The 144,179-nt window shown below is 37.9% G+C and overlaps 1 protein-coding gene across 2 annotated transcripts; it reads left to right on the forward strand.

The window, feature by feature from the left end:
- The first annotated feature begins 15,688 nt into the window (after nt 1-15,688).
- Nucleotides 15,689-85,303, forward strand: LOC149829798 (AUGMIN subunit 6-like). 2 transcript variants are annotated; one of them, XR_016433596.1, is made up of 14 exons: nt 15,689-16,050; nt 16,145-16,201; nt 18,021-18,115; nt 53,568-53,718; nt 66,520-66,645; nt 66,778-66,937; nt 67,944-68,004; nt 68,112-68,424; nt 81,344-81,469; nt 82,053-82,208; nt 82,339-82,588; nt 82,823-83,293; nt 83,573-83,776; nt 85,198-85,303. XR_016433596.1 is itself a non-coding variant. In XM_090015634.1 (13 exons), the coding sequence occupies exons 1-13, from the start codon at nt 15,841-15,843 to the stop codon at nt 83,611-83,613; spliced, it is 2,217 nt and encodes a 738-aa protein (XP_089871760.1). In that variant the 5' UTR covers nt 15,689-15,840; the 3' UTR covers nt 83,614-83,823. The 2 variants fall into 2 exon arrangements, 1 of the variants encoding a protein (XP_089871760.1); XM_090015634.1 differs by lacking the exon at nt 85,198-85,303 and having other exon boundaries at nt 83,573-83,823.
- Nucleotides 85,304-144,179: the final 58,876 nt, after the last annotated feature.

A 144,179-nucleotide genomic window follows, 5' to 3' on the forward strand; every position in this document is an offset into this window, starting at 1 on the left:
TTAATCATCTTTTGTCACAAGGTGTGAAACAAACGTCCCGATGAGAAAGAGGATTAACAACAAAATATAATGTCCTAACATGTATATATATATATGTTTTCTATGTAAATACACACAAATTTATATAATTAATTAATTATATAACATATATAATTTAGAAACTTCTTCTTCTTCTTTTTAATTAATTAAATATATAATCAAAAATAAAAAATCTTAAATAAATACTAAAAAATATGAGATTAACATATAAAAGTAACTAAGAAACTAATTATATCAGGATTAATAACAAAATATAATGTCCTAACGTGTTACACACACAGATTTATATAATTAATTAAATATATAACATATATAATTGAGAAAGAGAAACTTCTTTGTCTTTTTTCTTCTTCTTCACGCCTTAAGCTGGCACCCTGAGGCGCAGAGGGCCTCGCCTCAAGGTGAGGTGCGCCTTTTGCACCTCAAGGAGCGCTTTTAACAACACTGGCTTTAATACAAAATAATACTAGTTGAAACTTGGAATTGAGGTTTATTTGTACTAGTTTCTCCCCAAATCCATATTACGAACATGATTATGATTTGATAGAGCTATCAATCAAGAGAATGAATCCATTGACAAGAGTGTGTTTCTTATGACAGTGATACCCAGGAGGAGATCTAGTAATCCGACCAGGTACCTTGCAAAGTACTTGATCTAATTACTAGATGCCATGCATCCATTCACTAGGACGGCTGTTGGAATCTACAACAATATAGAAATAAGTTATTCAAATCTGGATCGAGATTTTGGGTTTAGCCCTTCTGAAATTTGATGGATTAGATAAGATTTCATTCATAATTATCTTTATCATATGAGATTTGTTTTCATTTGAATTGTACATAAAGATTATTGTTTTGGATCTTAAACCTGTATAAATATGTGATTTGAGAGACTGAATAAAATGAGAAAAAAAAGAGAAGCATGTGAGCTTTTTCCGGTGAATGTAATTAGCCATTGGCTAAACCAGTAAATGTGTTGTTATTTCTTTTTTTCCTTCCTTTTTTCTGTTATTCTTTTTATTCAAATTGTTTTTATCTTTCTTCGAATGGGAGGAGATGGGTGGCATGCATGGCATCTATTCGTTGGGTCACGACTTTCAACATTTGGAATGTAGATTTTATTACAATATATAAGAAATGTTTTAGATTCAAACATTTTTGGTCATTTGGATAGGGTTGTCGTTTCCAGCGTGGATTGTCATTTTCTTATGAGGGATTTCAATTGTTTGTTATCTATCCATGACTCTAATAACCTCGTAATTCCTAATCCCTCTATGCGAGGTTTCCAAGACTTTGTTCACCGTAATTTTCTCTACCCTATTCCTTTAACCGGGGAGCGCTTCTCTTGGTCGAATATGCAGTCTCGTCCGTGCTGTAGGGTCCTTGATAGGGTATTTGTCACACCTAATTTATTGGACCTCATTCTCGACGTTAAGTGTGTGTTGTTTGCTCCCTCTATATCGGATAATGGGCAGATCATCACTCATTGGGGGGATGACTTTCAACCCACTAGGAGCTTTGCGTTTGAAGAATGGTGGCTTCAGGAGCCAGATTTTCTCACGATTATTGCTAATTCTTGTAACAAAACTGTTGATGAGCATTGGGCCGCGCTACGTGTTCAAAATAAGCTTTCTCGTCTAGCTAAGGATATCAAAGCTTGGCTTCATAGTCGTAAGGTGGACAAAATTTCAGCAAATAGCCGCATGGGATCAAGAGATTTCTGAGTTGTATCAGTCTATGTCTTCTCCTGACTCTCTTTTTGATTTGCAACTTCTCAATCTTCAGGCCAGGTCCTTAGAATTAACTATGCTCTTGAAAAACTGGAGGATCAAAGAGGAAATTTGTTGGAAGCAAAGGTCTAGGTGAAATGGCTTGCGGTTGGTGATGACAACACTAAATGTTTTCACTCATATGCTTCCCATCGTCATAGGAGGAAGGTTGTTCCTTCTATCTCCATTGAGGGTGTTTCTTATCTCAATCTGCTTCGTTAACTGCGGAGGGTGTCTTTGGTAATATCCTAGTTGGCTCAATTCAGCCAGAGCAAGCCAGATCTATGCAAAGAAGGTTCTCTGAAGATGAGATTTTTTCGGCCATTAAGGATCTGTCGGGTTGAAAAACGCCTGGCATTGACGAGTTTCATGTTGACTTTTTTAGAATCTTTTGGGACTGTGTTAAATCAGACGTGGTGAGTATGTTTGATGAGTTTTATCGTAACTCCAGACTGCCTTATCATTTGCATGTTGTTATTATTTCACTCATTCCGAAAGATGATGACGCCAATGATATTTCTCGATTCCGACCAATCTCAGTTATGAGTGCTCTCTATCGGATGTTTGCCAAAGTTTTGGCGAATAGGCTGAAATCGGTGGCTAACCAGATTTTTTCAGACTCTTAGTTCGCCTTTATCCGTAATAGGAGGGTCCAACACTCGTTCATCATGGCGTCCGAGGTGGTCCATTCCTTGCAGCATAGCGGTCAACCTTACTTTGTCCTTAAATTAGACTTTCATAAAGCTTTTGACTCTGTGCATTGGCCATTCTCATTTCAAATGTTAGCAAATTTCGGTATTGGTCGTTGTTTTTCTGGTTGGGTGAGAGAGCTGGTCTCAAATGCCCAGGCCATGTTAAATATCAATGGTATTAGAGGAGACCGGTTCAAGCTAGGGCGGAGTTTGCGGCAAGGGTGCCCCCTATCACCTTTTTTGTTCAATGCAGTTGCTGAGGGTCTTGTGGTCTTGCTTAAGCGGGCTGTTGTATCGGGTTTCATTGATCCTTTGCAGGTTTCCGACGTTCCGGGTCATATTCTTACTTATGCTGATGATATGATCATTTTTGTTCATGCAAATGTTCAACAGATGCTTAGGTTCAAGCTTATCATTCAGTTCTTTCTCCCCATGTTTGGACTTTCTCTAAATGAGACCAAATGCTCTATTACCATGTTCAATGTTAATGCCAATATGCTTGCAGCTGGAAAGAGATTTTTTAATTGCACTACTTTTGACTTGCCTATTATGTACCTTGGCCTACCGTTACAAGTGAAGCCCCTCTCTTCAGCGGCTTGGGCTCTGACACTTCAAAAAGTGAAGCGCAAATTGCTTTCGTGGCAGTCGTCTTATCTCTCTAGCGCTAGACGTCTAACCTTAGTCAGACATGTTCTTTCAACTATTCCAGAATTTTTCATGTCTCTGTTTGTGATGCCTGTGGGAGTAGAGAAGCAGCTGACGCGCTTGCTGGCAGGATTTCTATGGTCTGAGTGTAAACTCAAAGGTAAGCGTCACTTGATTGGTTGGCGTTCGGTAGTACTACCTCGGCGTATGGGTGGTTTAGGCATTCTGGTGCCCAGACTGCGAAGCATTGTTCTTGTCGCCTAGCAATGTTGGTTGGCCCACCAACCGGATAACCCTTGTGCTAGTTTTCTTCTTGCTAAATATGGGGATCCAACTCTTATTCCGGTTCGTCTGGGAACCAGAGGTTTGGCGCTCTCGCACTTGCGTAAATCATGGTTGAGGGCTTTAGCCTGCTTTAGAGACCATTTTGAGGTCTCCGGAAATTTTTGTCAGTGGTTGCAGTGGGCATTGGCACCAAGCGGAGAGTTTCTCACCAAAAAAGTCTATAGATCGTTGCTACCGCCAAGGGCTGATTGGTTGCCCGAGGATGTGCTTTGGGCGAAGGGTCCTTCCCCCCGTTCTCGAGTCTTGGCTTGGTTAATTTTGCACGATAGGATCCAGACCCACAGTAATTTAAAGAAGTGGGGCATTCAACTCCCGAGTTGGTGCATGCTTTGTCAAGCTGCAGAAGAATCTACGTTTCACTTGTTCTGGTCTTGCCCAATATTTGTGGAAATCTTTAGCAGGACCTGGAGGCATCCAGAAGTATTTGTTAAGGAGGAGTCCTTTGCACTAGATCTGATCTTGGGGCCGGTTTGTATTAGGCGCAACAAGAGGTGGAGGTTCATCTGGCGGACGTGGTTGCTTACTTCTTGGTGGTTTGTTTGGATGGCGCGAAACGATGCTCATTTTCGTCATATTCGAGTTAACATTCAAAACCTGGTGCATAAAATCTTGGTAGATGTTTATGCGATCTTGTGTATGCATCTTAGTGATCTTCCACTCCCTCCTGCTGATGCTACCTATCCTTTGTCGCAATCTGGGCAAGCGGCTCCGGCGTGAGCCCATTTTATCTGTCTAATGTTCTTTTCTCTTGTGCTTTCTTTATTTGTTTTGGCTTTTGTTCTTGTTCAGTTCATGGGTTCAACATTTTGTTGATCTTCATGAGTGGTAATGTTGAATTACTTTCGGCTCTCTCTCTCTCTCTGTCTCTCTCTCTATATATATATATATAAATTCTTTTTTTAATTAAAAAACATTTTTAAAATAGATTGATTCAAAATTATTCAATTTGGACCAAGTTAGGCTTTTTGAAAAGCGGTTCATTCGATTCTTTTAAGAATTTAGGCTACCTAAAAGGATTTGGCAAAATACCATCTTTTTTTGGTGAAGGAAACCAAAAGAGACTTTCTTTGGATCTTTTCTAGCGCTTGTTTCATTCGAACATGGATCCCGCCATAGGCCTCGGGGATTTCCAAATTGAAGCTCAACAGGATGGGCTCACCCAAGACATATGAATAGGAATGCAAACTATTGGAATTTCAGATCACAAAATACGGAGTCAGATCAGATCGGATCTGGAACTGCAAAAATTTGCAAATGCCTCCATCCTGAATATGACCCGTTAGAGACCCTACATATGAGGACAGAATCCATATATACTATCTCTTGGCATTGTTGATGATCCAAAGGAGGTCCAACTCCACTTGATAGACCCACCAATTATATGGTGGATATGGGTTGGATCTAGGTGCATCAGATTCAGAGTCTATACTGGCCAAAGCAGATCCAACATGTATTTGTTACACCATCCAGTATTTAAGGACACAATCGACCCGATTTAATTTGAGACAAATTGGTATAGGAATGTTAATGCTTATTGAATTGGGTATGCTACGCAATGTCAATTGCCTGGATCTCAGTCCGGTATTAACCTACCAGTTATAGGTTACTCAGATTGAATGAAAAATCAATTAAACTGGATCCAATTAACAAATAAAAAGTGATTAGCATAAAAAGTTGCTAATTAAAGTCTGGATATGGTGATAGTTCTTCCTAACTGATACAGAATCTGATCCCAAATCCAAATTTTCATGAATACCTAGTTTTGGACCAAATCCAAACCATTCAGAATCCCAACCCTAGATGGACCTTTGGTTCTTTTGAAGATTTTGTCCATGGTATGGGGCAGTAATGTAGAGACCTAGGCGTGATTTTTGAATAAGTTCATGAACTTCAAAGTTCCTAATCTAATGGAAGTTCAAACATTATGATCCGTGAACGTCTTTTTTCTCTATGGTCCAAAATGTATGAAAATGGTTGTACTATGTGGTTAATTTAATGCATTTTCTTAAAAATCCTATAATTTAAAAAAAAAAAATCCATGTCCAAAATCTCCAATATCTGGATTTAAAATGACCTTTTTACACTTTCGCACAATAGACTTCTTCCTAAATGTGTGAATATTTTTTGCATAACAATCTCTTTTCTGATATTTGTATCTCTTTGATTTGATGTCAAAAACTTGTGTTCTTATAATAATTGAAAAGCTGAGACTCATCTCTATAACTTTCATGTTTTGAGTCAAAATCAAAAACCTCTCTAAGGTCCCTATTTTTGAATTTCAAAACTGAAATAAAAGCATTCTCTCCAGACTAGAATAACCGAATGATAAGTAGTATCAGAGGGCGTTTCAATCTAGAAAATAAAGAATTTCAAAAAAACATAGAAAACCAAAGAAACTAGATAAAAATACCTTTTTAATGACATTTGATTAGCTTAAAAATGATGAAGAGGCGTTGAAATACAACCCCAATAGTATTCTTAAAACTTGAGAAAATTCACATAAAATATATGTGAACTTAAGAAACTCCGTATAAAAATATTTTATGTTGACTTGAGGAAGTCAATACATATTTTATGCTCACTTGACTGCACATATTTTATGTGAAATTCTTCAAGTCTGTATATAATTTTATACATACTTCCTTATGTTAGAATATATTTTATGTGAATATATACCAGGAAGTTCACACATTTTATGTAAACTTCCTCAAGCCTACATAAAATATATGCAAACTTCCTCAAATCTGCAAATATTTTAAGCAAACTTAAAGAAGTCTGCACATATTTTATACGGGCTTCCTTAAGTCTGCATATATTTTTACGCAAACTTCCTTAACTCTACATATATTTTATGCAAACTAGAAAGTTTGCATGTAGTTTATGCAAACTTCCTCAAGTATGCATATATGTTATGCGAACTTCCTCAAGTCCGCATATATTTTAAGCAAACATGAGGAAGTTTGCACATATTTTATGCAAACTTTCTCAAGTCCGCATATATTTTATGTAGACTTTCTCAAGTTTTTAAAATGTTGTCAGGGTTGTATCTCAGTGTCCTTTCATTGTTTTTCAGCAAATCAAGTGTTGTTGAAAACATATTTTTATCTAGTTTCTTTATTTTTTTTGAATTTTTATGAAATCTTTCATTTTCTAGGTCGAAATATCATATGAAACCACCCATTACTTAGTTATTCCAGTATGCAAACTATATTTCTATTTTGGGTTTGGAACTTAGAAATGGGAACCTTAGAAGGCTTTTTGGGTTCTGACTTACATAAAAGTTATAGGATTGTGTTTCACCCTTTCAATAACTATAAAAACACAAGTTTTCGACGTCAAATCGGAGAGATATAAATCTAAGAATAAAGATTGTTCTGCAAAAAACAAACGCATATTTGAAAAGAAGTTCACATGTGCAAAGGATAAAATGGTTTTTTTAAATCTTGATATTTGTGATTTTGGACATATAGAGAATAAAAAAGATTATAAGATTTTTAAGAAAACACATTAAATTAGCCATACATTACAGGTCATTTTTTGCAAAATGTATTCACCTCGGACAACAAGTACATTTAGAGAATTAAAAAGGACTATAAAGAAAAGTTGCTTGCACCTTTAAAATCAAATGAATTGTTTTTCTTGCAAAAAAATCTTAAAACGTACATATTGTGATAATTTTGTGATGACGATCTGTTGTGATAAAGTCGTGATAATATTATTATTCATTAAAAATGTGAGATTTTGAAAAACTTTAAGTCAAAATTAAATGATAATATCATGTGATTTTCAATCTGTCAGATGTATCTGTCACCATGTTCCGATCCATCCGAGCCACTAAATTTCATAGAATGTTTGGTTCGTGGGAATGGGAATCCTGGTTTTAGGAATCGAGAATTTCACTTTTATCTTTTCGGGTTAGCAAGTCGAGGTTATGCAGATCCGAACCAGTTACAAGAGCCGATGATATCCACTTTTTCACTTTATCCTCTGTTTGGAAACTGCCCATCGAAGGAAGCAGGAGTGAAGTTGCGGAATACCCAGAACCATTTCTGTTTGGGAAGGAAAGAAAAATGGGGAAAAAGGGAACTGGGGTGGCATTTGTCAACTTCAGTTCCTCATTTCAACTACCACCTGAATGAGGTGGTAGTTTTTTTTTTTTGTTTTCGAAAGGCAGGCTGGGGTTAGGCAGACCCCTACCAGTTATACAGCTATACCATTGGGTTTTGAACCTGCAACGTCCCAAGACAAGGTGACGTGCACTAGCTACTCCTACCAGACAATTGGAGCTCCCGTTGGTAGAATGAGGTGGTAGTTGCCAACTATCGGTTGACTTCCCACTTCCATGGAGCTTCCAACTGCTCAAGTTCCTCTCTCGATGACCTTTCAACATTCAAAATGCAGCCTTAAAATGACATTCCAAGCAGGCAACCGGTTGGAAGTGACAAATCCTCATTAGAGTTAATACCAGTGGTCCCAATCATGCATATGAATTTACTAAAACCATGTCTTATAAATTTAGACTCCTTGAAGGGTCTAAATTTCCAATGGTTCAAATTTTTTTACCTCATTTAGAATCTTATATTCACCTATTTTTCCTCATTATTAACTGCAATAATAGTGCAGTTAAGAGGCTAACAACTAGGGGGTGAGCAATGAACTAACCCAGCCTCCTAATGGATCGGGCCAACCAGGTTGTTGACTAACCCAATCAAAGTCACACCCGTAAATTGATGGCCTAAGCTAACAACCCGCTTTGGGTCAGCTCATTGGGAAAACCTCATTCCCCAGCCTGTCTGTTATGTTCATGGGCCTAACCGAGTTAGGTCGGGCTTATTATATTATATATAAAAAACAGCCTATAGGGCTAATTTAATGTATTTTTTTTAAAACTTTATATTTTTTTATATTCTCCCCATGTCCAAAATCACAAATGCCTATATTTAAAAAGATATTTTTACCCTTTGCACATATAAACTTTTTCCTATATATATTCAAACTTCCTCCCAAATATATGATTGTTTTTTGCCAAACAATCTTTGTTTTCATATATGTATCTCTCTGATTTGACATCAAATACACGTGTTTTCACAGTTGTTGGAAAGCTGAGGCATAGATGTTTTGAGTTAGAACTGAAAACCAAACTAGAGTTCCCATTTCTGAGTTCTAAAACAGAAAAATAAATGTACTTTGCAGACTATAACAACCAAATGATTTATCTTTCAGAAGACATTTTGACCCCATAAACAATGGATTCCAAACAAAAATAGAAAAGAACAAATAAACTATACACAAATACATTTCTAACGATACCTTATTCATTGGAAAACAATGAAGGGGTGTTGAGATGCAACCTCGAGTGGCTGCATTTTTCGTATGTTTTTCTTATTCTATGCTATTTCCTGGCCACTTGCACCAGAAATTCGAAAAAAATAAAAAATGAAAGATACAGATTTAGATGTTAGCTTTCCACTGCCACCAAGATCACATTGATTTGATGAGCAGTTGGATAAAAACGCCATCTAAAAGATAAATTGTTCTTCCTAAACATATGAACAATGAATAGGCAATGATGAGGAAGTCCACATAAAATATATGCAGATTTGAAGAAGTCTTCATAAAATATAGGTGAATTTGATGATGTCTATATATATTTTATGCAAACTTAAGGAAGTTCGCATAAAATATATGCTTTCTTCATTTTGTTTGAGTTTGACAAGATCTTCACAAATATTATTATGCGAATTATGTAAAATCCGCAAAAAAAAAGCGCATACCGCATTTTAAGTGAGAATATATGGCACCCACCGAGTGAAGCAAAATTCCGTGCAAACTTCATGAGTTCTATGCATATGAAGGGTAAAAAGGACATTTCAAAGCTAGATATTTGTGATTTTGGACATGAAAATATATATATATATATATATATATATATATATATATATATATATATATATATATATATATATATATATATATATATGTGTGTGTGTGTGTGTGTGTGTGTGTGTGTGTGTGTGTGTGTGTGTGTTATAGAAACGATATATACATAGGACCATAGCCCATCTTGTTTCGAGCCAAGCTTAGGCCTAATTTATAAGCCCTAGTCCAACCCAAATACCATGCTAGGGTTTTCAAACATGACGAGGAATTAAGAATATTTGCAAGCCTGGATCTTTGAAGGAGTTGTTTATGCTTCCAAATAAAAGAGGGAGTCCACAACTCCTCCCAAATTCATTTCACTTGAATATCATTAGTTATACTTTCCCTGACTTCTTTCAACTCCCACCAACACGGGTTCCTAAACAAGGCCTTGTTTATTTATTTTTGAAAGACAAGCAGGGTTAGGCAGAACCCCACCAATTATTATTCAACACACAACTAGGTTTTGAACCTACAACATCCCACCACAAGGAGACCTGCTTTGATAGCTCCTATCAACCATGCGGAGACCCATTGATTTTACCTTTTCTTTCTCCCTTAGGTTAACAAGGAGTGTGTTATTGTTGTACTTACCCTTCTCAAAAGGGTAAGGAATAGTTAAATACTTATTTCTTAGGTTGTTGATTTGTTATCTTACCCTTTTTCAAAGGTATTGTCTTTCTTGTTGGTGAGACAGTATGGGACATCACCCATACTTTCTCACTTAGGCCAGGGTTAGCTTCTCTTTGGGATTTTTTATACTACTAACATGAGAGTAGCTCAATCAACAACAATAACAACATCCGAGTACTAGTAGGGTATGAGGGTGTTGCTCCCTTTATTTCCCTTAGGACTTTTTATTTCATAAGAGAATGTGAAGCACTTGTAGCTCAAATAGGCTCCAAATGGCTATTTGAGTGCAAGGCGCATGGCCTTTGATTGGTTTAGCAACTGAGGAGTTACAAAAAGAGGAAAATTAGCTGATCGTTAGATCAGTGGGCAACAACGAGCTTATCCACAGATAAAAGGGCAAACAACAAGCTACTTCACAGAGCAGTGGGCAAACAACAAGTTGCTCTTTAGAGCAGCGGGCAAACATAAGCAGATCCACAAATCCACGATGCAACAAATGGGAGGCTGCTAAGGGAATAAAACATAAACTAAGCAAGTTGACGAAGGTTTAATCCTTGAGTCAACGATTGATTGTTGCTTTCGCTTCAGAATTAATAAATTAATCCCTTCATTGCTTGTTGCTTCTTTTTGCTACCCGAAGCCTAAGATCTGATATCTTTAGAGACTGGATCGAAAGGCAATTGTAGAGCCGATACACCTACTGTATCCCTAGGGAAGCAGGAGTGGAGGCACAACCAAGTAGGTGGGGGGTTCGGGAGGAGGACCCCGTTGCTCAATCACCAAAAAAAACCCAAGCCCCAAGGCCTAGTCAATTAAGCTGAAGCGAGGCACCCGAGCATAAGCTACAAAAAAATTAAGAATTTTTGTATAGTGCAACTTTGTTGGGAGTTCCCAAAAGGGGAATGCCCAACAAAGAGCCCTTACGAAACCCTTTTCAGGAATTCCCTAAAAAGAGACCTAACTTGTGATTCCAATACCATCCGAGTTGTTGCCGTGTTTTTCCTCTTCTTCTCATGAAATAAAAAGTCAAAAACCATAAATCCATTGACAGAGTATGGAGTCGACGTCGGTTGTGTGTATATGTTAATAGCACGTAGTCATAGGGGATAGACCCACCGTACATGTCTGACTATACTTCTCATGGGCCAGGATTCCCAATGATTTTCTTGAGTCAGGCACAACCTTCTCGTTCAGCACTTTTTAAAGGTTCAGCCAAGGTAAAGATGCAACCTTTGTGTGCTTTTATTTTAGCAAGGTTGAAACCTGGTTGCAGTTTGCACATCCTAAGCCCCGGTTTTCCCATTAAAAACATGCTGATTTTTATGCTAATCCATGATAAAACAATTGCCTGAAAAACCAACACCTAAAAGTAAGGGAGCAAAGCGACCAACCTTTTTTTCTTATTGAATGGATGGCCTAATCCAATATAGGATTGGACGTCTCCAATCCTCTATTGATAAACAAACACAAAACAACTAAGGGAGCACCGATCAACTCAACTCAGATAAGACCTTCAGGTTGCAAAGCTACTGATTAAATCTTTTTTTTTTAGGTTTGTGGCCTAATTCAATAGAGGATTGGACATCACAAATCCTCTATTGATAAATAAACACAAATAAAACAACTAAGTTAGGGAGAGAAGTGACTGATCAACAAATTTAACTCTTGGATTTAGGGAGTGAAGCAATCAAGCAACTAATGGAAGGGTTGTTGCTAAGGGAATCAAACAACAAACTCCTTTAGGGAGTGAAGCGATCGAGCAACACAAATAATAGGGCTGCTAAGGGAATTAAACAACTAAGTCATTTAGGGAGCGAAGCAACCAAGCAACAAATAATGAAATTTAGGGAGCGAAGCGACCAAGCAGGGAATAAAAAGAATAACTCATTTAGAGTGCGAAGCGACCAAGCAACAAAACAATAAGAGTTAGGGAGTGAAGCAACTGATCAACTCAATTAAGAAAGCTAACAATGTTGTTGTTTACTTAGGTTGTTGTCTTATTCTTTTATTAACTCCAAGAGTAAGGGAGCGAAGCTATCGATAAACAAAGAGAGTTACATGTGAGGGAGCAAAGCGACCGATAGAGTGAGCGAGCAAAGTGAACAAGCGGTAAAAATTTAGCTTTGTTGCCTAAGCGAGAGAGGATGGGCCCATACTCTCTCACGTTAGTAGTATAAAAGATCCCTAAGGGAAGCTAACCCTGGCCTAAGTGAGAAAGTATGGGTGACGTCTCATGCTATCTCACCAACAAGAAAGACAATACCTATGAAAAAGGGTTAGCTAACAAATCAACAACCTAAGAAATAAGTATCTAACAATTACTTACCCTTTTGAGAAGGGTAAGTACAACAATAAAGCACCCCTTGTTAAACTAAGGGAGAAAGAAAAGGTATATGTCGGTTGTGTACAATGGGTGTGTCCCCTACGACCATGTGTTATGAATACTATGCACGACCGATGTCGACTCTATATTGTGTCTTTGGAATAGTGTGTTTTTCGTCTTTTCATTTCATAAGGATACGATGAAAAACATGGCAACAACAAGCAACACGCAACCCGCAACACGCAACACGCAACAATGAAGAGATTAATTTATTAATTCTGAAGTGAATACCTGCCTATCGCTGACTCAGGACTCGCACCTTCGTCAGTTGTATTTTTGTTATGGGCAACAAAAGGAACAAGCAACAAGCAATAGAGAAATTAATTCTTTTAATTCCAAAGCAGAAGCAACAATCACTGACTCGGGGGATCGAACCCCTTCGTCAGCTTGCATTGTTTTGTTTTTTAACCCTTGAGCTCCTGCCATTTGTTGCATCGCTAATATGCGGATTAGCTCATTGTGGCCCGTAGATCTAACAATCTGCTCGCTTTACTCTTGTTGTAACTCCCCAGTTGCTAAACCAATCGAAGGCTACACGTCTTGCACTCAACTAACCATATAGAGCCTATTTGAGCTAAAGGTTCTTCACCTTCTCTTATGAAATAAAAAGTTAAGAAAACCTCACTCCATATAGAGGTGTTGAGATAGAGGGAGCCTACACCCTTATACCCTATGACTTCTCGGATGTTGTAGTGTTGTTATTGTTGTAGTTAAATGAGCTACTATTAGCTACCATTGTTGTGGGTGTTGTTTGCCTGCTGATATGAGGCTCAGCTCGCTATTGCTCGCTGATCTAACAATCAGTTCATTTTACTCCCATTGTTGTTCCCCTATTGAGCACCAAATCGAAAGCTACACACCTTGCACTTAAAAGGTCTTTATGCGCCTATTTGAGCTCTAGTCGCTTCACCTTTTCTTTATGGGAAAAAGGAACATCACAACAACTAAATCCACCTACATACAGAGGTGGTGAGATAGAGAGAACAGTGCCCTCATGACTACGTGTGTTGTTATTGTTGTAGATGGAGTTAGTGTTGCTATTGTTATAGTTTAATGAGCTACTATTGTTTGGGTGCGGGAGCTACTTAGTACCATCTAATAACCTAAGTATCTCCCTTCCCTTAGTATGGTATTGGTATGGGTGAGATAGTATGGGTGACGTTCCATAATATCTCACTTATGCAATGGGCAAACTAGCTACTTTATACCAAAGGTTTTTTACTACTAAGCATTCGGGAGTCTGGACCCGACCTCCCTCTCTTAGCACAGATTCTAGCAATAGACTTTAAGCCTTACCGCTCGTTCTCTTTGCTCACTCACTCTGTCGGTCGCTTTGCTCCCTCAGTTGTATTCTTTCTTTAACGATCACTTTGCTCCCTTAAGACAACAACATAAGGAAACAACAAAATAGTTAGCTTTATTGAGTTGATCGGTCACTTCGCTCTCTAACTTAGCAATTAAATTGTTAACAAAAACAACAAGCGAAGGGATTGATTTATTAATCTGGAAGCAGCTTCCCTATTAATCGCTCACTCAAGGATTACACCTTCGTCAGCTTGTTGTGTATGATAAGTCAGTTGCAAGAAATTGATTTATTAATTCCGAAGCAACGTACCCATTCATTAATTGTTGGCTCAAGGATGGATCCTTAGTCAGCTTGCTTTGTTTAACAGAGGAATTGATTTATTAATTTTGAAGTAGAAGATAAGCATTCTTAATCGCTGAGGGATGTCACATTCGTCAGCTTGCTTTGTTATCTTTGTATTTGTTTATTGGTCTCTTCACTCCCTAACTTAGTTGTTTGATATGTGTTTGTTTATCAATAGAGGATTGGTGACGTACAATCCTCTATTAGGATTTGGCCAGGGATGGAATAAAGAGAGAATCAGTCACTTTGCTCCCTTAAGTTGTTGGCTTTATGAGTTAATCGGTCGCTTTGCTCCATGACGGGCTTTCTCTTTTGTGAGTTAATCGGTCGCTTTGCTCCCTTAATTTGTTTTCTTTGTTTTATGTTTGTTATCAATAGAGACATGGTGACATCCACTCCTCTATTGGGATTTGGCCACCAATATAAAAAAAAAAAGATTGATCTCTTTACTCCCTTACTTTTAGGTATTGATGTTGTAGGTTCATTTTCTCAATCTTCAATCTTAGATAAGCACAGAAATCCACATGCTTTCAATTGTTAATCCTGGAGTTAGGATGTGCGTACTGCAACTGGGTTTCACTATTGAGAACTACGTAACGAAAGAAATGGTCACTACTCGAGAAAATCATTGGGATGCCTAGCCCATGAGAAGTATAGTCAGCTGTGTACAGTGGGTGTATCCCCTATAGCCAAGCGTTATTAATCGACAAGTGGGACCGACATCGGCTGCATACTCTGTCTATGGAATATGGTGGTTTTAGTTGTTCATTTCGCGAGGAGTAAAACCCTAAGGATACTTGATCTTGGGCTCGAGTAGCAACAAACAACCAACAACACGCGACAACTGAGGGATTAATCTATTAATTCCGAAGCAGAACAAGCAATCGCTAACTTAGGAATTAAACCTTCGGCAGCTTTCTTTGTTTTGTTTATTAACCTTTTATCTCCTTGCATCGCTGCAGATCAACGATCAGCTCGTTTAACAACCACCAACAAGCAACTGAGGGATTAATTTATTAATTCTGAAGCGGAAGAGATGCATTAATCGCTGACTCGGGTGATCATCGAACCCCTCAGCTGGATTTGTTTTTGTTTTAAAACCTAAAACAACAAATAGAGCCGAATTGTATCACCCATTTCCAACAACTTGAAACTTTCGCTCACTAAAGAGCTTAAAGTTTCAGCCTAAAAGAATGCACACTCTAGGTATCGAACTCACTTCATCCTTCATGTTGAACACCTTAAGCCGAACCACCAAACCAGGTTTGAGAATCCTTTGTAGACCCAAATCCAATTTTAATATCCAAAATATATTTGAATTAGGCAAAGCTATTATAGATGATGTTGCAAATGCAAAATTTAAATCCAATGGCCGCTATAAGGGCATCACTCTAAACCAAATAGAATCCGAAGTCGCTCCATCAGGGTCCATATTTATGCTACATTCTATCGGACTTGACCATCTCCATATCCAAACAAATCAAAACAACAGAACCGGATCGGATCAATGATCACGTCCGACCCGTTAGTAAGAAAATACTAACTTGTCTGGCCCTCACAAGTTTCACAACAAATTCAAACCAAGATCGGAATCGTGAGATCTCAGAAACTTCTCTCTCTCTGTAGCGGAAGGAAGGAGAGAAAAGGAAGGCAAAAGGCGTCTCCCTCTCTCTCAGATCGCAGAAGAGGTAGATTGAGGCGAAGAAGAAGGAGAAGGAAGGAGGTTGGGGCAATTGCAGAATTGAGGGGGGCGAGGGCGAGGCATTCATGACGATGGATAGGGAGAAGGAGAGGGAAGTCGAATTGGAGAGCGCTATGTACACCAATTGCCTCCTTCTAGGTCTCGACCCCGCTGTACTGGGGATCACCAACGGCATGCCCAAGACGGGCCTCTTCCGCCACTCCAACCCCAGGATGGGCGAGACCCTCCTCCATTTCATCCTCTCCGCCCTCCGCGGCCCCGCCCAATCCGCAAAGGTAACGTCCCTTCTGCGAGCTCTAGGCGGCTGTCGAATTTCGCATCCGGCTGTGAATTTGGTGGAATGAGTACCGTCTCTTCTGTTTCTTGCAGGATTTTGATAAGGTGTGGCCGATTTTCGATGCTACTCAGTCGAGGGATTTTCGCAAGGTGAGCCCCTTCTCAAACAGTTAGTTTTCTTTGCCTAGTTTTTTTTTTCTCCAATTGGGAATTGGTTTTCTTTTTAGGTGTTTGGTCGTTTCGGTTGTACGGATGATGGATTTTGTGTTTGCGCGTTTTTTCTTTTTCTTTTAAATTTCTGTTGTTGCGTTGAGATTTTTGCGTGATGGTGCATTTTGTGATAATTGAGTAGTTGGTGGATGGAAACTTGATGCTCTTTAGGTGCTGTTTTTCAATAGAGGTGTAATTTATGAATTTGTGAGTTTTTTTTTTCACATTGCTTCGAGATTTAGGAGAAATGGTGGATTTTGTGATTATTGAGTAATTAGATGGACAAGATGCTCTGCAGGTGTTGTTTTTCAATTAGAGGTTTAAATTTCAAGTTTCTGAGTTTGTTTCATTGCTTTGGGATTTATAAGATGTTGATGCATCTACTTATCCAAATAAGTCGAATGAGTTGGGAAATTGCATTGACGAATGAAATCCAAGTTCCTTCCTATTTTTTGGCATAAAAGTGTGCATCCAAATACCAAGTTGGGTTGTTTCTATCTTGAGTTTATTTTGTTATCACAACGTCGAGTTAATTTTATGAAGTGCTTATAAACTGCAATATCTGTTTCTTTCAAAAAAAAAATAAACTGCAATATCTGATAGATGGCGTCTCTTTTTGCATACTTTTCTTCCTTTCTTTCTTTTGGTTATGTTTATGAAATCATTATGAGTGCTTTTTCGGTTCCTGCCTTCTCACTGTTCTATTTGAACCCTGAAGTCAGATTTTGTAATCCACAGTTGCTTATTTTTCTATTTTCTATTTTTTTTTTCAAAAACTGCCAATGCCTTCACAAGATAAAACTAATTTTCTTTTTGTTCTGAGAAACTGCCTTTTCCATGTTCCAATTTCACTGTTGGTGACTGTGATTTATAGATATATAATGCAAGTTACCATGTTGTAGTTTGTGTCATTTGTTTGATCAATAGATTGTGGAGGAAACTATAGTTTGTAAAGTTATACATTTTATCTAGTCATGACTGTGTTGTAGGTTCTATTTCTCATGGTCTTCTGTTGCTTTTGAGTCTAAGCTATACTGTAAACTTACCTCATCTTCTGGAATTAAGACCATGTTTTATTTAGGAAACCAGGCAAGGAGTGTATTAATCTAATGCATATGCTTTGCACTTGTTCCTTTTTTAATGTGTAGACCATGATTTCATTGTGCTCATCTCATGCTTAAACTTTTCTATGATTTTGATGAATAGTGTCCACATGCAACTCGGCCATCAATTTTACATACTTTAATGTTTTATTTCATGATTTTTTCTAGTAGATTGCTTCTGTCTGTTTTTTTTCCCTATGGAGGATAAGTGATAAAGAAAGAGACCTTAACTCTCATTTTATTCTCAAACTTCTCTAGAATATTGCTGAAATAGTATCTGTGCTTGACCATCAAACTTACTCTTTTTTTCCTTAGTTTTGGTTGTGATGAAAATTTATGCTTTTCTCCATTACCTTCACATTTTATTTCATGGATATTGCTGGTAGATTGCTTCTCTCTGTTTTGTTCTTGTTCTGTTGTGAATGTCACCTTCATAGTTGCACCCACTTTTTTGGCTCACATAGATTTATCAAATTTGTAGTTTTATTTAGCGTCACCAGGAAATTAATTGTTTAATTTTATTTTGGGACTTCTCATTAAATACATTTGATTCTTTTGTTTTGTTGCATTTGTGAATTTGGTTATTTGGCCTTGTTGATGCACTTGTAGCTATTAGTTATACACTTAGTACTGGAATTGTCTTGTGTTTCTCTCAGATTGTACAGGGAATCATAAATGAGCTTGAATCTCAAGGAGCGCTTCCAAGAAGCAATTCACGTGTTTCATCACTTGCTACATGTTGTGGGCAAAGGTACTCTTCTCTTTCAATTCAATGTATATCTTTGTGAAGCATGTTAAAAGGACACTGATTAGAGTTACAAAGATGAAACCAAGGCAGTGAGAAGTCATTGACTGGTGCTTAGTTCTTTTTTTCTTTCTTCTGTTTGATGTTTTATTTCTGTATAAACAATTGCATTGCAATAACTTTTTTGAAGGATCTTACTTTCAGTATGTGTGCAAATATGCAATTGCTGGTAATTTAAATTTCAGTAGCGTGTTTTGTGTCTGTGATCTAGAGTCATGCAGTATTATGTGTGGAAGTTTCTTTTTTTATTGTATTTGTTTGGTTGTAAATTTTGATACTATGGCCATCATCTGGCTATAAAAGGTCCAATTATGCTTCCGTTATTGAGAGAAGTGTTAAATGAGCTGTCTCTCAGACTTCTACAAAATAGACAAGAACAAAATCATCTAAATTGTTGCAGATCTTTAGATATTTGGGAATATTCTTGTTAAAAATTGTAACATAGAAAAATTGGAACATTATCAATGCAAATGTTTACAGCATTGGCGTGGTATTTGGCAGTATCAGTGATATGGTTGGTGATGAGTTGGTTGTAATGACAATGTCATGTTGGTTTCAAGATATTACAGATGCCATGATATTTGTATTCACATTTTGAGAATGTAGTCATTGTTTGTTAGAATTTATTGAGGTAGAAGAGTTATGGCCTTTTACAATATCATTCAATTAAACTTTGGTAGGATGATGTCGTTTATGTTAGGGTTGCATATGACATGCCAAGTCTGTACCTAGGTTGTTCAAGCTTGGGTTTTTAACTTAGTGAGCCCAACTCCAGCTTGGTTGTAATCCAAGCCTCTTTGAATAAATGTAACTCAGTCTTGGTGATCTATGACCTTCATGCTAAACCAATGCAAATACCACCAGCTATACTACTATTTATGTTAAAACACTTGAAATTTTTTGAATAGTAGCAATAATTCCAGTGAAAATTACATTTGTAGTGATGATGAAAGGGGTAGTGATCATGGGAGCTCTAAACTAAAACTTAGTGTTGGTGACGGTGATTTCAGAAGGGCCTAGTGATTTAGATAGAAATAAAAAGTACAGACACTTATGTTTTCAATGTAAAAACTGTTTTTTTTATAATCTACTTTGTTTTAGACTTTGGGTACAGGGGAAAGTGAAAAGTGTCTACTGGGTTTCTTGGGTTCCTCTTGTTAGTTTTATAGTTACCTTGAATCAAACTTACTGTGTTAATAGTGGCCCCTTGTTTGGCCTAAGTATGACCTTTCTAAGATTTGTTAGTTGGGCAGTCTTGTTAGTTGTTACCAATTTTGATTTGATTTATGGTGAGTCCTCATCTACGATGGTCAAGAGCAAGAGCTAGAAAACCAAGGAAGCACCCGAAGCAACATATTTATATTCTAAATATACAGTTAACTTGGAATACCTCTTATTCACTTTGAGTTCCAAAATAAGAAACATAATATGTATTTAAGCCTTTAAGGTTATTAGTTATTACTATACTAAGCTACTACAAAAACTGTAAAATGCTCTAATTTGGAAAGACTAATTAGATAGCATCCAGGAATAATAGTAAAGGAGTCAAGAGATAATTCTTTCTCAGTTTTTTTATTCCTTTATGTGGCGGCTTGTATGAGATGAGACCATATGGAGACGTGAGTAAATAAGGTGGCTATTGGAGACATGGTTGCCAGATTAGGAAGTGAAAGCAGAAAATGATACGAGAAGCGAGGCATTTTAAAATTCATAGAAAGCGAGAAGCAATGAATCAATTTGAAAGCTGACCAAGAATTGGAAAAAAAGTGATATAAGAATTGGAGGATAAGTGAAATGGGAATCAAACGAGAAGTAAATAAAACTCAAATAGAAATCGCTATTCTTACATGTTTTTTTATTGTAAAAGTTAAATTTGTGTCAAAATCTAAAAATGTTGGTTACCAATTTAAGGAAAATATATAGCAAGTGAGTAAGAAACATGAGAGGAAACACATGGAAAACATGAAAAGATGCATCAGAAACATATAGGAAGCATGGAAGAAGCATGTGGGAAGCATTGCAGAAATGTGAGCAAATCTAGATTCTTATCAAGTTTCGGAAGTGAGGAGTATCATGCTTCTAAATTGTGCTTCTAACTTATCTAAGAAACTTCTGGTAACTCTGATTGGAGATGGCATTTTTCACCAAATTGAAAGGTGTCGTGTGTTAAGGGTGTGAAACACATATAATACTAGTACAATGATTATGACAGGTGTTTTCCAATTGAGAGAGAGAGAGAGAGACCCCTCTTAACACCTTATGGTGTGATGGAGAATGGATAATTTTAGTTTTCAATGTTACAGATGATTTACATTTAGTGTGTATTTGTTTACTGGAAAACATGCTTTGGATCAAACTATTTTGTGTAAACATAAAATCCCTAAATACAGTACATGGCTTGTGTGTGTGTGTGGGTGTGTGCATGCACGTGATTTTTTGTGTGTGCATGTGCATGTGCATGTCTGTCCGTGTACACATTACGTGTGTTAGTGTGTGTCTTGGTGTGGGGGGTTTTGTGTGTATGCGTGTGTGTGCGTGCATGAGAATTAGTAGCTATGCCCTAAACATCCTAACCATTTCACAAAAACATAGTTGCACGTATTTTTTGCTTACTCTGGCCATGTTGATGTGTTTCTCATTGCTTAGTTGATACACCTAGTAGTTTGGATAAAATCAATTTAACTAGAAATTTATTTTTTTGTTATCAAGTTAGTGCAATATGAGCCATTGATTTCTTATCGCTCTAAAACCGATTTAATCATGGAAGCATTTCATCTAATGCATATTTTTCTACTAAGTAGTCTATATAAAATTTGTGTAAGTTTAGATCGAGCAAACACCTAGACATGTTCTTTTAGGCAGTTTAGGATGGTTTACAAGATAAGATTGTTTAGAACCTACTTGCTACTTTGTGTGTGTTCAATAATTGATTCAATCGTGCCATTTCAATTTTTTATTTTCTATTTTGGTCTAACTCTACAACATGGTCTATTGGGGACCAAATTTTGGATCATTGGATTCCGACATGTAAACGGATTTTTCGAGTAGTTTGAAACAATGTTGTCAGACTAGGAAGCAGAAGTGGAAGTGGGAAACGATACAGGAAGCAGAAGTGAGAACTGATGCATTTTAAAATGTATAGGAAGTGGAAAGCGAAGAATAAAAAAAACAATATAAGAATTGAATGGGAATCGAAATGGAACACAAATAAAAACTAAAATAAAAGTGACTATTATTAAATTTCATGATTTTTAGTGTAAAAATTAATTTTTTAACAAAATCTTAAAATGATGGTTTCACATGAAAGTGAGTGAGAAGCGTGAGAGGAAACACATAAAAAACATGAAAAGTAGAGTGAGAAAACATATAAGAAGAATAGATGTAGTGTGTGAAAATCATAGGAGAAGTGTGGAAAAATCGAGTTTTGCATAAAGTTTCGAAAGCGAGGAGTTTTGCACTTCCAAAGAAAGTTTTTGGGAAACGGGCTTGCCACCTATCTAAGAAGTTCAGCAACTATGGTTTGGAACCAATGACCATAAAATATGCTAAAATCTCATGATTTAGAAATATGTTTCTATTAGAATATGGGTTGGATATGGATCCATTTAATAAAGGATCCATATCCATTCTCAGGCTTTGTATTTTAATGTAATGAGTTACTAATACAAGGGCATTTTTGTCCACGTGTGAATTATTGTAACCCTATTAAACTAATGATGTATTAGCGTAGACGTATGAATGAAATAGGCTGCCGATTCTCAACAACAATATCAGAGCTCTCTCTCTCTCTCTCCCTCTCTCTCTCTCGTCTTTGATTTTTGCAGGTATTCTATTATGGTATCAAAGCAGCGGCAGGTCTGGGCATAAGGAATCTCTTCAGCTTCTTCTGTCAGCCGAATCTTTCTCATTCAGTATCGGCTCCATCTCTCCTTCCAGTTAGCCGAGTCTTTCCCATTCAGAGGCTGAAATCATTCAGTCGAGTCTCCTTCATCTTCTTCAGCCACACCCAACAGTAGATCCTTCATCTTATCCTGCGTAACGTGAAAAGCACGATCCTTCAGCCGAGTCCTGACATTCAGCGTAACGTGAAAAGCACGATCCTTCAGCCGAGTTCCCTGTGCGTGAAAAGCACAATTCTTCAGGTCAAGTTCTTTGTGCCGAGTCCCCTTCATCCTCTGCAGCAGATCACCTTCTTCAAGTCGAGTTCCCTGTGCATGAAAAGCACAATTCTTCAGGTCGAGTTCCCTTTCTATTCTTCAGTCCTATCTTTCTAGTTTCTAGTTTGACAGAAAAAGATTACCTATCTTTCTAGCTTCTGCTGTGAAAATCTATTGGTCGAAGATTACATATCTTTCTAGCTTCTGCTGTGAAAATCTATTGGTCGAAGTTTTTTTTTTTTAGTTTTCCATTTGTTTTACACCATTATCCTCTAATATTTCTTCTTTTTTATTCTCTAGTTGTGAAAATTTATTCTTTAGTTTCCTGATTAATTCATCATATTTAACATCTTGTATTCTGATTTCAGTAAAATCGAGTTCCCTGGTTTTCCAACCAGGAATCTGTTTTTGATATCCTCATTCCTTCTCTGTCAAACTTTCCATATCTTAGAGCTCTCATTTCCCTTGTCGTGACATTGTGCCGATTTCTGCCAACTGTAATAAAACAGCTCAGTTTCAGTCACTAGTATTATTTCTCTAAAAAAAAAAAGGTTGTCAACAAGCCTACAAATGGATACTTCAGCCAATTCGGGTCTTTCTTCCAATTTCTTGGGGCAGCTAGTTTCGGAAAAGCTAACTACAAACAACTATCTGACTTGGAAAAGGCAAATTGCTCATTTTATTCGAAGTCAAGACCTTTCAGGTCACTTGGATGGCTCCATTCCAATGCCCCCAGAATCCATCATAACCGAAGCCAAAGAGGATGGAGGATTGCCGAATATTGTTCGCAATCCTGCCTTTGTTTCTTGGATGAAGCGCGATCATGCACTTGTCGCATACATCACTTCCACATTATCACAAGAAGTACTGATTTCCATTCCTGATGATTGCACATCCAAAGTTTTGTGGGAGGCTTTAGCTCAAACCTACTCTCAGATATCGGAGGCCAAAGTGTTGTTTCTCAAACGCGAATTTCAAATGCTAAAAAAGGGGGCAATGAGCATCATTGAATTCTTAAATCAAGTCAAAAGCATCACAGATCAGTTAGCCATGGTTGGATATCCAGTGTCAGATAAAGAAAAAGTGCAGCAAACACTGAATGCTCTGGGACCAGAATATCATGTTCTTGTAACGTCTTTATTGTGTCTACCTACGCTACTCAGTTTTGAAGAATTACGTGCTAAACTCTTTCAGTACGAGATGACTCTGAAAAGCATGTCTGATGCTTCAACAGGACAATCATCTACGCATGAAGTTCTTGCCACAGGGATAATAGCTGATCGTTCACGAGGAGGACGTGGCAGAAGCAAGGGAACTCCAATCCAGGGTGGACGTGGGTTACTACCTACACCAAATCCTAATGTCAGTATTTCAAAGAATGTTCCCACATGCTACCAATGTAACAAACGTGGTCACATCAAAGCCAATTGCTGGTTCAATCAACAAAATCGGAACAAAATACAAAATAATAGAAATGCTGCTACATCAGGAACTGCAGGTACATTTCGAGTCAGTGATGATGCCAAGGATCTTCTCTTATCTGCGATGGCCAACTTGAATCTAAAACAGAGTAATGATGGAATATGGTATGTTGACTCTGGGGCAGCAGCTCATGTCACTGGCAATGCAGGTAAGTTCTCTACCTTGACTCCTTATCTTGGTAAATCTAATATTGTAACTGGAGATGGGACTCACCACCCTATTTCAAACATTGGCAATGTCCTCATTCCTTTGTCTGAGTCATCTATTTCTTTATCTGATGTTGTTCATGCGCCAAATATAAAGAAAAATATTATCTCTGTTTCTAAGCTTGTTGACTCTACCAATTCATCTGTGGAATTTACTCCTACTTCTGTCTTTGTCAAGGATCTTCAAATGAAGGAGATGTTCGCTAAATGAGAGCGACGTGGAAACATGTATGTCTTCAATGAAGATTCAACCTCCAGTGTCCTGAAGCCCAAGTCTGATCATGTCTCCAAAAGCGTCTTAAGTATATCCAAATGTAATAAGCCAGATCTCTGGCATTCTCGTCTTGGTCATTGTAGTCAAGTCTTTATTGAAAAGTTAGTGTCCAATGATTTTCTTTCAGAGTATGTTTCATCTTCATTGAAGGATAAAATGTGTCCCAGTTGTCAGGTCTGCAAAAGTCATGTACTTCCTTTTCATCAAATAAATAAAAGAGCCGCCATGCCTTTTGAAATAATATGTTCTGATGTTTGGGGCCCAGCCCCCAATCCTTCCTCTTATGAAAGCAAATATTATGTATCTTTTATTGACAGTTTCTCTCGTTTTACCTGGATATTCTTTATGAAACACAAATCAGAGTTTTTTTCCATCTTCCGTCATTTTCATGCCTATGTTAAAACTCAATTCTCCCAAAACATTCAAATTCTCCAATGTGATGGAGGTGGTGAGTATTCCTCCAAAGAATTTTTAGATTTTCTCCAAGATAATGGGATACATCGTAGAGTTTCTTGCCCGTACACTCCACAACAAAATGAAATTGCTGAACGTAAACATAGACATATTGTGGAAAGTGCAATGAGTATGATGCATGATTGTAACTTGCCCATTAGTCTTTGGACAGAAGCTTTTCACACTGCCACTCATGTGATAAATCGTCTTCCTATGTCTATCATTGAAAATCAGTCTCCCTATTACGTTCTCTTTGGTGCACATCCTGATTATGATGAGTTACGAGTTTTTGGATGCACATGTTATGTATACATTGATAAATCCATGAGAACTAAATTTTAGGACAAAGCCTCCATATGTCAATTTGTTGGTTATGCAGATGAACATAAGGGCTATAGGTGTTATGACCCTGCCAATAAGAAGGTTAGGATTTCCAGAAATGTTGTTTTTGATGAAAATAGTTTTCTGAAAAGTAAAACAAATCACAATCGAGAACACGGTGATGCAGCTGGTAATTGGTATGATCCATGGCTTAGTGCTGAACTTATTTTACATACTGCCGAAGATACTATTTTGATCCCTGAAGACATACATGGTGAGACAGTTTCAAATGATGCATCACAAACAGCATGTCTGAGATACAAAGGTAATGTGTATACCAGGAGACCCAAAGAGCAAACAAATGTACCTGCTGAAGAACACGTTGCTTTGCCTGATAACAAAGAAGCACCAAGAAGATCAGGTAGGATAAGACATCCTATTGAAAAATGGGTCAGTTATGACAACTTTTCTATGGACTTTCAAATTTTTCTATCCAAGATTGAAAAACATGATGAACCACTTGGTTTTCATCAAGCTGTCCAATCCAACAAATGGATTGAAGCGATGAATGAGGAGATCGAGGCACTTCATGAGTGTCAAACATGGGAGATAGTTGGGCGTCCTCCAGATAAGAATGTTGTTGGTTCCAAATGGGTATATAAAATTAAATATAAACCGGATGGTAGCATTGAACGGTACAAGGCACGTCTCGTAGCCAAGGGTTTCACTCAAGAATATGGTCAGGATTACGATGAGACATTCAGCCCAGTGGTGAAAATGGGAACTATTCGCATCATACTTGGCTTGGCCATTGAACATGGCTGGACCCTTAGTCAACTTGATGTTAAAAATGCATTTCTTCATGGAAATTTAAAGGAAGAGGTCTATATGGAGCAACCTCAAGGTTATACAGAGGGAGACCCAAAAGAGTATGTATGCAAGTTAACCAGAGCCTTGTATGGTTTGAAGCAAGCTTCCAGGTCATGGTTCGAAAGCTTCTCCTTAGAAATTCAGAAACATGGTTTCTTTCGTTCCCAACTAGATCATTCTTTGTTCATATACAGAAATGATACCACCCTGGTTTTCTTACTCATATATGTTGATGACATTGTGATCACTGGTAATGCTCCAGACCACATTCAACGAATTAAAGTTTTATTGAGTATGCAGTTCAAAATGAAAGACCTTGGGGAACTGAGATACTTTCTTGGTGTAGAGGTGGACAGACAAAATAACAAAATGTCATTAACTCAACACAAATACACTCTTGATCTGCTGGCTAAAGCAGGAATGACGGATTGTAAACCTCTACCTACACCCAGTGTTGTCAACCAAAAGCTCAGTATTTGTGATGGTGAGTTATATCCTAATGCAGTCAAGTATCGCAGTTTAGGGGGTATGTTGCAATATCTTACCTTTACTAGACCAGACATTGTATATTCTGTTAATCAAGTATCTCAGTTCATGCATGAACCAAAGACTGGTCACATGGATGCTGTCAAACGCATCCTTCGCTATCTAAAAGGAACAGTAGGCGATGGACTTACGTATATTCAATCTTCATGGAAGTTCCCAAAACGTGACATACTGTCCTATACAGATGCAAACTGGGCAGGGGATCCAGATGAGAGGAGGTCTGTTTCAGGATACTGTGTTTTCATTGGAAGAAATCTTGTCTCATGGAGTAGCAGAAAACAGAAAGCTGTGGCAAGGTCTAGCACAGAGGCAGAGTATAGATCTATGGCAGCCACAACTGCAGAAGTGACCTGGATTAGGCATCTACTTACAGAAATGGGGGAGGATATTTCAAATTCGACACTTATGTGTGATAATAAAAGTGCTATACAAATTGCATTCAATCCCATTCATTACAGTCGAACTAAGCATATTGAGCTTGATCAACATTTCATCAGACAAAAGATAGCAGACAAAGAGATTGAACCAGTTTATGTGCCTTCAGAAGACCAAATTGCTGATATGTTTACCAAAGGTCTTACAAGTCAACGTTTCTGGTATCTGAAGAACAAGTTGCACATGGTTCACTCCCATGCACAACTTGAGGGAGGGTATTAGAATATGGGCTGGATATGGATCCATTTAATAAAGGATCCATATCCATTCTCAGGCTTTGTATTTTAATGTAATGAGTTACTAATACAAGGGCATTTTTGTCCACGTGTGAATTATTGTAACCCTATTAAACTAATGATGTATTAGCGCAGACGTATGAATGAAATAGGCTGCCGATTCTCAACAACAATATCAGAGCTCTCCTATTACTTTTTGAAAATTTATTCGACTTTGTGTGTCCCTCAAAAAGAAAAATTCACTCTACTTGTGAAAATAATGTGTTTTAGAAAATCTCATTACTTTTTAAAGGCGTTTGGTCATTCATTTCAATCAGTTTAATGCCGCTATCATATATAAAGGTAATATTTGGTCATGGTGATCTGACCGTCTGAATGAGCTAGAAATCATTGGTGGAGGTTGTCTTAACCCATGGTCACAACTATGGCTGATATTTTCAAAATATTGTGGTGTTATCTTTGTATTTTCAGCAAGAGATATTATTAGGTAAAATATTGCAATATTTTGGTTATATCGTCAATTTGGTTATATCACAAAGAGAATATCACAATATTCTTGTGATAATATTGCGATATTATCAATTATTCTTGCTATATTTATTTATTTTCTACATTTTAAATATGTTTTTTTTCTTTCTTTTATATTTTTTACTTATTTATTTTATTATATATGCATTTATTGTCTAAATATGATATTTTCTTTTTATATATTTTAAAAAAACTTTAAGCCCCGAGTTTTTTTTGAGATTTTCCCAAGATTTATCACCAAACCTATAATATCTAGGGAAATAGCCTCGCCGAGATATAGCCGATACCAATATTTGTGCTATGTTAACCCAATCAGACCTTGTAGATGCATTCAACATGGTTCAAATGCTAGGGTTCAACTCTTGGACTGTGTTTTTCTAACGAAAAAATGATTTTATGAGACAAAAATATCACAAGTTGTTGGCTATTGATTTTTAAGCCTCATAAAATCCTGCCTACATCTTGTAATGGGATGATCTAATAGGGATTCCTACTAATTATCAAACCATGTTGATCACATCTGCAAGGTTAGAACCATGGTTGCCAGTTGAGGAAGCGGGAGCGGGAAGCGAGGCACTTTCAAAATTTTAGGAAGCGGGAAGCGTGGGACCACTTAGGAGCGAGTCGGGAATCGTCTCGGAAGCGACCTAGAAAGCGAACCAGAAGCGACCTAGGAAGCGAGGGGGAAGCGAAAAAATAAAAATAAAAATAAAAAATACAAAAAAATTGAAAAAAGCACACTTCCCATTAAAGGAAAGCACACTTCCCATAAAAGGGAAGCGCGCTTCCCATTTAAAAGTGGCGCTTCCCCGCACGCTTCGGAAGCGCGACGTTTCGCCCTTCTGAAGCACGTTTCCCCTTTTACCTAGGCGCTTCCGGTAACTCTGGTTAGAACTCATCAAGATGTGATGGTGATGCTAAGTTGTATATATATATATATAGACTCTATTTACAATGATGTAATAGGTAATACTCTCTAAGGGTATTTTTGTTATTTCACAAGTATTGTAATAGGAAGTGCCCATTAAGGGCACATTAGTACTTTTACTTTATTTATTCTTTTTTTTTGTCCTTTTCTGTTTTTATAGGGATTATTTGGTCAAATACCAAATAGAGTTATTGGGTTCTTTTTTGACTAGTTAACATAGAGTTGACTAGTCAATATAGTTGTTGGAACAATCCAACAACTATATTTATAGTTATTGGAACAATCCAACAACACTATTTAGAATGCCTCTTGTGTATAAATAGGGCTTTGTCCCCTTCATTCTCTAATGCTTCTCTTAAGCATTTATACTCAATAAAGATGAATATTTTTTATGTTTTGTGTTTTTCTATTTAGTTCTTTGATGTCTTATATGCACTTAGTGCTTGTGTTGTGCCTTTGTGCTCTTGTGTTGTCTCTAGTAGACTTGTGGTTGAGCACATTGCATTGTGTTTTTGTATGCCCTTAGTTGGTTTGTGTTTATCTTTCGCTCATTTCATTACATGGTATCAAAGCTAAAAAAAATTTCTTGGCATTTTACCTCTTTTGGATCTTAGGATTCTTTGGTTCGAGTTTGTGCTTCGTGAAGGATTCATAATCGTTGTGTGACTTGGATTTAAGGGAAATCTTGACCCAATATGTATCTTATATTTTTAAGTGTTTCTTGTGTTATCTATTTCATGCATTATGCATGAGAAAACACTCATTTTCTTTATCTTAAATATATATATATATATATATATATATATTTGTTATTTTTATTTTTAAAAACTTTAAATGTTTTTAAATTATCGTTGGACTTGTTCTTATTAAATATCTTACAAGGTTTATTTGTTTAATATTGTGAAATTATATATATGTATGTTTTTTTGAAATCATGTTTTTTAATTTTTCAAAACTTGTTTTATTTGATATATATGGATATAATCTTGTCTGCTCGAGCATGTATTGTTGGCATTTATATGCTTTATTTGAACAAGTCATGATTATAAATGTCAAAACATGTTCCTATTTATTATTGAAATTTGTTTTATTCTTTTTTTTTAAATTGTCATATATTTTAAAATAATTTAAGATATTTTAAAATAATGGTATTGTGTGTATTTCATAAGTATGATCTTATAAAATTTTGCTTAAACTTGTGTTTAATTTTTTTCTTTACTCTTGATCTATTAAAAGTAGCATATGAAGTGTTAAAAATTATGATCTAACTTATGAATAAATAATTTTATATTGATATTTGATCCTTGTGCAGTTATGAATGTCTTAGATGATGAATAAGATTGTGTATTCGTGCATAAGGTAATGAGCATAATTTCTTATGGGAAGTCATTCACTTTAATAAATGCCTTTTATGGTCCTTTTGTGGGACAATAGTTATGATATTGGGTGTTTCTCTTGTTGATCTTTTTTTGTGATGATTATGTTATTTTCTTAGTTTCATAGTGTTCTTTTACATGTTTTGCATGTGATTTAAATATTATGTTCCATACTTAGTTTTTAATAAAATATTAAGTTGAGAATCATGACAAAGTTGTTTATTGCATACTTGTTATTTATAAAATATAAATTTTTATATTGTACCCTTAGTGCTTTAATCTATCACTTGCATACATGCTTAAATATGTTTCTATTGCATATCTTTTGTATAAGATATGGAACTTTTAAGTTATTTAGATTATTGCACGTACATGAGTTTTTTTGATCTTTTTATAAGTATCCATGATTAGTTGTACTTGTGTATGTACTTGGTTTTCTATATGGTTATTTGAGAATCTCTATATATGTTTTGACCTTCTTTAATGTTACATGACATTGATTGTGTCATAGTAGACTTATAATCTAAATTTAGCTCTCTCTATATAGCTTGCTTATATTGACATTGCATATGATTGCATCAATTGACATATTGTTGTGCATATGATTGCACTATATTTATTCTAAGTTTTTATTTACCGTTATTAGGATTTGATTTGAAACTTTATTTTTTTAAATATGTTCTTATATATGAATTCACTTATTTGGAAATTGATTTTCGTGGGTATTTATGGCCTTCTTATGACATTTGTGTTGTCTATCACAAATTGTTGTGTGATGAATAATTTTTCTTGGCCTTGTTATTGTTGAATTAGATAAGTTTATTGGGTTGAGTTGTGCACCTCGTTTTATATTAGTTTAGATTGTCAACTTGTGGTTTGACTCTAACGGACAATTATGCGATCTCTAATTATATGAGTGTTGAATCATTCATTTGTTTTTTTGGCCATTGTCTTTATTATGAATACTTATAATTATATGTATCTGTGATGGGTTTATTTTTGAAACTATGGTGTTTTAAAAGATTGTTAAAGATTGATATTCTTATTGGTGACATTAGCTTGTTTTCATTGCAATCTCTCTTGCCTCGTGTATTTTCTCTTATTATGCCTTTTATCTAAGTGTCATTATATGTAGACAAAAGATCTTTATTCACACCTTAGTGTGCGTTTTTAACCCATTAGTGACATTCTTGTTATACTTTTGTTTTAGTCACTAATACACTTATTTTAAGTATCATTATATGTAGATAAGAGATGTTTATTCATACTTTTGTGTGTGTTTTTAGCCCATTAGTAACATTCTTGCTTTAGTTGCTGATACATTTCTTTTGAATGTCATTATATGTAAACAAGAGATGCTTATTCACACTTTTGTGTGATTTTTAACTCTTTAGTGGCATTTTGATTATGCTCTTGTTCTAGTCACTGATACACTTGATTTTTAAAGTTTGGAGGCCTAGTGAGGTGATTGCTTGTGGTTGTTAATATATATATACATTTGTTGTAAACCGAAACACCCAACAAGGGTATTTCGGTTTCTTATTGTAATAGGCGTCGACCCCTACAATCTTTTTTTTTTATTTTGTATTTTTTTGCTTTTTGTTTTTGTGTTTTTGGGGCAGCTCCAGTATAGCTATTGGAGCTGCTCCCAGCTCAATAGCTATATTGGGGCTGCTCCCTACTAGTCCATTTGTATTATAAATAGGCCCTTTGTGGCCTTGTATTTCTAACTCATTTTTGAGTGACTATATGCAATAACAAATTTGTTAGACCCTTCTCTGGGTGGTTTGATGATTCAATCAAGTATTCTACTTGATTGAAAGTATGTTCTTGCATGTTTATTGGATTCAATCCATTAAACTACATGGTATCAACGCTTTGGTGGTCCAAAAGCAATTTTTAGAGGAAAGTTCATGACAATATCAAGAGGAGGATTGTGATCTTAGCGGATACAACAAATCGTTGATTGTTGCATCGGGAAGCATGCCATCTCTTAAGAAAGTTTTGTATTACTTTCTTTCTTTTTTTCTTCCCACTCTCTCTTTTTCCACCCTTTCTCTTCGCATTGTAAAGAAACGAAGAATGAGAGAGAAGTAATAGTCTCCATTCCCATACGCCTAAACGATACAAACAATGTGATGTAGGTATTAGAATACAGATCGGATATGGATCCAGTAGAGGATCCATATCCATATAGACCACGTGTATGCTATATTATAATGTAATATACATTACTAACTAGGGGTAATCTTGCCATTGTAAAAGATTTTGTAAACCTATTTTATCTTAATGAAGTTTAGTGCAGTAACACAGAAAATCTGTGGCTGCCGATTCCAAGGAAAATTTCCTCTCCTCTCTTCTTCCACTCCTTCTCAGTATTCACGACAAAACTGCCAACCCAAAGCAGTTTTATCATGGTATCAGAGCAGCGATTGATTTGGGCGTAAAAGTGCCTTCATCAGGGAACGTGAAAGGGCCTGCTCCATTGGCCACGATCTGCCGAGCCTGCTCCACCCAAAGCCAAGTGTGTTTCTTCATCAGGGAACGTGAAAGGGCCTGTTCCACGATCTGCCGAGCTTGCTCCACCTTCAGCCGAGCCTGTCTCTTCATTAGGGAACCTGAAAGGGCTTGCTCCATTGGCCACGACCTACCGTGCCTGCTCCATCTTCAGTCACGTCTGCTCCTTTTCCAATTAGACGAGCCGAGCTTGCTCTTTCTCCTCTTCAGTCGAGTTTACAGACATGTCACGTCTGTTTTTGTTCTTTCTCCCCTTCAGCCGAGTTTTCCATTGACCACGACCTACCGTGCCGACTCCATCTTCAGTCACGTCTGCTCCTTTTCCAATCAGACGAGCCGAGCCTGCTCTTTCTCCTCTTCAGTCGAGTTTACAGACAGGTCACGTCTGTTTTTGTTCTTTCTCCCCTTCAACCGAGTCTTCTGTTCTTTCTCCCTTTTGCTGAAATACTTGTTTCCTTCTGCTTTTGTTCCTTTCTCCCTTTTGCTGAAATACTTCTTTCCTTTCAACGACATCATCCTTTGTTTCTTCTATTTTCTTTCGCTGAGTTTCTCTGTCACAGATGTGAAGTAGTTTCAGACCTATTATTGTTCCTTCCTAGAGTTGAGTTCCCTTCCAGTTTCATTCCCATATCACGCAAATTTTTTCTTTTCACGCAGTCGTTGTTTTCTGATTTTCTTCTCTATCAGTTCTGAACATCACGTTACTGCTGCTACCAATGGATACTTCAGGCAATTCGGGTCTTTCTTCCAACTTCCTTGGACAGCTAGTTTCAGAAAAGTTAACTACCAACAACTATCTGACTTGGAAAAGGCAAATTGCTCCTTTTATTCGAAGTCAAGACCTTTCAGGCCACTTGGATGACTCTACTCCAATACCCCCAGAATTTATCATAACCGAAGCCAAAGAAGATGGAGGATTGCCGAGTATTATCTGCAATCCTGCATTCGTTTCCTGGATGAAGCGCGATCAGGCTCTTGTTGCATACATCACTTCCACATTATCACAAGAGATATTGATTTCCATTCCTGATGATTGCACATTCAAAGTTTTGTGGGAGGTTTTAGCTCAGACATATTCTCCGATATCAGAGGCTAAAGTGTTGTTTCTCAAACGCGAATTTCAGATGTTAAGAAAGGTGGCAATGAGCATTATTGAATTCTTAAATAAAGTTAAAAGCATTACAGACCAGTTAGCCATGATTGGATATCCAATATCAGATAAAGAAAAGGTGCAACAGACATTAAATGCCTTGTGATCATAATATCATGTCCTTGTGACCTCTTTATTATGCTTACCTACATTACTCAGTTTTGAGGAATTACGTGCCAAACTCCTTCAGTACGAAATGACTCTGAAGAGCATGTCTGATGCTTCAGCTGGACAATCATCTACACATGAGGTTCTTGCCACAAGGATGATAGTTGATCGTGCACGAGGAGGACGTGGCAGAGGCAGGGGATCTGCCATCTAGGGTGGACGTGGATTACTACCTACACCAAATTCCACAGTCAGTTTTTTAAGGAATGTTCCCACATGCTATCAGTGTAATAAACGGGGTCACATCAAAGCCAACTGTTGGCTCAACCCGCAGAATCGAAACAGAGTGCAAAATAATAGAAATATTGCTACACCAGGAACTGCAGGTACTTTTCGGGTCAGTGATGATGCTAAGGATCTTCTCCTATTTGCGATGGCTAACTTGAACCTGAAACAGAATGATGATGGAATATGGTATGTTGACTCTGGGGAAGCGGCTCATGTCACTGGCAATGCAGGTAAATTCTCTACTTTGGTTCCCTATTTTGGAAAATCTAATATTGTAACTGGAGATGGGACTCACCACCCTATTTCAAACATAGGCAATGTCCTTATTCCTTTGTCTGAGTCATCTATTTCTTTATCTGATGTTGTTCATGCACCAAATATAAAGAAAAACATTGTCTCTGTATCTAAACTTGTTGACTCTATCAATTCATCTGTGGAATTTACTCCTACTTCTGTCTTTGTCAAGGATCTTCAAACGAAGGAGATGTTCGCTAAAGGAGAGCGACGTGGAAACATGTATGTCTTCAATGAAGATCCAACCTCTAGTGTCTTGAAGCCCAAGTCTGATCATGTCTCTGAAAACGTCCTAAGTTTATCCAAATGTAATAAGCCAGATCTCTGGCATTCTCGTCTTGGTCATTGTAGTCAAGTCTGTATTGAAAATTTAGTGTCCAATGGTTTTCTTTCAGAGTCTGTTTCACTTTTATTAAAGAATAAAATGTGTTCCAGTTGTCAAGTTTGCAAGAGTCATGTACTTCCTTTTCATCAAATAAATAATAGAGCTTCTATTCCTTTTGAGATAATATGTTCTGATGTTTGGGGTCCAGCTCCCAATCATTCTTCTTCTGGAAGTAAATATTATGTATCTTTTATTGACAGTTTCTCTCGTTTTACCTGGATATTCTTCATGAAACACAAATCAGAGGTCTTTCTTATTTTTTGTCACTTTCATGCCTATGTTAAAAATCAATTCTCCCAAAATATTCAAATTCTCTAATGTGATGGAGGTAGTGAGTATTCCTCCAAAGAGTTTTTAGATTTTCTCCAAGATAATGGGATACATCGTAGAGTTTATTGCCCGTATACTCCACAACAAAATGGAATTGCTGAACGTAAACACTGACATATTGTGGAAAGTGCAATGAGTATGATGCATGGTTGTAATTTGCCCATCAACCTTTGGACAGAAGCCTTTCACACTGCCACTCATGTGATAAATCGCCTTCCTATGCCTATCCTTGAAAATCAGTCTCCCTATTATGTTCTCTTTGGTATACAGCCTAATTATGATGAGTTACGAGTTTTTGAATGCACATGTTATGTACATGTTGACATATCCATGAGAAACAAATTTCAAGACAAAGCCTCTATATGCCAATTTGTAGGTTATGCAGATGAACACAAGGGGTACAAGTGTTATGACCCTATCAATAAGAAGATCAGAATTTCCAGAAATGTTGTCTTTGATGAAAATAGCTTTCTGAAAAATAAAGCCAACAATGATCGTGAACATGGTGATATGGCTGATAATTGGTATGATCCATGGCTCAATGCTGAACTTATTTCACATGCTGTTGAATGTACTACTTTGGCTCCTGAAAACATACATGATCAGACGGTTTCAGATAAGGTATCGGAAACAGAATGTCAGAGATACAAAGGGAATGTCTACACCAGAAGACCCAGAGAGCAAACAGATGCCCCTGTTGGAGAACACATGACATTACCCAGTAACAGAGAGGCACCAAGAAGATCAAGCAGGATAAGGCATCCAATTGAAAAATGGGTAAGTTACGATAACTTCTCTATGGATTTTCAGATCTTTCTATCCAAGATTGAAAAACATGAGGAACCACTTGGGTTTTGTCAAGCTGTTCAATCTCATAAATGGATTGAGGCGATGAATGAGGAGATAGAGACACTTCATGAGTGTCGAACACGAGAGATAGTTGGTCGTCCCCCAGATAAAAATGTTGTTGGCTCAAAATGGGTGTATAAGATTAAATATAAACCGGATGGGAGCATTGAACGATACAAGGCACGTCTTGTTGCCAAAGGTTTCACCCAAGAATATGGTGAAGATTATGATGAGACCTTGAGCCCAGTAGTGAAAATGTGAATCATTCGTATTATCCTTGGCCTGGCTATTGAACATGGGTGGAGCCTTAGTCAGCTTGATGTTAAAAATGTGTTTCTTCATGGGGATTTAAAAGAAGAGGTCTATATGGAGCAACCTCAATGTTATGCAGTGGGAGACCCAAAAGAATATGTATGTAAATTAACCAGAGCATTGTATGGTTTAAAACAAGCCTCCAGGTCATGGTTTGAAAGCTTCTCCTCAGAGATTCAGAACCACGGTTTTATTTGTTCCCAACTAGATCATTCTTTATTCATATATAGGGATGAAACCGCTGTGGTTTTCTTACTTATATATGTTGATGATATAGTGGTCACTGGTAATGCTCCAGAGCATATTCAACAAATTAAAGTTTTGCTGAGTATGTGATTCAAGATGAAAGATCTTGGAAAGCTAAGATATTTTCTTGGTGTAGAGGTGGACAGACAGGATGGAGAAATGTCATTAATTCAACACAAATACATTCTTGATCTTTTGGCCAAAGCAGAAATGACAGATTGCAAACCTGTGCCTACACCCAGTGTTGTCAATAAAAAACTCAGCATTTGTGATGGCGAGTTGTATCCTGATGCAAGCAAGTATCGCAGTTTAGTGGGCATGTTACAGTATCTTACTTTTACTAGATCAGACATTGTATATTCTGTAAATCAAGTATCTCAATTTATGCATGAACCAAAGACTGGTCATATGGATGCCGTCAAACATATTCTCCGATATCTAAAAGGCACGGTGGGTGATGGACTCAAATATGCTCAATCTTCATGGGTAACACCGAAACGTGACATATTGGCCTATACAGATGCAGACGGGGCAGGGGACCAGATGAAAGGAGGTCTGTTTCAGGATACTGTGTTTTCATTGGAAGTAATCTTATCTCATGGAGTAGCATAAAACAGAAAGCTTGGCAAGATCTAGCACGGAGGCAGAATATAGATCTATGGCAGCTACCACAGCAGAAGTAACCTGGATTAGGCATCTCCTTACAGAGATGGGAGAGAGTATCTCAAGTTCAACCCTCATGTGTGATAATAGAAGTGCTATACAAATTGCGTTCAATCCTGTTCATCACGGTCGGACCAAACATATTGAGAGTGACCAACATTTCATCAGACAAAAGGTAGCAGACAAAGGGTAGCAGACAAAGAGATTGAACCGGTTTATGTGTCTTCAGAAGACCAAGTTGCAGTGTTTTAAAAAAATTCATTGTCATATTAAGAATCAATTTAAAACTAATATTCAAATCTTTAGAACCGACAACGGGGGAAAATTTTTATCAAAAGAATTTGAAAATTGTCTTGTCCTAAATGAATTATTCATCAAAAATCGTGTTCATACACTCCTTAACAAAATGGACTAGCCGAGAGGAAACATAGACACATTATTGAAACCACTAGAACACTTGTGTTTAGAAATGTTTCAAAAGCTTTTTGGGCCGAAGCTGCCCTTACGACAGTCTATTTGATAAATAGAATGCCTTCCAAAAATATTGAAAAGATCTCTCCTATTGGAAAACTTTTTAAAATATCTCCCGATTAAAAAAAGTTAAGGGTCTTTGGATGCAAATGCTTTGTCCTTACCGATAAGAATGATAACATAAACTTTCTCTAAAAGCAATCCCTTGTGTTGTTTTAGGATATGACGAAAGTCAAAAGGGATATAGATGTTATGACATTGAAAGAAACAAATTGTATGTTTCTTGAAATGTCACTTTTCTTGAAAATGAAATTGGTTTTTGCGAAGAAAAAATCCAAGAAAGTTTTGACTACTCGTTTCTTTTGACTTTGTCAATGAACATGAACGACGTGAAAATATTTATGACACACATGAGAGTAGAAATGAAGACTTGCATAATGCAAGTGAGAGTATGAATGGGGGTCTTAATGATATAGACCCATCTTCCAATGATATACAAACCTATGGTCGACGTACCAAAGATTATGCACCATGTGCGTTAAAAAGATATTCTCAAAATTAAGAAGTAGATTCTTCTAGTCTTAAAAAGTCCATAAGAATTTCAAAAGCCCCTAGTAGCTTTGTATCCTATGATTCCTTTGAACCAAAGTATAGGGCATGCCTAATGGCCATACACTCATATTTCGAACCAGGAAGAAAAACTATAGGACGTAGATGGGCATACAAGATAAAGACCAAATGCAATGAAACATTAGAATGATACAAAGCTAGGTTAGTAGCCAAGGGATACAGTCAAGAATATGGAATTGACTACGATGAGACATTTGCCCCAGTTGCTCGAATGACAACTGTTAGGACTCTCATTGCTATAGCCTCGATTAAAAAATGACCTATATTTCAAATGGATGTAAAAAATGCATTTTGAATGGTAATCTGGACGAAGAGGTTTACATTAATCCTCCACCAGGCGTGAACTTAGCACATGAGAAAACTCTTCGGTTACGCAAAGCCTTGTATGACTTAAAATAAGCTCCCAAAGCTTGGTATGATAGGTTCAGCAATGTAATGACACAACTTCATTTTAAAACTTGTTTTACTGACACTGTATTGTTTGTTAAGTCTTCCAATGCAGGGATGGTGATCTTACTGTTAGAAAGTATGCAGAAATGAATTACAAGAATGCATAATGCATTCATAAGGTCCAATATTGGACAAATACAACCCCATAATGAGGAATAACAAAATGGTCCACTAAGGGACACCACAAGAAGCCTACGAAGAGGCATAAGTTGCACATACTTCATTGAATGAGGGCCTAAAAAGCCATAGAAATACATGGGGTAAAGACCCCTATTTATACAAGAAAGAGGGCTGAAAAAGGGGAGCCATTGGGAGCTCCCCATAGAGACGTTGGGAGCCCCAACGGTCACATTTGTGACCGTTGGGGCCCCAACGACTCTATGTGGGGCCCCTTATGCGTGGATCCCTTATTTAAAATAAAAGTAAAAAATAAAAAACAAAAAACAAAAAATAATTATTTACATAAAATAGTTGTTTCTAGAAACAACTATGTAGAATAACAAAAATGCCCCTATTGGGTATTTCATATATATATACTTATAAGTATATATATATATATGTGTGTGTGTGTGTGAGAACATATATATTTTAACACTTACTACTTTACGTAGATGACATGATAATCACAGGAGGTGATATGAAGGGAGTTAATCATATCAAAGATATGCTTAAAGCCAACTTTGATATGACAAATCTTAGTTTTTTACGATATTTTTTTTGGAATAGAAGTGACCTACTCACCTCGTGGTTATTTTTTGTCACGACTAAGTACGCAACAGAGATCAATCAACGATTAGGACTCTCAGATGAAAAACTGGTTGATACTTCAGATGTCATAAATGCCAAAATGAAGAAAGATGATGGAGAGCTTTTACAAGATCAAACTCCCTACAGACAAATGATTGGGGCTTTGTCTTATCTTTCTATTACTCGTCCTGATATATCTCATGCTATTCATTCTGTTAGTCAATTTCAGCATGCTCCCAGTACAATACATATGAGTGTTGTAATGAGAATTGTTAGATATATTAAGAAATTCGTTAATCATGACTTGTTTTTATCCTCCTCCTCATTAGAAGTCATTGCATATTTTGATTATGACTGGGAGGGGATGTAATGATAGACGCTCAATCACTGGTTTATGTGCGTTTGTAGGTGATTCCCTAATTTCATGGCGATGCAAAAAGCAGTAGAAGGTGTCTCTCTCCTCCACTAAAGCTGAGTATTGTGCCATGGCAACAACTACGTCTGAGTTGGTATGGTTGAGACAACTTCTCGAAGACTTGGGAGTTCATATTGTGTAACCTTCAAGATTATGCTGCGACAACAAGAGCGCTGTATACATTGTAAGCAATCATACATTTCATGAGAGAACAAAACATATTGAAATGGATTGCCACTATGTTCGTGAAGAATTCTTGAGGAAGACCATCACATTGCCCTACGTTCCCTCTGAGTATCAACTAGCAGACTTCTTCACCAAAGCGCTTTCGTTTCCGAGATTTCACTTCCTACTTGACTGACTCTCGGTTGTTCCACCATGAGTTTGAGGGGGGGGGGTGTTAAGATATATATATATATATATATATATATATATATATATATATACATTTGTAGTAAACCGAAATACCCAGCAAGGGTATTTCGATCTTTTATTGTAATAGGAATCAACCCATTAGGGGCTGACAATCTTTTTCTCTTATTTTTATTTTTCATTTTTTGTGTTTTTGGGGCAGCTCCAATATAGCTGTTGGAGCTGCTCTGACCGTTGGGAGTAGCCCAAGAGCCATATTGGGGCTGCTCCCTAGTAGTCCATTTGTATTATAAATAGGCCCTTTGTGGCCTTGTATTTCGAACTCATTTTTGAGTGACTATGCAATAACAAATTTGTTAGACCCTTATGTGGGTGGTTTGATGATTCAATCAAGTATTCTACTTGATTGAAAGTGTGTTCTTGCATGTTTATTGGATTCAATCCATTTCGTTAAAGTGGTGGTCAAACTATTGTTGAGGTTTGCAAAATATCACTTCTTGATATTTGTGAGAATTTAAATCTCTTCATTTTGTTTTTGCAAATTGGTGTTGATTTGCAAATATCATTCTCTTTGTTATGTGGGATTTTTAAAATCTCGCATTGAAATTTTTAAACTTTTACTACTTGTTTTTCCTTGTATGGAAAATGTTTATTGATAAAAAATTTACTAGTTTTTTCAAGCATTTTTGCATATTTGTGATGTTTAATAAAATCTTATTCTTTATATCGAGAGACTTCTTGTGTGTGCTCCTTTGAAAGTTTTGAGATAGTGTTCTTTAAGTAAATACTTGTGTGTTGTCCACTAAGATATTGGACACTTTGGTTTGTAATCGAAGGCTACTTGATTTTTTATATTAAATTCATGCATTTTATTGATAAAAATAGTTATTTTTATTGTTGTTTTATGTGCATTAAATATGCTTTAATTGCATATATGTGTGTGTTTCATATAAATTAGTTTGTTCACATTAGTGGATGCATGAATTTAATTAGTTGTTCAGGAAGGTGGAGCTCCACATGTTGAAGAAGGTGCAAGCCCATTATCTTCTCCTATTGATAAATTTAAAGGGTATGTCTATATGCGAAAAGAAAAAAGGTCCTCCTCTTGTTCCCCACATAGAACCAGATAGTCATGGGTTTGTTGGGAACGTGAGGAGTTCAAATAGAATCAGACATGGGAGATTGTTCCCAGACCCGCTGACAAAAATGTTGTTGATTCAAGTGGGTTTACAAAATTAAGTAGAAACCCGATGGCACCACAGAACGATACAAGGCCAGACTTGTTGCAAAGGGGTTTACACAGGAATATGGTCAGAACTATGATGAAACCTTCAGTCCCATGGTCAAGATGGGAACAATACGAATTATATTGTCTTTAGATGTTGAATATAAATGGGCATTGAGTCAGTTGGATGTCAAAAACACATTCCTTCATGGAGATTTAAAGAAATAAGTTTACATGGAGCAACTCCCTGGATATGCTGAGGGAGACCCAAGCACACATGTATGCAGGTTAAAAAGAGCCATCCATGGTTTGAAACAGGCCTCACGCTCGTGGTTTGAAAGTTTTTCCTTGGAAATACAAAACATTGGTTTTGTCGATCTCTCTTGGATCACTTAGTATTCATCTTCAAAGGTAAATTTACCATTACCCTGTTGTTGATATATGTTGATGATATTATTGTCATAGGGAACTCTATAATCCACATTGAAGAAATAAAGAGACTCTTAAGTCAGAGATTTAAGATGAGAGACCTAGGAGATTTGCGATATTTCCTTGGAGTCGAAATAGACAGGAAGAGTGATTGCTTGACTCTAACATAACATAAATACACATTGGATTTGTTGAAGAAATTTGGTATGAAAGATTGCAAACCTTTGTCTACACCGAGTGTTTTACATCAGAAGCTCAATTCACAGGATGGAGATTTGTACACAGAGTCTACAAGATATCGAAGTGTAGTCGGTATGCTTCAATATCTTACCTTTACTCGTCCCAACATTGTTTACTCTGTCAATCAAGTGTCGCAGTTCATGCATGAGCCGCAAATAGGACACATGGATGCAGTCCAGAGAGTGTTAAGGTATTTGAAAGGTACAATTGGAGATGGGCTTGTATATAAGAAAAATTGAAAAAGAAAAGATATGCATGACATCATGGTCTATAGTGATGCAGATTGGGCATGAGATCCTGATGAAAGAAGATCGGTCTCTGAGTATTGCATCTTTCTTGGGAAAACTTGGTGTCCTGGCGCAGTAGAAAACAAAAGGCAATAGCCAGATCAAGTACTGAAGCTGAATACTGATCAATGGCTGCAACAACTGTTGAAGTTACTTGGACAAGGTATTTGTTGAATGAATTGGGGGAACTGATCTCAAAATCTACCTTATTGTATGACAATCAAAGTGCTATCAAAATATCCTTTAATCCTATTTATCACGGTAGGACAAAGCATGTTGAGATAGATCAACATTTCATTCAACAAAAGGTTGAAGATAAAGAGATTGAGCTTCATCTCTAAAGAAAACCAGGTAGCAGATTTATTTATAAAGGGACCGACGAAAAACAGATTTTGGTTCTTGAAGAACAAGTTGTCCATGGTACAAGACCATGCACAACTTGAGGGAGGCTATTAAGTGTCGTGAAATGGGGTTGGATAAGTTTGGATCTGATCCAGACCCAAATCATGATTTACGTGATTGACGTGTTTATTGGGATACACTTGTAATATTGTATTTGTTGTAGGACAGTTATGTCCATGAAAATCGTTGTACCCTATGTATAAATGTGAAAAGATAGGTCACGTATGTACATTGAAAAACGTGAACCTTTCAGCCCCAACATATCTGTGCCTTCTTATTCTTCTTCTTACTTTTCTTCTTATTGCAGATCGAGTCTGGTGGAATCTCAAGATCTAACAGGGCCGACCACTCTGACTTACGTGGCCCACCTCTGAAAGCTATGGACACGCCCGTACGCCAGTGGGGTTTGATTCGATGCCTTCATCTTAGCACCCTCACAATCACCCCGCTGGCCATGCTGGCGACCCCTAACAATATGTGCACATTGAACTCTAGTTTTATTTTGAGCTCTGATCTATGTCACATGGGTGCGGGTGTGGGGATGCAACACTTTAAAAAAACATGGGTGCGGGGGTGTGGCAAAAAAAGACATGGGTCCCAACCCGGATCCAAACCCGATAAAACATACCCTGCGTGCTTATTTAAAGCACGCTGGGTAGGGTTTCTCGAAGTGTGCAGAGGGGACAGATGTGGTGAGCAGCCACATCAGCAGACATTGATAAAAACAAAAGCCCTGGGCTACACTTTCTCGAAGGGTTTCTCGAAGTGTGCTTATCATATCACGAGTTCTCCAAGGAGAACGAGAGAAACATCTTCTGCCTCAACTGCGTCACCACCATCTGCCCTCATTGCCTCTCCCAACACCGCTCCCACCGTCTCCTTCCTTCTGCGCTTAATTTCGAGCTAATTGTCTTCTTTGAAACTTATCAGGTGCGGCGATACGTCTACCAAAACGTCATCCGGCTGGGGGATCTCGAGAAATTGATCGACTGCGCCTTCGTTCAGGTGGGTATGCCTGCCTCTAAAAAAACCCAAATTTTCCTTCCTTCTGAACCTCCCCACGCTGCTCACTCTCTCTCCTTGCTCGCCTTCTCCCCCCGCCGCAGGCTGCCTCTCTCCCGTTCGTTTTCTGGCCACCTAACGCTGGCAAGCCCCATGTCCGGCGAGCCTTGAATTTCCGGCCACCCGACGCCGGTCCTTCCTGTGCCAGTGATGCGACCTCCGGCCCCCTTTCAGGTGAGCTCCCTCTCGCCTCTCTCTTTCCTCGTTGTCTTCTTCTTCTTTTCTTCTTCTTCAGGCAAGCCTCCCTCGATGGGTTTTTTTTTTTTTTTTTACATATCGGGTTGACCGCACCCGCACCTGGTTAGTTGAATCCCTGTGACATAGGCTCTGATATATGGCCCATGTAGAAGAAGAATTAGTGTGTGCATGCTGTCTACTCTCCCTTCTCTCGCCCTCCCCTCCTACCTTTCAGGTGTCACTCTTTTGCCTTTTGAAAAACCTTCAACTTCAACAAACCCTCCAACCCCCTCAAAACCTTTGCCTATTCATTCCATTCATGCTAAAACACCACAATCCCTTCAATAACTGCACACTCTATGCCTCTCAACTATTTTCAATGGAAATTGCTAATCTTGCCCTTGATTTTAACCTTCCTCCTTCCTCTAAGGAGGATGACATTGTTAGGATTGCCCAATGTTGCACTTGCCTCTTTTCATAGGTTTGATGCCAAACTTGCACTTAGTTGCCTCTTCATTTGGAAGCTAAAAGGAAAGATTTGGTTTTTCTTCTCTCCCAGAAAGAGACTTTCTTGATTTTGTTCGAGCTGCTATCAAATAGGAATAATACACTTCAGCAAAGGATGTAGGCTGTGACCCAACTTTTCTTTTTTGGTGCAACCACATAAGTGTTAAGAGTTTTTATATGCCTTCTCATCCTATGTGGGTTAGGCTTATTAAGCTTGTCCGATGCTTCTAGAAAAATATTTACCTGAAAAGAAATGCAGAACTTTTGGATGGTTATTTTCCAATGGTAGATGAAACCACCCAAGCCATGAAGCATGCATGCTATGTAGGAATTTGTATAGATTTCAAGCTTGTCAAAAAAAATTTGCCATCAAAGAAAAGGTTCAACTAATGACATCAGAATTGGGTGTAGATTCACTCTAAACAAGAGCTGGCTTGTTCAAATAGTTTGTGCTCTTTAGGATGCTGGTTGTCCTGTCGAGTGCTTGACTAAAAATTTAAACCAAGAGAGTTTATTGGTTCAGAATGGGATGGGAAATTCCGACCATCAAAGGTCAATGGTTGTGGATGGCTTTACCCACTAGAATGATGATTCACTGGATGTCGGGTGTATGCAGTTGTCCCACATGCTTTGAGGAACCAATTGATATCAATGATGATTATTAGCAATGAAGGGGTCTCCACAGCGTAGCCCCATCTAGCATAACATTGGATGATCCATTTGTCTTGGACATGCCTAATAATGGTAAACAAGAGTGCTTTTTCACTAGGAACGCTCTACCCATCCTTGCCTACCACCTTCTCCAATTGCAACCAAGAATTAAGCTGAATAGCTGCAATGCCTTAGCCAATGTCACAGAGGTACGAGAGTGGGTACGGAGGGTACAACATGGCAATTTCAAAAAATGTGTGTGTGTGTGTGTGTGTGTGTGTGTGTGTGTGTGTGTTGATAACGAGAGTTTTAGTTTGGATCTATAATAAGATCCATATAAAAAATAAAATAAAAAGTTTGTAAGTGAGGTGACTAATTTTTTAAAAAAAGGGGCAAGGGAATATCAGAAATTAAAGAAAAAGTTTGTAACAGAGGGGGTGACTGTAATTTTTAAAAATAAAGGGGAGGGGGAATGAAATCCTCTTTTTAATAAAAAACACGAAATATCTCTCTGAAATAAGAAGAATAAGAAAAGGAAAAAGAAGAGGAGACAGGGACTCGGCAAAGCAGGTGCCGCACCCGCGTCGACGCGACGCGGGTGCACGTGCGGCACCCGGTGCGGTCAACACGACCCTGGGTGCGGTCAACGCACCTAGGGTCTTTTTTGTTCAATTTTTTAATGTAATTTTTTTTTCTGTTGCCCGATCAAAAGGGGCTGCGAAAGAGGATTAGGGCAAATTTTTTTTGCACTAATCCTCTCCTCTCCCACGCAGCTCCGCTCTCTCGCTCGCCTCCTCTCCTCCCAACGTCTCGCAGGGGAGCCCGACGCCACCTCCTTGTCTCCCTCGTCGTAGGTGCCCTCTCGCTTTCTCTCGCTCTCTTGTTGGATCGGCAGGGGAGGGGCCGAGCCCCCCTCCCTGCTCCCTCTCGCTCTCTTGTTGGGTCGGCAGGGGAGGGGCCGAGCCCCCCTCCCTGCTCCCTCTGATTTCAGGGGAGGGGTTGAGCCCCCCACCTTGCTATATATATATATATATATATATATATATATATATTTCTGCCGCACCCCCGCACCCAAGGTTTTTGAAAGTGCCGTACCCCCGCACCCACACCCGCACCCGCACCCGCACCCGCACCCATGTGACATAGGTTTGTAAGTGAGGTGACTAATTTTTTGAAAAAAAGGGGCAAGGGAATATCAGAAATTAAAGAAAAAGTTTGTAACAGAGGGGGTGGCTGTAATTTTTAAAAATAAAGGGGAGGGGGAATGAAATTCTCTTTTTAATAAAAAACATGAAATATCTCTCTCTCTCTCTCTCAAATAAGAAGAATAAGAAAAAGAAAAAGAAAAAGAAAAAGAAGAGATCTGGTATGCTCTCTCTCTCTCTCTTCTTCCTTCTCTCCTCTTCCTCTTTGGTCTTCTTCTTCCGTCTCTTCCTCTTCCGCTTTCTTTTTCATCTTCTTCCTTCTCCTCCTCCTCCTCTTCCTCTTTCTCTTTCATCTTCTTCCTTCTCCTCCTGTTTCTTTTTTTTTTTCTTCCTTCTCCTCCTGCGTCTTTTTTTTCTTCTTCCTTCTCCTTCTTTTTCTTTTTCTTCTTCCTCCGCCTCCTCTTTCTCTTATTCCTCCTTTTTCTTCCTCCTCCCTGCCTTTCACCAAGGTCAAACAAAAAAATTGGGTTGGGTCGAGGTTGGACTCAACCCGATCCGGACCAGCATGTACCTGTGCTGCGTCTGGTACCAGTACCCGTGTCGACATGGGTACGGCTGCCTGGTTGCCGTGTCTATGTGACATAAGACTTAGCAAATCACCTAAGAGTGTGCAGATTGTGCCCTTGAATGGTGCACCTAATCCTGATTCATCACCCAATTCCTTTGCATTTCCACCATCTAATCATAGCAATCTATCTACTTTCTTTAACCTGTTCTTGACCCTAATTTTGAGCATATTGAAACCTTTAATATTCTCATATTGGATGCCAACCTCCCTTTTCCTCCTTGGTTTGAGGGTATAGAGGATGAGAGGCCTCAAGATGTTGCCAGTTTCTTTGATTCTCTTTTTGATCAAGATCTTTGTGCTTTGGTTCCTCTAGAAGAATTTGAAGCAATGAGAGTTTTTCTATATTATGTGTTTTTGCTAGCAAAGGTGAAAAATTACAAGGATAGTGATTTGTCTATCATTGCTCTTAACAAAACATCTCTTCAATAAGCTGCAAAAGAAGGCACAAAGAGACAAACACAAGAGACGAGGGCAAGAACTCTGCTATCTTATTCAGCATATTAGAGATACAAGAGTCAGCCCTCTTCATTGGGCTGCAATGCAATGACTACAGAATACTGACAATGTTCCCAAGCACAACTAACCTACTATTTTCACATCTCCCCTTCCTCCAATTAAATTGGTTCTCCAGAGTACAAAAACCAGAGGCCACAAAGAAAAGAAGTTGAAACGCTTAATATAAATTCCATGTATGAGGAGGCCTTTCATTCTGGCTTAAGAGGGGAGCCTTAGTTTCCATTTTGTGTGTTAATGGATGTAGGTTCCCTAAAAATGTATTTCTACTAGGCCTTAATCACATTGTGCAAGCTTTCTAATCTATGTAATACTTTTTCTTGTCTACTATATATATGTACCTTATTTTAACTGTGAGTAGCATCTCTTTTTGCTGATCGCATGTTACAAAAGTTTCTTAAACTTTATTGTAGTTGTAGGTAGCATCATTTTTACTAATGTATCATGCATCAAGAAGTAATCCTATATATTAACTCTTGAGACTAAGAGGCTTTTAGTAAATAAGTTTTTCTAAACTAGAGGTTATTTGAATCTTAATATTTAATGAGGGACCTGGGTGTAATTTTGTTCCTTGGACTATCTCTATTTAATATAGAGATTAGCCCTAATTCATTTTAACAAGTTCTCTTATTGTGCAGCCGTCTCTCTCTCTCTCTACCTCAGTTTCTGCACATCTCACCTTACCTTCTACATGGTATCAAAGCAGTCGACCTTGGGAGCGTGATCTTGTGCCCTGCGCCAAGTTCGAGTGATTACGGAAAATGTGTGATCGATCTTTGTTTTGAAATAAGTGATACAGATCTGAGATCTGACAAATGTCATGACTCAGATCTGTAATCAGATCTAATGGTTATGGTGAATATCTATATCCATGTTGATAAGTACGAGTGCTGTGCAAAAGTCTTGAAACTGATTTTATTTTGGCTGTCGTGATCTATATGGCTGGGAGCAGCTGTCGTGAATACCTTTATCCATGTTGATAAGTACAAGTGCTGTGCAAAAGTCGTGAAACTGATTGTGTTTTGGCTGTCATGATGTATATGGCTGGGAGCAGCTGTCGTGAGTTGAATTTTTTTTTTTTCGTGCTCATGTTATCGCTGGTTGTGCTCAGATTCTATTTGGTGAGCAGCTGTCGTGATTTCTAGTCTCTGCGTGCTCATAGTATTGATTGGTCGTGCATCTGGGTGCTGTGTCGTGATCTTTTTGACTCAGCAAGCAGCTGGGTGCTGTGTCGTGATCTTTTTAACTCAGCAGGCATGGTAGCAGCATGTTAATATAATTTTTTTTTGGAATCAGCAGGCGTGATTCCCTGCTGTGTTGAAAAATATTCTGTTTGTGGGAACCATTTCTTTTGTGGTGGGATTCTGTGTTGAGTACTGCTACTGGTTGTAGTAGTGGCTGATGGGTGATGGTAACACACGCTATGTCGTGTTGGATGTGTGATCTTGATTTGCAGCCTATAGCCATCCTTGGTTGAGGTGGAAGGTTTTGGTCTAGTTTCTTTAAAATTATATTTGAAGTTTGGATCTGAACAGTCGAAGGTCGTGTTTCTCAGATTTCATTAGTGAAGTCAAAACTTGATATAGTCGGGTTCGTAGTTGAGTGTGGGTGTGCGCGTGTGGTTGCTCCTGCATTTTGTGAATCAAGCCCATTAGTTTATATTATGGCTCAAGTGGTTAAATCAGATGCAGATTCCTCCAATGATTATGTAACTCTTAGCAGGGCTGAATATGACGAGCTCCTTGCTTTACGATCATCCAATTCGAAGTCTTCTGTTGCAGAGGTTGTGTGCTCGGTAGGTGATGGCCCATCTGGTCAAGGTGGTAGGTGGATCATTGATTCTGGAGCCTCTGGTCACTTGTGCGGAAATTCGAGTAACTTTTTGAGTTTAAAACCTGTGACTGGTAAAAAAGGAGTACGTCTTGCTGATGGTAGCTCTTCCCCAATTGTAGGGCAGGGAAACATGTCTATTACCCCTACTCTTCAATTGTCGTATGTTCTTCATGCTCCTTCGTTTCCACAGAATTTATTATCCGTCAGTCGAATGACAAAAGATTTGAATTGTAGAGTGATTTTTGATCCTATGGGGTGCACCTTTCAGGACTTGCTGACGGGGAGAAGGATTGGTGGCGGCTATGAGGAAGGTGGTCTGTATTTCCTACACCAACCAGAGGTTTCGGCCTATTCTGCTGTTACATCATCCTCAAGTCCTCTATTGTGGCATCATCGTTTGGGTCACCTTCCAGTGACAAAACTTCGTCGTGTCATTCCTCATATACCCCCCTCAGTTTCTTTTCAGTGTGAAACATGTCAATTGGGAAAACATTGTCGAAGCTCTTTTCCCTCCAGTCAGAGTCCGTCAAGTCAAGGATTGTTTGATCTTCTTCATATAGATGTGTGGGGTCCGAGTAGGTCTCAGTGTCGTTATTATCTAGGTATTGTTGATGACTTCTCAAGGCTATCGTGGGTGTTCCTGTTAAAAGATCGGTCTCAAGGTCCTGTCATTCTTAAATCTTTAATTGCAGAGATAAAAACTCAATTTGACGTATGTGTTAAAATTGTTCGCACTGATAATGCTCTTGAGTTCAAATCCAAAGACTTACTTCAATTCTACTATGTTAATGAGATTCAACCTCAATTTACATGTCCCCATACCTCCCAACAAAATGGGGGTGGCTGAGAGGAAACATAGACAAATCCTTAATGTTGCTCGGTGCCTTATGATTCAATCCAATATGCCTGCTTCATACTGGGGCGATGCGGTTTTGACAGCCAGGTTTCTTATAAATCGCATGCCGTCAAGCTCTGTTGAAGACCAGATCCCAATTCAAATTCTCCATCCAGAGACTCCTCTCTTTCCTATCCCCCCTAAAGTTTTTGGATGTGTGTGTTTTGTGCATAAGCTGGGTCCTGATCGAGATAAACTTGCTGCGCAGTCTATTAAATGTGTTTTTCTTGGGTATCCTAAGAACCAAAAAGAATATCGTTGCTATGACCCTATATCTCATAAAGAGTATGTCAGTGCCGACGTTACCTTCTTTGAGTCTATTCCTTATTTTTCAAGTACTACTCCAAGACTACAGGAGAGCCTTGGTGATATCCTTCCTCTGTTGATTCCTCCCTTTCTGTTAGAGTCACTTTCTCTTCAGTCCTTGTCTCCATCGTCAGGTGTGTCTCGCTTCCGAAACCCTCCCATAGTATACACTCACAGGATTCCTCCTACCTCCATGTCGCCATCACCTTTTTCTCCTCAGGTAAGTATTTCTGAGCATACTGTTGTCCCTACATCTGATGATGATCTTCCCATTGCTCTGCGCAAGGGAAAGAGACAATGCACTCTTTATCCCATCTCACAATTTGTATCAGAAGTTAATCTTGGGGCATCTATGAATAATTTTATTTCTGCTCTGTCTACCTCCTTTGTTCCGCTTCATCACAGTCAAGCTCTAGTCGACTCCAACTAGATGCAGGCTATGCGTGATGAGATGGATGCCCTATGGTCTCGAAGCACTTGGGACTTGGTTGATCCTCCCACAGATGCAGATATTGTAGGCTGCAAATGGGTATATAGCATTAAATATAACTCGGATGGGTCGATTGAACAGTACAAAGCCCGGTTGGTTGCAAAAGGCTACACTCAGACTTATGGTGTTGACTTTTTTGAAACTTTCTCCCCAGTTGCTCGTCTTGGCACTATTCGTCTCGTTCTTTCTGTTGCTGTGCACCATGGATGGCCCCTGTTTCAGTTGGATGTCAAGAATGCCTTTTTGTATGGGGATTTGCATGAAACTGTCTACATGCAACAACCCCCAGGCTTCGAGATTCAGGGGGAGTGTCAGAAGGTGTGCAAGTTGAAGAAGGCTATTTATGGCCTGGAGCAGAGTCCGCGGGCATGGTTTCACAAATTATTTGAGGTAATGTCGAGTTTTGGCTTTGTCAGGTCAGCTTCAGATCACTCCTTGTTTATCAAGAAAACCAGTGCTGGAATTGTTGTTATGGTGGTATATGTCGATGACATCATATTAACAGGGAGCAGTGCCCAAGATATTTCTGCCACAAAAGATCATCTTCAGAAACACTTTGTTACTAAAGATCTTGGTCACCTTCGATATTTTCTGGGTATCGAAGTTGCAAGAAACAAAGAGGGCTTAGTGTTGTCTCAAAGAAAGTATGTGTTGGACTTATTAAAAGAGACTGGAATGCTATGTCATAGGGATTCGGCTAACAGGGTGCCGCACCCGCGTCGACGCGACTCGACGCGGGTGCGGCACCGGGTGAGGTCAACCCTATCCTGGGTGCGTTGACCGCACCCAGGATCATTTAAGTCCATTCTTGTTTTGGATTTTTTTTTAAAAAAAAAATTGCCCAAATGGGCTGCGAGATTTTTTAAAAAAAAAGTAATGCTAACAGAGCAACTGTAGCTGACAGACAGCTGCTGTCAGCTGCTGCTGCAGCAACTGACAGACAGCTGACAGCAGCCGTCAGCTGACAGACTGACCCCCTTTTATATATATATATATATATATATATATATATATATATATATATATATATATATATTACATTTTTGCCCCTGCCGCACCCCCGCACCCGGGTTTTTTGGAAGTGCCGAATCCCCGCACCCGCACCCGCACCCGCACCCATGTGACATAGATGGAATGCTAGGAGCTAAGCCAACTAATATTCCAATGGATCCCAAAACTCACATGTTCGATGAGAAGTCTGAGTATGTGGATAGTGCCGGTTTTAGATCCTTGGTGGGTAAGTTGCTATATGTGACTGTTACTAGACCTGACATTTCATTAGCTGTGAGTAAAATCAGTCAGTTCATGGACAAACCTACAAAAGTTCACTGGAATGCAGCTATGATGATTCTTCGGTACTTAAAGGCATCTCCTGGTAAAGGTCTGTTGTTTCAACGAAATCCATCTTTGGACGCTGTTGCTTACACTGGCGCAGATTATGCATGATCTGTTGAAGATAGGAAGTCAACATCTGGATTTTGTGTGTTTGTGGGAGGAAATCTTGTTACCTGGAGGAGTAAGAAACAAACCGTTGTAGCCAGGTCGAGTGCTGAATCTGAATACCGAGCAATGGCCCAGACTGCAGCTGAGATTATGTTGGTAAAATCAGTCTTGACCGAACTTCAGGAGAAAGTATCCCTACCTATGTTGATGATGTGTGACAATAGGGCTGCTACATATATTGCCAACAACCCAGTGTTTCATGAAAGCACTAAACATATTGAAGTTGACTGTCACTATGTTCGCGACTTGGTTCAGGCTGAGTATATCTGCACCGATCATGTATCTTCCGAAGATCAAGTAGCTGATGTTTTTACCAAAGCCCTGGCGAGACCAAATTTCTCAAAATGTTGTGACAAGCTGAGCATGATTGATATCTATGCTCCAGCTTGAGGGGGAGTGTTGAGACTAAGAGGCTTTTAGTAAATAAGTTTTTCTAAACTAGAGGTTATTTGAATCTTAATATTTAATAAGGGACCTGGGTGTAATTTTGTTCCTTGGACTATCTCTATTTAATATAGAGATTAGCCCTAATTCATTTTAACAAGTTCTCTTATTGTGCAACCGTCTCTCTCTCTCTCTACCTCGGTTTCTGCACATCTCACCTTACCTTCACATCTCCCCTTCCTCCAATTAAATTGGTTCTCCAGAGTACAAAAACCAGAGGCCACAAAGAAAAGAAGTTGAAATGCTTAATATAAATTCCATGTATGAGGAGGCCTTTCATTCTGGCTTAAGTGGGGAGCCTTAGTTTCCATTTTGTGTTAATGGATGTAGGTTCCCTAAAAATGTATTTCTACTAGGCCTTAATCACATTGTGCAAGCTTTCTAATCTATGTAATACTTTTTCTTGTCTACTATATATATGTACCTTATTTTAACTGTGAGTAGCATCTCTTTTTGCTGATCTCATGTTACAAAAGTTTCTTAAACTTTATTGTAGTTGTAGGTAGCATCATTTTTACTAATGTATCATGCATCAAGAAGTAATCCTATATATTAACAATGAAGGTTGAGTTTATATACCCAAATATAGTTGCAATAATTGTTTTTCTCTGCCCAATTCCAGATTTGTTGAACTTCTGTGGCAGCTGTCTGTACACGCCTTAAGAGAGGTTCATAAAAGGACATTTGCAGCTGATGTTGCTTCTAATCCATTGCCAGATTCATTGACAGACATATCCTATTTGCATGCAGCTGCTTTACTCCCTGTCACAAAGGTACTTTTCATCAATGTCACATGTACTCTTGGGAGGATTTGTAATTTTCAGTGTCCAGTTGTCACTGGAAATGTTTTTATCTGATTCTTCTTCATTCTGAATTTTTGTTGTTATAAGAGATGGTTTTTTTCCCACTGCTCTTTATTGAATGAAAAATCTGGTGTCCTTTTTAGGAAACTGCAGAAAGAAAAACTTTACATTAAAAAATTCAACGAGTGGTGACTAGAAAAAAGTTATAAATGTGTGGGAAGCCCTTGCAGTAGGTACAGGTGTGTACCACAAATAGAAGCTGATGATCCAGTTTAGGTTGGGTACCTCCTATGATGTATTGACTACTCTTGATAAATTAGGGTGGATGTGGGTTACCTCCTATAACCAGGAGATACGACTCTGTCACTGCGACAGGGTCTGACAGGACAGAAAAAGTCCATCAACAGAAATAGACATTGACGTCAAGACTGGTTCCACGCCGGTACATTTTGACATTGATTTTAGCATATATGAATCACCAAATGCGAAAATCAGACTTAATCTCATTCCATTTTTCTATGCAACAAAAACAGATTATGAAATGATTTTACTCAACAAAAAAATCAAATTCAGTATAATCACTTTCTAAATTTCAAACAACAATCAAACCGATTTCAAACACAGCAAGCTCAAAATCGATTAACAGTCCTAAAAACTGAATATTACTGTTTTTTTTTTTAACCAACAAAATAACAACTAGATTCACTGTTTTCAGATATCACAGCACCTCAAAACTGATTCAGTTCAGTCTAAACGGTTCTAGCAAACACAATATAGTTGGGCAGAATTTTGAAACTCGAAAAATCCAGGGGTAGGGGGACTCCTCCACCAAACGAGCTCCACGACCAACTGTGATTCAGCAACCAGGTTCAGGGACTTCACTTGGTTGGACGATGCACAACAGCTCCAGAAGTTGGACGTCACTTGGCTGGACGTCAAACACAAAATGTTAAGGACAAAGGAAACATCCTTCATGTCCTCACTCCCCTTCACTCTCAAGTTCACTCACTTTCTCTCAAGCTCACACTTGCCTTCATTAGGCTCGAGTTGCAGCTCTCATGGTGTTCTCATCTCCATTATTTTCTTTTACAGAATTTTCAAAACATAGTAAAAAAACTGGTTCAATGTTTTTTAGCTTAGCTTTTAAAGGAAGAAGAAGAGGGCCTTGTGTTCTGATTGGCTCTCATGAGAGGCCACCTCACTTGAGTGCCAATGATAAACACTCTCTTAAATTTTGTCCTATTCTTCTCCTTTCTAATGACAATTTTTAAAAAAAAATGTGGAGTGGTCCTCTTAAGAGGTCACCTCTTCATTGGCTTATGAGAAGCCAATGAGTTGCCATCTCTTGGATTGGCTATTCCAAGAGGCTACCTCTTCCTTGGCCAATGAGAAAGATCTACTTATGGATGAGTTGGATCTCCTAAATCCAAGGATTAAACTAGACCCAAGATCCAGATCTATTGCTAGACCACAAAATAAACATCTACCCAGAATACTGTGAAAATATCTCAAAAGAGATATAGTGCTAAATACGCACAACCACCACAAAGGGAGAGGTGCACAAAGGCACAAGAACACTTTGAACAATGTACACAAAGATACAAAAAGAGAACCCAAATGCAAAAATATAAAGAATTTTATTGAACAAGTTGGAGAACAATGCTCCAAGCATTGAATGATTTTACAATTGGGGTTCAACCCCTTTTATAGAGGAGAGGAAGCCTTGGAAGGGGTCCAACGACTAGTGTTGGACCCCCCTCCAAGGTTGACTAAGTCAACAAATAAAAAAAGAAAAAAAGAAAAGAAAAGAGAAAAAAGGAAAAGAAAAAAAGGAAAAGAAAAAAAGGAAAAGAAATAAGTTACAAACATATTTACAAATGTAAATATGCATAAAATAGAATAAAAGACAAAAATACCCCTAGGGGTTACATGAAGGGAATATATATATATATATATATAACAATAGATACATATATATATATATATGTATATGTATCTCTCGTTATATACATATAAAAATATATGTACATAGGAGATACAATTTAACACCCTCCCTCAAACTTAGGGCGAAATGACCGAGAGTTTGCCAAGAAGAAAATTGAATCTAGTAGAGCATAGAGCCTTGGTGAAAAAATCTACCAATTGATATTCTGAAGTCATGTATAGAAGATCTATAATTCTTTGCAAGTATACTTCTCTAACGTAGTGGCAGTCCATCTCAATATGCTTTGTGCGTTCATGAAATGTGTGATTTTTGACAATGTAGATTGCACTCTTATTATTACAACATAACTTAGTGGGTCCTTGAACCTGAATCCCCGCATCCTGTAACAGTTGATGAATTTACACAATTTCCATAGTTGTAGAAGCCATGGCTCGATATTCTGCTTTTGTGGATGACAAAGACACCTTTTGTTGTTTCTTACATCTCCATGAGATTAGTGATTCACCTAAAAAAATACAAAAACCTGTAATGGAGTGACGGTTATTTGGGTTACCTCCCCAATCAGAGTCAGTATATGCAATCAAATTTAATTCAGAGGATGAGGAAAGAAAAACTCCCTTGTTGATAGTTCTCCTTATGTATTTGACAACTTGGAGAACAACGCCCATATGAACGGATGTAGGAGCATGTTGGGACTGGCTTGCAGTGTGAACGACATGTGAGATGTCTGGCTTTGTGATGCTTAGATACATTAGGGACCCCACAAGTTTCCGGTAGGGGGTAGGATTCTTCAACGGAATCCCATCATCGATTTTCATCTTTGATCCCACAATTTCAGGAGTTTCACAAATTTTATCATCAGTAATACCAGATCTGTCAAGAATCTCACATGCAAGTTTAGTTTGAGACAAAAAATAGCCTCTATGAGAATAGACTACCTCAATACCAAGAAAATAAGTTAGATACCCCAAATTTGACATTTCAATCTTTCTTTCAAAATATTTTTAATACCTTTGATGCCCTTTATGTCACTACCTGTTATCAACATATCATCAACATAAAGTAGTAAAATCACAATACCTGCATCAAACCTTTTAACAAACAGAGCAGTGTCAGTGTAGCATGAAACAAAACCATTTTGAACCATTACTTCATTAAATCGATCATACCAAGCCTTAAGAGCTTGTTTTAAACCATAAAGAACTTTTTGCAAACGAAAGACTTTTTCCTTTGGAACATCCAAGCTGGGAGGAACATCCATATATACTTCTTCATTAAGGTCCCCGTTTAAAAAAACATTTTTGATATCCATTTGATAAATGTTCCAGTTTTTAATAGAGGCAATGGTGATCAAACACCTAACAGTGACCATTCGTGCAACAGGGGCAAAAGTTTCTTCGTAATCAATGCCGTATTCTTGACTATATCCTTTAGCGACAAGGCAAGCTTTATATCTCTCAAGAGTGCCATCACTCTTGGTTTTGACTTTATAAACCCATCTACATCCTATTGATTTCTTTTCTTTTAGGAGATCTTGAAAAACCCAAGTTTTAGATTTGTTGAGGGCTCTAAGCTCGTTATCCATGGCGTCCCTCCACTCTATTCTTTCCTTAGCTTCTCCAAAATTTCTAGGTTCTTGGTAGGAGTGAATGGCACTAAGACATGCCCTATGCTTTGGAGAAAAGGACTCATAGGATATAAATCTAGAAGGATTTTTCCTAGATCTTTCGGTTCTTCGAGATTGGTTAGAAGATTCACTAGGGTCACTATATTTTTCTATTGCACTTCTAAATGTACTTTTATCTCTGTGTATAGGTGATTGGTTCAACTATCATTTCTTCTTCATGTTGGATGGGTTGTGGAGTACTTTCACTTCTACCCTCATCCTCATTTACTTTATCATCACTAAAAAAATCTTCATTTCTAGATAATAGTTCAAACAAGAAAGAGTAATCGACATTATCTTCATGAGCTTTGTGTTCTTCAAAACCACTTATGTTCTCTAAAAAGATCACGTTTCTTGAAACATATAGTTTGTCATTTTTAATAACATAACATCTAAAACCTTTTTGTGTTTCCGAATAACCCAAAAATGCACAAGGAATAGCTTTAGGAGATAATTTATCATTTTTGTCGGTGAGGACAAAACATTTACAACAAAAAATTCTTAGTCTATTGTAGTCGGGTTCCTTTTTATATAAGATTTCAAAAGGGGTTATTTGGTTCAAATTTTTGGATGGAAGTCAATTTATGAGGTAAACCGATGCAAGAGCTGCTTCGACCCAAAATCTTTTTTGGAATTTTTTGAGAAATAAGTAAGGTTCTTGTAGTTTCTATTATATGTTTGTTTTCGTTCGGCTAATCCATTTTGTTGAGGAGTTTTGGGACAAGACCTTTGATGAATAATTCCATTATTTTCAATATAACTTTTGAAATCATTTGAAAGATATTTTCTCCCGGAATCGGTTCTAAAAATTTGTAATTTACTATTAAATTGGTTTTGTATCATCATATGGAAAACCTTAAAGGTAGAGAACACCTTATGTTTATGCTTGAGGAAGTAGATCCAACTATATCTTGAAAAACCATCAACATAAATAACATAATATGAAAACCCTTCCTTAGACATAACGGGTGCCGGTCTCCATACATCCGAATGCACAATTTCAAAAGGCTTAGTTGAAAACATAGTTCTTTGTCCAAATGGTAAGCTTCTCATTTTACCAAGAATACAATCATTACAATTGAAGTTGTCTTTACATAAAGTTTTGGTAAAATGTAAATAAGAAAGCTTGAAAATATTTGGATGCCCAAGGCGTTTATGCCAAACATTTATATCCTTATGTTGGGCAACATTACAAAAAGAGTGTTTTGGAATTTGAAGAAATTTCATAAAGTATAGATCTCCCTTCCTAGAGCCTTCTCCAATCAACTTCCCGGACCGACGATCCTGTATCCAACATTTATTTGATGAGAATTTGATATCACACCCATGATCCGATAGTTGAGAGACGAAAAACAAATTTAAATTTAATTTTCGGATTAAATCTAACTTTAGGAACAAAAAAACCTTGACTTTTAAAATCTCCAATTCCCTTTATTTCAAGAGAAGCCCCATCCACCGTAGAAACAAAAGAGTGTGACAAATTTTTTGAATATTTAGAAAGTGCAAAAACATTTGGAGTCATATGAAAGGATGCACCCGAGTCTAAGAGCCAAGAAATCTTACCAGGAGGAGAGAAGGTGGACATGGCGGCTCCGGAAACGGATCCCTTGAGGAGAGGTTGAAGAGCTTCCATTATTTGATTTACAGATAATGTAACATTGTTGGAAGTTGACGGTCCTTCCTCCTTGTATTGTTGGAAAGTTGTAGACATAGCCACCATCTTTTTTCATTTAGGACATACCGGTTTAATGTGACCCGGTTCTTTGCAAAAGTGACATATGATTTTGCTATAATCTCTTCTTCCATATTGTCCACCATTTTCTCTTCCTCGATTTTTGTTGAAGTGAGGGGGTTTATATGTTTTGACATTATTCCCCGGTCTAGAGACGACATAAGCACCCTCATCTTCATCTTTAGAGGGAACGGCCAACACACTTTGATTGGTTTTATTCATCCCCAATCGACTTTCTTCTCTACTTAGCTTGGTAAGTACATCTTCCAACAGAGGAGAAGAGAAAGAAGACAAGAGAGAGTACCTAGGTTGCTTGAATTCGGGTCTAAGCCCGTTTAAAAAGTTGAAGAAGTGATCCTCTTCAAGTTGTTTGGCCCTTAATTCAATAGCCTCTCCACTCCATTTAGGTTTTTGAAGAGCAAGTTCATCCCAAATGGTAGATAGCTCGGCAAAATATTCTCTAACGGACATTTTCCCTTGTTGAAAGGTTAATGCCTTCTTTTGGAGGTAATATTTATGGGACAAATCTCTCGAAGTATATATTCTTTCAAGATATTCCCATACTTAAAAGGCTTTCTTGAACTTCAAAATATTGGCATTTATTTTCGTTTCAACAGAAGAAAAGAACCATGAGAGAATTTTGTAATTTTCCATCTCCCATTCTTCATGTTTTGTTATATTCTTCAAAAGTTTTTTCTATTTCTTCGCCATCAAGAACCTTTATTTCACCCTTATCAATAATGGTGATCTTAGGTTCGGGTTCGGGAATGGTTCCTTTAGCATATCCTTAAAGACCTTTCCCCTTAATGTGAGCCTCCATATTACCGGCCCAAACATGGTACTTGGAGCCATTTAATTTGAAGCCAAGTGAAAAGTGAGACTCTTTTTCAGCCATTAGAGATAGAAGAATGAAGAATATATACGTACCACAAAGGATTCTTAAGTCTTTCTTGTGGTAAGAATCTTCCAAAATATTGATCGAAGAGAAGTTCTTACTTCAATCACCAATAAGCCAAAGGCACGCTTTATGAGGCACAAAGAATCACGCGATTTTCAATATCCAACCTTTTCATTGATACCATGTGAAAATATCTCAAAAGAGATATAGTGCTAAATACGCACAACCACCACAAAAGGAGAGGTGCACAAAGGCACAAGAACACTTAGAACCTATGTCACACGGACTCGGCTAGGGAGGCGCCGCACCCGAGTTGACATGGCCCGACATGGGTGCGGCTTCAGACTCGGCCCGGACTCGGTCAATGAGTCGAGGCCGAGTCCGTCCACATTTTGGACTCGGTCAACTTTGACCGAGTCCAAAAATGTCCATTTTTAGGACAAAAAACAAAAAAATCATTTTTTATATATCTTTGAAAAAAAAAATATATATATATAACCAGACTATGCAATGCAGCAGACTGTGCAACTGCACAGTCACTGCATTGCACAGTCTGTGCAACTGTTAACGTATAAAGTTTAAACATTTGAATGTCAAAACTGAACAGATCACAAAGATGTGAATGCTACAGTAAAGGGGTCATTTCAAAAATTGGACCAATACAGATTATGGACCATTTCACAAGATCATAGTTTCAAGTTTTTTTTCCTTTAATTATGGCCCATAGATGTGTTTACCTTAATTTTAATTGTTTACTAGAATTATATATATATATATATATATATATATATATATATATATATATATATATATATATATATATATATATATATATATATATAGCCGAGTCCTCGTGTCCAAAATTTTTGAAATTGCGCTGCACCCGTGTCGCACCCGCACCCGCACCCATGTGACATAACTTAAAACAATGTATACAAAGATACAAAAAGAGAACCCAAATGCAAAAATATAAAGAATCTTATTGAACAAGCTGGAGAACAATGCTCCAAACATTGGATGATTTTACAATAGGGGTTCAACCCCTTTTACAGAGGAGAGGAAGCCTTGGAGGGGCTCCCACTAGTCGTTGGAGCCCCTCCAACGGTTAGAAATCTAACCGTTGGAGAGGTCTAACGACTAGTGTTGGACCCCCCCCCCCCCAAGGTTGATTAAGTCAACAAATAAAAAAGAAAAAAAAAAAGAAAAGAGAAAAAGAAAAAGAAAAAGAAAAAGAAAAAGAAAAAGAAAAAAATTACAAACATATTTACAAATGTAAATATGCGTAAAATAGAACCAAAGACAAAAATACCCTTGAGGGTTACATGAAGTGAATATATATATATATATATAGATACATATACATATATGTATATGTATCTCTCGTTATATACATATAAAAATATATGTACATAGGAGATACAATTTAACAAATACCTCTACATCTTGTAGTACCCAAAGTGGACCCTAATGAGTACTAGAACTATCCGAATCTGTAGAACCTGATACCTAATTAAACAAAATCAAAAAATATTTTTTTAGTTTCAAAAAATCTCAAAATTTAAACTAAATTAGCTAAAGGAATTTCTGAGATTTCTGAGATGTGTGGAAGACCTCAATCCACAAACTAAGCTGAATTTTAGATTCCTCCATAAGGGTGAGTGTTGTCTCAATATGTATCAATGCTTTCTTTCAGCCACCCCATTCTGCTGAGAGGTTCATGGACAAGACAACTCACCTTTGATCCCATGATCATCAAGATAATTGGAAAAGGCCACAAACACAAACTCACCACCACCGTAACTACAAAAACATAATATTTTGTAAGAAAACTGATTTTCAAGAAGGGCTTTGAACTTTTGAAAGACAGAATTCTTGATCTTTACAACAACAACAACAACTACTACGCCTTCACCCAAAACAATTGGGGTCGGCGATATGAACCAAAAAAGAAAATCATTCTGGGTCTTCCACATGAATCCTTCTCCTCCAACCATTTCTATCCAATGCCATGTCCTCGGTGAGGTTCAAAGAATTCTTGATCTTTAGATTTCAAAAAATAGATCCAAGTATAACGAGAAAAATCATTCACAAAAATTACATAGAAACAAGATTTAGACAAGGACATCACGGGTGCAAACTCCAAACATCAAAATGTATCAACTCAAGAGGAAATAAAGCTGTTTTATTAGAAATACCAAATGGGAGCTCATGGCTCTTACTGACTCGACATTGAATGCATAATATAGAACGAACAATGGACTTATTCTTTAAAGGAATAGGCCCTTTATTACATAAAATCTCAAGAAAAACAGAATTACAATGACCCAATCGCTTGTGCCACAGTAAGACATCATTATTAAGGACAACTTCTTTTGATACTAGAATTTGAGACCGACCAACAGGAGCTTCATTGAGGATGTACAACCCTCTGCATCTCTTTCCTTTAACGAGGTTCTACTTCGTGTGAATGTCCTTCACAGAAACGAAAGAAGAACAAAAGAAAATACAAGAGTTAAATTGATTAAAAAAGGATGCACTTAATGAGTCTATGTCCTGATTATGTGACTGAGGAAAAGAAGAACCCGAACCAACAGTTGCATTGAACATAGTTGGTCGTGTGCCTTTTCCCTATTCACATTGCTGACCTGTGGTGCAAACTGGCAAAACCGAGCTGGATAGGTAACTCTAGGAGGGCGGTATGTGTGAACATACTCCCAATAACAATTGGATTACAAATGTTCCTGCTTTCTACACATCTGGCATGTGATATTCTAATGATTTCCGCTTGTATTGGTAGCATTAGGATTAGGAAGAAGCCCTGCATTTCTGTTGTCATATTGATTTCGGCTTCGTCCTCATCCACGATTTGAGGTGGCAGCCATCATTACCTCATAATTTGGATTAGAATCCTTTGCCGAGATGCCAAAATTTGATTCAAATTCAAATAACATGGACTTCAGCTTGTCGAAATTACCTATTTTCTCAAGACCCATATACATCGCCTTGAACATATTGTATTCATCATCCAATTCACAAAGAGTTTGGCTACACACATCTTCATTTGTCACAGGGTTCCCTATGACTGATATTTCACTCGATTAAGAAAATCTGCTACACTACTATTTCTTCTCTTCAATAATCCAAATTCAAACTTGAGATGATATACCTTAGGAGTGAAAATTTGCTCATACCATTTGTGCAATACATCCCAAAGCTCCTTTACTGACACCCCTGTTAGAGTGTGCAAATGAACTTGTCTAGAGAGAGTCGCCATGATGAACTCTACAACCATCTGATCACTTTTGAACCAAGCAATATATGCCAGGTTTCTAACATAGATAATCTGATCAGAGTCACCATCTTTTGTTGTCTCCTCCTTTTCCTTCAACTTTTCTTTGTTGGCTAGAACGAATTCCAAGGGGGCAGCAATGGATCCATCGAGGTGTCCCGTCAGGTCATAACTGCAGATGAATGGGATAATCTGCTTTTTCCAGGTTATGAAATTGATTTCATCCAACTTATCAGTCACAAGTTGGTTGAGAAAGGAGGAAATGAGTGACTGAGAAGAAGATAATGAAACAAGAGGAGAGAAGGTAATGCGATAATGACCCAAAACAAACAAAACTAAATATGAATCTGATAAAGGCCCACCCAAAACAAAGTCTGAATATGAATCTGAATGTGAAATAACAAAGCTTTTTTTTCGTTGGATTCAGAAAGTTGTATGTAGTCCGATGACTCCTCGATATTTTCAAATGTTAAAAGTGACTTTGTTGGGTCCAAAAGTTGATTTGGGTTTAAGGAAAAACGTCAAATAGAAGGAAGGTGGGTATTCATGCTGAGATTTGTAGATTCTGATATGAAATAAAACAAGTTTGAAATAAAGGCTGATGTAACGAATTAGGTAGAGGAAAAGAAAAAGAATATAATTAATGATTAAATCAACTTGAAATAAATGAAGGAAATGATGAAGATTTAGAGACGTCAAATCAGATCTGATCAAATCAAATCATATTTGACGTAACTGGAATAGGGTTATGAAGAGAAAAGCGTCTGGTCTGACGTGACCAGATCTGATTTAGCAAAGGGGCAAGAAAACCGATGAGATCTAATCTAGTATGATTAGATCGATTTTGAAAAAGGGAGAGATAAGGAAATCTGATCTGACATGACCAGATTTGAAATTAGAAGAAATGAAGAAGAAGAAAATCACGACCTGATGGTGGTGCCTCGACCTGCTTTGATACCATGTGAAGACTGCTACGTCCCTCGGTTTGTGTGTCCTGCTGCACAAAGAAAATAGAGAAGAAAGAAAAGAATAGGGTTATGAAGAGAAAAGCGTCTGGTCTGACGTGACCAGATCTGATTTAGCAAAGGGGCAAGAAAACCGATGAGATCTAGCAGGGACCCATCTCTTGAATATATATTAAGTGAGAAAAAGTACATGACAAAATACAATAATACCCTTTTTGTATGAACTGATTTACAACACAGAGAAATACCCATAATACCGTCACGTGTATTTCTAGCACTGGGTTCTGGTGATGATAATTGTTTTTGTTTTATTAGCATAAAATTGTGTGTAAAATGAGACTATATGTATACTCCTGGCACCCCTGCACCCAAGTTTTTTGAAAGTCTCGCATCTTCATCTGTATGTAAAATAACACTATACGTGTACTCCTGGCACCCCTGCAGCTGCACCTATGTGACAGCTTGCCACCCACCCCTTTGTCTTTGCAACAGTGCCAACCACCGTCTTTTGTGAAGCAAATTGATGAAAAGCTTGGTGTTGTATTTAAATTTCTAATACCTCTATAGTCAAGAGTATCAAGACTAAGGCAACTCATATTATCAGCATAAGCATTAATAGGCAACTTAGTGATAAGTTGCAGTCTGATAGTGAGTCAACATTTATAGGCAACTTATGATAGTGTAAAGTCTGTGTCTGCCATGGGTTTGAGAAAAGCCTTTCTTAAGATGGTCTATTTTTGCACTTTGACATTCACTTTTTGTACTATATATTTTTTCTCTTTTCAGGTTTCTGAAATGTTGTTTAGCATAGTTTTTTATTTTATTTTGTTCTTTGATGATGTACATGCTTAGCGCCATGTTCACGTTGCTGTATTTGATATTTTGGTAGCTAAATTCAAATGATCAATCATTGAATTTAAGTGCTTGTTGTTGATTATACTCTCCAACTTTTATACCTAATAAATATATGTATTTTTTCATGCACCTATAGAATTGGTTGGCATCAGTCGAGGAAGCGGGAGCGGGAAGCGATACGGAAAGCGGAAGCGGGAAGCGAGACACTTTCAAAATTTTAGGAAGCAGGAAGCGTGGGACGACTTAGAAGCGAATTAGGAATCGTCTCGGAAGCGACCTAGGAAGCGAACTGGAAGTGACCTAGGAAGCGAAGGGGAAGCGAAAAAAGAGAAAAAATAAGAATAAGAATAAGAATAAGAATAAAAGTAAAAGTGAAAGTAAAAATAAAAATAAAAATAAAAATAAAAATAAAATACAAAAAAGAAAAGAAAAAAGGGGGAAGCGAGGGGGAAGCGTGCTTCCCTTAAATGGGAAGCACGTTTCCCAAAATGGGAAGTGTGTTTCCCCTAAATTGGAAAGTGCACTTTCCAAAAAAAATTGTGCTTCCCAGCACATTTCGGAAGCGCAATGTTTCGCGCTTTCGAAGCGTGCTTCCCCACTTTCTTTGGCGTTTCCGGTAACTTTGGTTGGCATATATGTAATATTGTACAATGTTGCACCATAGTTCGAAAACTTGGTGACTTATGACTCGAGCCACTTCCACTTGACTTGAGACTTGTCCTGGTTTTGTTAACTACTGTTTTATATATGAAAATAGTATAAATATATTAAAGAATTGTGTGTAATGACAAAATTATCTATGAACATAACATTATTGACATGTAAGTAATTATTATAGGTAACATTTAGAGATGAAGCTAACATCTAAAGTACAAAAAAAAAAAGAATTGTAGAAAGTAAGTTCATGTTTATGAGTCATCACACTATTACATAAAGCATCACAATCAACTAATTAGTATGATGTCTAAACTTCACTGTCATAAGGAGAACTTCATTTGTGCAATTGTGGCATGGATAAAATAATGAAGATTTTCAATGTAAAAGCACTGTCAAAACCTAAAACAGAAAATAATAGTAATTAGAATGGATGAAATACTAGATTTTAATGAAAATTAACATGAGGATAGGTTCATGTCTAAATAAAACAGCTAAATTCCTTTTCTTAATTTTTAATTATTACGTTAATCATGTATAATTAAACCTAAAAAAATGAAAACATGTCTAGATATGTGCAGGCTGGGTCAACCAACTGGCTTGACCCATTAGGAGGATTGACTTGGTTGACCTGGACAGCCATTGGGTCAAACCACCAGGTTTTTAGACCATGTATTGCACCATAAAGTTGGCTTTTTTCCCTTCCCACCAGCAATTTTTAGGTTGGTGATCTCATCATGCCTTAACTAGAGATGCATATTGGACAGGCGAGGATAGCTCTTGAAAGAAGGAAGTTCTTGAAAAATGCAAATACTGCTGTATGCAGACAGGCTACATGGTCAAGTTTAGCTCATGACATGACTTCTGAGTTCCGTAGTCTTTGTGCTGAGGAGGTAAAGTGTATCTTAAGTTTCTTGATACGAATTGCTTTATCATGTTTCATTGATTTAGGTAAATTTTGATCAGAAAATATTTTTACTTTCCTTCTGTGAAACTAATTTTGTGTTTCCCTTTTTCTGTTTTAGGCTTATTTGCAGCAAGAATTAGAAAAGTTGCATGATCTGAGAAACAAAGTAAAGTTGGAAGGTGAACTTTGGGATGGGCGTATAACAAGTTCGCTTGATCAAAATTCTCATCTTGTTTCTAAAGCAACTCGCCTATGGGATTCTTTGCTGTCTCGTAGATGTGAGTAACAAAGATAATTGCTTTTTTTGGTAGAAGAGTACCCAGAATAAATTCCTAGTTATACAATTTGTGCCTTTTTGATGTTTGGAAACTGTTTTGCTATAACATATTGGTAAATGCTTGATGCCAATAATTATTGCATGAAAATTCAGAGGTAAAAATCTGTACTTTTCACTGTAATCTCAGTTCTGCTATGGGATAATGGGTATGCCAGGTACTCACATGTTATGTGCATGAAGGTCATGTCGACCCTGCTTTTGAAACTGTTATGATGGCTTGCAAAATAATAAATAAAATGCAAGTGAAGTAGAATGGTAAATGGCGAGGCTTTTTAATATTATTAAATGATGAATGCTTCATCAGGGCTCCTATCTGTTAATGTTTATGCTGGAAGCTATAATGATATTTCTGTGGCCATAATACCCTTTGAATGTTTCGTTAAGCATTACTAGCTCTACAGATCCTCCTAGTAGCATACCAATCGATGGAAGGTGATCCATTTTTTGTTTCCTAAGGTTTTTAATGTATAGTAAAAAATGGAATAAAAGTACAAGTTTGGTTGCTTCAATTAGGAAAATAGATGCTCTCTCTTATGCTTTACGTTCCTAAAGTCACCTATAGACCGAAATTCAAACATAAAAACTGACACTACAACCAAAATGTTTGATGGCGTTCTTTTTATGAAGCAATTTGCACCAAACTACCTCTACATCAGCTTAATAGGTTCGAGGTTTTTGGGAATCATTGCCTCTATTGAAATAAACTTTTCAAGAATCTATGTGGTCATTCACTCCATAAATGACCTCCCACAGGCGTGGTTACTCCTTGTGGTGACCTTGCCAGTTTTGGCATTATACAGTACGTTCATTTCTTTCATCCAGTTAATGCATTTGCTGCAGCTGGGTTTACTGCTTGCAGTTTCATTGTGAAACATAGAAGACTACCATCGGCCACTGTAAATACAATTGGAAGGCCTTATTTTGTTATTTGCTTCTTCTATGTGAAGGTCAGCATGAAGTTCTTGCATCAGGGCCCATTGAGGACTTGATAGCACATCGTGAGCATCGGTATGCCTCCGTTTCTTTTTTTATTTATTGGAAGTTTTCTCCATTTTATGTTATTGTATTCTCATAATATCACCATTTTGTAATTGTGTGGATGATTTCATGATCAGGTATCGAATATCTGGATCATCTTTGCTTGCAGCTATGGATCAAAGTTCTCAGCTAGCTCCAGACATTCTGTCTATCCAATCTGGTGACTTGAAACATGCTGAAGAGTCTGAAGATCAAGATGTGCCAACTTCAAGTGTAAATAGAGAAAAGCAGAAAAGCAGTTCTGAACAAATTCATTCCCAAACAAGCGATGAAGGTACTCCACGTATTGATGATAGAGGTGGTAGGATTCAGCCTGTTGTTGATGTAGCAGAAATTCTCAGGTGTTGGACACATGCCTTACAACGGATACACAGACAGTCACTTATCTTGGTATGTATTTTTGTTTTTGTTTCCATTAACACGTGCTACATATGTGCCATATTCAATTAACTTAATTTCTTCACTGTAGATGATATACCATTGTTTCACTTAGTCAATTGTTGACAGATTTGTTTTGATGTTCCTAAATCATATTTATTGTACCCTTGCTAGATTCTTATACCATAATTTTATAAATGTGGCTGTAATGGTTGGTCTGAATGTGAGTGGCTTCGGATGACTGTAGATGACTAACCAGAAACTGAGCCTTGTCATGGTGCCATGAAATCTTGCCCCTATAGTTTGCCTCTGAAGCTTGTGAGCACAAGCCATGATGTGTATTCTGCAAGCAGTAAGCATCAGAGGCATGGACTTACACTAAAGCATCTTGAGAGGGTAGAATTGATAGTACACGAGTCCTTGGTTTATCACATACCAATTCTCGTGTATGGGACTAGATAGGACTGTGCCAATTCTTTAGTACAAGTGTTGGAAAGAGAAGAATTTAGTGCAAGAATGGGAAGACAAGGTGTTCAGTTATAGTGTCTATAAAAAATTCGTTCCATTAAAAATTGTCTTTAGACTCTTAATAGTAAAGTTAGTCTTTTAATATTCTCCCTGCTACTAACCTTTGTTAGAGAAGGATGAGCTAGCTAAAAGGTTCTCATTCAAATACCATATGTAAATGAAGCATGATTATGATTCTTTAATCATTCTTCAATTTATGATTAGATTTAAGACTTAAGAGTTTACAAAGATGGTAAATTCAGAGAATTTGGAAGTTCCTCCTTACCTATGTCACATAGACATGGCTACTTGTTTGCCGTACCCATGTCGACACGGCCCGTCATGGGTGCGGGCACTAACATGCTGGTCCGGATCGGCTCAGGTCTAACCCTTACCCAACCTTTTTTTGTTTCGAAAGTCAAGGAGGAAGAAAAAGAACAAGAAAGAGGAAGAGGAGGAAGAAGAAAGAGAAGGAAAAAGAAGACAAGTGAGAGAGAGAGAGGGCGGGGCGGGGTTCGTAAGCCCACTACTTTTTATTGTAAAAGGTGGGTCTGGGTCAAGTGTAGACCCTAATATAGATCCACACTTGATCTAGACCCATGATAAAATTAGGGTTTATGAATCCTTTATAGGAAGAAAGGAAAACAATAGAGTTGTGGGCTGAATTCACACGATTCCAAAAACAGGAAAATCGTGCCTCATAGAGACTATTTATATTCCCTTTTTACACTAAAATACATCTTTACTAAAATACCTTTATTTAAATAAAATACAAGAACAATGATAAAGGGTATTTTAGGAACAATATATATTGTAAAATACAATAGACAATGCAGGAAATGTTATCGGTGAATCACAGTTGATGTGATGGGGAGTGACGGGTTTGTATTACGTCACGCGTGATCTAGATATGGATCTCACGTGCTAATAGACCCAAACTAAGAGAGAGAGAGGGGGGAAGGGGGATTTCATGCCCTCTCGGTCGAAACCCGTCCACCTTTTTATTAAAAAAGTGGATCTAGATTAAGAATGGACCCTAATATAGATTCACACTTGTTCTAGACCCACTCTCTCTCTCTCTCTTTATATATATATATATATATCCATACCCTTATTTTTTGAAACTTTTATGTCCTACCCTCCGTAGGACAAATCTGGATCATGCCACATCACTTATTATACTAGATTTTAGGAAGCCTATTCATGCATGACATGATTCATGTATGATCATAGAAGAGATTCTCCTCAAGGGAACCAGCCTATCCTCTTGCTCCGTAGGGCGGCGGCGGTTCGAACAGAGACACATTTGTTTACAAATTCCAATGTGGCAGATAATATATCTGCATGGACCAATCAATATTTCAAGTCACACACTCCCATAATCCATCCCTCCGTACCCATACCCATACCCATACCCATGTGGCAACTCCTTACCATGTAGAATTTATTTGGTTTGATGGTTGTATGTCTCTGTTTTTTGGTGAAGATATGCTTGTTTTGTATTTGTTTTCCATATCTGAAGCATTGAAGCTAATCTTCTAACTTAGCTTCCTTCCAAGCATGGGTTGTCTATTTCAAGGTTGTAAGTAGCGTATCGTAACCCATATCAGTCGGGCCCAAGATACATATGTGAGAATCTGCTCAGGAACCTGTAGAGAAAGGAGAAAGGGGATAGAAGAAAAAAGAGGTCTGCGGCTATACAGAAATCGTGACCTAAAGTGCATATTAATATGTTTGAGTGTACATTGGGTCTGGGTCTGGTATAATATCCAGACCCGAAGTAAAATAAAGGTATACAAAGGTTATACACAGAAGACTGTATATAGATGGACTCGGGTGGTATAAGATCCAGACCCAACACACTTTTTCACCCCCTCTCAAGTTGATCATGGTTCTGAACCATGAACAACTTGCCTTTAAGCATCCAGAAGCGATCCTTTGTCAAGCCCTTAGTAAAAATGTCTGCAACTTGTCTTTCAGTGTTAACAAATTCTGGCTCAATTTCTTTTTCGTCCACCTTTTGTCTCACAAAATGTTGGTCGATCTCAATGTGCTTAGCGCGACTGTGGTGTACGAGATTGAATGATATATTGAGAGCACTTTGATTGTCACACAACAAGGTAGACGGGGAGATCGCTTCTCCTACTTCAGTTAGTAAATGCCTGACCCATGTGACTTCAGCAGTAGCAGCAACCATGGATCTATACTCCGCTTCAGTGCTTGATCTAGCAACAACATTTTGTTTTCTACTACTCCAAGAGACTAGGTTTCTTCCAATAAAAACACAATATCCTGACGTAGACCTTCACTCATCAGGATCTCCTGCCCAGTCTGCATCGTAATATACAGTAAGTTCATGCCAGTGTTATTAAAAACGCGCCTCAAGGCGCAAAAAGCGCGCCTCGCCTCAAGGCGAGGGGCTTTGTGCCTTGAGGCGCAGACCTAAGGCGCAATACCCTTGAGGCGTGCGCCTCGTAGGCCTTGAGGCGAGACGCGCCTCGGACTGAGGCGCACATGCTCCATTTATTTGGTCAAATGAGGGTCAAAACCCTCATTCGACCTAAAAAATAGGGCTTAAACAAAGCCCAACCAACCCGCTTTTATTTTTTTTCCCACCTATCTCCCTCACTCTAGTTTTCGTGCACGACAACAGGACCATCGTCGCCGGCGATCTGATGGCGAGCCCCGGCGGCAGCATCCTCTGGAACGAGATCGAGACAGGCCTCCGACACTGGGATCCGGTGAGGTTCGACTGGTGGTACAATGAGCTCACCTTTCTGGGGCTACCCTTCTACAAGAGGGTCATCTCCACCATGAAAGCTCGCGACTTGTGCGTCGAGAGCATCGAGGGGTCGCTGGTGTGCTACGCCAAGAAGTTCATTCCAGGCCTGTCACGACGGAACAGGGTGTCGTCCTCGCACTCCGTCGCGACGGAGGACGATCAGAGGGAGCTGCTGGAGACGGTGGTGAGCCATATGCTGGTGAGGAAGAGCAGCAGCTCGACCACGACGACGAGGCTTCTGTTTGGGCTGCTCTTGACGGCGAACATCCTGAGCGCGTCAGAGTCGTGCCAGACAACGCTGGAGAGGAAGATCGTCGGGCAGCTGGACCAGGCAATGCTGGAAGATCTGTTGTTGCCGAGCTACTCCTACCTCATCGAGACCCTCTACGACATCGATTGCGTGGAGAGGATTCTTGGCTACTTCCTCGAGGGGTGCGGTGGTGCAGACGGAGAGGAAGAGGATTCTTGGCTACTAACTCATCGAGACCCTCTGGTTATGAACTATTAGTTCTTGGTGCTTGAAACCCATCTGCTGGGTTGGACTGTAGGCCGAGTTGCTTGAGTGTCTGGTTGTTGGTTCAGTTGGGTGAACAAGAAATGCAGACAGGTCAAAATCAAATGCGTTAGTTTGTATCAGCAAGCTACAAGTGCTGAAGTCGCAAATTTCCTAAGATGGTGAGTGTCCTTTTCAAAGTGTAATCTCTGAGGATCTCCTGATTTCTGAGAATGCAGCCAAAAACGACTAAGGTTTTGAAAACACATTTCAAGACAACTTTCCACTGGAGCTGTCAAACAGAAAGCTGAAATTAATTAATGGTTAAAATCCATACAAAATATCACTTTTAAACTTTTGTTTAAAAAAAAGTGTTCTGTATATTTTTACTATGCAGTTTAGTAATTTTATTATCTCATCATCTCATGGTTAATTTGTGTTAGTCTTCCTTCTTGTGCTTGCTATCTGTATGGTGTCGCAATTATATTAACATTTGGTTGTTAATGCTAACATGCATTTTCTAATTATGACATTGTATTGTTAATGCTAAGATGCATTTCGTTGTTAATGCTATTTTTTAATTTAATGAATGCCCATGCTTTATTTTTTAGATACTTATATAGATCAAGTTGTTGCATTAATGTTACTTTTACAAATTAATCTCATATTTTTTCAGTATTTATTTGAGGCTTTTTATTTCATATTGGTTGTTGCTTCATCAATAAAGATTTTTTTATAATTTTAGATATTTTTTATAGTTTTTTTTAAGTTTTTTTTAAGTTTTTTAAAAAAAAACTTTGAGGCTTACGCTTTACGCCTCGAGGCTTACGCCTCGCCTCAGATTTTGGTGGAGCGCCTCGCTACGCCTCAACGCTTTTCACAACACTGGTTCACGCACATTCTTGCCAGACGACTGTGGAGAATATACCAAGGCGTCTCCAATGGTCCCTTTTAGATATCTGAGTATCCTCTTAACTGCCTCCATATGTCCAGTACGTGGTGCATGCATAAATTGAGACACTTGATTGACTGAATAAACAATATCAGGCCGAGTAAATGTGAGATACTGCAACATTCCTATTAGACTGCGGTACCTGGTGGGATCCTCGTATAGGTCTCCATCATGCGTACTTAGTTTTTGGTGGAGCACACTAGGAGTTGCTAAAGGTTTGCAATCTTTCATACCTGCCTTGCTGAGAACATCTATCGTGTACTTGTGCTGAGTGAGAGTCAAGCCATGAGCCTGGCTATCGACTTCTATGCCGAGAAAATAGCGCAAGACTCCGAGATCTTTCATTTTGAACCTCTGTCCTAATAAGTCTTTTACTTTTTGATGTTATCCTCAGAGTTTCATGTGATAACTATATCATCAACATAAATTAACAATAGAGTTATCACATTCTGACTTCTAAAAATAAATAATGAGTGATTCAGTAGGGAGCGCAAGAAACCATGCTTCTGAATCTCAAGGGAGAAGCTGTCAAACCAAGAGCGAGATGCTTGTTTTAGGCCATAGATAGCTCTTTTTAGCCTGCACACATATGTCTTACAATTTTGCTCTTGGTATCTAGGGGGTTGTTCCATGTAGACTTCCTCCTCCAAATCTCCATGCAAAAACGCATTCTTAACATCAAGCTGACTCAGCTTCCATCCATGTTCAACGGCCAGGGAAAGAATAATTCGAATCGTTCCCATTCTCACTACAGGACTGAATGTCTCATCATAGTCTTGTCCTGCTTCTTGAGTGAACCCTTTCGCAACTAGTCTCGCCTTGTATCATTTAATTGTTCAGTCTGGTTTATACTTTATTTTGTAGACCCATTTACATCCAACAACATTTTTGTCAGGTGGTCTGGAGACAATTTCCTAGGTACCACATTCATGTAATGCTTGCATTTCTTCATTCATGGCTTCTACTCATTTAGTAGAAGTAGCTGCCTGATAATACATGATAGGTTCATCTTCCTTATTCAGAGCAGTTAAGAAGAGCTGAAAGTCCAAGGAGAAGTTATAACTGACCCACCTATCAATGGGATGTCGCATGCGATTAGATCTTCTGGCCTCAAGAATATGAGAGGAGGTAGGTGCAACTGCTGAGATGTGATTTGAAAGATCTGGCGTTGTCGTTCTCTGTCTAGTATAGCAAATGCCCTTGTATATGCCCGGTACAGGTAGTATTTCTTCCCCATTATGTAATCCTGATATTTCTTCCCCATTCTGTAATCCCGATGTGCCAATATTCTCAGGTATTTCTTCTTCCTGCTGCCCACAATCTCGAGAGTAGACTTCATTGAAACTAGCAAAAAGTTCTGAATTCAGCCAAGGATAATACAATTCAGTGGTGGTACAGGGAATATCTGATGTGCCAGCTTTGTGATTAAAATTGTGTTCATCAAAGACGACATTTCTTGAGATTCTGATACGTCTGTTGACAGGGTCGTAACACCTATATCCTTTGTAGTCGTCGACATATCCCATAAATCTGCACTTCTGAGCCTTGTCCTGAAACTTGTTTCTTAGAGACCGATCAATATGCACATAACAAACGCATCCAAAGACACGCAAATCATGATAACTAGGATGGGCTCCAAAAAGGCAGTAATAGGGAGATTTATTTTCTAGAACAACCATAGGCAATCTATTGATCACATGCACGGCAGAATGAAAAGCTTCTGTCCACAGATTAATGGGAAGGTTGCTATCATGGATCATACTCATGACACTTTCAACGATATGATTGTGTTTTCGCTCAACAATCCCATTTTGTTGAGGGGTGTGAGGGCAGAACACTCTTCTTCCTATCCCATTATTTTGAAAAAAAGAAATAAAGTCACTAGATGAGAACTCCCTACCTCCATCACATTGGAAGAATTGGATGGACTCAGAGAATTGATTTCTTACTAAGAAAAGAAAGTTTTGAAACAAAAGGAAAACTTTCGATTTACCTTTTATGAAGTATATCCAGGTGTATTGAGAATAGCTATCAACAAAGATTAGGTAGTATTTGCTCCCAGATCCAGAGACAACTGGGGCAGGTCCCCATACATTAGAACATATTACCTCAAAAGGCTTCGAAGCTCTCTTATTAATATAATGGAAAATACATGACTTTTGCATAAAAAACAATTGAAACATTTTTGGCTTTTCTCATCCACATTGAGACTTTCTTTTGGAATGAGATTATTAGAAACAAGATTCTCAATAAAACGACTCCCACAATGTCCTAATCGACTATGCCATACGGAAGGCTTATTACATTCAGAAATACTAAAAACATTTGCTGAAGAAAAAGAACACGACTCTAATGGAGACTTCGAATCCGGATGAATAGGGTGGACGGGATGACATGGAGCTTCTTCAAAGACATACATATTGCCTCGTCTCTTTCCTTCAGCGAATGTTTCCCTCGTGCGAAGGTCCTTGACCTGCACAGAGAAGGGAGTGAATTCGACTGAAGCATAATTGTCATTAACAAGCTTAGAAACAAAGACAATATTCTTCTTGATATTTGGAGCATGAAGGACATCAGTAAGTTCAAGAGTAGAATGTGACATGGGAATGACAGATTTTCCAACATGAGAAACAGAATGGGAGGATCCATCTCCAATGACAATTTTACTCTTGCCAAAATAAGAGATAGGTTTAGAAAGTTTACCTGCATCACCAGTCACGTGAGTTGCTGCCCCTGAGTCAACGAACCATGTGCCTTGATCATTCTGCTTTAATTTCAATTCTGATAGGGCAGATATTAACAGATCTCTAATCTCTCCATTGTCTCTGATATTAGTGGACTTTCTTTTTGGTTCTGTCTGTGGAACCTTTCCTTTATTTTCAGGATTGTGCCAACAATTTGCCTTGATATGTCCCCTTTTGTTACAAAGAAAGCAAGTGGGGATGGACCTTTGTCCCTGAGGGATATTTGGAGTGGGAAGCAATCCACGACCTCCGTGTCCATTTCGCCCTTGTCCTCGACCGTAAGTCACTCCTGTGACAAGAACTTCTTGGGAATTTGAATGAGCATGTGTTTCTTCAGAAAATCCCTTCAAGGTCATTTCATACTGTATTAATTTAGCTCGCAACTCATCAAAACTAAGAAGAGTAGGCAGACACAATAGTGAAATAACGATCATATTATAGTCGTGTCCCAATCCACTCAGAGTTTGTTGCACCATGTCACTGTTACTCACGACACATCCTATAACTGCAAGTTGGTCTGTAATAGTCTTCATCTTGTTGAGATATTCCATGATGGTCATGGAATCCTTTTTTAGCATCTAAAATTCCCTTTTGAGAAAAACCATTCTCGCCTGTGAAACTTGTGAATATGTCTGAACCAGTTTCTCCCCAAGTTGTAGAGTTGTACAATTGTCGGGAATTACAACAAGGACCTCTTGAGACAGGGTAGAAGTGATGTATGCAACCACTGACTGATCTTTCCTTTCCCAGTTGAGGTATTCTACATTTTTGACATACACAATTGAGCTCGCCCCTTTATCATCTTTCTCTTCTCTCGTAACGAATTCTAGCGGAACTGGAGTGGTTCCATCCAGGTGACCTAAGAGACCTTGGCTCCTTATAAAAAGAATGATTTGTCTCTTCCAAATCAAGAAGTTTGAGGTGTTTAACTTTTCGGAAACAAGTTGATTGAGAAAGCTTAAAGAAAGACTCGATTGAGAAGAATAAGAATCCATGAAAAAAGGTAAATTTAACAAGAGTGATCACAAAGTGCTCAGTCTTCAGCTAGAGAAGTTTGCTGATTTTTTTTTTTTGGCTGAGTAACCCTTAAGACTGACAATCGGAGGCTGTCAGATTTAAGGGGAATCAGACCTAAGATTTCTCTTGCACTTTTAAGATTGAAATCGACGTAATAGAAGTAAAAAAAAATTGAATCAGAGTACTAATCTAAAAGACTTTTCAGCTGTGACAACTAGACAACTAGAAGAGGAGACACTTGAAAAGGAAAGGAGAGAATCAGATTTAAAAAAAAAACGCTGTTACACAACAAAGAGCACTTAGTATCTCAGATCTGACGCAACTTTACTGTCAGATCTGAATACGCACGGTAGGTAGCAAAAGGGGTTGGGTAGAAAAGAAAAAAAAAAAACTGGTGCGCAAGATCTGGAAATACCACGTGAAACAGAAGGTCGGGAAGAATCTAAAGAAACTTGGAATCAAAGGTTTGAGGTGTTGGTGCAAAAGGATTCGCGTGAAACAGGAGGTCGGGAAGAATCGAGGTTTCACGTGAATGGTGAATTGATTTCAGCGATTCACGTGAAACAGAATTTCTTTTCCCTTTTTTTGAGATGCACAGGATGTCCGTGAATGATGATTCACGTGAATACCAGACTCACGTGGGTATAAAATCACCAGAGACGAAGTAGAAAGAAGATGGAGAAACGGGAGGTAGAGAGAAATAAAAGAAACTGAGAAAGAGAAGAACGACAGGAGAAAGTGGAGACCTCAAACCTCTTATCGGTCGATCGCACCTTTCGGAAGCCTCTTCAACCCTAGACGGATCTTTGCTCTGATACCATGTGAGAATCTGCTCAGGAACTTGTAGAGAAAGGAGAAAGGGGATAGAAGAAAAAAGAGGTCTGCGGCTGTCACGATTTCTGTATATCAGAAATCGTGACCTAAAGTGCATATTAATATGTTTGAGTGTACATTGGGTCTGGGTCTGGTATAATATCTAGACCCGAAGTAAAATAAAGGTATACAAAGGTTATACACAGAAGACTGTACATAGATGGACTCGGGTGGTATAAGATCCAGACCCAACACACTTTTTCAACGTATTGTATCGTATTGTGAAAAACTATGTCACATGGGTGCGGGTGCGGGTGCGGGTGCGGGTGCGGGTGCGGGGATTCGGCACTTCCAAAAAACCCGGGTGCGGGGGTGCGGCAGGGGCAAAAATGTCAATATATATATATATATATATATATATATATATATATATATATATATATATATATATGGGATCGGGATTCCCCTCCCTTACGAATCTATTTTTTTTTTAAAAGCAGCTGTCTGCTGCTTTTTTTTAAAAAAAAATAAAGCAGCTGTCTGTCAGCTGCTGTCAGCCAGCTGACAGAGCTGCTTTTTTAAAAAAAGAATCCAGCTGCTGTCAGCCAGCTGACAGAGCTGCTTTTTTAAAAAAAGAATAGCAACTGACAGCTGCTGTCACAGCTGACAGACAGCTGCTGTCAGCTGCTGTCAACAGTTTTTTTTTTTTTAAAAAATTCGCAGCATAGGTGATAGGGCAAATTTTTTTAAAAAAAAAAATCCAAAAAAAAAATAGACTTAAATGATCCTGGGTGCGGTCAACGCACCCAGGATCATTTGACCGCACCCGGTACCGCACCCGCACCCGCACCCGCGTCGAGTCGCGTCGACGCGGGTGCGGCACCCTGCTAGCCGAATCCCTGTGACATAGGTGAAAAATCATAAATTTCACTATTTTTAAAATTTTAAAAAATCTGAAAAAATAAAAGATCATAAAATACAAGAACATAATATATTTATATACTAAGATTAACTAAACATAGATATGTCATTAAACATTTAACAACCGCGCATCTAATCACTACAAGTACAATAAGTTAAGACAAAATAATGATACATTTAAAAGCCAAAAGGTTTTCATAACCCATTACAAAAGTTTTACATTTTTTAGTCATGCCAAGGAGAAAGGCATGTAATGACGTATGCAGAAATGTATAACAAGAATGCTTAATGCATTTACAAGGTCCAATAATGGACAAGCACTAACCTATGTCACATGGGTGCGGGTGCGGGGGTGTGGCACTTTCAAAAAACTTGGGTGCGGGGGTGCGACAAAAAAAACAATATATATATAAGTCCAAAAGTTGGACATAAAAGACCCTGGATGCGGTCAACGCACCCAGGGTCATCTGTCTTATCTCTCTGAGGGCTTAAGCTGTCCCAATCCACGATTTTACAAAAAAAAAAAAAAAATTCGGACCCGAACCGGGTCTAGGGTTTTCCCTTTTAAAAAACTTTTTAACCCCCGCGCAGCCGCGGGCCTTCGTCCCCCCCCCTGCTGATAAGGGAAACCCCTTTGGGGTTTCCCGATTTGCGTCCTCCCGTGCCCTTTAAATCACACAAGGGTGAGGGGGAAGCCCTCACCTCTGCGCTCCTCCTCCTCTCCCTCTCGATTGTGCACTCTCTCTCGCTCCCGGCGTGCGACCGAACCCCGACGCTGACGACAATGCCGACTCTCTCTCAGCTACGCATCTTCTTCTTCGTCTCCTTCTTCTTTTTGCCGAAGGGCCGACAGGAGGTCGGCGGCTCCCTACCGTACCCTTCCCCTTTCTCTCTGCGTTCACCTGAAGGTTGGCGGCCTCCTGTCGCGTCCTTCCCCTCTCTCTGCATTCGCTGGAAGAAAAGTTGGGTACATTTTTTTTGTCCAAAAATTGGACACAAATGACCTTGGGTGCGTTGACCGCACCCAGGGTCCCGTTGACCGCACCGGGTGCCGCACTCGCACCTAGTTTGCCAAGTCCTTATGACAGGCACTAACCCACAAGAGGAAATATAAAAATAGTCCACTAAGGGACAATATAAGAAGCCTTCAAAAGGCTACACATAAAAAATATAGAAACTTTATTGAATGGGAGCTCAAAAAGCCATAGAATACAAGAGAGGAGAATCTCCTATTTATACAAAAAGAAGAGCATTAAGGGAGCCATTGGGGGCTCCCGCATATTGTCGTTGGGAGCCCCCAATGGTCATATTTATGACCGTTGGGAGTCCCAACGATTATATGTGGGACCCCTAATGCTTCAAATAAAAAGTATTTTTAAAAAAGAAATTTTTTCGTTTATTGCATCGTTCAGTGGCTTGAGATGATGATGGGTCATCTTTATCTTCTAAATCAAGGACCACCTCCGACAAATTTTCTCCCACAAATGTTGCTCGTACTCGTGTGTTTCTTTTATCATCTTTTATAAGACTAGTAAGAAGCTCGACCCGAATATCAGTAGTAATGCGTGTACATAATTTCACGATGGAGTTTCTATGCTCCACAACACGATATTTAAATATATACAATCCTTCATGCATTATAAAACCACAAAAGTTACACTTCACTAATCCTTTTAAACACATCTCCAAGTCAACTGGTGTATAATATTTCAATGTAGGATCCTTTGAGAGGCATTCTCCAAGACCTCCACTCTCCGTCGACCTCCTAGAGCGTGAATTACTAAATCTAATCACTATAAAGATGTAAAATAATGCTCAATAACACACTTAGGGATACATTTTGAGTTCTAAGGGCATAAAAGATGAGATTAAAAGTAAAAAAACTAAAAGTAAAGTAATATCTTCTAAAAGCATAAAAAAAAGAAGCTTACCCCTCTTTCATCTTCAATCATACACAAATAAAGCAAATAACGAGGATTTTTTATCTTATCTCACTTCTTTGAGTGAAAATTAGGTGAAAATGCACTCTTAGGCAAGAAAACTACAAAGGCTTCTTCCTGGTGCAAAAATTGAACCCTAAAATGCTCTCAAGTCTCCTATGGGTGCGTGGGTTTTCCTCTAATGGCCTCTACACAAATGGAGAAATCGACCTTAGGAAGGTTTTTAAAACCCAAAGTAAAAAAAAGTTTCGGCCCTTTTAAAGTGCACATGAAGTGTATCGAACCATACACCCTATATCGTACAATACATAGGTGTGTCGTACGATACACCCTATACCACTTGTATCACAATACAAGTGTATCATATCGTTAGAATACATAGTAACGACAATACAATACAACATTGGTCTATTTAATGTATATTGGAGACTGGCTAATTTTCAATGTTTACAGAGTTATCTGCCTATTAGTTTCTAAACTACAATTACTTGTTTTGTGTGGTTTAACCATAATTTCTTTCTATATTTTAGTATTTTGACTCTCTGGAAAATTTGAAAATGTTTTGGTTGATTTCTTTGTCATGGCTAACCATTTCATTGGTATTGCAAAGTGAATAATTTTTGTATCATATTTACTCATGTGAATGGGTGAATTGGTTTAGCTTATGTTCAGTGATCCATATTTTACTGTTGGATTACATGAATCAGTCGCTTGTGATTTTGTTCTTATATAATTTGGGGATTATCATTCTTTCGTAAACAGGCCAAATCTAATGATGGTGAAGGTCCAGAACTTTTACGATGTACGACAAGCAGTGGGAGCAGTGGTCATGCTGAATCTCTTTCTGCAACTCTTGCAGAACACCGTCAACATTTGACTAGTATACAGGTGAACATGTTTTTCTGGGGCACATCATAGAGTTTCCAGTTAAAGATACGAACTGCTTATTGTTTTTCACTTCCAAACAATTATATTACATTGTTAAAATAATAAAAAAAAGTAATTCCTTAAAAAACAAGCATCTTGCTTAAGTGATCTCATGTTTGAATCCCATTGGGGGTTCAGGGCCACATTCCCAGCTAGACAATCTAAAAGAAATCATTTTTCCAATGTCAACTAGATGCTTCTTGTTTTCTTTGAGTTCTATATTTCATTTTTTTGAAAGCTTAAGCATACTTTCTTGCTGCAATTTCTGGTCCCGAGTGTGGATGATGATGATATACTTGAGCTTCAAATGGAAAAGTTATTTTGTCTACTCTTAGTGAACGTCTTTTCTTGTTTCTATCATCGTCAGTAAGTCCTTACTTTCATCTTTGAAATATGGATGGGATTCTATTATGCACATCCTTCTTTTTTGCTTTTTGATATTTTGTTTGTTTTCATTTTCCTTTACAATTTATGGGAAGTGATGCTTTGCTTTGATTTTGTCTGTCTGATGCATCAAAATGAATAATCTCCTTTTGAGGTATAGGTACTTATTAGTCAACTGAAAGAGGTTATCCCATCAATGCAAGAGTCGATATCTGAACTTACAGATGAAGTAAATAGCTTGTCATCTATTGCTGCAACTAGTAATCCTGCGAGGCTTGCATCTTCTATTCATCCTCAAGCCAATGGAAGGGCAATTGTAAGGATATTTCCAAACTTCATTTTGTGAGATAATGTTGATGTCTTCTATTTATGTTTCTGCCCCAGCCAATGTATTCATCTGCATACTTTTTGTGTGTTGATAAGTCAAGAAATTGTGTTGTAAACAGGAAGAGAATACTGTCCAAGCCATTGAGTCAAATAAAAAATTCTCTCCCCAGCCTGATCAAGTTTTCAGTAGCCCGGCTCTTAAACTGCCACACCTATTTAGTTTGACCCCAAATTCTTCTGGAAAATGTGGCATTGCTCAAAAGCGGCAAGCAGTATCTGCTCAACAAAATAATAAGCCTGACATACTGTCGGAATGCAGTAAAGTGGAGCAGCCTTTGACTGTAAATCATGAAGAAAACTTAACACAAGGTTTGGTTCTTTAACTTTTCTTATAAGATTTTTCTGCTTCAGGCGGTTGTGTAAGCTCTTAGAGCTGTCCTAGGCTAACTTCAATGGTCATTGCCTAGCCTTGACTGTTTTAACAGTTCCAAATGATATCATGTGGCTGTTGGGTGAATATTCCTCTAAAACTTTGGCTTTCAGGGGCTTTTGTTTTTCCTTGAAATCCAATAATTCAAATTTTATTTTGCCTTGTTCTTGCAGACAACTTTGTTCAGAATTTAAAGCGGTCTGTTCGTATAGCTGCTCTTTCTGTGCAACCTAATGCAAAGAATGTTCCACGAGGCAATAACATTGATACTTCTGAGCACTACTTTGTACCACTTTCAACAGGTGGACTTGCTCACAAGGGGGCTAATGTCAAAGCTACAAATAAAAACAAATTATCATGGTCACCTGAAGAGCTTTGCATCCTTAATAACAATGGTTTAGCTGATGAGAGAGATAATGGGTCCATTTTGGATGAATGTGATGATTTAGCTGGTCATTTAAATCACGCATGTGTACTCATGGATGATGAAAATGCAAATGAGCTTTTTTCAGTGGTTAGTCCAAATATATCCAGTAATGCATATTCACTATTTCACAATATCTGGGATGGTCAAGATCAACCTTTCTCACCTCCTTTGCTGATGGAAACATCTCTCTCACCTGATACATATGAAGACTTACTAGGTGTGTTTATTGTTATGTTCCATTCTTTGGCATATTCAGTATATGTTTCTTCATGCAGTTTTATTTTATATATTTACAATTCCACCCTATCATGGAAAGAAAAGCCATCTCATTGTACCATTTGCCATGCTTTTGGTGTCATATTCTCACTATTTTTTTAAAATCATGCTTCTATTATGCTATGATGGGTTTGAGAGAGACATGCATGATGTAGTTAAATTGAGAAATCTTGAAGCAAAGCATATTTACTTTTAAAGTAACCTGTCTTATTATTTGCAGCACCATTTTCCGAAACTGATGATGCTTTGATGGAGCGATGAGTTTTAATTGAGTTCACTCTGTTGGTTCTGTTGATGCTGCATTATGGATCCTGCATTGTCGATGTTGGAGAGGTCGTGGGGTATACAAGGGATGTTCACGGTGTCAAGTTGTCAATGCAATTTCATGTATTACTGTTTGGGATGATGGTCCCATCAGATTGTTGTATGTCTCATTATAATTTCAATTATTTTTTATTATTCCTCAGTTCTTCTTAACTCTTCTTTTTTGTTATTGTTTTTTTTCTGGAAGCAGTTTCATGATTGGTGAATTTTCTTGTGGTATTCATTTCTGCCGTTTGTATGGGAGATTCTCTGGTCTGTTGCTTTGATGGTTTTGTTGGTAGTTGCTGCTCTCTGTGAGAGTTTCTTCCTCATCATAAATACAAAATATGGAATCCAAGTAATATCTGGTCTACTGCGTCATTCAGTGCCTCCACCTATAACTGTCAAACTGAACCTATCTCCACTGTAGACTTCTCAAACCCACACTACAGGTTAAGGAACGAAACCATTTAGTGGACACAATCCATTTTCAAGTATTATATATATGTTGCAGCACATATCCAAGGATGATTAGCTGTTGTGAATCAACCATGCTCTTGATGCACCTTTTGCTTGAAGAGTTTCTTGGTTATTTTTAAGTTAGGCTGGAAAAAAACTGCCATGGAAAAGAGACATGCTGGTGTCCTGCTTTACTTTGGTCAGTGTTAGAGAACGATTGGAGTTTCTCCTACTACAGGATTTTGATCATGTTACACAAAAATTGAACAATATGAGATGCAGTGATTCACATATCTCATTTATGTGTATTATCTGTTATTGATGAAGATTTCTGCCATGTTTCAAATTTATTTTTTGTTTGCAAGAGTATATGCTTGTTACTAAATGACCACTGTGAAAGCTGATAATACGCCTTCACAGTTATTCATTCAGGTGAAAGGTTCAGATGTGGATCTCTCATGCTTAGAAAAGTAACAGAAGATGGATGTTAAAATTTTTGTAGTAATTGCTTTCAATGTCCAGGTATATCTTCACTCTTTTTATCTCCTTTGAGTCTGTTCTGTAGGTTGCCTACTTAACCTCCCTGCTATGCATGCCGTCCATTAGTGTAAAGACCTATAATGAACTCTGGGAGGTTTGTGATAGCCCACATCTCAGAGAACGATATCTGGCTTTTCAAAAATACTCTTTGTATCATGTAAATCGCTTCTACTTAAGTATAATTGATCAGCTGTATATATCAAGTAACGTGTCTTATGTTTGCTATTTTTTTGCTGGTTCTGTATTGTGATTCAATGTATTCAATTTTGTTGCTTTATTGCTGTCTTCCCACTAAAGTGTTGTCTCGTTACTGTTAGAAACTCTTTATGCTAGTTGTGTGTGAGAAGAAAATGATACATCGCTCCTTTGCAACATACATATTTTCAGATCATTCTACATTTGATTACCTGTTTTTTCTGAAAGCTTGCTTGCATACCTGTATAACATGATGGAAGAGATTGCTCTGTACATAGGAATTATCTTGGCATGTCCTTGAAGGATTTCATAATATTTATGGGGAAAAGACTTTTTTTTCCCTTGAAGGACAGGAAAATCACCCTCTGGATCAGAGACCTAGCTGTGCTGGTTAAGCCTGCTGTACGTTTGGTAGCTGTCCTGACAGTGTATACCCGTGATGCACCCCTTGGCCCCAGGGAGTTGCCAAGCTTCGGCTGAGCAAGGGCTTATCCCTTTCCCTCATTGATGCAAGGGGCTGACACACATGGGAATGAAACCCTGACCACCTGCCTAGTAGCCAAGCCTCCCTCCACTGCACCAAACCCCTTGGGGCTACGGGGAAAAGACCTTGGCATGTGGAACAACTCTGCTTTGAAGACTAGTCATATGTAACGTGTCTCACAATCTGAATGTATTAAAAACATATTACAAAGCAGGCTTCTACAATTATTGTTCAGAGTGGGTGATGTGCCGAATTAGTGAACATTTCTGCAGTATAGTGCTTTTGGTTTCTAAGTGCATCACAAATTGCCAGCTGATGTTTGAGCTCTGTCTATCGTTCTCAGCAATGGATAAACTGTATGGCCATATTTACAAGGCCGAACTTGTAATTCAGATGACAAAGACTTTGAGTTCTCTATTGTGCTTGTTAGATTTCTTTAAACAAAGAGGACTTTGCTTCATTGAAGCATATGGGGAACTATGCTAAGTTAGAAATTGATTACTCGAAAATACTTTTAAGGAGTTCTAATGAAAATTCATTGTAAACGTTTTCCAAAATGCCTTGCATCTTTCAAAATCTACCCCATGTCTAAATTGGTAAATGCCTGACTTATTGAGGACCTTTCACTTTGAGTATTGCAAATTTTTACTGAAATGTAATCTCACATATTTTTTTTGTGGACCTCATGAAGTTCACAAAACCAAATTTGTGAACTTCACATAACGAAAACCTTTCTAACTTCACATATATAGTATGATCAATATTTATGAGGATGAAGAAGTTCACATAAAATATAAGCGAGGACGAGGAAGTCTGTATAAAATATAGACAAGAATATGAAAGTTCACATGTATATTTTATGCGAACTTTCTCAAGTCCTTATTATATTTTGTGGATTTGAGGAATTTTGCATAAAATATGTGCAGACTTCCTCAAGTCTGCAAAAAATATACAAGGACGGTTTTATTTGGACTTGAGGAAGTCTGCATAAAATGTGTGTGGACTTTCTCAAGTTTGCATAAAATATATGAGGACTAGGAAACCCACATAAAATATACGTGGATTTCATTTTTTTTTTTTGAGTTTGACAGGATGTTCACAAATATTATTACGTAAACTTCGTAACGTAAAAAAAATGCGAACTCATTTTAAGTAAGAGTATGTAGCATCTAACGAACAAAGCAACATTTCGTGCAACTTCATAATTTTTGCACATGTGAAGAGTAAAAACGATATTTTAAAGTTGACTATTTGTGATTTTGTACATGGAAAAAATATCAAAATTTGTAGGGCATTTCGAGAAACATGGCAAATTACTCATACGGTATAACCATTTTTTTGTAAAATATACTACTATATCATTGATCACTCTACTTAGCGATCTATAGTAGTTTAAAAAACTAATAGCTATAAAAAATTTATAGTTTGGATGTCTAGATATGCTAAAAAGTCAATGATCCTTCAGTATAGTTCTCCAAAATTAAATGACCAACATATATGGATAGATGTCTTGGATAATGGCGTAGAATCAATGTTATTTAATGGTGACATTACTTAGTTGCTCGCAAAGTTAAAGAAGAAGTTGCTTTCAGAGTAAAAAAAAAGTGAAAGTGATATACAAGAATCAATTGATGAATGAAATGATGAAAATCCTATAGAAAATATGCATTTATCTCAGACACCATCTATTAAGCTCAGTCATTTGTCGAATATTCAATTGTCTCAAATAGTGAATGATATTAATGTCACAAACATTGAACTCAGACACACGAAGGGCATGCAGTTATCCAAGCTAATTAGGATTATAGATTTTCAACATGCGTACAATGAATAACTTTCACGAATAATTGATGTTGTACATAATCAAATGATCACGGTAGAGGATATAAATCATGTGGGTGTCAGTAATCTTCATCGTAGTAATATAGATGACATACAACCTTTTCAGGACAAAGTTATGTAGAAGTTGTTTAACTTTGTAATTTATGCTTTAGATGTGTGTGATGATTGATGCTATATTTTTATGGTTAATCTTGAAAGTTAAAAATACAACAATGTTGCATGCATAGAAGCTAATAAAGTGATAGATATGATGAATTTTGATCCATATATTATTTTTTACTAAATAATGATTGCATATCATATCTATAGGGTTTGATCAATGAAAAAAACTTGAAAATTTTTAAATTATGAATCTTCTATTAGATTAGGTTCTCCCGAAGCACACACACACACTATATATATATATATAATGATATTGTACTCCTGAAGAACCTACTTCCACCTAATAGAAGATTCATGTTTTCAAAATTTTTGAGGTTTTTTTCATTGGTCAAATCAGACTCAAAGCTCCGAGCCCAGTACCCATGAGCTTGGATTAGATCAGACTCAAAGCCTCTTGTGCAACAAATTGAATGTAAAGCGCACACACACACACACACACACACACACACACACACACACACACATATATATATATATATATATATATATATATATATATATATATATATATATATAGAGAGAGAGAGAGAGAGAGAGAGAGAGAGAGAGAGAGAGAGAGAGAGTAAATCATCTTAAACGTCTTCAAAAGAGACAAGTCGTGAGTTTTTGCTCAATCTTAACTCAGACATTCTCTATAGCTTACTTGGTGGAAAACATGCATCAGATCAAGCACTTTTGTGTTTAGTTGTGTATTTAGTCATTGACATCAACAACAGACGTTGCACCAAAACTCTGCGAAATAGAAATCATGGTTTCTCATCTAATCGATTCAAACCAAAGCATGGTTTTTGATGAATAAGCAATGATGGATATGTGTAAAACATGCACCACTGCTGATCGCGTGCGATCAACGGCGGGCACGCACCGCTATATATATATAGGAAAACCTGGATGTCCGAATGGGTTTTCCTTGAGAAGGTGTATGTTCCCCCCCCGATGATTCACTGAATCCCACGTCTGTGTTCGGGGCTTTGAATAAGCACCACGTATACAAGCACATGAGGCTCGTATTCCCGTGTATGTTGACATAACTTTGCATCGGACTCTGGTGTTGTTGCAAAGACTTAAGTACCCTTTCTTGTTATTCTTCTCATAAAGTGATGGTTTGAGAAAATGACAAAAATGCCCTTCATTCAAAAAAGAAAAAACAAACACTTCAAAAAAAGGACAAACATGTCCTCCATCCAGAAAGTCGAGGATGATGTTGACTCTTCAAAGTCTTCTTCTTCTTTCTCCGTTCAAAAAAAGGACAAACATATCCTCCATCCAAAAAGTCGAGGATGATGTTGACTCTTCAAAGTCTTCTTCTTCTTTCTCTGTTAAAAAAAAAGACAAACATGTCCTCCATCCAGAAAGTCGAGGATGACGTTGACTCTTCAAAGTCTTCTTCTTCTTTCTCTGTAAAACACTATAAAATCCTCTCTCTCTCTCTAGAGAAAAAATCAAGGGAGGCAAAGAGTTCTCCCTGGAGAAGGCCATGAACATCAACCCTCTCACTCTCTCTCCCTTCTCTCTCTACTTCTGTGCACATCCAACAAACGATCCTACATTGCTCCATCAAACACCGACTGACTTGCACACTGACTGTAGCATCGTTCAACTTGAAGAGTTGTGGAGTCTGATTCAGAGTTTTTACCCTTACAGAAGGAGGGTCTGAGGGCTCCTCCCAGCGTGGGTTGCATAATTCAACTTGATAAGTTGTGGAGCCTGATTTAGAGTTTTTGCCCTTACACGAGGGGGTCCGGGGGCTCCCCCCGGCGCGGGTCCCTGGCGGGGGGGGCTCGGGGGGCAGCTCCCTGCAGACCAAATTTTTTGGGGCCTTCCAACAGCGTTTTGTAGTGTTATCGGGCTTTCCTACAACGATTTATAGTATTTTCGGGTCTCCAACAAGCCCCACAACGATTTATAGTGTTATCCGACTTTTTAACAACGATCTGTAGTGTCTTCCGCAAATCGCTATAGCAATTTATAGTGTTTTTGGATCTCACTATAGCGATTTGTAGTGTCTTTCGCAAATCGCTATAGCGATTTATAGTGTTATTCAGTAAGCAAATCACTATAAATTGCTACCCGAATTAGGACCAACTTGTCAGGGCCATATCTCCCTAACCGGAAATCATATTCCAAATCCGTAAAAAGTGGTGTCTTCGTTATTGAGTCTAGTTTATTCCTGTAAATTTTAAGCAATTTCTATTGTCATTTCATTCCCTATTTTAACTAAAAACCAGACCCTTATTATTTTGTGTTATTTAAGTTGCACAATATCATTCTCGCTTGACATCCATATCTTGATTCTGGCATGGTCCCTGTTGGATTTTTCATTGATTTCTTCCAACCTTGCTTGGAACAAACATATGTCTTTGTCACCACGACACCCTGTGCATTTTTTGACCACGACACCCAGGACCCGTGCCGGGGGGGGAGCCCCAGAACCCCCCTCCTATAAGGGCAAAAACTCTAAATCAGGCTCCACAACGAATCAAGATGAACGATGCTACCCACGCTGGGAGGAACCCCCAAACCCTCCTCCTATAAGGGAAAAAACTCTAAATCAAGCTCCACAACTCATCAAGTTGAATAATGCTACCCACGCTGGGAGAAGCCCTCAGACCCCCCTTTCTGTAAGGGTAAAAACTCTAAATCAGACTCCACAAGTCTTCAAGTTGAATGATGCTACCCACGTTGGGAGGAGCCCCCAGACCCCTCTCCTGTAAGGGTAAAAACTCTGAATCAGGATCTACAACTCATTTAGTTGAATGATGCTACCCACGCTGGGATGAGCCCCCCAACCCTCCTCCTGTAAGGGTAAAAACTCTGAATCAGGCTCCACAACAGTCAATGTGCAGGTCAGTCGGTGCTTGATGGAGGAATGCAGGATCTTCTGCTGGATGTGCACAAAAGCAGAAATAGAAGGGAGAGAGAGAGTGAGAGGGTTGATGTTCATGGCCTCCTCCAGGAGAGATTTCTTTCTCGGATAATCCTACAGTGCAGAGACTGGGTCTTAAATAATCATCTTCGAGGCACTTAAGTCTTTACAACCACTCCTTTTCAAGAATCGTCATTTTTTTTTGCACCAATGGAGGAGAGGGTACTTAAGTCTTTGCAATCGCATCAAACTCCAACGCTAATTAATGCTGACAAACATGGGGATACGAGACACACATGCTTACATACGTGGTGCTCTTTGGGACCTTCGAACATGAGATGTAGCTAACTGCCCTGTTCGGGGGGGAACATATAACCTGCTTCGGTTTTCCTTAGAACGCTCTGCGTAATGTCACACATTCATTTTTTTTGAAAAATGACATTTGAACCGCCGCTAATTGTCATTTTTTCTGCCCAGAGCTTGGATCATATCAGACTCGAAGCTCTTCTAACTCGTTTCATGAAGTACCAGTACCAGTACCAGTATCTGACATGGTCAACACGACAGAGGAACCCTCTGGAAGTCCCCGTGTTAGATAGGTTAGGATGCAGGTGCTGTCACACAAAGGGGACCAGATACAATGCCTTTATTGCTTTATACTGCCATCTTCATCCATTGCCATGGTGGAGAGATGCACAGCCATGAGGGTCGGCAGTTAGTGTTGCATCATAGAAATTGACAGTGCCTGAGTTGCATGGTATACACGGCATTCGACTACCGAGCACGGTGCCCATGCATGTTTGGTCCTACCAGCAGAGAACTGGAGCCTTCATGCACAAGGACAATGTGTAACAGACATGCATAGCAAAGTACTCAGGCCACACAAAACACAGAAAATCGCTAACGCGTGTAGCGATAACACTATTTTCTGTGTAAAACACAATCACTGAAAAACGCTACATACACAGTGATTGTGTGTTTTCTGTGGCCCAAGTAGTTTGTAAAGTACTCAGGCCCGATCACTGGATCTGCTCCGAGTATAGGTGCTGGACATCAGCGTCAAAGTTCGATCTCCTGTACAGTGATTGTGTGTTTTGTGTGGCCCAAGTACTTTGTAAAGTACTCAGGCCCGATCACTGGATCTGCTCCCAGCATAGGTTTGGGATATCAGCGTCAAAGTTCGATCTCCTACCCTGGTAGCAACTGAGCAGCTTCCAAAGGAAATGAAGCGCTCTAGGCACTGATGGTTACCAAGGAGAAGCTCTAGAAAGTCATTGTGTATAACCAATTTACTTGTTATATTCATCCCTGACCACACATCTCAATTGATGGTGATGTGTGGGCCCTGCTATTACAGTGCCGAAGTGAGATCTGCGGTGGGCAAAGGCGTAGCTAGGGGGGCCGAAACAGTAAAAAAATAAAAATAAATTTTTTTAAAAGCCCAGCCCTGATTCCATATGAAATAGATTTTTATCCATTTTTGTAGCCCAGCCCAGTCCTAGCCCAGCCCTGACTGCAGCAAATAGTTTGATTTGTCCATATGAAATAGATTTTTATTAATAATTGTAGCCATTTTTTATTTTATCTCAAATTTTTTTTTTTTGGGGCGCTGCCCCCAAACCCCCGACTATTGCACAAATATTTTTTTTTTTCTACACCCCTGTTTGCCCCCCCCCCCCCTCACATGAATCCTAGCTACGCCCCTGGCGGTGGGGATTGAATATAACCGATGACGGGTTATATCCAATATGAACTGATCTGCTCTCGCAGGGCCTTGGCACTAATACAACTTGCCTCACATGAATTTCATCACTTCCAATATTATATATGCAATCCAATGCTACCCTAGGCAAATTGTACCACTCTTTGAACATTTCCTCATTGGAGGAACGCCTCATTCAATGCTAATGAGGGCACCATAACAGAGGCTCAGATCCAAATGCTTGGCAAAGTCAGATCCTACTTACAGTTTGGCTGTGCATTGATTCAAATATATTCAAACAGATATACTGGCCCATCATTTGTTTCCTTGGAACGGCATATTGGCTGGCCTCATGTTGATAAAGCCCCCCTGCCCACCAGGGATTACATCCAGCTTTGACCTTATGGCAAGAGATGCCACCTGTGGGTTTCAAACTTATGACAACTTGGTGACATTCACTAGTCACCCCTACCAGGTGAGCGGGACCCTTGTGGGTATAATGACCCATCATGTCAGATCCGGATCTGGAAATTAACACAGGGTTAATCAAACCTTGATTCAAGTATGACCCAGCAATGCATAATCCATTAAGGGCAGTAAATTCTTCTACTTTCACCAGCACAGAATGATATGAGTAGTGTGAACTCAAAATAACCTTTGTTTTTCATTGTATAAGATGCGGACTGTTCCTCTCTATTTATAATATATACAACATATAAAACAATTGGAAAGAAAAATACAAAAAAGAAAGGTTAAAAAATGCAGGATATACACAGCTTGAAAATCTCAAGGAAATGAAAGAAAGCTGGAGGATACAACTAGTGAAATCCAAAGAAAAGGAAAGATTTCTTGAACTATCTTTAGCCACAATCTTGGGCATCAGAGTGGATTGCCCAATATGTTGGATTAGCAACGATGATTGTGGACATTAGGATGGGAAACCCAATATATTGCCATGCACGTCCTCTACTTTCCATTTTTACACTCCCCCTTAAACTGGAGCATGCAAATTGCAAATGCCCAGTTTGTCCAACTTTGTGAACTGCTCTTTTCCAAGAGCTTCAGTAAACAAATCAACCACCTTTGAATGAATGAAGTGACTTAGAACTTGTACAGGAAACAAGATATTAGGTCTTGTAATTGTGAGGTAGATGAAACGACCTATCAAACGTCTATACATAGAAGGATCCTCCAAAACGTTACCATCTGATTCACTCAAGTTCTATATTTGTTTCATTGAAATATCTAAAGGTCGGGCTCCTAAGACATGTCTCATCTAAAATCTCCAATACATATTTTCTGTGAGAAAGGTATATATACCTGGCTTGGATCGAACCATTTCTATCTCCAAGAAATATTTTAGTGGTTCAAGGTCCATGTGAAATTGATGAATAGTTTTTGAGTTCAGAAATTGCTCCTGCTTTATTTCCTGTGATTATCCGGTCATCTACATGTACTAGAATGGACATAAATGATGTACCCTGAGAGGGAGAGACAGTAAATAAGGAATAATCTGCTCTTGAGTGTGAAAAATCATAGTTTATCAATATTAAAGAGAATTTAGTGAACCAATTCCTTGGAGCTTGTTTAAGTCTATACAAAGACTTGTTTAGCTTGCATACTAAATTCTCACTTGCTAGAAAATCCTTGGGGCATTGACATATACACTTATTCATCCATGAAGAAAGGCCTTAGGAACATCCATACGATGTAGGAACCAATCGCGGGCTACTATTATGGCCAACAGACACTGAACAATAACCAATTTAATTTAATAACAGGAGCAAAGGTCTCGTGATAGTGTAAGCCTTCTTGCTTAGAGAAAGCTTTGGCAACAAGTCCGGCCTTGTGCCTTTCAATTGATCCATTTGCCTTATATTTTATTTTAAAAATCTATTTGCATCCTATTGGTTTCACTATGTCGGGTAATATAGTAAAAGTTTAGGTATTATTTTTTTTCAATGCTCGAATTTCTGCAGCCATGATCTCACACCAACAAGCCTTTTTCATAGCTTCACTGAACGACATAAGTTCTATGTGGGAAGAAATTGCAACTAGAAAGGCTAGGTGAGAAGGTGAGAATCTATCAATTGATACAAAGTTTGATAAAGCAAAGTAAGTAGGTACCTTTGGACGAACCTTCTTTTGCAAATGACTTGGAGCGTGTTGCAGCCTGAATTTTAAGCACACAATTTGAGATCTTGAGACTTGCAGGTTATGGGCTACGTGCACAAGTTGGCCACAAGCTATAGGCTAAAAACCAATAATTTGGATCTTTGTGATTCAGAATTCAAGGGAATTTGTTATGAACTAGGGGCCCTAGGATATACCTAGGGATTCGTGCATAGGCCTAGGACAGTTGGTTATAGTCTAAAACATGTGAATAGGCTGAAAAGGGCGTGGAATGGTCACATAGTCTAAATAGGACCAAATGGCATAATCGAGTAGGCATGTTTTTAGTAGTTGGGTTCTATGGGTGAAAGGTTGGGTCAAGGGCTCAACCACGGCTTGGTTGAATTAAGGAAGGTTTTAGGGACATGGAAGGAGGTTTGAAGAGAGTCTAGAATGTTGGGATATGTGCCGGTTAGTTTCAGAAGCTAGAACTCTCCTGGTATGTGGACAACACTCACTCAGTAGGTGCAGTTTTGAGCGTGGATTCGAGTTGTGGGATAGAGTCTAATTCTAATTCATAAACTAAAGCTAACCCATAAATCCAAAATATTCTCTAGTTGCCAAAAACTGAGTCATACTTGTCAACAAGAACTAAAATAGAAAAGAGACTCTCGAGACTTTTTCTGAATGGACTCTTTATTAATCCTAGTTTTCTAAAATTATAAAAAACAAAAAAATATGCATAATCGGACTCTACATATTTAAGAAAAGTAAGAGACATTTTAGAGAGGGGGCAACACCTCCCTTGTGCCCCCCTTTGGCTTGTTCTCCTTCATTCTGGTGTTGACAAGTGTCACATGCTGAAGATGCCATCTCAATTTTGAAAACTCCATAGAAAGCTGACACTTGTCTTGAGTAGGGCCCACTCTTGATCCACTACCTAAGTTGCCATATTAGCATGTGTGGCCCCTACGTTGATGGGGCTATTCACTTCAGCACTGGATTTGGATAACCAATTGGATCTGGATAATTGGCTGAATCTGAATCTCCTCTTAAGTTTGGAGTTGTAGTTAGATTTGAGTCAGAGACAACTATTGGATCTTGATCCGTACAGACCTGACCCACTTTAAAATTCAATGAATCAAATATTAACATCTAAACCCAAAGACTTGTTACACCTACTATATTGGATCAAGAAATCAAAACATCAAATCTAACTAGAATTAAAAACTGATAAAATAAATTGAGGCCAATTTTAGACCGTAACAGACCACCGCGCTCTGCACAACTTTGTCCCTAAAGTGGGAGAGATTCGGACCCAACTGATTGGCCACTCCACCCTGATCAAATATGTAAGGCTCACTCTTAGTACCACATGGACTCCAAATATGGAAAGTTGATATAGGTCAGTCAAAAGGCTCACTCCTTGAAGCTTCACGATAACATCAGGGCAGACCTCAACACATTTGTGTTTTGTTTCATCGTTACTACTATTTTGTTGCACATTCAACATACAATACGCCTTGCTCCCTGCTTCATTAAAGCCTCTTGTCTATTGTGGCCTTTCTATTGAATCTTGGCTTCACTTTTTGGAGTTGTCACGGGTCACTACGTTGTTCTTGTCGAATTGCTTTGGTTGGGTAGCTGAGAATAGAAAGTTGTTGATCCCTTTTTTGTTGCCTCTCCAACTGCACAACATCGTCGGGTCCCGGATACTGCCTCATAACTACACTCACATGCAGGGGCGTAGCTAAATTTTTTGAGATAAAATAAAAAATGGCTACAATTATTAATAAAAATCTATTTCATATGGACAAATCAAACTATTTGCTGCAGTCAGGGCTGGGCTAGGACTGGGCTGGGCTAAAAAATGGCTAAAAATCTATTTCATATGGAATCAGGGCAGGGCTAGGACTGGGCTTTTAAAAAAAAAAATTTTTTTTTTAACTGTTTGGGGAGGCAGCCCAGTCCTGCCCCCCCCCCCCCCCCCCCCCCCCCCTAGCTACGCCCCTGCTCACATGCATCACCACTGGGGGCATTTTCAGATCCACAAACACTACTTTACACACGCTCAACCCATCACAAGAGACATAACACCCTATAGACAAGGACGTCTGATCCTGCATTTTAATTGTGGGCTTTCCCTCATCTTGGATCAAATTTTCTAATTTTTTGATAATCACCTAATCTAGATCAACTTGCAAACGTTTAGCTTGAGTCAACTAGTTTGTGTCTTGCCCAATGTATTTCGAGTTGATGTTGAGTAGTTGTCATGCACAATTCGTGAATGGCATGCAACTGGGCTCATCGTTGTAGCCAACTTGTGCATGCAACCCATAACCCAGAGGTCCCGGGATCCCAAATTGCATGACTGAAATTCGGGATAGAACAAGCGATTCGAGTTGCAAATGATGGAGCAATAAAAATCTTTCAACAAGGTCAATGGCTTCTTAACTCTTGTGGATCATCTTTGAGCCTGAGGTTGAGAATCATTGGCTTGACTTCTGTCATTTTCTTTATTAAATGATGGGTATGATTCAATTTGGGATCAACAACTCCTTCATTGGAACTCGAGTCTGATTCTTGTTCAAGATTCAAACAAACCATTTGGTAAGGTTCTTTGAGTTGTTCATGAACAGGTAAGGGTAAGACAGTTGTTGATCCCTCCCCTTTTATGAAATAATAAGGGAATTTCTTTTATGGAAAGACCCGAGCAGGTTGTATGTTACCCCCTGAACACGGGGCCGCGTGTTCAGGGGTCCGAATGAGTGCCACGTGGCACTCATTCGGCTGGTTGTGTACGGAGGAAGGAATATTGCAAAACCCAAGATCTTCCCCGTACATAACCAGCCGAATGAGTGCCACGTGACACTCATTCGGACCCCTGAACACGCGGCCCCGTGTTCCAGGGGGAACATACACCACCCTCTCTCGAAAGACCACATCTTGACTTGTGAACAAAGTGCGTGTCTCAAAATCATAAACCTTGTAAGCCTTTTAACCAAAAGGGCATACCAGAAAAATACACTTCTTAGCTCTAGAGTCAAACTTGGATTTTGAAGTGTCAAGATTGGTTATATAGCATAGATAACCAAAGACTCTAAGATGGTTAATTGAGGGTCTTTTCTGGTACAATCGTTTAAATGGTGTCTCTGCTCTTTTAGATGAGGAGCGAGAGTTATGTTAATGAGATATGCAGCAGTGGGAACACATTCACCCAAAAATTTAATTGGAAGATTTACTTGGAGTTGAAAAGCTCAAGCGACCTCAAGAAAATGCTTGTGTTTTTGCTCAATGACTATTCTTTTGGGGAGTATGCATACCTATGTTAATGTTCAACTTTTTGGTTTAACAGAAAAACTTTCATCTCATGCGAGAAAAACTCAACACCGTTATTGGATCGAAGCCCCTTTATTTGAACTTAGTATTGGAAAGAATGATTGTAATAAGAATTTCGTTTCATGCTTGTGATGCATGAGGTAAACCTAGGTTCAACAAGTGAAATCCACAATACTAAAAAAAATAATGTTTGGCCCCCAAATATCACAATAAATGATATCAAATGGTCTACTGGTAGAAATATCTCTTGAATTGAAAACAAGATGTTTGGCCCTAGGACACACACTACATTTACAATGACTCAACAAACTGACTCTAGAATCATATGTAATGAAAAGTTTTATGCGAGAAGAGGAGGGATGTCCCAACCACCAATGCCACATAATGAAATCAGGTTGATGGGTCACGAAGGTCGATGGTTTAGGATTGACTAGTTGAACCTCACTTGCTCCAATCGTTATCCTCAAAATTCATCCATGAATAACACAAGAGTGGGCATAAAAAATGGCAACATAATTTAAGTATATTTTGGATAATTGGCTTACTGATAAGAGGTTGAATTTGAATAAGGGAGTGCACAGTATGTTTTTAAGACATAGTTTAACATCAATTAAACCGCTATGCAAAACTGACACTGAGTTGCCATTGGGTAATTTGATAGGAAACACACATGAATTTTCTGATACATGAGATGGCATGTCAAGACTAGATGTTATGTGACTGCTAGCTCCCGTATCTATAACCCAACATTTAGAGAGAGGGGAACTAACTTTAGAATTTGAGACATACCTGGCATTGCCACAAGAGAAAATGGAAGGTGCAAATATTGTCGCAGAGTGGGAGAATAGAGGCTTATCTTTGATTAAGAACATGAGCCGATGATATTCTCCCATGGTGAGAGTTGAGCAATAACAGAAACCGATTTGGAGGTCTCAGTTTTAGTGGTCACCCTGTCAATATTTTGATTTGGAATGACTGCATTGGAAAAGGCAAGATTTTGTTTGGAATTATAAAGTCTGTGCCCAGGTGGGAATGCATACAACAGGTAGAATTTTTCCTTTATATGGCCTACCTTGCAATGTAAACAAACTGGTCATTTTTCAGTTTTATTGAAAGTCATAGGCTGTCTAGGATAATTGGTGGTCATCTTAGCAGTTTGATCAGAGGAGATGAGTTGTGGATTCATCTCTCACTACTTCTCTTCTTGAAGGGTAATATAATATGATTTTGCTAGAGATGGAAGCGGGTCTATGAAAGGAATCTGTCCTCTCGCTGAATTGTATGTAATTCAGACCCATTAGAAGCTGAATGAGTCGTTGGCATTGTTGCTACTACATCAAAATCTTCATCGCCCCACACAAACAAGTGAAAAATGATTAGAGTGAACTCAACTCATCCTAATATCCTTCCAATTTAGTATAATAGGCTGCAACCGACATTGAGTCTTGTTGTAGTTGAGTAATCAAACTTCAAATCTGATATATCCTAGGAGCATGGCTTTAAGAAAAACAATCTTTTAAGTTGGCCCAAACTTTTTGTGCCGTAGCCACATATATAACGCTATCGGCAAGCTCTTTGGATATGGAATTTAAGAGCCAAAATAAAAAAAAACTTGTGGTTACAATTTGTCCACATGACATCTTCAGAAGAACTCTGGCTGGTTAATAGACCTATTGATAAAGCCTAGTTTGTTCTGGATATCAAGGGCCATAACAACCATAAGACTTCAGGTGGTATAGTTATCATCATCCAGAACTTGTGATACCAAGACAGTTCCTGGATTATGAGAATGATAAAAAAATGGACTAGATGAGTCTATGAATTTATTACAAGATTTGTATTTATCCTAATTCGATTTCCTCTATGCCGTGGTCAACTTAGCAAAATAGGATTCAGATGAACTAGGCTACGGAGAGATCACCAATAGCAACAATGAGGCACCAGCAGCAATACAACGAAGAAGGGGTTAAGGAGAGAGTGACACGCAGGGATTGCTCAAGGAAGCAATAGTAAGGTTTTCAAGCCTTCTTTTTTTCACATTGAATATCATCTCATTGTTCATATTATCTAGTCGTTCTTTTAGTTCAAAAGGTGATGCCTCCCTACAAAGATACACCTAAGACTTTTCATATCTAATTACTTCTCAGTCAAAACTATAATCAACTTTTATAAAAAGTAGTAAAGATGACCCACCATTAATCAAAATAGAAACAAACATGAAGTGCACTTTGTGTTTCATATATATTACAAGATGCAAGACTATCTATGAGAGCATGAAACATAATCACAAATTCATGCATTGTTGCAATAAGATAAAATGCCACAACTAAGAGAAACAATAAGCATCTATTAGAAGTGGTGTGCACTCCTTGGAATAAATGTTTCCAAGAAATATTTACTTAATTCATGTTAATTAAGGATAAACTTAATTCTATGGCTTTGAAAATGCACCTCCATAGTCCACTCTCCTTTACAGAAAAAGATTATGTCCCCATGGACATGACTTTTTGTGAAGATATGCCATATTTTTTCTAGGTGAAAGCAAGGGACAGTTACAAGCATAGCCACAAATATTGGTCTCAGCTATTCTCAACAAGGCAAAACTTGCAATAAATATTAAAAAAATTGACACTTTAAAAATACAAAAATAGCATAAATACGTAAGAAGGTAGTACATTTAAATAATGTATAAAAAGTTTGTATCTTGGTAAGTTGGTTTCGACAGAGCTGAACCTAGTCAAGGCTGGGTTTGACACCTACAACAACAAGGGGAGAAAAAGAAGAAGGAGAAAGAGAAGAGAAGAGGAGGAAGAAAAGAGAGAGAGAGAGAGAGAGAGAGAGAGACCTTCAAGATGGAAGTCGGGGTCCGAAGACATCACCCAAGCAGGGAGGATGGAGGAGGGAGGCCGAGGTCCAACATCATCACCTAAGTAGGAAGGAGGGAGGCCAGAGAGAGAGAGAGAGAGTAAAAAAAATTTGAAAAGGATCCATCAGGCCCTAATTATAGACTCAATAACAACAACATTTATGTCACTGGTATAGGAGTAATCTATAACATTGATATTTATGTCATTGTTATAGGAGTAATCTATAACAACAACATAAATATCATCGTTATAGAGTCTATAAGTATACCATATAACAACAATATACAAGGTTGTCATTACAGAGTAAAACCTTATAATGATGACATTTATACATTGTCGTTATTCATCTTTAATGGAAAGATTATCGATCATTAAATATTGTCATTAAAGTGTTTTTAACGGCAATATTTAACGATCAAATAATATCACCGTTAATAACATACCTTTAATGGGATATATAAAGTCGTTGTTATAGGTATGTTTATAATGGCGACATGTTGATCAATCATGATGACTTTTATTATCGCCGTTAAAGTATTGCTGCTATTGACCCTCATCCTCGTAGTGGCCATATAATGTCACAGTTATAAACTTACCTCTAACAACAATATCTAAGGTCGTCAGTATAGGTATGTTTATAACGACGATATAGTTAACGGCCATATAATGTCACCATTATAAACATGCCTATAACGACGATATCTTAAGGTGTCGTTATAGACATGTCCATAATAGTGACATTTGTTCGAGTCCAAGATATCCACAAATATATCTAAAGTCATCATTTTTGCTCAGTCAATAGCGGCGACTTTTTATGTCACCGTTAAAGAGTCGTTGCTATTGACCCCCATCCTTGTAGTGTTGTTAGAGCATTTTGAGTAGGGTGAGGGCTGCCTCAAAACTGAATTTTTTTTGTAGGAAAAATTGTCTTGGAGATAAAGAAATTTGTGTTGTCAAAATCGGGGAAAACTTATCCTTTCAAAAATTTTCTATTGTTTGGAGCAAATGAAGAACTTGCCATTTTTTCTTTCTAACTTGTATTTTGTTTATAATTTTTCCACTCCAAAAAACCATGTGTGTGTATATATAGACTTTATGCTACTTTCTTAGGTAAGTAAGCTACCGGTTTTTGGTTTGGTTCCATAAGGTCTTCATTTTCATGTAAAGGAAAAAAATTCTTCCTTTTGCCTCCTCTATCTTTGAAAAAAGATTCTTCCTTTTGCCCCCTGTTATCTTTGTTTATTTGTTATCAATTTCTATCTTTATGATCAACAAATGGAAGGTGACCTTTCCTAAACAAAAGATCACGAAAAAAATGAAAGGGCTTCGACAGGGAATCGTCAACAAAATTGCCCTTAGAGTTAGATAAATAAAAAGATCAATTAATGCCACATTTTCCCAATTTGTTTCATTCATTAGGTTGTGATTGTTACCTTTGAATGAACGAATGTTGGAAACTGAGATCTCTGAAAATAGAGGACCACTCTCTCCCTATCAACAAGTTGCATAAATGTTCTCACCCAAGCCAGCAATTGTAGCAGCAAGGATCTTTCATATTATTGTGTTATATGCAAGCTGTAATTGTGAGCAAGATACAACATCCATACAATTGATGCACTATCGTAGCTTTCAACATAGAGGTGGCTTTTGACGCTACATAAACATAGAAATGTTTCATCTACTTTTTTTTTTTTTTGAAGCAAGCCTGTAAAGGGTTGCGAGCTTGATCAACATACTCCCAATGGAGGAAGCTCTGGAGAACCACTTTGGAGGTAAATGCACCAAAGGAAGATATCCCTACCTGCAGGGCATTTTTTTTCTTTTACTTATGGGATCAACATTCATATATGTTGGTTAACCACGGACTTCGAAAAGGTCTCGAGGAAAGGGCATTAATGATATCATTCAAGTAAAATGAGTGCTTCCCTCCATTCGGGGCGAGCAAATTAATGGATGTAGCAGAACTTTTGCCAGAGTCCCACTTCACTTTTCGCGAGAGTCTATCCATTTATGTAGTTGAAAAGTCACTTCCCCGCCACCACTAGGGATGGCAGTGGGGCGGGGGACAAGGTCTCCACCCCCATCCCACCTCAAGATTAGAACCTCCATCCCTGCACCAGGATGGATTTTAACCTCCACCCCCGCCTTCATCCCCATTTCATGTCCATCCCTGGTTCAAACGGGGATGGGGCGGGGGAAAAGTGTACATCCATCCCCGAACGGGGATGGATTTTAACCTTCGTCCCCGCCTCCATCCCCGGTCCAAACAGGGTGAGGCGGGGCGGGGCCCCGCTTTCCCCCAGTCCACTGCCATCCCTAGCCACCACCCTCCCGGTCCACTTCATGAATTGCATCCTGTGAGGGAGCTTGTGAACAAGTTCACTTACCTTACCAAAACTCAATTCGAATTGGCCCAATCAGGAATCTTTTTTTTTGTTTCCATTATTTCTTATAAAAGAATTGGCCCCTCTGAAGTTGACCAAGAGAAAGAGAAGAGGAGAGCATCTTTCTTATTGATTGAAAGGCCCTGAATTTCTCCTTTCCTTTTGTGAAGCAAACCTTGGATCTTTCTTATTGATAGGGGATTTCTCCATTGGGAATGATTTGGAAGTTTGGGTATCGATTTCTTCATTTCCATTACTAAACAAGAGACAGTTTCTATTATATACCGGTCAAAATCTTGCATCACGAGAAATAAGTTGATAAGATGGCCCTTCACTTAGGAGAAAACACTTCCAATATGTTCCTTACTGCCACATGATGGGATTATTATCAATTAAATCAACGTATTCAAATGGTTGATTGAGAAGGAAAGCTCAGGATTTTTATGAGTAGATTGAAGATGGATTAAGAAAGAAATGCAAGGGTTGGTGGCAGACATTTCTTTCCAGTAACTCAAGTTTTAGAGAAAAAGTGATAGGTGGGAGTGAACGCAAAAAGTGGTGGTTCGGTGGGAGCAGTATCTAGTAGAGAAAGATTAATAGAAAGATGACAATCAATACTAGAGTACTTGAAAAAACCTACCCCCTCCCCCACTACTAACAAATTGCCGGTGATTCCATTGAAATTTCTTTGATCGTGTTTAGATAGATATGTTATAGCTAAAGATAATTATGGAAGATCAACTCCTAGTATTCTCCACCCTACCCATCCCTAAACACCAATATCTAGTTTGTTGATGTACTATATATATATATAGGTAACTAAAAATATGTAAACCGGTATGAACCAAGTTTTTCATAGTTTTTTTTTTTTCTAAAATTTCACCGTACGGAGGCGATCTAGATGCATGGTTTTGTAGAAACAGGCTCTTGGATCGTCCGTTAAGACTTAAAAATCAACAACTAAGAATTTACGTAAATATGCAAGCATAAAAAATCACATTTCTTGATCCTATTATGATGATCCAATAATCGATTCCAAGCAAATAGACCACAACAAATGCATTTGCATGGTTAGATTTATAAAAAAACCTATAAAAATCTCAGTTCATACCAGTTTACATATTTGCTAGTTTACATATTCCGGTTTTCACACACACACACACATATACATTTCTTGGTAGAAAATAAGTTTTTGATCTGCATGTAAATTAACGGTCCAACAAGCTTGTTTTTTTACAACGTGGGTGTAGGTGCTCTTAGAGAAATCTGATCTTCAAAAGCAAAAACTAAAATTTGAATAATGTTTTGCACATTTTATTCACTGTTTTCATGTGTTAAAGTTGATTCCAACATGATGGTTTGCGCTATTGGATTATCTTCACGAATTGTAAGTTGTTAAATTCTCACATCGTGAAACTTGAATCATATGGTATGTTAGAGATGATTAAGGGTACCCGTGCATGTCCAACGTTGGTGACCAGACTCATGTGAACAACATTATACTACCGTATGTACAATTAAAATGTGCACTAGTGTGAAACATGCTGAGCTGCTCGTGGCTCGGCTCATATTTGTCTGTAAAGAGCTGGTTTAAACTTGTAAAATAGGCTTGGCAAGCTGAATATGAACAATATCTTTTTGGCTTGGCTCAACTGTATAAGCTCATTACGTTTTTAAAATTTATATTTTAAATATAATTTATATCTATTTTACATGTATTTTCTAAATCCTTTTTCTTTCAGCTTCAAACCAATGTATTTTTTCTATAAAACAAGCCAGCTCCAACTCAGCTCCTTTAACTCGGCCTTCTTATGAGCTCAAACTCGGCTTGGCTCGCCACATGAAGGAGCCAAGCTTGAACACTTCAAGCTCGGCTCATTTACCAGCCCTACCTGTGGCGACCCTAGGTAGACGATTATCATTAGAGGTACATTGGATAACTTTCATCCATGAGATAAATAGCATCCCAAACACCACCATTTCCTTGTTTTCAGCCGTTCAGTTTTTATGCTTTAAATGTTTTTCATCTACAATGTGAATGGGTCTGAAAATTTGTGTGAAAAAGGTAAACTATTCAATCATTGTGTTTGAGTTGCTGTCATCACATGGATGAAGGGCATCCAAGGCACCTCTGACGGTGATCAATCTGACCTGATCCTGTCTCCTAGGTAAGGGGATGCAGCGGCCAGTTGTCACTCACCTATGGATGTTGCCCGTTGGTCAGTGGAATAGAGAGTGGAGGAATGTTTGTTTTGGTTGAGAGGGAATTGTTTGCCATTTTATTGGGTGGTCATGGGTGGGTTCACATCACTGCACATTTTAGTTGGTAGGTGTTGCTGCTGCTGTACTAATTCAGAGCCGTACCTGTGTTTTATGGGGCGTGAGGCGGAGGGAAAAAATGCCCCCCTTATTAATAGCAGGAGTTTTTTTTTTTTTTGGGGGGGGAGGGGGGGTGGCAGCACTTATGATTTTTTTTTAAAGAATCAAAATAACAATAAAATTTGCATTCACATTAAACAAATATAATATTTCAAATATTTATATTATATTAAATAAAAATGTATAAAATATTTATATAAACTACCTAAACAATACTGGTCTGATTGTTTTAGAGGCAAAAATAGTTATCAAATTAGTTTAATCAAGTTGTTCAACATTAATTAACAGAGATTAACTAATACAAATATTTATATTATTTTTAGATTTAACTAGCAATAACATCAATTAACAGAAATTAACTAACAATAATTAATAGTAATTGACTAACAAAAATTAACTGCTAACAAAAATTAGAAATCAGAATTTACAGTGAAACAAGAAAGTCACAAGAATAAGACACAACTTGATAGTATCATCATTCAAATAACGATAAGATTTATATTTTTACTAAACAAATATGATATTCTAAATATTTATATTATATCAAATAACAATGTCTAAAATATTTATATAAACTACTTAAACACTACTCATCTACTATTTTAGATGCAAAAATATTTATCAAATCAGTATAATTAAGTTGTTCAACCATTCCTTTCTCAATTGACAACATAGCCAATCCATTCAATCTCTCCTAAGACATAGTTGATCTAAGATAATTCTTGATTAACTTCAATTTTGAAAAACTTTTTTATGCTGATGCAACAGTAACTGGTATTGTTAGCAAAATCTTATAAGCAATATAAGCATTTGGGAATAAACCATTCAGTTTCGCCAAATAACGTAGTACATCAATTGTCATTCTTTCAGTGGTTAAATAACACCTCAGGGTCATCAACTCTGTAGATAAATCATAACCATCAATATCTGAACGTCCATCATGACTTAAAAATTTCTCAAGCTTCTTACACTACTTCTTTAAGCTATTTAAGGGATTGGCTTCAGTCTTCAACTTCTCTAAGTTTAACAAAAATCCAAAAGTCTCTTCATATTGTTTAAATTGTTCAAACCGGAGTTGAAGGGAAGATCGAGCTTGATCAATTATAAACAGAAAATATTCTACTCTAAAAGATTCTTCACTTGATAGTGTTACATTGTCACTGCCACTTTCATCAAATTGTTTCTTTCTTCGGGTTATGCGTTTTTCTCAAAATTTAGGTTCAAACCCCATGTCACTTGCTAGTTTCTTAGCTTCATCCATGGCACTGAAAAATCCATATTCTCTATACTCATCAAGAAATACAATAAGTTCTTGTAAGAGGTTGACTGCAATGCCAATATCCATACTTTCAGACTGAAGAAACTTGCTGACATTATTAATTGCATATACCAATTTGAACCAAATCACCATTCCAAGTAAGAACTCAAAATTCTCCAAATCAAAAATTGCTAAGGTCTCGACCTTACTATTTGTTTTGGAATCTTCACTTTTTTCAGCCAATTCAGGCAAAGCATCCCTTATTTGTGTAGTTTGATCTTTTATAGCTTTTACACTCTCAACATGACTTTCCCACCGTGTTTGTGACAATGGCTTCAGAGTCGGACCGGGTACCATATCTTTAAAAAAATTCCATCTCTTTGGAGAAGAAGAAAATAATGTGTAGATGCATTGTACTACTCCAAAGAATGATTTAGCTTTAGGACAACATTCCACCATATCCACAATCGTCAAATTAAGACTATGACAACCACATGGAGTGTAGAAAGCTCTAGGATTCATTTCAAGTATTCTTTTTTGGACACCTTTGTGTCTTCCACTCATGTTAGCGTCGTTATCATACCCTTGCCCTCTTATATCATCAATATCAATCCCAAGTGTAGTTAGCATATTTTTCAATTCAATTGACAATCCAAGTCCTGATGTATCATCCACCTTCAAAAATTTAATCCAATATTCTTCTATTTCGGTGTGTCTATCGAATCATCAACACATCGTAGTACTAGAGACATTTGTTTTTCATGACTCGTGCCAAGAGTACAATCAAGAATTACTGAAAAATATTTTGCATGTTTAACTTTCGCAATGATTGCACTTCTCACTTCGTTGGCTAATGTCAAAATTAACTCATTTTGAATTTTGGGTCCAAGGTATGTATACTGAATTTCTCGTGCTTGAGCACGTTGAACGTGCTCCTCCATTACTGGATCAAATTCTCCAACCATTTCTATCATTTGCAACTCATTATCTCCTCGAAATGCTTAAGTGTTTTTGGCAAGTCTTTTCACAATGGAGATTATTCTTGTCAAAACTTGCCTCCAATACTGCCTCTCTTTGTTGATTTGAACTTGCACACTCTGATCAATTGTTTGGTTTGTTTTGAGTCTCTTTTCTAAATCAATCCCAAAAAACATGCATTCCATATGATCTCTACTAGCTTCATGATTTCTAAGACTTATATGCATATTATGCCAATCGTTGTATCCATGATTGCCCAATTGCCCCATTCTGCTCATCATTTGTGGTGTTTTGAATAACTTGCAGCAGAAGCAAAATATTTTATCTAAAGAGATAGAATATATTAGCCATCTTCTATCAGATGTCTGCCCATTTGTCAGTACACATGTATAATGTGATGAATCAAAATGCCTATTGTTTCTATCTTTAGGAAACAAGATGTCATCCACTCTCTTTGGACCCATTTCTACTAAAAAATCTTGGAGTTTCATATCGATGTTATTCCAATTTGCACAATCTTCTAAATTTGTAGTTGAATCTTCAGTTTCTTTAATCTCTTCAGTTTCTTGAAACAAGATGTCATTCACTTCCTCATTTTCATTCAAGTCCATAATTTCATTCACTTCCTCATTTTCATTCAAATGCATAGTTTCATAGACTTCCTCATTTTCATTCAGATCCACGAATTCATGGGATTCCTCATTTTCATTCAAATCCACGATTTCATGGGCTTCCTCATTTGGTTCCACAGTTCTATTAAAATATTTGTTGATAGCTCTGGTTTGACTTTGAATTAATATTGCTTCCCTTTCTCTTCTTTTCCTCTTTTGAGCACCAGATTTATGCTAGGAGGCATTATTGTTGTTTATAATTCATAAAACACAAATCACAAATCACAAATACCTATAATTAACAAATCACAAATTATAAATAAGAATTTAACAAAAATACCTATAATTAACTAACATCAATTAACAGAAATACATATAATTAATAAACCACAAATTAAAAATAATTAAAAAATACCTATAATTAACTAACAGAAATTAACAGTAATTGACTAATATCAATTAACAAAAATTAATAATCAAAATACCTATAATTAACAAATCACAAATTAGAAAAAAAAAATAAGAATTACCTATAATCAATTAAAAGAAACAAATCACAAATAAAAAATTAACAGACTGACCAATAATCAATTAACAAAAACAAATTACAAATAAAAAATTAACAAAAATACATATAATCATTTAACATAAATTAACTGACATTAATTAATAGAAATTAATAATAAATCAGAAATTAACAGAAGGTCCAAAGGTCCAAAAGTCAAAAGAAGTTAGCAAACTCCAAATCCAAAGGTGGGGAACTTTCTTACCAGAGCTTATGTTTTCCAAATGGATTTCTTCCTGGATTCTAAGCCACCAAAGCAAGATGAGGATCGAAAACAAATGAACTCTGAGATCAGAGAGAGTAAAAGGCGATGAATTTCTGGAAAGAATCAAACCAGGGAGTTAAAACAAAAAGAACCCAAAAGAAGCAATAATTTTAACAATTTCAATCACTTTCATATAAACCTAACATGCCAATTGAATAAAATTTCAGAACTTATCTGCAAAATATCAGACTTATGAAAGAAATAGACAGCTAAGCACATATCTCAGAGAGTTTAAACAAGAAAGGAACATCCGAACATGGAAGAATTGGAAATGCTAATTTCAGAACATGGAAGAATTAGAAATGCTAATTTCAAAACTTTAACAAAGTGCAAAGAATTGGAAATGCTAATTTCAGAACATGGAAGAATTAGAAATGCTAATTTCAAAACTTTAACAATGTGTAGAGTAATCCAAGTTATGGCAGTAGGAAAAATATTAAAAAAGAAACTTGATTGTAGAATCCCTTATGTAGAATCATAACTCCAATGCTCTAAAAGAGATGGCATCAGAGAAGAGAACATGGAAGTGCAGGATATTCAATATGCAGGTTGCAACTTGCAAGATAGCAAGAGGCAGCTGGGCCTGGCACTGGTAGCTGGCAACTGCTATCAGCAAAGAAAACAAACACACTATTTCAAGGAGAGAAGGCTCAAGTGAGACTGATTGTGATTCTGTGAATGTATTAGAAAATGTTCAATTCCAAATCTTCACCAGACCAGATGAAATGATGAATCCAGAAAAAAAACAAATGAAAATTTTGGGAGATACCTGAGTCGATATAGCGACCTCTGCTGCCACTACTCTGGTGAGAAATTGAGCAAGAGAGAAATTTTAAATTTCAAATCAAATCCAGGTAGCACCGGAAGTCGAAACTCTGATGTCAATTTTGATCGGCTGAGCTCTGAATCGGTGTGGAGTTGGTCGAATCTGAATTAGATTGAAGAAGAAGAGAGGCTAGCGCAGGAGAATTAGATTGAAGAAGAAAAAGGCCAACGCAAGGGTTTTAGATTGAAGAAGACGAGAGGGTGCAAGGGTTTTAAATTGAAGAAGACGAGGGGGCGCATGGGTTTTTAATGTTTAATCGGATCTAGGTCAGGTAAAGGATCCGGGTCTTAAAATGGGCCCCTAAATTTTTTTTGGGCCTAGGGGCTCTGAGGCCCAAGCCACATTGGCCTCTTTACAGGTCTGACTCTGTGTACTAATAACGTGATTTGGTTATATATACCACAAAAAATGATTGCCAGTGACTGGCCATCTTCATGGTCAGCTTTAAAAAAAGCTACTGCAAATCTCCATTGCAACCTGTAAATATTTTTTTTTTTGCATGGACAAGAAAATCATCCTCAGAATCAGAGATCTAGTTGTGCTGACTATTTGCCATACTTACGTTCGTCTTCTAGACAGTGTAAACCCATGGCACACCCAAGAGAGTTGCCCAACTTTTTCTCGGAAAGGGCTTATCCCTTTTTGAGGAAGTGTTTTTTTTTTATTTAAAACACTAGAAAATTGATACTAGGTCAGGAGTCCTGGTATGTTGGAATATCCTGCCAAGCAACGGTCGCCAAGGCCCGTGCCCTCAGGGAGCCTGCTGCTTTGGCTTAGTGTGCATTTTAGAAGTTGCTTCAACCTTTTTGTTAATTGCATGAGAATTTCTTGTGTAAGCAACATTGATCATGAACGTGATGTCTTCTTCTTGACACAATTTTATGAGACAACGTATCACTACTTGTAAAAATGGGAAGTAGAGGACGTGTATGGCAACGTATTGGGTTGCCCATCCTAACATCCACAATCATCATTGGTAATCCAATGTATTGGGCAACTCTGATGCCCAAGATCGTTGCTAAGGACAGTTCACGAAATCTTGCCTTTTCTTTGGATTTCACAAGTTGCTTCAAAATTTTTTTTCTTGAGATTTTCAAGTTGGGTATATCCAACATTTTCATATATTTAGTCTATGTACAAATGTAACAAAGAAACAAATAAACCAATGTGCAAACTTAACACTTATATCACTTGCCAACATAAGTTCTTCGTGAAATTCATGTTCATTAGACTCTTTTAGCTGTTGCACATCTTTTTCTTTCTCATTAACATGTTCATATCATCAATTAAAAATAAATACATGTATTCAGTACCAATATTGGTTATATAAACACATGACTCGACATTCATTGTATTTTAGGCACCACAATTTAGTTCTTACTTGAGGATTTGAGTGAGAGTTTGGTTTTTTTTTGTCATATTTTTTTTATTTGTATAAGTATTCATTATGAAATACTTAAGATATAGATAGAAAACATAAGACATTGAAGTAGTTCGTTTAAAAATAATAGATAAATACAAAGAAGCAATTCATTAAACAACTCTTAACAAATATACATTTTGCAAAGCATAGATATTCAAACATATTGTTATTCATGCTTTCGACTGTTGTGCCTAACCTCACCAAATACACTATACTTGTATGACATAATATTTTTGTGTTTTGTTATCCATATCTTCACAATTGCCTTATTTTACAAACTACTTTTGGTGAATAAACAAAAATAAAAGTAAATGGAGCGATGTGTGAGACATTATCCATCATTGAAATTAATGCATATGCATTATTTGCACTTCAATATGATTTAATTGTGAAGAACTTATCGTAATATTTTTTTAATAGCTTGTCCGCATATAAAATGCACATGATCACATGTTTGTATGAAATTCCCGTTAACCTGTCACTCTTCACAATAACATAAATGTTTCTTAAGATCAACACTCTAACTGTATTTATGTCTAAAAAATATGATTCTTATCAAATAAACTATGGTAAGTACATTTATAAGGTCTAATTGAGAAGATGCAACCTACAAGTATGATTTCTAATAGGTGAGGGTATGTGCTCTCGGAGTACCATAGCATTACTCTCTCTTTATCTTTAACTATATATATAGAGTAATGCATTCTTTAGGCCCCTTTTTCGTTAGGTCTAGTTAAGTCCCTTAAAAAATCATAGTTTTAATTATTGTTTTCTCACGTCTAACACAATAGATGTGATCTATAGGTTTTGTTTAGTAGGAACCAACTTTTAGATCATCAAAATCTGACTTCTATACAAGTTTTTTTGGTGATCCAAAATCAATGGTACGAAGGTACTAATTTTTCATAACTCATAAAAACATGTTTTTTTGTTGAAAAAATATGATCCAAGAGTCTATTCCCACTAAATCAATCATGCTGCATAATGGGTCAGAACAAGAAAGGGGGCCTAATATGTCTAGTTCACACCCACCCACCCACCCACCCCCCCCCCACACACACACACACACATATATATATATGACCAGGTACCATAATTTTAGAAATCTTGTATCGTACTATACTTACATGCACCGACACCAGTAACAGTACCAGTACTGCACCCATAACTGTATGATAATTCTTTGTCTGCATTGTAAGCAGGTTGGTTCTATATGTTGGATCATTTTTCAGATCACGCAGTTTCACAATCATCATCATGATATAAAACATGATATAAATCATAATATGTTGCAGAATACAAATCATGATTAACAGACGATCAAAACAATAGCAGGGAGCAAGCATATCGGTTTTCACATAACACCAAAATCCAGACAACAACACATGAACAACCAGATGCATAGAACACAATAGGAACAACAAAAGCATGTTAATACCGTGTAAAAGGCTAATGCGTATAAAAGTACTCCCCTTAGAGAAGATTCACCCCCACATACAGTGCAAACAGGGTCCAGCGTCCTTCCCCCAGAATACAATAGCCTCGATGATCAGAACCGGTGCACTCTAACGAATCGTCCTTCGAAGACAACCTCTACGAACCAAAGTTGCAGAAAAATCCCTTTTCGGGATAACTCAAAAGAGAGAGAGAGCAACAGGGAAAGAGAAACGCAGAGCCTTCCTCAGAATTATGCGTAAAAGCATCTAAGTAACCCCAACCCTAACCACACTTTTATAACCCACAAACGGTTACAAAATGTGGTAGGAGACTGTTACAGAATCCGAGGCATCGAGTTTCATGAACGGACTTTGAAGAGTCGAGATCCGTTAAGAAATCTGAAGAGACAAGACTCTTTAACGGACATGGACTACGAGGAGTTGTGACCCATTGTCATTTCTCATAACCCATTAAAGCATCCAAATACACACAGAAACTTTGGGCAAGAAGGTACTTTGGTCTTGATTTGATATGGCCCTAAAGGGCCAATTAACCAAACCCGAACCTGAACCCAAGCCCGAGCTCGGCCCGACTCGGCTCGGCTCGGCACGACAGGCGGGCGTGCGCGCACGCGCACGTGTGTGGTAGTCATCTCAACCTCTTGTTCTTAGGAACAAGTGTAAGAGTTTACATGTAGTTTATAAAGCCTACAACGAACTCAAACACCGTCAATATGGGACTATTCCACGTCATCAAGTCTAACCTTTTCCAAACAGCCCATGTTTTCATATTTGAATTCTCTCTCACCTCTTCTTTTTACATCCAACATTCCCCCACAAATTCAAAGAATGAAAACGGGAGGAAACCAATATGCAAAATGGGATAATCTGCAACAGGACATATCATGCTTTCAGCAATGGTACCTTCCGGTTTGAACCACTACCTTAGTTGACTAACTTTACCCCCACAGGAACGAAGTGAACTGAAGTCTTGAACTTGAACCTTTGGTGTATGAGTGTCCATTAACAACAACACGATAAAGGTACAGGTTGTAATCTTTAAAGACGACGCGTTAACCCAATTTCTTAAACTGCGGCCACACAGTCACACTCACATAGGTGGGCTTCTCCAGAGATGCACTGCTAACATCTCACCTAGAAGGCTTTGAACCCAATTCAGAGTTTTAACTCTTCCTTAACTTGCAGTTACAACACCTTTTCAGAGTAATCAGGGGAACAGACATAGATACATAGTATCTCATAAATAAGGTGCTATCCAGTTCACCTTACAACTTGTTATTACCACATTGAACCTACTTTGTGGGATCTCCACTCAGATAGGCTGAGTTGCTATTGTAGATGAACTACTGATGGGTTTCAGTCTCATGTCCTCTCTGGATTTTAGGACTAATGACTTATCTAGTCCTTTTGTTAATGGATCAGCTGTGTTCTCTGTGGATCTAACATAGTCCACAACAACCACTAACTGAGACACCAATTTCCTTACAGATTTTATTCTGACTTGAATGTGTCTCCTCTGCTTTTGGTTATATTTTGTGCTTTTAATCTTTGCAATTGTGGCCATATTGTCACAATGCACAGATATAGTAGGAATTTGTTTGCTTATTAAAGAAAGTTCCTCAAGAAGTCCCTTCAACCATTCAACTTCCAATCCTGTGATATCTAAAGCACGGAGTTCAGCCTCAAAAGTAGACCGAGACAAGATGGTCTGCTTTACTGATCTCCAGGCGACTGCGCCGCCACCCAAGGTAAATACATACCCTGTCACGCAATAACTCCTAGAGTTCATGACTATCCAGCTCGCATCACTATATCCCTCAAGAACTGCAGGGAATCTCTTGTAATGCAAACTCAAGGAAATAGTTCCTTTCAGGTACCTAAGTACCCTGTCCAGTGCCTTCTAATGAGTGCGATTTGGACAACTTGTGTATCTACTTAATTTTGTCACAGAAAACAAAATATTCGGTCTCGTGCAATTTGCAAGATACATCAAACTTTCAATAATCTGGGAATACCTTAATTGAGACACAGGAACACCAGTCGTATTCTTATGAAGAGGAATAGAAGGGTCATATGGAGTTGCTACAGATCTCCCTTGGTTATAGCCAAATTTATCAAGTACTTTCTCAATAAAGTGAGATTGAGAAATGACTATCTCTTCAGCTGAACGAGTCAGCTTTAAGCCTAAGATCACATTTGCAACACCCATATTCTTCATATCAAACTTACTACTAAGAAATGACTTTGTCTCATTCACAATTCTCATATTGGAACCAAATAATAGAATATCATCTACATACATGCATAAAATAATACAACCATCACTTTTAACTTTACAATAAACACATTTATCAGATTCATTGACAACAAAACCAAATGATAAAATAACATTATCAAACTTTTCATGCCATTGTTTAGGGGTTTGTTTTAGTCCGTATAATAACTTAACAAGTCTACAAACTTTGTTTTCATTACCAGGAGTCACATAACCCTCAGATTGATCCATATAGATCTCTTCTTCAAGATTGCCATGCAAGAAAGCGGTCTTCACGTCCATTTGATAGATCGAGAGATCATAAATGGAAGCCAGTGCAGTAAGCACCCTAATAGTGGTCATCCGAGTAACCGGAGAATAGGTGTCAAAGTAATATATTCCCTCTTTTTGTTTGAACTTCTTGACAACCAGTCTTGCCTTTTACTTGTCAATGGATTCATCTGGTTTCAACTTCTTCTTAAAGATCCATTTGCATCAAATAGTGGAACTACCACGAGGGAGATCAACTAATTCTCAAGTGCCATTAGAGACAATGGAGTCCATTTCACTCTTTATGGCTTCATTCCAATGCATTGCTTTAGGTGAAGCCATTGCATCTCGGAAAGTGAGAGGATCATCCTCGATAAGGTAAGTGATAAAATCACTTCCCAAATCCTTGGTAATCCTTGGTCTCTTACTCCTTCTAGGTTCTGCCACTTCCTCAGACTCAATGGGTCTAGGATGGGAACAAGGTGGTTCTACCTCCACATTTGTCATCATTTCTACATGTTCGAGAATGAAACCAGAAGTTGAAGGCATATCTAAAGAAGAAAGATTCTGAGGTACACCAACTTTCATGGAAAATACATCATCAAAGAATGTAGCTTCTCGAAGCTCAACAATAGTTACATCTATGTCAGATATCTCAGACTTAATTACTAAGAACTTGTAGGCATAAATGTTCTCTATATAACCCAAAAAGACAACATCTACTATTTTAGGACTCAACTTCTTCCTATTGTGCTTTGGGACAAGTACCTTTGCAAGGCACCCCTACACTTTAAGGTATTTCAAGCTCGATTTCCTATTTCTCCAGAGTTCAAAAGAGCTACTGTCCTTATGCTTTTGAGGAACTCTATTCAGAATGTGGCAAGTCGTATTCAGAGTATCCCCCCACATATAGGTAGGTAATCCAGAACTTCCAAGTAGAGCATTTATCATGTCAGTTAAGGTTCTATTCTTTATTTATGCAATCTCATTAGATTGAGGAGAATATGGAGCAGTAAACTAATGAACTATGCCAACAAATTTGCAATATTCATCGAGTTTATTAGAGCTATATTCTCTCCCTCTATCAGACCTCAGTCTTTTCAGTTTTCTACCAGATTATGTTTCTGCTCCATTCTTAAAAATAAGAAATTTATCAAAAGCTTCATCTTTTGATTTTAGCAGATACACATAACAATATTTAGTGCCATCATCTATAAAAGTGATAAAATACTTTTTATGATTTCTGGTTAACACTCCGTTAAACTCACAGATATCTGTGTGCACCAGATCCAATATTTCAGAATCTTTAACAATCATATAGAATGGTTTCCTACATTGTTTTGTTTGCACACAAATTTCACATTTTTTAGTTTTATCAATGGAATGCTCAGGAATCATTTTCAAGTTTATCATGTGTTTTACAGAATTAAAATTCACATGACCTAATCTATTATGCCACAAATCAGATGATTCTATGTTATATGAAACATTAGACAATAAATCAAAAGAAACATTATTTTCTAATTTATCACTGCAAACATGTTCAACACGAAGTTTAAACAAACCATCATCTAAATATCCCTTGCCAATAAAAGTTTCAGAATATAAAATAACAATTTTTTTACTTTTAAAGTTAAATTCATAACCCTCTCTAACAAGACATGAACCACTTAAAATGTTCCTTCTAACTACAGACACATAGTGCACTCTGTGTATAGATAGAACTCGTCTTGAAGGAAACTTCAGATTCACGCATCCAATCCCTAACACCTTTGCAACCGTTGAATTTCCCATAGTCACGAATCTGCCTATAACAGCCTGGTATGAGACAAAGACAGACTTATCAGCACAAACGTGCACATTAACCTCAGTGTCAACCAACTATTCAGTTGGCTCATAAACGTGATAGATTTGCGGGTTAACAGAAACATACCCAGTATTGGTTTCAACGACCTTAGTCACCATGTTGACTTGAGGCGTTCCATCTGTGGTCCCATGAGCTTTGGCCTTCTTGGAAGGACATTCCTTTAGCCTAGTGCCCAACCTGCCTACAGATCCAGCACGGTTTGTTCTTTGCCTTTTCTGAATTTTGGCCTTAGGTTTAAACTAGTTTTTCATTGCAGATTTCGGTTTTTGTCCCTTGCCCTTAAAAGATTTGGTCATCATGTTCACCTTAGGCTGTTCAGTTGGCATCACAACTTTTTTCTGGCTTCTATGCTCTTCTTCAATGGCAATGGCTACCACAAGATCATCCAGGGAGATCTTCCCCCTACGGTACTTGAGAGACATACCAAAGTCTACCAAAGACTTAGGAAATTTCTCCACGATAGTCATAACTTGAAACTTCTCAGGAAGTTTCATTTCAGCCTCAACCAAACTATGGAACAACAACAAAAAATCATGTGCCTGTGACCGACTTGCCCTCTATCATCTGATATTTCAGAAATTGACAACAGAGTACTTTTCAAGACCGTGGTTTTTGGTATTGTACTTTTTGTCAAGTTGATCCCATAAGCCCTTAGCAGTGGTAGATGAAGAGCAATATACATCGAACAACGTGTTGGACAGAGCCAACAATATGCATCCACAACATATACTGTCATTTTCTTTCCACTCTACAACCACAGTGACCGCAACAGGGTCAGGGTCAGTATAAAAAAATGAAGGGCAGTCGATTTCCAGAACAGACAACAGCCCTATCGTAGTGAACCAAATTTTTATGTGTTGCTGCCAACGCTTGAATTCTAACCAACAAACTTTTCTGGCATACCGGACATGTCCACTTTTGGTACAAAAGCAGAAGAAATCGACATGCTTAGAATCTTCTCTAAGACTGTTGGATCATTTTTCAGATAACGCAGTTTCACAATCATTATCATGATATAAAACATGATATAAATCATAATATGCAGCAGAATACAAATCATGATTAACAGATGATCGAAACAATAATAGGGAGCAAGCATATCGGTTTTCACATAACACCAAAATCCAAACAACATCACATGAACAACCAGATGAATAGAACACAATAGGAACGACGAAAGCATGTTAATACTGTGTAAAAGACTAAGGAGTACGAAAGTACTCCGCTTAGAGAAGATTCACTCTCATATACAGTGCAAACAGAGTCCGGCGTCCTTTCCCCAGGATACAATAGTCTCGACGATCATAACCGGTGCACTCCGACGGATTGTCCTTCGAAGACAACCTCTACGAACCAAAGTTGTAGAAAAATCTCTTTTCGGGATAACTCAAGAGAGAGAGAGAGAGCAACAGGGAAAGAGAAAATGTAAAGCCTTTCTTCCTTAGAATTATGCGTAAAAGCATTTGAGTAACCCCAGCCCTAACCACGCTTTTATAACCCATGAACGATTACAAAACGTGGTAGGAGCCCATTACGGAATCCGAGGCATCGAGGCCCATTAACGAACTTTGAAGAGTCGAGATCCGTTACAGAATCTGAGGAGACAAGACTCTTTAACGAACACGGACTACGAGGAGTTGTGACCCGTTGTCATTTCTCATAACCCATTAAAGCATCCAAATACACACAGAAACTTTGGGCAAAAAGGTACTTTGGTCTTCATTTGATATGGCCCTAAAGGGCCAATTACCCGAACCGGGCTCGACTCAGCACGATGGGCGCGCGCACGCATGTGTGATAGCCATCCCAACCTCTTGTTCTTAGGAATAAGTGTAAGAGTTTACATGTAGTTTATAAAGCCTACAACGAACTCAAACACCGTCAATATGGGACTATTCCATGTCATCAAGTCTAACATTTTCCAAACAACCCATGTTTTCATATTTGAATTCTTTCCCACTTCTTCTGTTTACATCCAACACTATAACTGTAACATGGACACACTCACTAGTGGAGAAAACATCCAAGTAAATTAGAGCATCCTTCTGATGTGGTTTTAGAGCTGGAAACTGAAAGCGTTTGAATTGGATCATAATCAACCCATGATCCTGTCTACCAAAAAAACAATAGATCAGGATGAACTCATCCCAGTACTAATCAGGAAAAGTTCCGAGAGTGATATATCAAGAAGTAGATCTAGATCCAATCATTTGACTGAAATTATTAGGCCAAGAAGCATCCAATTATTTGGCCGAAACTACAGCTGGATCTCTCTGATCTGGATCTAACTCAGATCTGACTCATGGATGGTGATAGAGATGGTTGGAAATTGGTGGTCTCTGCCTTTCCAAAATAGTTATTCTTATTACTGTACACTTCATTAGTCTGTGAGCTATCCACAAAGTAGCCATATCTTGGAATTTTGCCCATAACACTTAAAAAAGAGTCTAACAAAAAGTATGCTTAAATGTCTCAGGCAGAAGGAAATGAATTTGACGACCAAAAAAAAAAATGGATTTTAGAGGTTATGTTAAACCACGAGTCCTTTGTGGTCCAACTTGGTATAGATCCATAAGTATGATATCCAGGCTCCTGCCCATCATATGGGAGAACCAGGATGGTGGCCAATAAGTCTTATTGGGGTTACCAATGCTATTTAATTCAAAAGTCACCCTGAGTGAGAGAGAGAGAGAGAGAGAGAGAGAGAGAGAGAGACTAATTTGTTGGTATAGTGTTGAACATGACTTAAGAGATTAAGGTTGCATTTCAAATGGGTTCCACTAATCCCCAAAGTCATCCCTATTTTCATACCCCTCGTTGATGCAAGTTGTTTTGATTTGGAATCTATAGATGTGTCCACATCAGTCATTTAATGAGGTTTGATATTTAAATCGTGGAATCTGACTTGTGTGCAGGATTTTTCGGCGATTCAAAAATCAACAGTTGACAAAACATAAAATTGTGTTTTAAAATTCATATTTTTCATCCAAAAAGTACAATCAAACGGTTGATTCTTATTAATTCACCATGCTAATTCATGATTGGGTTCAGATCAAAACAACTTGCCTCATGAGATTTAAGAGGGGCATGAAGATGGGGAATGACATAAAGGATGGGTGGAACCTAACTGGGTGCATTTAGGTAAAAGGCAAACCAGTGCTAAAGTATAATTTTCTTTGATGAAGATTCCATGATTATGAGACATGAGGGATTTAAGGTATTGTGGGCCCTATAATTTTTCAAAAAGACTTTTTACCATTCTTGTAGGTGGTAAGTCTTAAAGGCACGTTTAGAAGTGAAAAAATGATAGAAAAAAATGCAAGCAAGAAAGAAAAAGTGGCAACTTTTCCATTTATTGTAAACGGGAGAAAATTTCTAAAGTATTTCTAAAAAAATCAGATTTTTTATAAAAAAAAAATCCTCAAGAGACGGGTGAAAGAAATTTTCATATCAAAAGTTTTCTTTTTGCATTAGAGCTAACCTTCACCTTCTAAGCATTTCATTTTATTGACTGCTAAACTTCTACCTTCTTCTATCTTTACCTTCGTTGGTCCTCTCTCTCTCTCTCTCTGAAAGGGGATCTGATCGTTCCCCTTCTCCCTATCTTCCTCAAACAGATGAATAGTTTTCAACCCTAATTTTCTTATTACACAAACAAGCAAACATTTTCATTTAGAAAAGTTTTCATTATCAAAACTACTTATTGGCAAAATTTTCTTTTCTTACAAGTTTTTTTTTTATAGGCAATATGAGGTTAGGCAGACCCCTACTTAGTTTAATTAAAAAACAGGATTATAGCAGGTTTACAACAGATTTCCAAGTCCCCGAAATTGGGTGCCAGTCTTGGGGATAATCTTTCCAAGATTTGATCATCTCCATCTTAACTAATTTGGTTAGGAATCTGGCCAAAAAAATGGTAGCATAGCGAGCTACCTGTAAAATACATACATCAAAACTATACAATCTGTGAAGAAGCTTTGTCGAATTTATCAGGGGGTTGATTTCTAGTAAAATGACGCTGGATTCATCTGGGGGTTCAAAGTGGGGAGGTGGATGAGGTGAAATGCAAAAGCTTGGAGGTATATTGAGGTTTTCCTGCTCTAGTGAGTCTTGTTGGGGTAGGACTGGTTTGGTTTATTTGTTACTGGGGCTTTTTTTGTCGAGTAGGATTTGGCTAGCTTGTGCAGGCCTGTTGGTTTGGTTCATACCAGTTACCCTGTCTGTAAGGTAGCAATGATGGCGTTGTACTAGGGATGGCAGTGGATCGGGGGAAAGCGGGGCCCCGCCTCGCCTCGCCCCATTTGGACCGGGGATGAAGGGTATGAAACGGGGATGGAGGCGGGGACGAAGGTTAAAATCCATCCCCGTCCGGGGGTGGACGTGCACTTTTCCCCGCCCTGCCCCGTCCCCGCCACGATCCCTGCCCCGACCACTTTTCCCTGCAATATCCCCGCCCCGACCACTTTTCCCCGCAATATCCCCGCCCCGCCCCATCCCCGTTTGAACCGGGGATGGAGGACATGAAACAGGGATGAAGGCGGGGGTGGAGGATAAAATCTTGAGGCGGGGGCGGGGGTGGAGACCTTGTCCCCCGCCCCGCCCCACTGCCATCCCTACGTTGGACCTTGATGTGACTTGAGCGGGATTGTTTCTTTTGACAGTCCATTGCTGGGAAACATTCCAACCTTGGGGACTCCTTTCTTCACCTTCACCTTGAGACTCACCGTTACCATTTTCACTATTGTCGAGCTGCCATGGTTTGGGTCCTCCCTGATAACCTGCAAGCTTCTATTTTGGTTCTTTTTAGCAGATGTTAGTTTGTGTCCTTCCTTAAGAAAGGTGCTTCTCCATCGATTTAGCAATAGCCTCACACATTAGGTGGTCTGACAGAAGGATTTATCCTTCCTCCCTCGATTGGTCCACTAGAGTATCAAATAGGTTCGTTGAGATTCCTACTCTCATTGTCAGGGGCTTCTTGTGGTTGTGCCTTGTTATTTTAACTTGAGTCCACGCATCTTGCTCTTCATTGCTCTGCAAAGGTTGATGCACTGGTTTGTTCTTACGTCTTAGAGGGTTCAGACCATTTGTTATGTGTAAAGGCAGACGCCACTCACTTGAAAGAACTTCTTAAGCCCCTCCAAAAGTCGCTTTATTAGTGCCCTTTTTTTTTTACTTTAAAAAGGACCATTATTTGATAGTAATATAAACTACCTATTTTAAAGATATTTTTAGAGAGGGTAATAATTCAGAAAAATAAAAATGAATATAAAATAAAAGTCATAGAAAGGAAGAGAGAGGAATCAAAGAACAAGAAAGTCTTTTCCATCTCATTGAAGAATCATGGAGAGGTATTTCTCATCTTTTTAAGTTAAAATAGGCTTGTTGGCTGTTCTTATATTTTAAAGAGTGTTTTTGCTCAATCTTTAAGAATCCTGGGTAACTGAAATATATTTACCAACCAAATATGTTTACTGGTATGAACCAAGATTTTCATAGGTTTTTTTACTTTTTTTTTTTTTAAATTTCACTAGACAAAATTTAAATTAATTTTTGTTTTACATCTCTCTTTTATTTGACCCTACTCACCAAGTAGGTCACCCCATGGACACGATCCCATGGCAGAAGATGTGCACTTCGAGTTTGAATTCTCACTGTCCTTAAGCTTGAACACCTTAACAAGATGTGTTGGACATCCATTCCACTCTCATCCCCTATGTCATCCCAATCCCTTCAGATTTAATTGATTCAAGTTGTTTTGTTCAAATGGACTCTATAGATGTGATATACATCATTCATCTAGTGAAGAACAACATTTAAATAGCGAAAATCCGACCTATGTGCAGAATTTTTTGGTGATTCAAAAATCAATAGTTGACAAAACATAAGATTTTGTGAATTAAAAATCATTCTTTTCATCAAAAAAAAAATATGATTCAAGAGTCCATTCTTATTAAATTGACTACGGTGCATCCAACCGATCAAAACAACTTGCATCATAAGATTTAAGAAGGGCATGAAGATGGGAGATCCACGGAAGACATAGGAGAACTTAGTATGCCTTTGATATTATCAAACATTATTTGTATTTTAGTATTTTTAGATTTTTAATATTTCTAAGTTTTAAACAACTAAGACACATTGAGGTTGACAACCACCTACTACAAGAAATCATGTCTTCACTTATGTGATTTTCATGCCATAAAACATAGGTATAGCGCTAGTAAAAGCTTGTATTGTTGCTATCGATACATCAATAAGTGTGTCATAGTAGGTCTTATTGGTAAAGCTTTTATTGATGCTTTTATATGAGAAAATAAATAAATTGATGTCATAGTACAAGAAAAAAATATATTTAACATGTATTTAATAAATATATTATAAAATAAGCAATCAAAACGTAAAAACCCTAAAATCTAAATCATATATGAAAAAAACACATTTAGCTTGCATTCAATAAATAAATCATAAAATAACTAATTAAAATATAAAACCCTTAAAATTTACATCATATATAAAAAAATGCATTTAACATGCATTCAATAAATAAATTACAACAAAAGTAATTAAAATATAAAACTTCAAAAAACTAAATCATATATAAGAAAAATATATTTAACATTCATTCAATAAATAAATTATAAAATAAGTAATTAAAATATAAAAAATCTTTAAAATCTAAATCATATATGAGAAAAAATATATTTAACATGCATTCAATAAATAAATTATAAATTAAATAATTAAAATATAAAACTCCTAAAATCTACTTCATATAAAAAAACACATTTAACATGCATTCAATAAATAAATCATTAATTAAATAATTAAAATATAAAACTCTTAAATTCTTCTTCATATATAAGAAAATACATTTAACATGCATTCAATAAATAAATAACAAAATAGGTAATTAAAATGTAAAGATCTTAAAATCTATATCATATATGAAAAAAATATATATTTAGTAAGCATTCAATAAATAAATTATAAAATAATTAATTAAAATGTAAAACCCCTAAAATCTATACCATATATGAGAAAAATATATATCCAACATATATTAAATAAATAAATTATAAAATAGATAATTAAAATATAAAACTCCTAAAATTTATATCATACATGAGAAAAAAAATATATTTAACATACATTCAATACATAAATTATAAAATAGATAATTAAAATGTAAAAACTTAAAATATAAATTATATATGAGAAAAAAATATATTCAACATGCATCTTCACCGCAAAGACAACCGTCGTTAACTCCAAGTCATGTGTGGGGTAATTCTTCTTGTGCACCTTCAGCTGTTGAGAAGCATATGCGATGACCTTACCGTGTTGCATCAGAACACAACCTAGTTTGGTCCCCGAAGCATCGTTGTACACCACGAATACACCTGTCCTAGAAGGCAAAGTCAAAACGAGGTCCGTGGTCAACCTCCTCTTCAGCTCTTGAAAGCTCTTCTCGCACTAAGGTGACCAATCATACTTTACTTCCTTTTGTAATAGTCGAGTCATTGGGGCAACTATACAAGAAAAGTCCTGGATGAATCGACGGTAGTAACCCACCAATCTCAACAAACTTCTGATCTCTAAAATAATCTTTGACTGCTCCCAAGACAATACTGCCTCCACCTTGGCTGGATCAACCTCAACACCCTTCTTGGAGATCACGTGGTCGAGAAACATCACCCTGTCGAGCCAAAACTCACACCTTGAGAACTTAGCAAAAATATGATGTTCTCTTAGTGGCTGCAATACAATCTGAAGATGCTCTCTGTGCTCCTTCATACTCTCGAAGTAAATAAAAATGTCATCGATGAACACAATGACAAAAGAGTCCAACCACAAACAGAAGACCCAATTCATCAGGTCCATGAATGTTACAAGGGCATTGGTTAGTCCAAAAGACATCACTAAGAACTCATAATACATGTACCTGAACCTGAACGCGGTCTTTAGAACATCCTCTGCCCTGATCTGCAGTTGATGGTACCCAAAACGAAGATCTATTTTGGAGAACACCTTTGCCTTCCTCAGTTGATTGAATAGGTCATCGATCTTAGGCAAAGGTTTTTTGTTCTTCATTGTCTCCTGGTTCAACATGCTGTAATCAATGCAGAGTCGCATGAACACATTCTTCTTCTTGACAAGGAGAACAGGTGCACCCCAAGAGGACACACTCGGTCTGATGAAGACCTTGTCAAGAACCTCTTGCAGCTCAACCAACTCTATAGGTGCCATGCGGTACGATGCTCGGGAAACTGGTGCCATGCTAGGCACTAACTCGATCAAGAACTCTATCCCCCTGTGAGGTGGTAAACTGGGCAAGTCCTCAAGAAAGACGTCTGAAAACTCACGAACCACATTTAACTACTCCAATGGTGTCGCCTAACTATCATTTGTGGACACACTCGCCAAGAACACCTTACAACCCTGCTTGTGGTACTTGAAGATCTTAATTGCTGAGACTACCTTCACCTCGCTCATCGATCTAGTCGCTTGGAATACCAGTGCAGACAAATCAGGGCGCTCCAACAGAACCTTCTTTCCTCAACACTGAAGGGTAGCATTGTGTCTAGACAACTAGTCCATACCTAAAATGACATAATAAAAAGTTATATCTAGTATGATCAGGTCGACAGACAACTCATGCCCCTCGATGACCATACAAACTATAGGAAAGTATTTCTCGCAAGAAGAGGATGTACCCATCAGAGACATCACATCAAGAGCCTTCTTGAGGCTAGATAGAACCCGATCAAGCAAGCTCGCAAACGAAGAAGATATAAAGGAGTGGTTAGCACCCAAATCAAACATCACACGAGCATAATGATCAACGACTATGAAAATACCTTCGATTAGATCAGCCTGATCGCCCTGTGTGGCAGCTATGGCGGCATATACTCACCCATTGGTTCTCCGTTGCCCCTGCTGTTGCTGAGACCTTTGCTGCTGCTGTTGTGGCTGTTGTTGTCCTCCCTGAGCCATCGGCTTGTTTGAACAATGGGTAGCGATATGCCCGACCTGCTGACACTGGTAGTAGACCCCCTTGAATAATGGACAAGAGCCTTGAGGATGGCTCTTGTTGCACCTCCGGCGCATGATTGGAGCTTTTCCTTGCTACTGCCTCTATTGGGGTTGACCTTGCTGAGCTCCCTGCTGGTGCCCCTGGTGAGTCCTCTGCCTCTTACCCCCTTGCGTCTTGACGCCCGCAGGTGAGTTTTTTCTTGCTTCGCTACTGGTGTTGCCTCCATTGTTGCCCCTCTTCTACGATCCACCTTTGAACCTCTCCCATTCTTTGTTCAAGATGGATGCAGACTCGATCACATCGCTGATGGTAGTAGGGTGACTCATCATCACGCGAACTCAGAGTCTGTCCTTCAGTCCACGAACATACTTCGTTGCCCTCGCCTTATCATCAGAAAAGATGTTCGGACAATAACTCTCTAGACTTCTGAATTTGGTGGTGTAGTCCACCAAACTCATGTTCCTCTAAGCCAACTCGAGGTACATAGGCAGGAAAGTATGCATCTAGGAACTCCTCTATGAAAACCTCCTAGGGAATAACCTCCATTTCATTATATTTCACCGGTCGCAAGGTGTCCCAACATTTCTTGGCATCACCCTTCAGCCAATACGTGTCAAAGTCAGTTTGTTTGTCCTCAGGCATAAGCAAGATGTGGAATGCTCTCTTGGTTTCCTCGACCCAGCTTTTAGTAGCCTCTAGGTCGGCCTTCCCGAAAAAAGTTGGCGGATCCAACTTTAGAAACTTCTCATAAGTGACTACATCGGGGTTTGCAGTGACCTCGACGTGATTGACACATGTGGTCTGCGCATCGCCTACACCTAGAAGTATGTAGTCATGGTCATGGTAAAGATGTTGAGGGCATTCAACATAAAATCCCTCAACTCCTACCGGTCAGTAGGAGCATCAAAAGTCGAGGCTTGGGTACGGTGATACATCTAAAAAATATTTTTTTTGGAAAGTTATACCTTGATCAAACCTACCCTCTTAGGATTGATCCCAGCACAAATACAACAATACATTCACATCAAAATTCCTAATTTACACCAAAAAAGAATTAATTAAACAATTCATACATTCCCTCATAAGAATTTCAAACACTTTTATAAAAAGTATCTAATAATCTTACCAGTGATGTAGACTGATCTGGAGCACGAGACGTGACTTGCTAACATTTTGGACAAGGCTCAACTATCAAAAGAAAATTTTGGTACACAAAATGGTTAAAGTGTAAGATTTTATAGCCTGCTCTGATACCAAAGTTGTAACGTCCCCAACTCATCCCCTTTGAAAAGTAATTTTTTTTTTACAATTGCGGAAACAAACCCAGAGACTCAAGGCCTTACAAACACAACACATTCCAAAGTCACAGGGGATCTTATACTAACCATCAACCCAACCAAATATCGTTATTAATTAATAATTAAAGTCTGAGAAAAATAAGTAAATGAATATCAAAGAAGAAGAATAGAGCCACTATGTCCCAAAATAAAATATCAAAGCAGTCACGCAGTCCTCGTAGCACCCTATGGCAGTTGGTCTCATCACTAGGCTTTAGAGGCTGTGAAAAACATAAAATATATGGTGTCAAAATTATAGATCCAGCGTACAAATTCGTCTAATAATTCAAATAAGAAAGAAGAGCATAAATCAAATTCATGCTACATTTTGAGAGGAATACAACTATAACAAATTTCAGTATTCAAAATCACCATTCATGCATTAGCGAACATTTATCATGGTACAACACTATATCACAGTTAAGAGAACAGAAAGATGCATGATCTAATTCAGAACTAAAATATGCATGATTTTAATGCACATGCATGAGTAACCTATTATCTTTTATCAGAGTTTTCTTTTATATTTATGTCCCTATCTTTTATCAAAAGGACTTTTGAGGAAACCTTTTCGAGACCTCAGAGGGCTCTTCGAGGGTACTTTTGAGGGCTCACCGCACGTCCAACCGCTTCTTTGCAAGAATAAAAACACAAAACACAAAAACAAGAAGAAAACTACACAAGAATCAAAGGTTAGTATGAACAAAAATCATAAAAACAAGAAACTAACTAACATGAAATAACCCACTACACTAAAAGAAAAAATAGTAAAACTAACTATCTAACTACATGAGCTAACACAAATCAAATTATGAAACAAACTAACTAAAAGACAAATAAGCATAACAAACTAATCTACTTAACAAGAAACAATTTATGAAACTAACTAAGAACAAACTAAGTTAATCAACTAACAAGAAGAAAAACGTGAAAACAATTTATACCTAATTAAACTAATGAAATCTAACTAATTGAAAACAAAGAAACTAAACAAGTCTTGACTAAAAGAACACATTGACTCAAATTAAAGTACCTAACACTATGAAACAAAAACCTTCTAATATAAACGAATACTACTTTAATACATCTAATATGGAATTCACTTTAACTAATGTAAGAATGAAGAGAAGACGTAACGACATTGCAAGCTGAATGAAAGACTTCAATGAACCTAATTATAAAATAAAAAAAAACAAGACGTTCGGCATGATACGCACTAATAAAATTTGATTACCCTTGGTCACGCTGACTGAATGACTATTGAGTTTAGCGTCAATCACACTGGACCATGATTGACGTTGATCTCCAACAGAAAATGATACACATGAAGTGTTATACTAGCTCCTAATGTGCGCCACTCGCAATATGCTAGTCCTCTAATGATTTATTTTCCAACGAAAATATAGGCTCTAGCAGACTATAAATCTGCTAATCAACGCTCAATCGACGAGATGTTAAATCTGGACGAAAAGAAACTCGTTGTTCAGCGTGGATCGATGATGGTGAATATTGATGGTAGGTTATATCTATGGCGCACAACTCATGCATGCACGCACGGTTTTCTATTCACGTTCACGGTCACATCGGTCTGCATGATAAAAGATATCACATCGATCGATTTTGCTGATGACGCTTTCATGCTGTGTGCGATCTAATTCAAGTCGAAAATCACAATGACAATAAAACACCTGACAAATAACAATCTACTTCTTAGCTATTGCAGAAAATTAAATTTTAATCTACACTAAATAAGATAAGCAAACAAGAACCGATTTATATAAAAAAATTTGTCAAAACTACTTTTTACGATGCATATACTCTACTATAATATGATGAAACAAAAATATAAAAATCAGATTATTTTCTATGCTATGAAGATGCAACAAATTAAATAATGTATGCAATGATCCTAAATGCTATGGAGAAGGGGGAGAAGAGTTTTACCTCCGATGGATGGGTTGAGAAGAAGTGGCTTTTCTATTGCAACCAAACGAACTCCGATCTCTCCAATGGTGGGGGCTAGAAGAACCGGCTATGATGAGGGTACGAAAAAAAGAAGAAAAAGAAGAAAAAGAAGAAAAAGAAGAAAAAGAAGAAAAAGAAGAAAAAGAAGAAAAAGAAGAAAAAGAAGAAAGAAGAGCGGAAAAGAAAAGCGGTTTGAGAAGAGAAAAGGGAAAAAGAAGACGAAGAAGAGATAGAGAGGAGAGAGAAGGGGGGCGTAGGATCCAAGAGAGGAAAACATCCCCTCTTTCTAAAAAAAAAACTATTTATAGCTTTCTAATTAGGTTTTCAAAAAATCTTTAAAAAGAGTCCATAAAAAATTTAATATTTCAAAAAACCTCTCTTTCTAAAATAATTTCTAAAAACTTAATTGGTTTCTCCAAATTACTCCAAAAGGCTCAGTTTACTCAAATTATATTTTTGATGAAAAACTACGAAAACCTTCACAAACAAGCATTTTAAGCATTTATCACACATGATCATGCATAAAATTGTATGAAATTATAAATAAAAATTATACATGATCATTTAGTATCTTCACGGTTCCCCAAAACCAAAGTTCAAGATTCCCATACTATAGAAGGGGCATTTAGAAAAAAACATTAATTACACTAATTTTCTTTTTTTATCTTTTTATCTCATGGTAACTATGAACTCTTCTAGAAACTCTAATTAGTTATCTACCTCATCTAATAAATTTCAGAATTTATTAATTTTAATATTAAAATAAGTAATTATTAATTATTTCTTAATTAATAATTACTTAAATTTTTTCAGAAGGTACCTTACCCCTCTCAGAGTCTTTTTAACATTAAATATCTTTAAATTAAACCTTTATTCTGATTTTAAGACTTTAATTTTGTTGGATCTAGATTTTGGATCCTTTATGATCCTAAGCTGGATCAAATCCTAATTGATATGGGTTTTGGGCTGAGTCCAGATCCATATTATCTTAGATCATATGGATCAGATCCAGTTTGATCCAATCCAGACCTGGTCCCATCAAAGCAGGCATTGTTTTGAAAAATATGATTTTTGGGCCAACCATAACCCAAATTCAGAAAAATCAAATACCGTTGAACTCAAAATTTTGAGGCGCATCTAACAATATATAGCTTGAATTTCGCCTTCGAATTTCATTTTAATTAATCTGAATTTTGCTTGCTTTTCTCTTGAATTTAAAGGTTGAAAATAAATTTTTTTATCATATCTTGTTTGACTCATTTAGGTCTTGTTAGTGAGACCTGGGCCAAGCCCAAACTCAAATATCATAACCTAATATCGAGTGTTCTACCGATATTTCTACAACATTTAGCCAAAATTTCAACAGTTTATGAATTCAACTAAGTATAAAAATACATTATATTACAAGAAACATCGCGATTTCGAAACACGTTTCGAGTAAGCATGCTTCTCCAATGCTAGTAGTCTTTCCGATAACCCTGTATTATATATATGATATGGGTTTATCTAACTTTAAACTAGTTGTATTTAACATTAGATGCATTCAACTTTTTTAAATGACTAAAATGCTCTTAAAAGTAATGGCATTTTTTAAATTGATTTTTGGGTAAAAAACTTTGACTTTGCATATTTAAATATCTAAAGTTTATTTTTTACTTTTTTGAGAAAAAGGTGTTTGACCTTTGATTTTCCTCCAAATTCAAAAAACTCATAATGCTAAAAAAAGTAACTATGTATTTTTAAAAAATTATATTACTTTTAAGAGTATTTTAGTCATTTTAATAAGTTGAATGAATCTAATGTTAAATACAACTAATTTATTTTTAGATAAACTCTCTCTCTCTATATATATATGTGTGTGTGTGTGTGTGTGCATGTAATCCATAGAATGATTTGCAATTAAACAATTATAATTTTTCTTACATTTTTAAATTTTTTTTTAAACATGGAAAATTTTGGACCTATTACATAAGTGCAGGCGTTGGTGTGACATGGGTGCTTTAGGGCTGCAGAAGCACCCATGTTACATAGATGGAGTCTAATGGTATCCACATATCTTTTCTTCTGGTCTACTAAGCCTGATTACATGGGTGCTAAATTGAGCATTGAAAATGGTTGAGCATATCAGCAAAACCAAACCATCAGGAGGCCCTTTGAGGAAACTGCATGCTTTTTTATGGTAAAGAGCACAAACAAATTTTGGTAACAATCACCAATAAAAATTTCTTACATCCACAAGGCTCACTTGCTAAGAGAAATAACGTACACGTCTTGGACCTTGATCTCACACTAAAACCCCTTTGCCGGGTGCTACGATCTGTCACAAGGACATGACGAAAATGACACTGGATACATCATTTTTGTGTATTTTTCCATTAAGAGTAGTATAGAAGCGGGCACGACCCAAGGGTAAGTTGGAGTATATCGTGCTTTCCCATCCTCTCCCTTATGCTTGCCATGCAATCAGTGTTATTAAAAGCGTGCCTCAAGGTGCAAAAAGTGTGCCTCGCCTTAAGGCGAGGGGCTTTGTGCCTTGAGGCGCAGGCATAAGGTGCAAAAGCCTGGAGGCGCACACCTCATATGCCTTGAGGCGTATGCCTCAGAGCGAGGCATGGCTCAAGGTGAGGCATATGCGCCTCACCTTGTTTTGGTAAATTTATATTTTTCATCCATTTTACATTGAAATTTGAGGATCTCAGTTGGAACTCCGGTCTGGCCCATGTATGGTATGAAAGTTCACAAACCATATCATATATTAATTGGACCCTTCGGGTCTGACCCAGATTCTGTTTTAACCTTCTTATTTATCATCAAACCCAAACCATTGACACCCCTAGGTGAAAGGTGCTTGCCTGAATCAACTTGATTGATTGAACTTGAAAGGTAAAGTTCTTGAATTAAGTTTTGAGCCTGAAGTGGACCTTATTGGGGGATTTACACAAGAGCTCCAAACCAAACCAGTTTTTGTCCTTTTAAATCTATTTTTTTTCTTAATTAGCCATGGAGAAGCTGATCCTATAGCTTTGACCTGAGTCATTGTCTGCAGTATAAAGTTGCACGAGTGCTCTTCATATTACCATTGAGGATAGTTTCTCATTTTCCTGTCATTGACGAATAAAATAATTAATAGAGAAGAGTTTTTCTTTCAATGTTGTTCTATTGTAAACGAGTATCAATTTTTTAGTATATTTTAACTTTTGTTGGTTAATCTCATATATTTTTCAGTTATTTCAGTTATGTAATTAGTTTTTGTTAGGCAAGGGCGACAACCCTAAACCTAAACAAATCGGGTCTGATCCATAAGAAACAAGGTCTCAAACATAAGCCCAAGAAAAAAAATTCTTCGGGGGGGGGGGGGAGCGCTCCCCTCTTATAACCCCCCTTCTGTAAGGGAAAAAACTTTGAATCAAGCTCCACAACTCATCAGTTTCTTAATATATTTTAATTTTTTTTTATTAATCTCATACATTTTCCAGTTATGTAATCAGTTTTTTAGTTACTTTTATATGTTAATCTCATATTTTTTAGAATAATCTCATATATTTTAACTTTTGTTGGTTAATCTCATATGTTTTCCAGTTATTTCAGTTATGTAATCAGTTTATTAGTATATTTTAACTTTTTTTGGTTATTCTCATATTTTCCAATTATGTAATCAGTTTTTAGTTACTTTTGTATGTTAATCTCATATTTTTTAGTACTTATTTGAGATTTTTTATTTCTTATTGATTGTTATTTAATCAATAAAGCATTTCTTTATTTATTAGTATTTTTAAATATTTTTTAAGTTTTTAATTTTTTTTTTAGGCTTACGCTTTACGCCTCGAAGCTTACACCTCCTCTCAGTTTTTGGTGGAGTGCCTCGCTACGCCTCAATGCTTTTTCACAACATTGCATGCAATAGAACCTTCAGTCTCCTCTCTGTTCCCACAATCACTGTAGTCATGTCACCCTTTATCTTCAGCTGCTTCCAAGTTTTAACATCTGAATGCATCACTAATAACACCCCCAGACCTTGAACTCAATAAATTGAATGATTGTTGGTGGAGTGGATTATAAGGCATCTCTCTGGCATGTTGTTGCAAAACATTGGTAAGTCTTAGAGGGGTGACCCCCTTCTTGTGGCAAGATTGGCTGATCTAAAGAGAAAGCAAGAGTCGATGACCTTAGTTGTCAAAGGCGCTTGGAGGAGCCTATACTGTGAGCCCCTAAAAAGACTAGGCGGGGCCTAGGTGGAACTAGGCAGACTAGTTGGTACTCCAAATTTTAAAAAAATAAAAACACACAAAATATGTAGACAAACTATTAAAATTAATAACAAACATGTATACAACATAAAATCAATCAACAATAAGCAATAAACAAAACATAACATGTCGAACATGAACACTGTAAAGCAATTATATTAAATAATTTGCTAAAAAATGAAGAATAAATAAACAATTGAATAAACAAACCATATAACTAATAATGTGAATGAACAATATACAAAAAACAAAATCCTGTATAAAAAAATTAACAGGTTAACAATAGACATAATATAAGCAATAGACAAATAAAAAGAAAACTGAACAATTAAATAAATAAATCATGCAACTGATAACCTGCTAAAAAAAAATTAAGAATAAATGAACAATTGAATAACCAAACCATACAACTAACAATCTTAGTTGTTAAAAGCGGTGCCAAGGCGAAGCCCCACCGCCTAGGCAACTAGGCTTGGGCGGTGGAGACCTAATTTAGTGCCTAGGCAGCGCCTAGGCTGAGATCGGCTAGGCATAAGCCTAAATCAGTCATTTTACCCATATGGGTCATATAAAAGGGAAAAAGGGCACCCTAATTGCCCCCTTTTCACACTCTCTCCTTCTTCTCTCAGTTACCCCATTTTCGCACTCTCTCTCTCTCTCTCGGTTTTTGCAAGAAGAAGAAGAAGAAGAGGATGACCCAACCAAGGTATGCCCTCCTCTCTTTCTCTCACTATCTCGTTCTTGTTCTTGTTCTCTCACTTTCTTGTTTTTGGTCCTAGGTTTTAGTTTTTGCAAGAAGAAGAGGGCAAGCCAACCAAGGTACACCCTCCTCTCTCTCTCGTCCGTTCTCTGCTCAATCTCTTGTTCAAACTATGTTTCTCTCTTTCTCTCGTTCTCACTCTGTTTCTCTCTTTCTCTCGCTCTCTCTTTGTCTCTTGCTCTCTCTTTCTCTCTTGCTCCTCTGTCTCGCTGCTTCTCTCTCTTGTCTCACTGTTTCTCTCACTCTCTCTTACTCCTCTATCTTGATGCTTCTCTCTCCTGTCTCGCTGTTTCTCTCTCTCTTTCTCTCGCTCCCCTGTTTCTCTCACTCTCTATGTCTCTCGCTCTCTCTTTCTCACAGATTTTCTCTCGTTCCTCTGTCTCTCTATGTTTCTCTCCATTTTCTCTCACTTATTATGTAATATATATATATATATATATATATATATATGTGTGTGTGTGTGTGTGTGTGTGTGTGTGTGTGTGTTACTGTGCTTCTGTGATTTTTCTGTGAAATGCTAATTTTTTATGTATATACTGAAGTAGTATTATATTTTCTATGAAATATTGAATTAATATTATATTTGTTTTTGTGAATTCATATTTTGTTGATTATACTGATACATTATGAGTAATTGAATATATATGTATGTACAATTATATATATGTAATTATGTATATTTTACAATATAATCTGAGTTTTTGTTAGTTGAATTTTTATTTTTTGGTGAAAGCATGCATAGTTAATTTTGTTGATTTTATTTGTCTTTTACTACCTGAAAGCTTGTTAATTTTGTTTATATATGCATAGTTATTACTTTCTAAATTTTTATTTGTTTTTGTGAATTTTTCTATAAAAGCCAAAAAGCATGTTTAGTATTACTTATTATGTAATGTATTATATATATATATATATATGTGTCAATGTGTGTTTTTGTGAATGGCTGAATTCATATTTTGCTGATTATACTAATACATGTTGGATAATTGAATATATATGTATTTCAACGTATTATGTAATGCAACCCCCCCCCCTTCTCTCCCCTCTTTTTGGTGGTGGAGGCGACACCGCCTGCTGCCGCCACCCTATAAGAAGCAGCGGCACCACACGGGTGTCGCAGCTCCTTTCTTCCCCCTCTGTTTTCCACCCTGTTTTTTGACAGACCACCTCCCGTGGGCCGCCCTTGCCCCCTTCCGTCTCTCCTTGAGTCACCTTACCGAGCCTAGCCCGGTTCTCTTAACTGGAGGACCGAGCCTAGGCTCGATCCTGTCTGGTTTGGGGGCCAGACTCGACTCGGCCTAGTAGCCGAGCCCCTTGTTTCCCTAAAGGCAGTATCAGCCTAACGACTGCTGCTCCCTCTTTCTTCTTTGTGTGTTTTTCGGCAGGCTGAAAGTGGGCATGCACCCCGCTGAGCTCCGACAGGGCCAACCCTTGTCGCACCCTTCTCAGCTGAGCTGAGCTGAGCCTCGACAGAGCCAACCCTTGTAGCACCCCCCTTTGTGCTTCCCTCTTAGTCGAGCTGAGCCCCGATAGACTGAGTTGGGTCTGATAGGGTTTTGAATCCCTGTTTGGGTCTGGATTAAATTGGACCAGATCGAGTCTGGGTCTAGTCGGATCCAGTGAACTTGGATTGATCCAAGTTTAACAAGATCGAGACATAACTGGGTCTGGATCTAGTATAGAGATAGATGGATCCGTCTTGGATCAAGAACTAGATCTAGATCTAGTTCGAGACTAATCAGATTAGTTTTAGATCCAACATATAGCTGGATCTAGGCCCAACCCATAGATGGATGGATTAGTTCTGGATTCAGATCATAACTGAGTCTGGATCCAATTTAAAAGTTTTGGATCCAGATCAGAATTGAATTTAGATCCAGTTTGTAATTTAGTATGGATCTAGTTTGAAATTGAACTGGATCCAGTTCAGTCTGTTCTTGACTGAAACAAAACTGAACTAGTCCAGTCTGTCCCTGAATAAGAGAGAACTAAACCTAGTTAGAACAGTGGAGTCCAGTCCAGTTACACCAAACTGAATATGGATCTACACCTGTTAGTAAGCGAATTCATTATGGATTTTCTAGAATTCAATTGAGTTTGAACCCAAACTCAGTTGGGTTGGGACTAGGTTCAATAAACCTAGTATTTTAAACTCAGATCAAATCTGTTTTGACTTAGGATGAGTCGGGTTAAATCACAAAGTTGAAATAACCAAATTACCTATATGTGTACCCAATATCCAATTAAGTAAAATAGGCATAACTTCACACTCCGAACTCAGAATTGAGTGAGGTTTGGTGCGTTAGATTCATTTCATATAAAGGAATCTTCTTGTTCTATGGTTCTAACCAAACTAGAGGCATAAAAATCAAGGTCTGGCAGATCACCTTAGGAGGAGTATTTTTATAATTTTGCCCAAATATAAATAATGTATGTGTATTAATATGAGCATGCTTTTATGATGATCAAATTCTATTATTAGAGCTACTTGAAACTTGATTGCGACAAGAGTGAAACATTCACATTCGAGGTAAGGGATATTATAAGTAATTTTATTTATGAATAAATCATGTTGTGTTGCATGTTATCGTTGGTTGTTGTATATTAGCATGTTTAGAAATATAACTTTTGAGTATGACATGATATGCATAGAATGATCATGCATAAGTTAATTGCAATGAGATGTTTGTATGCACATGCCGCTCATGATATGTCATGCATATTAGAAAGAAATGTTATATTTTGACAATATATCTCTGTTATAATAATCTTCAAATAACATGCATTATGATGAGATTGCGATTAACCTTGAGCCCCTTGACCTGTGAAATTGACTACCTGGTTTTGTGGCCAGAGTACAACCACCATGGGGAGTGGGCCACCGATGATTTAATGATATAGAGACTCTACCTTGTTGCATGATTAATATGATACAAAGTGTAAACCCTAGTATAATTTTGAGATTGAGAATAAGACCCATTATATTTATTTCACGATGGCACTCGTGGGAAAATGAGTGAAATACAAGTTTGAGAGTGAGATTTAAGGTAATGAACTTAAGATATGACTTAGGGTTTTATATTCACATAATAACTGGGACTCTAGACAACCATAAATAATTGAAAGTCATTTATAGTTAGGATGTAGCATGAACCATTCTGAGTTTAAGCCTGACTTTTCGGCTAGCTACCGGTGGGATCCCTCTTGTTGTTTCACTGCAGTAACTGGTGATCCGGAGATCACTGATAGCGTATGGTTCATAGTCTCACCACTACAAGAAAAATGTGGATTAGCGACGGACGCTATCCGTCGTTGAACAATTTAGCGGTGGATTGGCAATGGATTAGTGACGGATAACGCCCGTCGCATAATCCTGGTTGCTAGTTAGCGATAGAATATATTGTCGCTATTTTCATCACTAATTTGTGATGGATTAGCGACGAACATGATCTGTCACTAGTCTATCGCTAAATAAGCACTGTTTTGGGTTTGCAACAGATTATATTTCGTCACCAAAATAACGATGGAATTAGCGATGGAATATAATCCATTGCAAACCATCAAAAATTCATTGCTAAATATTATCGACGGATATTATCCGTCGCTAATCCATCATAAAATTTAAAATAAAAAACAAAAAAAGAGCCCCGAGGCATGCACCTCATACGCCTTGAGGTGCACGCCTCAAGGCGAGACACGCCTTGAATTTTTTAATCAAATAAGGGTCAAAGCCCTCACTTGACCAAAAATTAAGGTTTTTTTTTATGCAGTTTTAACTAAGCTGCTAGTAAAAAATCAAGTATGATCCATAAGAAACCGGGTTTCAAACATAAGCCCAAGAAAAAAATTGGAACCGCGCCGGGGGGAACCCCCGGACCCCCTCCTGTAAGGAAAAAAACTCTGAATCAAGCTCCACAACTCATCACGTGTCCCCTAATAAGCATAACTTTGACCGAGTCTTATTATTGTTATATATATATATATTTAAATTCAGTTGGTTAACTATAGGTTAAAGAAAAGAAGGAGAACAAACCTCTATCTTCCCTTGGCTCTTCGATGATACTGACCTTGCTTTGGGTAGAGTTATTAGTCGATTCTAAAGTTTGTAGCTCAGCAAATATCATAAAAGCTAGACAATCAATACACCCATGTTGTGCTTTGGAAACTAATAAAGCAAAGGAACAAAGAAGATTTTAGATCAAAAGAGTAGGGAAACTAATAATGCAAACCAAATTTGGTAGATGAACAGAAGTGCTGGTGACCTTCAAATCAGGTTGAGTATTAAAGAGATGAAGCATTGCAAGTTCAGCTGATACAGTTTTCCCACTTCCAGTAGGAGCTCCTAATAAAACATTGTTATCTGTGTGGTACAATACATGAAAAACCTGTAGGTTACAAACCAAAACTTATTAGCAACTTCAGAAATTGTTAGACTTGTACAGATAGCATAACAAGCCTTACAAAACCTGTAGTGAAAGATAAATATAAAGCACTGCAAGCACACATGTTTGGATGGGGTTAAAATGTGAGAATCTGAACAATTCTTCATAAATCTCATTTCCAACAACAGTTACAGGTAGAGGTTTCAAATCCATGAGTTCTGTATGTGCAGTGTATGTCTGCAGTCACCATGAAGTACTTTTAGAAAGAATGACCTTAGTTGTCAACTACATCCTGTGATGGTGTAGTTGAAAAAGTCCCTTCTCCATTCTCTTCTCCATTCCCTCCACCCCATGTTTACTGCAACTGATCACCCACCATTTATGTTGGGCCCCATAGTTACCAAAGAAGGTAGGTGATTAGGTGTTGCAGCACATTGCACCTGATCTCAATTCCTTAAATCCTAACAACTCTATTTGGGTGAGCTCCGCAATGCCCATCACTTGTATATATATAGGAGTTGTTTGCCCTCTTTTGTTCTCAGTGCTTTTACTAAGCATTTCATCAATAAAAGCCTTATTTTTTATATTTTGTTCTCTTGCATTAGCCCTTGTAGGCTTCTTGTATTGTCCTTAGAGGACTTGCGGTTGTGCACATAGTGATTGTGCTATGTATGCCCTTAGTGGCACATGTCTTTTTGTCTTCCACTTGTTTCATTAAATCATAAGAGAGAGAGGTTGTTGTGCCCTACAGTTTCCAAGGCCTTCAAAATGCAACCTATAGAAAATTTGCCCTGAGTAAATACGTTGTAAGCTAACAGCAACCATGTAACAATTGATTGCTCTTTTTTTGAAACTCACTGAAGTCAAAGAGGAATGGTGTTCACACACACCTACCTGGCTGAAAGACTTACCAAAAGCCCATCTTTTTAACATGAAATGTTGTCATGAAACTTATTGATCTGCATGTATAACCTTGAAGCAGTAAAACCAATCACTATAAAGCTTGAAAATTTGTATATAAACTCCCTTACAAGCAAGCTACAATAGTAACAGGATTGATCAAAATAATAAGAATCATAAAGCAAGATAGAAGTTGCATTAGTGCATGCTGAGAACCGATAATGAAGATCCCAGAGCTATGCCAAACTGCATCAACACCTCCATTTTTATTAATTTAAATCTATATGAAGAACAACTCCATTTCAGCAATAACCTTGTTGAGCTGATGCTTAAATCAGTTGAACTAGTGAGGATTAAAAGAACTACCTCCATCATGAAGACCATAAAGCTGCAAGAAAGGCTACACAAGCAAGAATGTAGATTATGCAACAGAGCATAATAATGTAATTGAGATAACTCTGATTGTTATACATGAAACCTATAGAAAACAATAGCTAACAAGTTATCTAATGCCAATTTTTTGTTTTGAGAAGAAGTTATCGGATGCCAAATGAAAGTAGAGTTATATAAAATAAAACGCCATTTTCTAAATCACACCATTCTAATCTTTGAACAAGCTAAAAAAGGATAAGAGAAGTGTGTCAATCCTCCCAAAAGAAAAACAAAGTAAAACCCCAATATTTAGATAAAAAAATGGCTCACCCCAAACAGTGAATGTGATGCCCCAAAATCCCAACTTGGAAAATTCTTAAATTTTCAGAGTAATTTTTTTTTTGAAAGCATTACGCAAAGCGGAAAAACTCACAAGGGAAAACAATTGAAAATTTTGGGCGGGTTACAGGGTGAACAACAAAAAGAAACATTTTATTTATTACAAATTGATACATGAAGAATATACATCATTTCCCTTTTCAAAAGACCATTGTCAAGATCTCAAGTTCTAGAGTGTGGGTTCAGTCCTCCGCCGCATATCGAGCTCCATCGCACCACGTCAAGTCAGTCACCTGTATTCCCATAAATTGGGGTCAGTACTCTTGTGAGTTGGTGAAGAACAACAACATTATATATCCATTTATCAGGAAGAAAAAGAAGAAGAAGCATGTAACAGGTAAAGTGACAGATATATGTGCATGTGTCTGGTAAGTGCACGTGCTACAAGTCTAAGCAACAGTGAAAGTAGCAAGTACAACAAACTACTACGAACTGAACAAGGAAAACAAGCCAAGCAACTACTGAACAACGAAATGAGGAAACTAGGCAAAACAAGGAACTGAGCCAAACAACTGTTGAATAGCATGTAACTAAGGAACCAAGAACAAGACAAGAACACAAGCAGTGCGGTAAAGATAATGCTAAGTGATAAGCGACAATGTCAAGTATTAACACACTTAGACAGTAACATCAAACATCTAAGTAAGTAAGCAAGGAAGATACAATTCTAGCATCATGGTCCAAGATAAGCAGTATTGTCGTGATCACACGATTACCAGGATTATGGAGTTAGCATTTGCATTCGAGGGCAACAATGAATGTTTCATTCATTATATATCCAAAGCACATAGGATATACTATAAAGGAAGATACGTGTAACCACACGATTTTAGCACAAGTGAGCTCAACTCACGAGATGGGTCTATCGCCCACACAAACTCGCCATGGAGTTTCTAGCGTTCAATCCAGTCTCACAGACAAGCATATATTTCTGCAATGCACTTCAAGTCTTCTTTTATACTTACTGAATGAATCAAGTGTCAAGGGTAAACCGTGTGCCCAATGCAAACATACACGAAGATATTTAGGCATTTAAGTAGTAAAGGAATTTAATAATGGAGCCATTACGATGATGAAAATCATTGCATTCATCAATCCACAGTTAGGCTTAATTATGCGTATCCAGTCACAATTCCTCCTTCCGAGGTACTTAGGCCCATCTGGCCTTGTGTTCCCTGCAGAGCAACACGAGCAAAAATGTTGAGGTCACACTCAACATCTACGTGCTCTAGCACAACAAGCACAGAGAAGTACCTTGCCATCGAAAGCGATACAATATATTAACAATCAGGGATGCGACATACTTAAACAAGTGAGCTTCACTCACGAGATGGGTCCATCGCCCATGCTTAACTCGTATAGAGTTCAACAATATCGATTGGAAAATATGCCAATATCTTAACGTAGTGTTTGATCCCAAACCTTTGTCGGGACATATCAGATACAAAATGCTCGACCTGTATTAATGTAATGCCAAGAGGTGAATTACCGTATATATATATATATATATGCCGCATATGATTCATAGGGCGTTCGTGTCAATATATGTAAGTGAGAAGTATAATTGCTTAACCATCAAACATAAATGTTAATATTTACGTATCTCATTTCTATTCACGTGTAGATACGTGCATGTGCCAAGTGATATTCAACCATAACAGTAAACAAGTGATCGTATTATGATATCTACAATTATGACAATGCAAGCGTATCAAACCTGTGCCCCTCTGCGCGAATTAAAACTTTGAATAGATGTTTAGATGCAAATGCCTCGTGGTCCCCGTGGGTACACAACGAGGTCTTAGCCAGCTCATTCATGTGCTCGGCCTCACACGACTCAAGAAAGAGCATGTTGCTGGTAAAGGCAATCTAACACCATTTTTATTTCCATCTCTAGGGTATCATAGTACGTGAGCTCTCTCACGATCATGGGGCCATCGCCCAAAGACTCCAGCCGAGTCGCAACCCTCACCAGGGGTTCTGTGCCAATACCCATATGGTGTTTAGTTTCATTCATGTGTCGTATCAAGTGTATAGCACGCCTTTGGTGCATTTTCTAATGTCTCAAGCATGAGACAATAGTGTACCATACGAGGTACACACTAAACAATACAATGTGTCAGGCTGTGCCAACGTGCATAAGCCACACATTTCCCCACTTTTCGCACAAATACCAAAATAAAAGCAATAATATGAATACATATTTGCGAAAAGGCACATTTCAATATTTTTGAGTGATACGAGGCTCAAAATACATATTCAATCACGATCACACGTGCAACGAGTTTCCAAAGCTTTGAATATGAATTTCCTGAGTATGCATATTTCAAACGTTATACGTCGGCTTATTACACGTAGCGAGACCATTCACTTAGGGAATCCATGATGACAACCCTCATGAGTGTTGGGAATAAAGTTTAGCGTAATCCCATGCATATGGGAATTACATTAGCACATTCATAATGTGTCATCGCACTCACAGAACTCAAAAATGCCAAAATGATGGTTTTTGATGAAGCAATCGAAAAACCTAACACGTAGGAATCATGTATAGACACATGGGCAGCGTACCTTTTACCACACTCCTTACTTTAATACTACCAAAACGAGGGCAGCAAAGGCCATGGTGGTCACCTCGGACCGACCACACGCTAGGCAAATCCAAAGCGGCAAACGAAGTGTCGATGAGTCCAAAACTCTAACCGTGGCTCGTTAGGTCATAATGCGGTCCCGTACCTTGCACAGTCAGTGCCAAGGGTACAACAAGGGGCTTCTCGACAACGCACACAACTCGCAAAAATATTCCCGTTTTGTCATTACGTCCTTTTTTTTTCTTACTCGCTTATCGCGCATTTTGGGTGGCGGCGAAACGGGAGCTGCAGAGGCCGGTGTTTCGGGCCCTCGTACCAGGCCCATTTGGCCTGTCATAACCTCTAGCTTGAGCCCACTATGCTCATCCCAAAAACTGCAGCGAGGTGCAGTTCGAACCTGAGCCACAAGGTGGCTAGCTAAGCCGCCCGGGTGCACTTAGCACCCGGCGCCGGTTGTTGTGCCATTCATTGGTGAAGACAATGGGAAAAGAGGTCTGGTTCGATGAACCAGACCTCGTCATCCTCTGCTCCTACCCCTGGTCTGATCCATGTGATCAGACCAGGGTCAACTACGAGCAGCAGCTTGCGGCTCAGTGCTTGAGCCGGCAGGCCACCCGTAGCATGCACCTAAGGGTGCGCCTAGGGCATCGCCTAGGGGTGAGCTGGGCCTAACGACCATCTGGTCTGGTCCATGCTGGGCCAGACCCTGCTGGGTCTAGGTGGGATGCAGCCTTGGGTCCAAGGCTCGGACCAGCAAGCTGCAGCCTGCTAGGATGCCGGTTGCACCAGCTGGAGGGTGCGCCAAGGTGGAGGTGGCCCGAGTGCAGCATGCACCCAGTTACCGAAGTAGGTTGGGCGACCCATGTGGTGCTCTTTTCCAATTGGTTGGGGGAAACACCCCGGGTGGGTCTGGACCCCTAGGTGGGTCAGACCACCCTACTAAATGAGGAGGTTGCAACTCTTTGTGGCGGAAAAGAAATAACAATATATATATATATATATATATATATATATATATATATATATATATATATATATATATATATATATATATATATATATTACATCCAGGCAGCAACCAAAAGGCTTCCATTTCCGGGATACTTACGCATCATTTCGGCTAAAATACCAAACATGAGATGTGTGGAGCTACTCATTAGCTTTACACATAAACAAAGAAGTCAGAAATTTGTGCTAGGGTCTGGGAGATATTGCAGAAATACCGGACACCATTCGGGACATTTCTGGACTGCTGACGAAACCTAGTTGTCTGCCAAAGACAGGTTTGTTTTTGAAGACCTTGCGACCGAACCAGGGAAAGTAGTCAACTGCAAAGTCGAAGATATTCGTCTAAGCTTTTCGAAATGTCCAAGAACACCCTGATCCAACCGGTATCCAGTGAGATACGACCATTTTATCAGAGGCATCTCCG

Source organism: Nuphar pumila, chromosome 8 (genome assembly GCF_984573655.1).
Source record: "Nuphar pumila chromosome 8, dmNupPumi1.hap1.1, whole genome shotgun sequence".
NCBI classification, from domain to species: Eukaryota; Viridiplantae; Streptophyta; class Magnoliopsida; order Nymphaeales; family Nymphaeaceae; genus Nuphar; species Nuphar pumila.

Bases quoted from the DNA above. Each gene is read 5' to 3' on its own strand.
- LOC149829798 (XM_090015634.1), top strand. From the start codon at position 15,841: ATGACGATGGATAGGGAGAAGGAGAGGGAAGTCGAATTGGAGAGCGCT. The intron at 66,646-66,777 runs GTAAAGTGTATC...TTTCTGTTTTAG, and splicing joins GTAGTCTTTGTGCTGAGGAG to GCTTATTTGCAGCAAGAATT. The intron at 83,294-83,572 runs GTGTGTTTATTG...TATTATTTGCAG, and splicing joins TACATATGAAGACTTACTAG to CACCATTTTCCGAAACTGAT.